The following is a 142,771-nucleotide window of genomic DNA, read 5'->3' on the forward strand; positions in this document are numbered from 1 at the left end:
AAGTAAAAGTTAATTTTAAAAAAATTGAATAAATTGAGAAGTTGTAAAAAATAACTTGTGAATGTTTTAGATTTATTAAAACACAAGAATAAAAATGTAATAATCTAAAAATCTTTAATTGAATAAATGAGCTGTTTTTTATAGTAAAGAAAGAAAAAAATCAGTGTGCTAGAATTTACATCGTAGGCTTTAGATTTTAGAATTTACAATTTAGGGTAAACGACGCCAAAACTCATATAAATAAAGATTTTTCGCCAAAATGAGGGTTAAATTATCATTCATCAAGTGCTCTTTATTCGATTGAAATTATATTTAACCCCAAAATCTAGTAGGTTATTATTGACTAAAACAAGATGTTATAAATCTCGAAACATACTCATCTTTTTATGGAGATTTTATCATACATTAAAACTCATGTAAATAAGAATTTTTTGTCAAAACAAAGATTAAAATATCGTTCATCACGTGCTCCTCGCTCGATTGAAATTATATTTAGCTTTGAATTTTTGTAGCTGTATGTGTTAATTTGATTTTTAGTGATTTTCTAAAAGAAGACATGGAAAACTATTTTATTGTCAGAAATTTTTGTGGTTGGATGTGTTGAATTGTTTTAGTAGTAAAGAGTTTATAATAGGAAAAAAAATCCTAACACCAATATTTTTATTATTTAACTGCATTTATTATTTTAACAATGAACAATACAATGTACTCTTCACAATTTCTTCTTTATTATTTTTTTCTCTTCAACATCAACTTCTTCTTAAGATCTTAATTAATTAATTTTAAAACCCTAAACATCCATCAGAACTTCTTTCCTATTATTTTAATGGCATAAAACTATAAATTTAGAAACTTAAAAATTGTATCATAAAATTTAAAATTTTAACAAATAATAACGTTAACTATATTATTTTGATTTTAAGAATGAATATACCAATAAATAAAATCGTTAGAATAAATTTTAGGTTTAATTACTCTGTTGGTCCCTATAGTTTCGCGAAATTTTCAATTAGGTCCCTATACTTTTTTTCCTTTTAATTGGGTCCCCATATGTTATTTTTTTTTTCAATTAAATCCCTACCGTAACAAAAACGTCTAAAATAACAGAATATTCTCTTAAAAAAACGAATATTCTCTCTTTTAAAATAATAAATCACTCTTATATTTTTAAAATTCCAAAACAACCCTTGTCACTTCAACACTCACATATAGCTCTCTCTGAATTCCGTTGTACGCAATTTATATATAAACCCCAACAATAAGGGCGCGTGAGCTCCACCTCCTCAACGGTCTCACTCTGACACAATCTCCCTCCCTTCGCTTCCTTCTGCAACCTCTCTCTGTGGTTCTTCCCTCACCACACCACTACTCTCTCCTCTTTCTTCTTCTTCTTTTTTCTGTTTCTGTTTCACAGTAATAAGGTTTTAGGGTTCATCTTCTTCCCGCACATTTCAATGCCGGAGAAGTCCAGGAAGGTACCTTTCACGGTCTCCTCCGGCAACGTCTCCTCCAGCGGCGTCTCCTCCAGCAGCGACCTCCTTCTGCGACGTCTTCTCCAGTGACAGTCTCCTTCGGCGATGTCACCTCCTGTGACTTCTCCTCCAGCGACGTCTCTTCCAGCGGCTTCTCTTCCAGCGACGGTCTCCTCCTGCGGCATTCTCCTACGCTAGCAATCTCGTCAATCGAGCTATTGAGCTGCGAGTTTCTCTTTCGTCAGACTCACGAGTAGGTTTTTCTCTCTCTTTGCCTTTGTTCTCTTGAAAATATTTTATTCTAATCGATGGTCTTAGGCTTGCCTTAGCTTAGATGAACAAATTTAATTAAAATTGGTTTGAATCTCAGTATAGTAGTCAAAATGTTTCTCGTTTTTTATTCTCAGCATGTATGTGCTCTATTTTGTTGTTCAATTTCCACAAAAGAAAAGAGGAAAACACTCTTTGTAATTATTATATTCTTGTGATTTGCTATAAAATTATATCATTGCTTTGCTTTTCTGGATGAGTTATGATTTGAGTACGATAGAATACTCTTAAAATTAACTTTCTAAGAGATTATATTTAGTTTATTGAACTATAGCAATTTCTCATGTTAGTATACTCATCTTTGTCAGGGCTTTGTCCTGTCTGATCCAAATAATAGGATGTTCCTTTGCAGTACTTAAGTAACTATGATTTTTGCAAGTTACTTGAGCCTGTCTTCTGTATAATTGCACAAGACCATACCACTCTTTTACTCTAGTTTGCTGAGCACAAGACACCAATTTTAATTTCTGTTCATTACAAAATTTGGCCCAAGAGTTTGAAGATCAAATTTTTAATCATGGAAGTTGAATGTTCATGAAATGATTAAGTAGTATATTTTAGTTTTTAATTGTTACCATGAGAGTTGATTGTTCATGAAATGTGTGGTATCATCTGTAGGTTTACTTTCCATTGTTTCTTTCCTTAAGTCACTGAAAAAAGGGGCTACCTTTTGTCTTTTTTTTTTTTTACTATCCATAATTTTCTAAATTTAGATTTAAGACTAAGCACCCAGATTGTATACTTATGTATAGATGTAAAATATTGAAGGTTATTGCTTAATGGTTCACTTTGTCTAGAGTGTTATCCCATACCTGGAAAGAATGATGATTGATGACCACTCCAAACAATGTTTTTATGATGCCATTTTTCATTAGATCTTGAGGCAGAGTTCTAATGGTTTTTCATATGCTATTTTGTTTATACTGCACTTTACACAGCCCTTTTTATATCTTATCTGATTTCTAAAATTATTGTTTTATTTACCAGGATGGTTGCATATATTTACTGATGAACTGAAGTCTGCTCTCTCAGCTCTCTCATAATTCTTCTCGGCTCAAAACCGTCCGTTATCAATGTTATTATTGATCTCTATGCTAGTTCAGGGAGTGGGAGGCTGCAACACAAGAACTAATTTTCAGATTTTAAATTTCAAAACACAAATTACATAGCCTTGTGGTTTATTATTGTGTACCATGATATGATAAAGACACAAATTATATTCTATGAATCCACATAAATGTAAAATGTTACATTATCATAATGAATACTTGAAGGATGAAAACCGAATTTTATATATGCTTATTACTGTTATTTCTATTTCATTTTATCCATTCTTTTTTTTTTTTTAGGTTCTTAAGATAAGGTATTTTGAAGGTCAAAAAAAAAAGAGAAAAGGTATTTTTGGTACAATTTGTATATAAATAAGCAAAAAAATGACAGTGACAAAATAAAATGGATTATAAGAATATTTTTCATGTCTTAGAATAATTGAATATGGATTATAGGAATATCTTTCATTGAATATTTATAGTTTCACCGAATTTTTTCAATTAAGTCCCTATATTTTTTCTTTTCAATTAGGTCCCTAAGGGTATAAAAGTAATTTCACAATTCACTAACATTTTTTTGACGTTTAACGTTAATAGGGACTAAATTGAAAAAAAAATAACGTATAGGGACCCAATTCAAAGGAAAAAAAGTATAGGGACCTAATTGAAAATTTCGCAAAACTATAGGGACCAACAGAGTAATTAAACCTAAATTTTAACAAAGACAAGTTTTCATAAGTATTGCTATCAATACAAAATTATTCTACTTTAAAGATAAATACTATTTTTTTCATAGTATTTTTTATCTCGGTAGACTGAATATTAATCCACTATTGATTGAAACTCCATTTATTAAGAGTATTCTATTAGCCAATAAGATACTATATACACAATATGAAATTCAAATTCTTAATATTCACTTAAGTGAATAAACTCAACCAATTCAAATTAGTTAAGATAAATACTAATTATTTTTAATTTAATATCTTTAATATTAAAACTTATTAAACTTAATTTTAATTATAATTTTGTAAAATATTTATAATCATAATTATTATATATATTTTTGTTTAATTTAAAAAAATATATTTTTATATATATTGCACAGAAATACACATTAATCTATTCTATTATATAAAAATTGGATGTTTGCACTTAATGATGGAGCTGACGTGGCATGCTCTGGAGAGTGTTTTTCGATTTAATTATTTTAACTCATTCAATACAATTTATTACCATGACTTAATTATATCAGCTAATTGATTTGATTAGATATTTAAATATTAATATAATTTATTATAATATATATTACTTAATTAATTTTACTACATTAATTATAATTTGTTATATTAGTTAATTAATTTATTCATTTATAAAGTCTGAAATAAAATAAATAATTTATTATTTATTCTAATTGAATTCATTAAATTTAATTATACATTATATACTAATTAATAATAATTTGTAAATCACTTTATATTATATATGTATTAACAAAATATTATATATGTCTTAATGTGTTAATTAAATATTTATACGCACAAAAAAATAAATACAAAGATGATTTATATAATATTAATAATATTATATTAGCACGGTAATTTTTTTTTTGTTTTGATATCATATAGTATTAATAATGATAATATTATTATATAGTATTATATAAACTTTTTAATATTAGTATAGAAAATTGGAAAATTATTTCTTATGGCAATCATTCTTAGTAGAATAGTGTGTCCTTTATATAGTAGTGATAATTATTGCTTAATTTAAAGTGATTGTATGTTAGTATCTTAAATTTATTTTCAATAATGACCTAAATAGATAAATCTAATTGAATTGAATGATTATATAAAATATTTTATATTATTAATATACTAAAATTAAATTTATTTTTTTGTACAGAATTTTATAGGTAAATTTTATACAAGATTAAGTAATTTTTTATTTTTTATTTGTTTTATCTATGTTACTTTATTTAATTTTAAGTAGCGTCATATTTACAATTACCGCCAGTATGATATTTTATAAAATATGAAAATCAAATTTTTTATAATTTAAATATCAATGTTTGAATAGAAGAACTTAACAGACTCACAATGAGAGAGAGAGAGAGAGAGAGAAAAATTTACCTAGAGAAAAGAAACTCGGCATGAGAATGGTGGCGACGGGCTCAACAACGACGGTAACGGAATGAGCAGCGATGATGACATAAGCTGTGAACAGTGACGGACCCAGAAAAATTTAGTAATGGGAACAAAATATAATAAAATTTAGGTATAGATATTTTTTTTGCTTCCCATGATATTCAACAAGTTAAGGACTAATCCGTCATGAATTTGAATTCCATTTAAAAATCTACAATTGGCCGGCAACGAATTGCTATACATACGAGACAGAATTCGAATCCTCAATACTTATTTAAGCGGACGACTAAGTTGATCACTTGATCAATCTAAATTGGTTTAGATATATTCAAAATTTAAAATTAGAACTATCTAATACATGTTGATAAGAACTAGAAATATACACACAATCATTATTATAATATTTAAAATAATAAAAATATAATTTCATACACATAGTATAATATTTAAAATAACAACAAAATATTTATAAGGACTTTTTTATTTTTAACATGATTAAATATTTTTTTATATATATTTTTAAACAATTATTTTACTTAATTGTCAAATCTACTTATTATAATTTTTATAGTGTAAATAAAATTTTTAACTAAAATAATTACAATATATTAATACATAGATAATATATTTTTTTATCTTAAACAATTTTTAAAAAATCACTAATAATTTAAGTTGTATTTAATTAAAAAATTAAGTTTTAATTTAATTATTAATTAATTAACTAATATAATATAATTAATTATCACTAATTTTTGAGTGTATTTATTTATTTTTCATACTAAATCAAATTTAACAATATAATTATTATTATGTGTTAAGTTTAACAAAATAGATTTTAACATAAAATACAAAAGAACTATTTATATTTTATTTTGAGATAAATATAATATAATAAGTGGTATATATGTATATAAGTATTAATTTTTTTTCAAAAAAATTTGTGGTGGCAAATGCCCCCTCTATATTAAACGTGGGTTTGTCTCTGGCTGTGAAGGAAGATGGGAGTTGTGAATAGGTAAGTGGCGATGGACTCAGCAACAACATGACAGGAGCTATGCGATTTTTTTGTGAAGAAGTCGAGAAGAAGAAGATTTTAGGTGAGGATGATTGAGTTTATCTTGCATGGTTATAGAATATAGACTGAAGCTATGAATCATGTGTGATGTGAGACAAATCCTAATTACTAAAAAGTGTTTATATGTATATATTCGGGGCGGGTACACCCTAAACCCGACGATACATGTCTTAAGCAAAATCTGTCCCGACTCGAGTCAAGTTATTACCTTTTTCATCCGGGTATAGACGGGTCGGGTACCTACATATTCGAAAACTCCTGCAAAGTCTAACCACGTATTGATATTCCTTTTATTAAGGGTTTATCGCTAGCCAATGGATTGCTATATACACAAGGCGAGATTCTAACTCATAATAGTTGTTTAAGCGGACGAGTGAGATAATTACTTAACAAACTCAAATTAATTAAAATAAATACTAATTATTTTTAATATTTTAATATTAAAAATTTTAAGAGTTTGATTTTAATTATAACTTTATAAAATATTTATAATAATAATTATTATATATATTAATTTTTTAATAAAATTTTTAATATAATTTTATGTATTATCCCGTATAAGGTACGGAAACATACACTAGTACATCATAAAAATAAAACTTATTTGCATAAAACAAAAAAATAAAAAACGCCAGGGGGATCACACTTTTTTTTTCAAAAATAAATAATTATGTTATTTATGCAAAAAAACAAAAAAACAAAAACAAAACACTAGATCTCAAAAATAAGGATGTCCATTATCCTAATTAAGAGTTAAGTTTTACTCTGATTTTTGAGATTGACAAGTTACATTGATTTTGTCTCTGACTTTCTAATAATTACAATTTGGTTCTTTAAATTAAAAAAATGTACCAATTTAATTTCTTGTATATTTTTTGTTGTCATAACTCAACGCCGTTAGTAACGTAACTCAAGCCTTTTCACGCTGGACATATTAAAACGATGTCGTAAGTGCTTTGGCACTAAAAAATGCACTAAACGGCGTCGTTTGAGGATTTGAACAATTAGTATTGGGAGAAGTGTAATGTAAGACCCTGTTAATTAACGGCTAATTAACCTATAAATGAGATTTATTCTAGAAAGCCAAAAATGTGATTTTTATGGCTTAATATGATAGAGGAGATTGAGACGAGAATTTCGGTACCAATTTTATAGAAATCGGACCAAAATTGGACCGAATGGGTCAAATCGGGCCAACCGGACCCAAAGTGGACACTTGACCCAACTAAACTAAACCAAAACCCTAGTTTTCAGCACTCTCTCTCCTCACAAAACTCTCTTTTGCTGGAGACTTCTGGATTAGGGAAGATCCTTTGTTCTTGAGACTCTGTTTTGTTTTTATGATTTCTCTTAGATACTTTATCTCCATTTAATAATACAAACTGTGATGACTCCTCTTATAGGAGATTTTGGAGAATAGGTTCTCAGTTTTGTGTCCCTTTGGGTTTTTTTTTGGGGTTTCCTATTTTATTTACTTGTATATATATATGTTGCTATGCTCGAACCGATTATCTTCGCAACCGGCTTTTGAGTTTTGATATTTCCGTTTTTGACACTCTTTTGTATACAAATAATCTCGCGTTGGTTTATCCTTGTTCGTTACGTTATCGATCGGAGTGTTGCGCTTTTGAGTTACGATTTTTGTTTACCCATTTTTCTTAAAAAGACTCCTAGTTATAATCATTTTTCACAATACTATTCGTACTAAATTTTAATTTTAGAGGTCGTAATACCTTGCCATCTCTGAATTATGACTTAAGCATAAAACTCTGTATGGTAGGGTGTTACATATAACATTTTAGTATTATTTAAGCCCTAAAACGACATCGTTTTAATATGTTCAGCATAACAAATCTTAAACCACATCACTAATAGGATTGAATTCCAACGACAACAAATATACAAAAATTACATTGATCTACTTTTTTGAATATGAAAAACCAAATTATATCAATTAAAAAATTAATTACTAAATCAGTATAATTTACCAATCTTAATAACTAAATAACTAAAGTAGGGCTTCACTCTCCTAATTAATCGGACAGCATGAAGTATACATTTTTTATGAAAACGAAAGATAATCTACATATACTCTAAAAAAATCCAACAACTTAGTCAATATCATTAATCATATGTTAATGTAACATGTTTAATTTAAGGTGTATTATATAATACAGATCTAAATTTACAGAGATTCTCGTAGAGTAGTTTTCCTTGCGACACGTGCATTTTGTGGAGCAGCTTGGCAAGCAGCGCTGGCGCAGGAAATTGGCTTAGCTAGTTGGCTAGGCATAAGCAATTTTCTTTCTTAACGCAGGGGAAGGGGTACAAAGAAGGGTGTGAATCTACAAACAGTAGAATAATATTTTTCTTTTTTTATAGTGCAAAACCTAAAATTTAAAAAAAAAATATTTGTTGTTTAATCTAATTCTTAGTATAAACTTGAAAATAGAAATAGATAAAACACTATACTTGAACCAAATAAGTATACTAAATAAGGCTTGGTTTTGCCTAAGATATTTTGTGTGATCAATGATCATATATAATTTTAAATATTTTAATTTTGAATTTTTTTCTGTCAAGATTTTTGTTTTTTTTAATTATATTATTTTTATTTAAAAAGTAAAAAAAAAAAACTTTACTTTATTTTAAACAAGTAACATGTTTTTAAAAAAGTCAAATTAAAAAAGGTTTTAATAAAGAGAAAATGATGCTTTTCTCTTGTAAGATATTTAAATATTCAAAAATATTATTTATACACTAAAATTAGCACTAAAATTAGTCATTATATATTTATATATAAATATATTATTTATTATATTTTCAATATATATTTTATATTTTAACATGTATTTTATATTGATAGCTAATTTTAGTGTATATCTAATATGATTATTAAATGATATATTTTTTTTCTATAAAAATTAAATAACGTTTATTTTAGCCTCTTTGATTAAAATTCACTTTTATAACTAACATTTATATGATTAATAAAAGATTTCAAAAAAAAATTAACTATCCAATTTTATTTAACTTTTTTTAATTACTTTAAACTTTTTACCAATTATAAAAAGTATAATTCAGAGTGCACTGTATTAATTATAATTTTCACTGTAATAAATTGTATTTAATGAGTTAAAAGAAATAAATTTAAAAAAATTTTCAATTTGTTATGTCAGTCTTATTATTAAATGTATTACCTCAATTTTTATATAATACTGGTGTATACTGGTGTATGTATCCGTGCAATGTACAAAAAATATTTAATTTTTTATTTATATCTAAAGTATTTTTAATAAAGTGATTTATATGGTACAACGATATTTTTATAGAGATAGAATAAAAGCAACTTAAGATTAACACGTAGCAGAAAGAACAAAGGACGGATTTCTAAGTCACGAAGCAGAAGTAGATGACTCCGTAGTTGAGCTGCGTAGCACATGAAAGATCCATTAGAAGAATGAAAATATGAGATCACATCATTAGTGGGTAGAAAACAGTGCTATAATAATATTAAAATATAATAATATATAAGAAAATAATCATAACTGTTTAACTATAATAATATAGAATATATATGAACTAAATATATTCTAACATGTAAAACAAACATCAAAGCTAAAATAGCAAATAAATACAAGTATAAAATAGGAAAGTTTGAAATTTATATTTAATCCAAGAATATAAATTTATATATAAAAAATAATTATAGATATAAAATAGAAAAATTTAAAAGATATAATTAATGGCTATAATTAATATAATTTTTGAGTTAGATATTTTGATTTGTTTAATTTTGTTTTGTTTTTTTTTTTTATAAAAGATGAATTCAAATGGTATCACAACAAGAAAATTTTAAGAGTATAATTAGGAGTGGCAACACTACTCGAATTTATGGGTATCCACTCCCGTCCCTACTCACGTTCCGGACGGGTTTTTAGTAGGACGATACGGGACACGGTCAGGTTTAAGTAATACTTACTCCGGTATATATATATATGTATTAAAATAAATTATTAATAATATTAAATCATATTTAAATTTTTATCTTAATTTATATTATGTATGTGATCATAGTTATATAAATTTTATACATGCGTCCAATACACACGAAATCGCCCTTGCCCAACGCTTTTTCTCTTCTCCCCCACGCTTCTTCTTCTTCTTCTTTTCTCCTCCACGCTTCTTCTTCTTCTTCTCACACTTGTTTACTCACGGAGCGTCTTTCTTCTTCTTCGCCTTCTTCTTCGCGTTTCTCTTCCTCCTCCTTATCCTCCTTCTTTTTCGCGTTCCTTCTTCTTTACGTGTTTTCTCCTTATCGTCATTCTTTTGTTGTTGTTGTTGCTGTATTTTTTTTCTTTTCCTCCTTCTTTACGTTGCAGCAGAAAGTTTACGTTGAGCAAAGCTTTAAGTTGCAGCACGTTATATGTAACGCATATATGACAAACGAGTGAGGGGTGGGGGACGCGCGTGTGGAGGAAATCACTTGGTTAACAACTATGTAAAAAATACATAGATGCATGCAGAACTTTTCCATTAAAAAAAATGGGTACACACATTTTCTAATAAAAATTAAGACATTAGTTTATTGTATATTATATACATTTTTTAATTATTTTAATTATTTTGTGAATTTCTTTGTTATGTATTTTTGGTTAGTATTCACGTTAATAAAAAAATAAATTGAGCTTAATTTAAAGTTAAATATGTTAATTTTTATTAAAAATATTTTAGATATAAATAAAAAATTAAATATTTTTCGTACATTGCACAGGTACATACACAAGTATACACCAGTATTATATAAAAATTGAGGTAATACATTTAATAATAAAACTGACATGACAAATTGAGAATTTTTTTAATTTATTTTTTTTAACTCATTAAATACAATTTATTACAGTAAAAATTATAGCTAATACAGTGCACTCTGAATTATACTTTTTATAATTGGTAAAAAGTTCAAAGTAATTAAAAAAAGTTAAATAAAATTGGATAGTTAATTTTTTTATTTGAAATCTTTTATTCATCATATAAATGTTAGTTATAAAAGTGAATTTTAATCAAAGAGACTAAAATAAATGTTATTTAATTTTTATAAAAAAAGAATATATCATTTAATAATCATATTAGATGTACACTAAAATCAGCTATCAATATAAAATACATGTTAAAATATAAAATATATATTAAAAATAAAATAAATAATATATTTATATATAAATATATAATGATTAATTTTAGTGACTAATTTTAGTGTATAAATAATATTTTTGAACATTTAAATATCTTACAAGAAAAAAGCATTATTTTCTCTTTATTAAAACCTTTTTGAATTTGACTTTTCTAAAAATATCTTACTTGTTTAAAATAAAGTGACGTTTTTTTTACTTTTTAAATAAAAATAATATAATTAAAAAAAATCTTAACAGAAAAAAATATTCAAAATTAAAATATTTAAAATTACATATAATCACACAAGATATCTTAGGCAAAATTAAACCTTGTTTAATATACTTATTTAATTCAAGTATTAGTGTTTTATCTATTTCTACTTTTAAGTTTTTACTAAGAATTAGAATAAACAACAAATATTTTTTTTTAAATTTTAGGTTACACTATAAAAAAGAAAAGAAAAATATTATTCCACTATTTGTAGGTTCACACCCTTCTTTGTACCCCTTCCCCTGCGTTAAGAAAGAAAATTGTTTATGTCTAGCCAACTAGCTAAGCCAATTTCTTGAGCCAGCGATGCATGTCAAGCTGCTCCACAAAATACACGTGTCGCAAAGAAAGTTACTCTACCATAATCTCTGTAAATTTAGATCTGTATTGTAGTGTGCACCTTAATTTAAAGTTGTGTCGACACAACCTGCATCTTCTTCTACGCCCACAAACTTTAAATTTGGAATAGTGTTTACGTGTGTACAGACAAAATAAACACGCGTCGCAAAAAAACTACTCCATATCTCTTCATCGTATGCGAAAAAAAAAAAAGTCTTCAACATTGTAACATTGACTTTAATTAAGTTAAACTCTGAGTTGTTATATATACAAATATAAATATATGTACGATTTATTTTTGCTGTCGTAAATTAAATATATATCCGTCACCAAAAAAAAAAATTAAATATATATCCATAGTTCGTATATTTTAAATTATATATGAATTATGAAAAATGGTTATTCTTGTATTTAGAATATGCGGCCTAAAAATGCTGATGAATATTTTGATCCCGTAAGAGAGATAATTGAGAAATAACGGTTTAAGTTTAAAAGAGATAAATATTTAACTAAGATGTGTGGTATCAATACATATTAAAATTATTATTAGTAGTTAATTTTTTTAAATAATTTACTTTAATAAATACATAATAAATATATTAAAAACTTAAATACAAAAAATAAATTTTAAAAATGTGTGTATTCACAAGGATAAGAATATTACATTAACTCGTACCTCATTTATTAAATTATTAATTATTGGATAGGATGCATGGCTAGTAATAAGTGAGCTGCTCATCCAATTGCCAATTCCCCACACAACACCTAAGTGAAATAGAAATACTTATACCATGCTGCCAGCTGCCAAAGTGCTAAGTGCCAAGTAATTATAAATGGTGCTTATTTAGATCTAGTTGATTAGCATAGCACAGGTGCATGTGATCCATTGTGATCGGTCAAAGATAGTCAAACATCATTGTTGGAGAGCCCTATTGAATGAGACAAACCCAAAAAAATTCCAACTTAATTTATTTAGGTTTAACTAAAAACACATATTAATATTATTGTTAGTGAATGTTTTTTAATTTTTAAATAAATGTATACTAAATATATTAAAATTTAAACTTCATAATTTTTTATAATTGTTTTTTCAATTAATAATCTTAACAAATAATTATTGACAACTATATATGTATTTATCATTTTGGGATAAAATTTGAATTATCTTAATATTCCATAGCAAAACGTTGACATTTTCAGATGATTAAAGACGTGCCTTATGCCTTAACTCCAAGAGTTTCTAATTTAAGATTTAAAATGAAAAAAAAAAAGAAGAAAAAAACTGCATATTCTGCTGGCCATATCTATGCTTATGATATTATGGTGCTGTATATATATATGGACCCTCATTTACAGTAACTTATGTCTTTACTCTTGACTACTGTTTTGCAACAGTCTAAGCATATATTATATGAAAAATGTGAGAAGAGTGGTGCGATGCATAGCATGTTGATGTTATTAGTTACTAGGAAGTAGCAAGCTATGTTCCCCGTCTGGATATAGTAATAATTTTCTATAGGTTCCTCAATGTCATGGAATATAATATATATGTAATTAAAGTGGGACCAATAAAATAGCATAAGTTCAGCCTTTTGGATCACTAGTTGTTTGTTCAGCAAAGGCTATGGAGTATGGACCCACACCCACCGGTCCCATAAGAATGCACCTTCTAGCCCCGGCAACGCGTGCTTCCATTCCATGTCCTTCTCTGTCTCTCTCTCTTTTCTTTTCCTCTCACTTTAATTTCTATTATCTAATCTCTATTTCTTCTCTTTGTGTAGATCTCAAATGTATCTAACCTTCACTACATGTTCTCGTATCGTATAGTATATGGTAAGAATATGAAAGTCCTTTTTATATAATGGACATTCAGTAGTGTATTGATTAGCACATTCACGTTAACTTAATCACACACATGGCCAATTAATGTCGACAATCATTGCGCAAGTCTCTTTAGACATAATAATTTGAATGGGGTTTTGTTAGGGGTAATTATTAATTTAAATGTAATAAAAATTTTATTGGAAAAGATTCTAAGATTGTAGTACAACAATTATTGTATAAATAAGAATAAATAACATTTAGCCAAACTCATTTGCTAATATACAAGAAATCATGTTATGATTTTGTTGGTTTAAATAATTTGTTAGAAGATTATTAGAATTTATTATTTTTAATTAATAATTAGTTATTAATATTTAAAAATGTGAGTTAAAATATGTTATGAAATTACTATATTAATAGAATTGAGTTGATGACTGAAAATGATGGTCAAAAATAATAAATTCTAATGACCTTCTACAATTTTTTTAATTTGACATATAACCAATTTACTCTTAAGTGATGAGTTCACTCGTCTGCTTAAATAAGTATTGGACGTTCGAATCCGTCTTATATATCTAGCAATCTATTGGTCAATGAAAAACTCTTAAATAAAGTTTAGATTCATGATAAATTAGTCCTTATCCTACTAAATTAAAGAATACTATAAAAAAAAATTGACATGTTAAATTTTATTTAGAGATTATTAATTCCTTTTTTTATAAGTATCAACTTGTAAAGAGCAAGTACAAAAGCATCGATATCATTGATGATTCTGTATTTTGCCATGAATGTGATGTTGGTAGAACAGAGAAAAGAATGGATTAATGATGCGATAACCTATGACTTTCTGTCCCTTCAAAAATGTATATATTTAAGATCATGCGCCAGTTCCTAGTTTGGACAGTTATGCAATGGGTACCAACTTATCGTACGGTCAGGATCTACTTCTTGGAGGCAAAGATGCCACTTCATCAAGCTTAGCTTAGCTTCAGTTACAACTTACAACTATTTATTATATTACAGAGCTGATACATATACACAACACAGAAACTTTGGTGCATGTGATTCAATTCACCTAGCTAGCTAGCTAATTAAATAAAAGCATGCTATGCTGTGTTGTTCTGTTGATGATTTGTCTTGAGCAGACCAATGCCTTGCATTGTGATCCTCAACAACTATATAATATATTAACTATAGTGTAATGAATTATTTATTTCTTTCTTTATTATCAGTGTGAATTTAATATATGTGCATTGCTGGTGAAACAATACTGTCTCATGAGGCATCTCCTCCACAAAACTTGAATCACATTGGTCAAAGCACTGGGATTTCAGATTTGTTTGGCATGCCTAAAACCTCATGCAATAGCACTCTTGGTTCCTGTGTGAGATGAGAAAATAATCTCAAAACTCTTCAAATAATAGTTTCATTGCATCATTCTATCTATATACACTGAGGATCTAGCAGTCTACTAGCAAGTAGTGTGTTTAATTTTCTCAAATAAAACAAGGTTGTTGCTGAACTTTATGTGGCCATATATATATAGTTGAAGGAGCTTGTTTTCTTTCCTTGAGAGAGCTACGTTCCTTTTCTTGGATTATCTTCTTCAATGAAATCTCACAGGTCAGAACCTGCACTTTTTATTTGATTATTCACAATCTTTTGAGCTTGGAATTCAGGTAATTGGTTTCTGTTAATAGCTTTGCTTTGTTCTGAGAAGCTTATCATGAACTTAATCCACTGTTTCATAACAATGTTTTAGAATTTTATTATATAGTTTGGTTTTGGGCCACTTTTTCACCTTCCCATCAGGTTTTATTTTGATTTTAGAATTTTGCTATATAGCATAGGTTCCATATAAAGCATTGAAAATGATCTATCATCATATATCTATGTTTAGAAATCATTACTTGCAAAGTGGTGCACTAATAAGCACTATTAATGGTTCTCTGTATGGCCCTAATATTAATGACATTATACCAAGAATATATGTATTCCTTTTGGTTTAAATATCTAAGAGAGATAGTATATGAAAAGAAGAGAAAGTACATACTTGGTTGGTTATGTATTATTCTCTCTCTATCTGTACGTTTATATATCTGTGGTAAAAGAAATTATTTATGGTGAGAAAATTTCAGCAAATAACTTAGGGAATGGAAGATATTTTTTTGTTATTCAAGTTTGTGGTCCAAATTTTTGGAATGAGGGAAGCATGGGACTAAGAAACAGACAACTTATGCATAAAGGGAAGTTGATGTCATCATTTTGTAGTATTAGGGCTCAATGCCATTATTATAGTTTAGCAGTACATATATACACACATTCCCCCACACCAACATAGCTATTTTCAGCATAAACAATATGATGTTTCCATTGATCATTTCAGGTAACATCAAATTGATAACTGATATATGAAGGTTGAATGATAAACATTCATGAACATCTGAACACAAGTTTCCACCAAAGTATAGTTATTAGTTAATACTGCAGAAGCTTAATTAGCAGTTAGATATCCAATAATGGAGAAGAAGCTCATTAGGCCATGTGACAGAGAATACATGAGGATGGCCATGCTAAAACATGAACAAACTTTCAAACAACAGGTACTTCTTCTTCTTCTTCTTCCCTTTCTGTTTATATAAAAATAATAATTTGTCCTAATAGTAACTAGATTGGAATGTTGAATTTCAACAGGTGTATGAACTTCACCGTTTGTATAGGATTCAGCAGGCACTGATGAAAAAGATGGAAGGCAGCAGCAGCAGAATCAGTGAAATTGAAGAGTCAGAGATTGAGTTGACTCTAGGGCCTTCAAGTCACTACAACCGTAAGAAAGTTGTTGAGGCATCACCTCTAACTTCAGATTCAGGTCAAAGCTTTTCTTCTTCTTCTGGTTCTGGTTCTGGATCCTGTTTCATACACAACAACACAAGTTTCAAGACCCATCAATATCATAGCAGCCATAGAGAAGAATTAGGTGGAGGCATTATAGGCCTTGTCCAAGTGCCACATTCAAGTAGTGGTGTTAGAAACGGTTACCATATTATTGAAGAACAATCAAGACTAGAGAGATCAAAACAGCCACCTTCACTTCTTCAAGTATTGAGCCTTAGCATTACATGAGAATTTCTATGGTCAATGTGATACATATATATATCTGCTTAATTTACTACTGTTTTGACTATTATCAAGTGCAGTTTTATGATGTCTTGTGTATAAAGTACTAAGTTTTATGGTTTAACCGGTTATGGTGGCTAATATTTCTTTGATTTTGTGACTAGAAGTTACATGATATTCTTTTTCTGTCATCAACGTTTATCATGAAAACGTTCCTTTCATGCCAACCAACCATGTCTATTTCAGGCTTTGTGGAGGCCTGAAAATAGAACAAGAAATTCAATCCTTCAAAGAAAGCATCTTTTGAATATGACAAAATTCATATATATCTTTTGTCCTATCACCCAGCCATAGCAAACATTCAGACGTTTCTCCAAAGCAATCAACCCAGCCAGCTAATTGGTTGATTAAGTTAAATATTGAAATAATCTCAAATCATGTTAATTAGAAGACAAATCTCTAATGATGAGTGCTGCTTCTGTCAATTTAGTGTTAGTGTTATTACTTATTAGTGGTGGTGTCACTGAAAAATGGGAGAGGAGGGTGAGTGATCACTGCTTTACTGCAAACGCGGACATGCATGATTTTATTTATTGCTCTCAAAAATAACAAGTATAGTTACAATGTTCTAAGATCACCTTTTAAGATTATTAATTTTTTTTATAGAAAACTTATAAAATTTAAGTTTTAATATATTTGTTATAAAATAAAAAATTTAAAACTTTTATTATTACTAATAATCTTTTTTGTTATGTCCTCCTTAATTAATTTATCTCTTGCTAGCTATACAGAATTTAGTTTCAATCAATAATTCATGAACTTACAAATCAACAAGAATTTGGCAATCTAGTTGTTGTCTAGCATCACATGGACAGAGGATTCTCTTGCGTGTACACTAAAAAACATTTGTAACTTACTACATTTAATGGCTTTGGAATATTCATACAATTGAGAAACCAAATCATAGTCTCTTACTTTTATTTGATGATTGGGTTTTAGACCATCAACACCGACACTGCAAGGCTGTCACTTCTAGTATTATTACCCTTTCTCAAAAGCTTTTTTCTATCGCAAAGGACTAATTATTTTGCAAATAAGACCCCACCAATCTCTCTTCTCAGATTTTATATCCTAGGGTGCGGTGATCTTTTGGTCCAGTTATTTTTGAGAAGACAAAATGTCACTGTGAAAACTGAGAAGTCAGAAGTAGCTTGATTCACCTCATTTTTACAATCGCCGTATGTAAATGGCTAAATGCTCTGTCCTTTCTATACCTTGATTCATGACTCTTTTTTTTGTTTGGTTAATGATCACGATCCATTTTAAGATCGTTCAAATTTCAAAATGCATATTACTTTTGTTCTCAATAACATGACTTTTTAGATATGTTATAACTTATAAGAGAGATTTTTTGTTTGAGTTAGATTTTAGAGTTAAATTAGACTTGCTTGATTCTACTATCATATTCGAATATTTTCTATTTAATATTATTAGGATAATCATCTATAAATATCACATTACAAATACACTACAAACAATTATTCTTTATTGTAAGAAAAGGATATATTATAAGTTCTATATAATTTTTAAATAATTTATAAATGTGAGATATTACTTGAACTAATTTTTGAAGTAAAATTAGACCAAACTCAATTTTAATAATTTTTATATTTCTACGCATCACAGTAAACGACTTTTATATTGCTGTTATTACTATAATTATTAGTGGTTAAGATTTTGTTTCTATTAGTTTTTGGAAGAAAAAGAAAAATAATATATTTATTAAAAATACTGAGAATATCTATCCAAATATTTCCTTTTTTTTTCTTTAAAATAAAAAACTACCTAAAAAAGATAAATAAAAGAGCACCTTTCAGCAAGATGTAATGACCCATGGCACCCCATCCATGTCCAATCTATGGCTTCATTTGTTGTTAGAAATGATGCTGGTATCCTAGATTATTAATCAATCATGCTAGATAATTAATTAGGGTACTTGTCAATAACAACTAATTATTAGTTGGGTTACAAACAAGTCTAAAAAAAAAATCTAAAACCTAACGAAAAAATTTCTAAAAGTTAAAAAAATTCCAAAATTAAATAAAAAGAAATCACTAAAATCTAATAAAAAGAAATATTTAAAAGAAAATAAAAAATCTAAAATTATTGTAAAAATAATATCCAAAACTTAACCAAAAAAAATGAAAGGTAACAAAAAAATATTTAAAATTATTGTAAAAAAATCTAAAACCTAAGAAAAAATCCAAAATTTAAACAAAATAAAAACTCTTTTAATTATAATAAAAAAATAATGTTTCTTATACTTGAATTTCGAATGTTTCTTATATATTCTTAGAATTCGAATGTTTAAATTTTAGAGATTTTAGTTGTTTTTTTGAAAATATATAATTAAAAGTAAATGAAAGCAAACCAATAAAATGGAGGCATTATTTCATCTGTTTTTTATACCCAAGTTTTATATGTTTACATTTTAGAGCTTTTAGATATTATTTTGAAAATGGGTAGATACGTGCAGTACCTAGTATTCATTGTTTACGACTAGAACTACTGGGTTATTTAATTCCATTCGCTCCTTTAGTTTTTGTCTCTGAGTATCAGTGTCGGTCTAGTAGAGTGCTTTCGCTGTTGGTGTTCTTTCCGATCTCTACGTATTTCACCGCTCCACCAGAAATTTCTTCTGTCCCTACCGTACTTCAGCTTGGTAGTTTCCACCGCTTATCCAGGGTGAGTCCTGGAATTTGACGACGAACTTAAAAAGTCATGACCTGTTAAAGCCATTAAAGAGCGTTTCCACATGGTAATCTTTAAAAAATAAATGAAAACAAATAATACCTCTAGATTTTGAGTGTTTAAATTTTAGATATTTTCGAATGTTTATTTTTTATGATTTTGGATATTTTATTTTATTAGGTTTTAGATATTCTATTTTAATGATTTTGAATGTTTCTTTTTATTAGGTTTTGATGTTTTTTTTATATTTTAAATATTTTTTAATTAAGATTTAGAAATTATTTTTTAATAATTTAAAATATATTTTTATATTTTATTATGAAATTGGCTAATTTATTAAAATATTGTCTAAAGATTATAGAAGATGTTGGTTATCTAGAATTTTGCATTATTAATTAACTGGCTTAATCTGATTGGAAGAATGATTCTTCATTTCTTCCAATGAATACCAATGTTGAATTCAGTTTGCATTGTTGCCAGTCACCAGCTAGCTAGACAGCAATTCAACCAAGGAATTATATATTTAATTTTTCAACACCCTTTACAATATATTTCTCATTTGATCATGATCAAAACATATAATCTACAACGGCATCACACAATTTAGTAGTAAACAAAAAAGAAAAGAAAAGAAAAACAAGGAAGGAAAAGTAGTCCTGTATTTTCAAGCCTCATGATATGGAGTGGCGGCGATTCTTATTTGGTTTTGTGCGACCTTTGGAGAAAGGTGCGATGCCATCAGCACGTAGAAAAGGAGAGAGTTTTCCAAGTTTCTTGGACACAGAACTTATGAACGATTTTCGAGGCAGAGGAGGCTTATCAGCGGCAGAAGAAGGCGAGGCACTTATCATAGGGCTGCTAATTCCTGATTTGATCAGTGTGGAATTCTCGATCTCTTTTAGCTTCATTTTCAGTTTCACAAGCTCTAATTTCAGATCTTGATTTTCTCTGCGTAATGTGGAGAGTTCATTTGAAACCGGATGGTGAAATACACTGGTCTTGGATTGACCTGAAGAAGGAGATTCTCCACTCGCACTGCTTCCATTATTCATGGCGTCACGTAGTCTTTGCTGTTCGTAGTAGAGAACTTGAACCACGGTTTGGACCGGAAGACGGTCGTTTTGTGCCGCATGCGCGCACGCCTCTCGCGATAGCTTCTGGCAATCCATCACGCCACATACTTTCTTTCTCTCCATGTCACTCAGATTAGGATGAGCCTACGAGTTTATGCACAAGAATAAATATAAAATACATAATTAAACATAAATTATTTTAGAGAAAGGGAATGCACCTTGAGATAGATGTCAATGGCTCTATACATGCCATCTTCTGTTGGCTTTGATTGTTCAGGAATCAATTCAGCCAGACTGGTGAACTTTGCGATCGTTAAATTTCGATCCGTGGCTATTTCAGATAGGTAGTTTTCCATCAGCTTTCCAACCCGTTCGGTATCAGTTTGTGGAGGCGAAAAGTATTCAACATCTTGATTATAGACTAAATGGTTCCCAAGATGAGATTCAAGGTAATTGGTCATGATCCTCTGCACCGTATCCACATCAAACAATGTGTCCCCAGTAAATGAATAAGAAGGAATAAGAAGATCATCTAGGACAGCGTGTCCTAACTGCATGGCCATCCTCTTCTCCAAATCAAGCCTGCAAGCAACCGTCGTCTCCAGATATATCGCCGAGCGAAGCAGCATAGACAGAAAGCTTACAGACATTGCATTCTTCTCCCTTGGCAACAGGCTCACTATTGTCTCCAAAACAACCCTCTTTTCGTGCTCTTGTCGCGGCTCAATCTTCTTCCTTCCCTTTGCAAATATATCCTAAACAAGAAGGAGAAAAAAAAAAAGATGTCAAGACTGACTGAATCTATAAGACTGCATTTGGATACACTGTTTCTGAGAAGATGAAAAAATCAGGAGAAGTCGACTTCATGCGAAGTTGATAATTGAGAATCGTTCGATAATTTGACTGATTTGACTAAATTTTCATCTAACGGTTTTCAATTATCAACTTCACGTGAAGTCGAATGCATCTGAGTTTCCACCTTCTGAGAAAGAGCTACAGAAATTCATTTGAGGTGCCAACTCACTTGCAGTTGTGTAAAGTTGATAAACTGAGAATTGTTAGATAGTAATTTAGTTAAACATATTAGATTATCTAACGATTCTCAACTACACCTTTAAATGCAATCTAAAAAGCGTATCCACTTTGAACAGTTTCAATCATTTTAGCCTGGGGTCTCACCAAACCTCGTAGAGATTTCTGTGCATAGAGCATTAGAATGGGACCAATAGCATATTGTTTAAACCCTCTAGCCATCATTGCAGTTAGAACTCTCTGGAAGATGTCGATTCGGAGAACCGTTAAGTCTTCAGACCACCAATCAACCACTGGCCTCTGATGATGAGACACAACTCCATCAGAGCCACTGTCACTTCTTGCAGAAGAAGTGCAAAACTGGCTTTCCTTGCAGGCTATGTATGCAATGGCATCGATGCATTTACTCACCAATTTCGCTTTCTCTGCCACTGGAAGGAGCTTCTCTGACATGTGCAATATAGACACAGCCCCTGATATTGTCTTGAGTGCCACTTCGTTCAAGTAAGCATCAGTTCTTCCAACTAAGTTTCCAACTGCATAATCCTCTGTCATCTCGAGATACTCCGCCATGCAGCGAAGCATGGCGATGTTTTCCACAGTTATCTCGAAGTTTATTCCGTAACAGAATTTGGCTGCCAGTTCGAATCCTTCTGCTCCTCCAGGAACATCAGAGAGTTCAATCAAGGACACATCAGCATCGTTGGATTCTGAGACCAGTTTCCTTATATATCCACACTTGGAGACTAATGGAAACTGCAATTACAGTATGTAATATATGTTAAAGAATGATTCAACCTTAATTGATGATCAAAATAACAATTCTATGCATAGTATTGCTTCCTAATTTAAGTTCTATAATTCTATTATTAGACATGAAGCACAAAAGTTGAATATGAAATTGTTATTATTCTAATATGTTTGAATCGGTTCACTACCTTATGTAAGGAAAATGAAGCTTCTCCAACTTGAACAATAACATCACTTGGAATCTCCTGAGAAAAAATCCTGTAATTTAAGTACTAAGTAATTAATCTCATTGGTTTTTGGTTCTTGTATCAAAGAAAGAAAACGTAAGCATATCGATATGAAAGAATACCATTCACTCGTTCTCTTCATGGCACTAGAAAGAAGCTCCTTCTTCTTCAGGGACAAGTCAGGAGTAGTAGCAGCAATATTATTCTCTTGACCACGATCCACCATGGCAGTTACAGATTCCTAGCTCACAATAGTTTCATTAATCTTAAGAAGAAAAGAAAAGGATTGAATCAGTGGTGGTATTATAGGCTCAAAGCTCATCTTTTATATTTATAGATTCCCTCTACATTTTCTTCATGGCAAGGGGAAGAGAAGTACTTTTTATCCCTTCAAAATTGGAATTTGAAACTCTTTTTTTATATATACTAATTTTCTTTTTTCTTCTTGCTTTTGAAATAAGAAGCTGAAGCTGAAATGAACCAACATGCGGGAAAATAAAGACCAACGAGGATAGAGTTGGAACCTGAACCTCAAATGAGTTTCCGAGCAACGGTAATCAAACAAATCATCGGCCATGTGAATTTACCAAAACAAAGGTTTTAATGTCAAGAAGAAACACAGCTGAGTGCCTGAATTAGAGGGTATAAGAAGGAATATATGAGTGGCATTATCGAAATTTTAAGATGTGAGGAGGGGCAAAATGGAAGCAGAAATGGTGTGTGGTGTGTGGAAAGGATGAGATGGTTGCATGTTGATTGGCGTCTCTGGCGTTTGTATCAACGTGAGAAGTTTGAAATTCTTTTCTCATGTTCCCATCCACAACAATAGAAGAGAGTGTTCCTGGCCCATTTTTGGTAATTTGTTCCGCACCATACATACAATGAATAATAATTTGAATTTTTATTTTATTTTATTTTAACTTTTTTCGCCCTGGTTGATTTAGTGACAAGTAAATTCATATTTTGGAAATGAGAAATTAATAACGTTAAGTTAAACCATTGAAAACTGAAAAGTTGCCACTGGGTTCAGGTTGGTTAAAAATTGTGCATTATTGATCTAACAGACTAACATGTGAATAGGACCACAGGAAAATTCATAGGGGGCAATAATGAATGGATTTGATGACCACTCAGGTAATTTTTATTTGAATACGATAAATAAAAATTATTAAATAATTTAATATATTTAATTAAATTATTATTTAATAATTTTTAATTATTATTTTTACATAATAATTTCATGTAAGTAGTCACTATGGATATTATACTTAGCAAAGACTAGAAGCTCAAAATATGTTAATTGGATACTACTAGCTATCTATAAGACTATAACATTTGTTATTGGACAAAGGTAGACGATACTATAGCATTCGTGATTGATTTAAGTATATCGTTATTTATATTCTTTAAGCAAAATTTCAAGTTGAAATTTTATTTCAGAATAAGAAAAAAATTATCCCTGACTTAGCTCGATTTAAACAATTCGCTATTAATATGTAATCATGGCAACCAAAAATAGATTCAGACAAGTGGTTTTAATAAAAATAATGGGATAAGTTTGCTGTTTTTATTATTATTTTCATGGGGAGCATAGTAGTAAGCAACTCACTAATTTTATTGTAAGCTATAAAATAAGGATATTTGCTGAATTATTGTCTCTGATATATATTTTGGCTATTACATTTATCGATATTTATTGAGATGTATATTTTGTGTATTTAATAGTATTTTAATAAAAAATAAAAAAAATTTGTCGAACATATTTTAATACACTTAAATATTATTACTTCCCAACATATTTAACTTTATTTTTAACATGTATTTTTAAAATAAATTTAAAAATAATATATATTATTATTATTAAAATAAAAAATTATTTTAAATATTTTATGTAATTAAAAAAAATTAATGTTAATGTTATTTTACACATGTATCTAATTAAATAATGTCACATAAATAAAAATAAATACTTTTTATGTTAATTGCATAAATAATCTTTTAAAAAATATTAAATATAATTAAAAATTAATTTATATTTTAATATTAATAAAATACCAAAATATCATAATTTATCTAAATGATATATATATATACTCTGTTTTTGTGTCTTATAACAATTTAAAATTCGTACGTTCAAGTTATTCATGTCATAGATTATATATACTCTGTTTTTGTGTCTTATAACAATTTAAAATTCGTACGTTCAAGTTATCCATGTCATATATTGTAAGAAATTATCTGGAATATTAAATGAATATATGTAATATATACTAAGCACACGGAAAAAAAATTATTACTCTTCTACTTTTGCGTTGTGTTCGTTATGTAGGAAGTTTGTGAATTGGCACATATAGCATATAGGTCATAACGGCATAGCAATCAGCAATGGAAGATTACTATTCAGTCCCCCATAATCACTACTTCTCTGCATGATAGAAGCAGCACAGCTTCTTTAATTTAATTGATGAACTCATCACCGTGGTATGTATGTAGTACAGCAGCAGATAGTCTATGCAATAATTTGTGCACCCAGCAGTGTATTAATGATAGATTAGCACCCGTACAAATCAGATACAGTTTTTAGTTTGGTGTTTTCACATCATGCCACCCTATAAAGGGTCCCCTTCATATAATGCATAACGACTAATCATCATCAAAATAATGATTCAAATCAATTTGCATAAGATTGTTGGTTTCTCCAACTGAGATATGTTACTCTGGATTATTGGATTTAGACCCCGAATAATGTATAGCACATACATTAGTCTTATATGGGTCATGGACTCATGGCCACTTGGCCATTCATCAATATTTGAGGCTGATCTAGTATGTAGTTTTCATTTTCAATCAACTATTTCCCCAACATAATCAGAACCAAAGCATTTATGATCAAAATGCACGGCCTAAAGGTGATCATGTATATATATGTTGAATTGCTTACATGTTATGAATAGATTCAAACTCACTTCTCATACACACATATCCAAATTATAAAATTATGGTTTTGTTGCCGATCAGTCATTGCCTAAGAAACTGTAGCGATAATATGTAAAGAGAAATATTAGGGATCAAAATTTTTTATCAATATTAGCTAACATTTTTAGCCAACATCTTACTTTTATATTATTATTAGGAGTTAGGATTAGTGTTGATGATTTTAAATTGGATACTTAGAGTGTAGAATATTAGTCAAGTATTGTCAAAAAATTATCAATTTTATTGGTCATGTAGCATTGTTTACATGTAAATATCGTTTAACCTTACTATTTAGAATATTAAAAAAATGTATACATTGATTCATCGGTAAAAACTTTTACTTTATTTATTTTTACTCCAAACTTAACATGCATACCTTTGGTGATATGAATAATTCTGCATATAATAAGGGAGAGAACTTTCATAGATAAGGACCCGTGAGCAGGAATAGTCTTGTGGAATTATATGCGTGCAATGCTTGAAGTTGGGATGCATGCTTACCCTAGCTAGCTAGCTGAGATTAGATAGATCACTTCCTTCAATAACGCTCTTTAATCTGTCCGAGTGTGAAGCTGGGGATATTACAAGACAAAAGAAAAAAAAAAGGTCAATGGGACAATGATGTAGCCTGTCACCTCCAATTTGCCTTTAATTTGTTAGTTCTTAATCACTATTTTCAGGGCAAATTGCTTGAAAATCTCTCCCCAAGGAATGTAAGAAAATGTTCACGGGGCCATGACAAGATGAAATAGCTCTAGGCACATGGTATATGTTGACTGTTGAGCAAATTGTTTAACTTGTACCGCTTAATCAGAATACAGATCAGAGAAGAGAAATTGTATTCTTGAAATGACATATGTTATATCATTCAATAATTAGGTTTATTTGATTTTCTTTGTTGAAGATCATACATTCTTTAGACCAAGCGCAATAATGAAGTGCCTGCATAAAAACAAGGGAGGACATTTCACCCCAAAATGAAAATTAGGAATTTCCATTAGCCTATACAAGTTCTTCATGTATATGGTGAATTTATTATAAATATGAAAGAAACGACGTCGTGCAATTGGTGTAATCACTTTTATGTAATATAAGAATAAGAGAAAATGATAGTACTCTTCTCTATAAGATGTCTAAATAATATTTCTTTCTATTTATAAAATGGAGTGTTACATTTTATAAACAGAGGGGAGTCTCATTTTCATAAGATCAAATAGAATCATTTTTGTTTTGAGTTAAATTTTTTAGATCATGAATATATATTTTTTTATATTAATTTTTAGAGCACTAGTACGATTTTTTCTGTAAGTAAATAGTGCAATTTAGCTTTGGATTACAGTTCAAAATAGTTGATTTTTAGAGTGAAGGGTTAGTTAAAAGTTATAGTAGTTGTTAAAGAGGGGCTAATGGGCTATAGGTCACCATGCAAGCGCCAATCTAGCTTGAGAGTTGAGAGGCAGAGATCCATGCATTAGCATTGCCCTTTGGCATGACCATCATCAACCATCAAGGCTAGCATTATTAGTTATGTGTATTATGGATGCCATGCATGCATGGGCGAACATGATACACATCGACGACAAATATATCATGTGAAAATGATAAGGATCGGGTTTGGCTTTGCTGGCCAACGTGTGATTCGTGAAGGAGATTAGATTACGCTGGAGCCTCTTCTAGATTGGTGTCTTGTGTTTGGCACTCTCCTCGTCCTGACTTAGAAGATCACATCGTGTTTTTTCAATTACTCTAAATAGTTTAATTGATCTACACGAATTTCTTCTTTCTTTTATACCACAAAGAAACTCATTATTCCACCCATTTGAGTATTAGTAAACTTTTAATTTAATAAACATATCTATCATATATTACATGTACAAAAAAAATTAGTTATTATTTATATAAAATATATAAATTAAAATAAAAAATAGATATATATTAAAAATAATTTTAATAACATATGTATTTATTGAATACATAGTAATTAATTTAAAGATTAATTTTTTTTTGTGCACGTAATATTTTTATAAACAGAATTTTAAGTAAGTGAAATACCAATCAACTTATTAAAATTAGAATTTATTTAACATGTACTTGCGCTCTAATAAGGACACCTATGAAAGTTATGATTAATATTTTTTTTAAGAAGGACACGTATTTATTTAAGTATATTTTTTATCTTTAAAATTTATCAAAAATTTTAAAAATATCTATAAATTTTATTTTAATTTATTTCAATTTTATTCTTAAAAAGTTTTATTTACATTAAATATGTACTTGAGAGCTAATTTTTATGGACTAATCTAATAATAAATGTAAGACAATTATATCTGATTTAGTTATATTGAAATTAAGATTGTTTCTATAAAATTGTTGCTAAATTATTGGTCTTAAATTTTTTAAAAAATCAATTTTTAGGAGTATATTTGATACAAATTAAAAAAATTTTATTCAAAATAAAATTTAATAATATTCTTAAAACTTTTAACAAATTTTAAAAATAAAAAATATTTTTTATCCTTTAATTAATAATATTAAGATTAAAGGTATTCAAGATCGGCATAGCTCAATCCAAAACATATATATTTTTGTCAATTTTAAATTTGTCATTTTAATCCAATATTATTTTCGGATCATCAAGTTCAATAATACTTCGAATAGGTCCGATCCAAAATCGTATTTTATAATTAAAATATATATTTCAATTAATATTTTTTATATTATATATTATTATTTTTATTTAAAATAATTTGTTTTACTATCAATAAGATATAATCTTTGTTAAATTTAATTTTTAAAATATTTTTTAAAAATTTATTATATAAAATTTACAAAATTATATATACTAATCTTATATCAAGTCAATTCAATTTGAATAAGTTAATTTTTCAGATTAATTTAAGATCAAATTAAAATTTTAAAATAATTCTATTAAAATATTAGAGTATAGTCGATACAATTCTATCCATATACAATCCTAATTAACACAGTAATATATATTAGCTAAACTCTTAATCTTAATATAAGTGTTTATATAAGAATACTCAACAAATTATTTACTAAATAGCGACTAAGTCATAACAACAAAGAAATTAAACCAACGCATTTAGACTTATGGAATACATTACTATTTTCATGTGTGCTAAGCTTATGTTCATAGAGTTCAAAGTTCAAATTTCAAACTCAAGTCTCGACATCATTCCAAGAGTCTAAAAATCCAACGGATCATTGAATTAGTAAAATTATTACAGATTTATAGATCCAATTAAAATTTAATTAGAGTTGAATCAAATATAACAAATAATATGTTTATATATAAAATAATTATTTTAACTAAAAAAAATATTTTATTTTATTATTTTAAACTGATTAATTATTAAAAAATTAAATTAATTTAATCGATTTATTACTTTTCCTAACTCTTTTTTTTTTTAACGGTTTCATTAACAATTAACTTTTATGTTAAATCAAATTGGTCTAATAATTAATTTTCACTTAATCTAATCGAATCGGCCAATTCAAACTTATTGTTGGAACTATAGTTCATTTCATGCAATGATACTCCTAATTCCTAAACACCATGGAGGAAGGGTATATCTATCATTCAGACCTCAGAAGGTCTAGAAGGGTGCTGCTTGACTGCGAACTGAAATATCCATTATTATTAATTTATTATTATTAGGTACTTTTTATCTCACGCAAATAAATAAAAGTAAGCAATCAAAATATAGTTCCTTAAATGTTGACAATTTACACAATTAAATAAATCACAATTTAATATTATTCAAATACAATAAATAAAAATAATTATATTCGAGTTCTATTTTTATTTTATATAAATCATTATAGAGTATAAAATTTTTATACAAATCTCACCATTTATGTAAAAAATAAATCAAGTATAAACTATTATAGAGTGTAACGATTTATGAACAAAAATTAAATAAAAAAATTGTTATATATAACACCCTTATTATCAGAATGTCATGCTTTCGATTGCGTCATTCTAATAATAAAAAGTATTACGACTACTTCATATATTTAATAATAAAATAGGAGTCTTTGACTCGAAACGTATTGCTAATTTTTTTGAAAACTGAAAAACTACTTTATCTTAAAAACAAACAAACATATATTTATATACAAGACTTCTTATATAAGTAGCTTATAAATATACATACATGCATTTTATTACAAGGCATAATTCCTATCTCTCTTACAATAAGATAGTGTTAATAGCGAGGGAAAAATAAACATCTAAACTAATACATCGTATAAGCAAAACGCAATATAACTCTTCGTAAGCTTCTTCTTCCGTTTCCTGAAAAGATAAAGTTGTAGGGAGTGAAAACCTAACCACACGGTCTCACCGTGGAATTTTTAGAATTGTCATAAAAAGATATTTAATAAGAAAACTATTTTCAAGTCAGTGATTATTGTTGTCTTATGAATAGTTTGAAAACTAACGGTTTAATCACCCAAAAAGTCAAAACCCTTTTTAAAAGAAATCAGTTAATTATCCAGGAGTCTAAAACTTTTCTTTTCGTATAAGAAAAATCTTTGAAAGTTTCTTAAACTGTATGAATGACCAAACTGTTCCAAACATAGGTTCATTAAATCTATGCTGAACTAGTTTGATATTTCATACTTTACTAAATCTTAAATCAGGAACCAATCACGACCTCCGGCCCAAGCAATTCAATCAACACTATCATCAATTTAGTATTAAAACTCAATCTCAAAAGTGCCACACCAAAACAAACACGGGCAAAATAGACAAGAAAAATACAGGTATAGATAGCAATTACAGCAAGTAGCTCAGATAATGGTTAATAACAGTTAAGCAGTTAGGCAAATCAAAACAAATTTAAACCAAATCAAAGCATGCAAATGCATATGATGCATGTCTGCTCTATGACTAATGAGCTCATTTGTCGGTTATATAGCCAAACCCGACATGTCCAGTAGCTAATTTGGACACTGTCTCTCTGGTATGCATTAATATCATTAGAGGGAATACGTGTCCTGTCACCATTAGAGGGATTATGTGCCATGTCACTATTAGAGGGAATAGGTGCCCTGTCACCTTTACAACTAGAAAGAAAACAGAGACATACTTGTCATCAATCAACCACAATCATATATCATTTATATTCATTCAATTTCATAATTTAAACTTAGTTTTTATCATTCTTCTTCCTCATCTTTTTCCCAGAGTAAGTGAACAACGCCATTGCCTCTTACCCGGAGTCGCATATCTCATTCACTTACAAATTTATTTTCAAACCCATTCTCATTATCATTCAATTTCATTCAAAATCATACTTTGAAATCATAATCTCATCATTCATCATTCTCATTCAATCATTATCATTTCTCTTATTTTGTTCATTAATAATTCAAATTTAAAACATAATTCATTCTTTTCTATATAAATCAAACTCAAACGTAATATTTTTTTTAATGACTCAAAATCAAGTCATATAATCCTTAAAATAAATCTTCTAAATAACCACTTTTCAAACGAAAGTTTCAATTTTTATAAATATTTCGACAGCATTTTCTCTAAAATTCGGACTTTGCCAGTATTCACGGGTCCCAACCAAACCATTTTCAAATCTCAATTATCTTCCAAAATCCAACCAATTCTAGTACCAAATCATTTTTAAAATCGAACTAATTCCATTAATAAATATTTTTTAAAATTAAACCAGCTCTAATATTAAATCATTTATAAAATCAAATCACTTTCAAAATCAAATCATTTTCAATGCCGATCCTTTTTTATTATCAAACTCATTCCAAAACTAAGAGAAACCACTTTTTATAATATTCAACCAAATAACTTTACAAATCAACTGCTTATCAATAACCGTACACCATTCAAGCAATCAGTAATTCAATTCGGCAAACAACCACATCCATAAGACAAACATAATCACAGAAATATATTTTTCACGTCAATATCTATTTATAACAATTCTATAATATAAAATAGATTTTTATGAAAAATCCCTATCTCAACTCGTCGAATCTTGAAAGCTATACAGCGCGTCAAAACCCCCTTCTTCTCAGCCTGTAACCTCGGCAGCCGCAACCTCAATTCCAAACCACTTCCACAGCAACTCTAATCGCAACATATAATAACCGAAACTCAATCTTATAACAATTAATGCAGCCAAAACCTCAACTAAGATAATAGAACAGCGATAAAAGAACTTTTTGGAACGAAAAACTTACTGCAACTATTTAAGAAATTGAACCAAGTAGCAGCAAAGCGGCTCAACGGCGACAGAGCACAGCTCCTAGAACGGCAGGAGAAGAGGCTTACAGTGGCAGAGGACGACATCAGCGACGGTGAAGGCAGTGGAGACGGTGACAGATCTGTGGCAGTGGAGGCACGACTGCACGAACAGAAACCCCCACCGTCGATCTCTCTCTCTCCTTGAGCTTATCTCTCTTCGAAGCTTGCCGGCGGTGGCCATGGGAGATTGGCGACGGCAACCCAGCGACGACGACTTCCTCTCAGGAGCACTCTCTATGTCAACCTCCAGCAGATTGGCGACGACAACCCAGCTTCCTCAGGCTCAGGCTCTCTCTCTCTCTCTCTCTCTCTCTCTCTCTCTCTCTCTCTCTCTCTCTCTCTCTCTCTCTGTGTGTGTGTGTGTGGTCTCGGCTCTCTCTCTCTCTCTGGTAAGTTGCGACGCGGCAGTGATGGCACGTAGTGGATGCACAATCTCCCCCTCCTTTCTTCTCCCTTCCCCGTCACAGCCTCACTCTCGGATCTCCCTTTCTCTCTTTCCTTTTGTTTTTTTGCCGATGTTGTTGTGTTAGTGTATATATGGGGGAAAGGAGATGACGGTGGGTGAATGACGGTGGAGATTAGGGTTTTGTATGTGTGTTTAAGGGATTTAGGATATTGATTTGGGAATTAGTGTTTATGCAGAGTATTAATTAAAAATTAAATTTAATCTAATAATAATATCTATAAAAATACTATTTAATTATTAACCTAAAATTTATTTCCAAATAAATATTCTAATTCCACAATTAAAGATAATAAAAATTAATTTTCTTTATAATCATAAAATAAAATTAAAAATCTAATTATTCAACTTAAAGCATATAAATTTCTTATTATTATTTAATTACTAAAGTTTTAAATTGTAAATAAAAATTGCTTAATTTATATATAAAATTTCTTAAAATATAACCTTAATTAAATATAATAAATTATAAATAAATTTATTATTAAATTATTTTAAAAATCCAGAGTCTTACATTACAAATTATAAAAAAAAATCATAGACAAAATCTACTAGTATATATCGCGGTTTAGAAAAGAATGAGAATATGCAAAAATCACAAAAAAAAGAGATTTATCTGGGAGGTGCTATAAAAACTGCGATAATTGGCCACAGATTATTCATTTAGGTCATTTTCAAAGTTTGATTTGAAGAGTTTTTCAAGAATCACGCACGAGTGTGATCATAAAAGAAGAATATCGTGTCTACTGACTAAATGATGTGCAGTGCACGAGTGTTATTGTTTGTTAAACATGCTACTTTTATTGTCTATTGGTTTAATTCATATAATTTAAAGCAGGATAGTGATGTTATTGATGTATTTATTAGTTGATTATATTATTGTTACTAGAATTTTTATTAAAGTATGACTAAGTTCAGTTTTTAATTTTGTGATGCGTTACTTGCCAAAAGTGCATCTCATACTTGAAAACCGTCAGGTTATACCACCTAACAAGATTGAATAAACCTTTGATCAGTGCATTCATTGAGCGGTGGCATCTTGAAACGTACACCTCTTTTTGAAAAATGCAGATCACACTACAGGACGTTGTGTACCAATTGGTGTTTCCTATTGATGGCGAGGTGGTTAGCGGGTGTCTCACTGATTTCTCACAGTTTATTCCTGATGAGAAGCCAGCGTGAAAATGGTTTGACAAGCTATTGGGTGAGCTTCCGTCCCATAAGATGTATAGCAAATGACAGTCTACTTCATGTGGTTTCATGACCGGTTTAAAGTGCTCTCAGCCGATGCGAATAAGGAGACAATGCGTATCTATGCTTGAGCCTATATTAAGATGTTGTTCTCCACTCAACTATTCAGTGACAAGAATGAAAATTAAATTCACCTTTAGTAGTTATCGTTTGTGGCAAAGTTAGATGAATTGAGAAGTATAAATGAGGTTGAATTGCTCTGAAATAGTTGTATAGATGCACGTGTCGAATAGCCAATAAAAATATAACAAATCTGGCTCAGCTGCTTTAGCTACTACAGTTGTAAATTTCTAGCAAGTCTTCACACTAAGACCATATAGCTTCATTACATTTTATATTTCGTTGATATCCAAAAATGATTCAGTATTTTTTATGTCGAAGATATTTATATAATAATTAACTTTCATAAACTGTTAGACCTAATACTAATATTAATTTATTTTACATATATAAATAGTTTAAGTTATAGTTCAAATGACACAATTTTTTATCTTTGTCTAGAAATTTCGAGTTCGAACTCCCTCCTAACTTTAGGAAAAAAAATTTAAACCCTCTCATAAATTCAAATAAAACCTAAGTGAAAACAACCGAGTTTGAGTAAAAAGTTGAATAGAGATGAATTTAATGAATGTTGAAAATTTTGAGAGAATAATTTAATGGCTGCTTTTTTTATATGGAAAAAATATTGGTGTTTTTGTTGAAAATGAAATTATTTTGTGTAATTACAGGTGGGTGAATTTTGTTGGTGGAAAGTCAACATCGTGAGGGGCGTGTTGCAATACGTGGAGGCGTGTTGAACACGTGACATTTGGTCAACACATGGGAGGCGTGTTGAATAATTTCACAATAATGTAATACACTTCAAATATCAATATTCAACTAAAATAATCTCAATTTTCATGAGTTAATACTCAAAATGACCCCCGAAATTTGACCACCAACTCAATTTGACTCTCTAATTTTCAATTCCGTCACTGGAGTGGTGATGTGGCATCCAAACCTCACCACATACCTCTCCTTTTTCCTCTTACCATTGCCATCACCACCTCCCTTCTACCAACACTCTCTCTTTCCCAACAAACAACAACATTCACAACTCACCAACACCCACACATTTTCATCACCATAGTTTTGAAGAGCATAACACCTACACTCACATTCTTTCATGACTGCAAGCAAACATCAAACCAATAAATGTGACATCGTTAGGGGGCAACACCATGAACCACCATTTGTGAAAAGAACTGCAATGCTTGCTTACTGTAACCATTCATTGCCATGCTGCAAATAACGACACCCTAAGAAATAACATCCTTATGCACAATTATGTTGAAAATCTTGAACCCCATTTTCATATAACCACACTTAGCATACATGTTGAACAATGCATTCCCAATGTTACCATCAATTACAAGGTCACATCACCCATTACCCCAAGTTTGAAGCACTCTCACCCATTGCACTCATCTTTGTGTTCCTATTAAGAGGGATCTAAAGTGTGGTGTTGTGTTTCTTTTTTTTTCCTATTTCTCTTTAATTTGTTAGGTAGCGTTTGGTGGAGAGACAAAGACGGAAAGACTGAGACTGAGACTGAGAGACAAAGACTAAGAGATATAGATTGAAATAAATTTCAGTATTCTGTTTGGTGCAAAGTGGGAGACAAAAATTGAAATAAGAATGAAACTCTAATTTAATTTGTACAAATGGTAAAATTAGAATTAATTAATTGAAATAAGGATATTTTAGGTATAAAATGTTATTAAAGTTTCAGTCTCCATTTCTAAAAATTTTAGTCTCCTGTGTCCCTATTTTTTAGAGGTACTAAAATACTGAAATTTTAGGGATAGAGACAGAAATTTTAGTACCAGTCTCTGAACCAACAAACATGATATTGAATCTCAGTCTCTCAGTCTCTGTCTCAATACCTCAAAACAAACGCTACTTTAATGTTAGTGATTGTTAATGTTGTTTGTTGGGGAGGGAAGACGTCGGTAGAGGAAAGATGGTGATGGTAATGGTGAGAAAGAGAATGATCAAATAATAGAAAGGCCTTCATAAATGGCGGTGAAAATGTGTGGGTGTTGATGGGTTGTGAATGTTATTGTTTGTTGGGGGAGGGAGGGTATTGGTAGAGGAGAAGTGGTGATGGCAATGGTAAAAAGAAGGAGAGGCATGTGGTGAAGTTTGGGTGCCATATCATCATTCCGGTGACGGAGTTAGATGGAAGGGCCAATTTGAACCACGTCTTAAAATTTTAGGATATAAATTGGGTCAATCAAAAATTAGAGAATCGGTAGTCAAATTTAGAGGGTTATTTTGAGTATTAATTCCCATTTTCATATTAAAAATAATTTCCGTAATTTAATTACTATTTTGATTATTATTTATTAGAATAATCATCCAAATCAGTCCAAGGATTTTAAAATCGAACATTTTAGTTCCCAAAAAAAATTAATACACAGATCAATCCCTAAGGTTTTACTCTGGCAGACAAATCAGTCCTCAATTTATTTTCCGGCAAAGTAATTACTCAGATCAGTCCCAAAGATTTTAAAAATGGACATTTTAGTCTCCAAAAAAATTAATGTACAAATCAATCCCCAATATTTCTCTCTGTTAGACATAACAATCTTCTGTCCAAAAACAAAATAATAATAATAATAATAATAATAATAATAATAATAATAATAATTATTATTATTATTATTATTATTATTATTAATTGTACAATAATACTGTACTATATTTTTTTGTATTTTTTGGACAAAAATAATGAAAATTTTTTTCATTATATATATATATATATATATATATATATAATATATATATTATATATATATATATATATTATATATATATATATATAGTCACTCAACAACAACAAACAACAACAATAATAATAATAATAATAATAATTCTATAAGAAATTTAAGATTAAAATTATTTGATATTTTTGTATTTAATATAATTAAAAGATGTGCTATGTAAAAAAATATGTTTGTATTAAAAAATATGTATTAAAAGAAAATATTTTAATTTGGATTTATATTAAATACATATTTTTTTAATACAAACATAATTTTTAAAATAGTACATCTTTTGATTATATTAAATAAAAAAATATCAAATAGTTCTAACCTTAAATTTCTTGTAAAATAATTTCTAATAATTTTATTGATTATTATTATTATTATTATTATTATTATTATTATTATTATTGAGTAACTATATATATAAAAGAATTTAATGAATAAATTTATTATTATTTTTGTTTAAAAAATATAAAAAATATATTACAATGTTATTGTGCAATTAATAATAATAATAATAATAATAATTTTATTTTTTTTAGATGGATGACTATTATGTCTAACCGAGAGAAACATTGAGAATTAATTTGTACATTAGTTTTTTTGAAAATTAAAATATCTATTTTTAAAATTTTTAGGGACTAATCTGAATAATTACTTTGTCAAAAAATAAAATAATGACTGATTTATCTACCAAAATAAAATTTTAAAAATTAATCTGTGTATTAATTTTTTTAAAAAACTAAAATATTCGATTTTAAAATTTTGGAAAGTGATTTAAGTAATTACTCTGTTTATTATTTATTCTAATAGATAAAAAATCAAATATCTTTTTCTAATCTGCGTCACATCGTCATCGACGAGCTGCTTCAGCTTCACCTTATCTTACCTTCGCAGGTCCAACTCCTAAACCCTGCAACTAAACCCCTCGTCTATGGCGTCAAACCCATTCACACAAGCTAGCATAACCCAGTGATCAATCCTCCTAATGTTCAAACCCTACTTTCTCCCATTTCCCCACAATTAGCTTCCTCTAAATGGAACTCTCTTCTTCCTCCTCCTTACTCTCCCCGAAACCATGTTCACCCGCGCTTTCCAGCTACTCCTTCTCCTCTTCATTCTCCCCCTTCCCAATCAAAAACCACAATTCCAGAAACCGGAATCCACAGAGCTTTCGCATTCTCGCCGTAGCCTTGGAACCGCCGCAGCAGGAACTCCCCAACACCAGCCCCCATCCTCTCCTCAAGGAGCTCGCCGAACGCAAGAAGATAACTTCTCCTAAGAAGAAAGGTCCCACAAGAAGGTTCCTCTTGAAGCCCCCATTAGACGACAACAAACTCGCTGACAGGTTAGTTACCACTTACCAGTTAGTTATCAGATTTCTGCACTCACCTCTAGGCACATTATCCAGTGTAACTAACTAACTAACTATATAGGTTCCTCAAGAGCCCACAAATGTCCCTAAAATCGTTCCCCTTGTTGAGTTCGTGCTTGCCTTCTTCGCGGCTCAACAGTGCCGACAAGGCATGGATTGAGGACTACTTGCTGGAAGCCAAGCAGGCTCTGGGGTACCCTCTCGAGCCCTCCGAGGCGCTGGGGGACGACAACCCTGCCAAACAGTTCGATGATTTGTTGTATCTGGCATTTCAGCATCCGTCCTGCGAGAGGACCAAGGCGCGCCACGTGAGGTCAGGGCATTCTAGGCTGTTCTTTATTGGGCAGTACGTGCTGCAATTGGTCATGGCAGAGTTCTGCTTGCAGAGGTATCCGATGGAGTCGCCGGGTCCGATGAGGGAGAGAGTGTTTGGTTTGATTGGGAAGAGGAACTTGCCTCGGTGGATCAAGGCTGCAAGCTTGCAGAATTTGGTTTTTCCCTATGATGATATTGATCGGATGTTGAGGAAGGATAGGGAGGGACCTGTAAAGTAAGTTCTCAATTAGGCCCCGATTGGCCAGGGAACTCTTGTTTCTATGACTTGTCAAATTGAATTTGATTTGTTAGGTTTGGTGTTAGCATATGCATTGCTATTAAACTTTAAAGTTTCTTAGTATCGTATTTCTCTTATTCCTATGTTGATATTCTTTTGAAATATATTGAAATTACTGTGTTTCGTGTGCTTGAGATGCTGAAGAGTAGATAATTCGTAATGAAAGTTCTGTTGATGTTGTTTTGCCTCTGAACAAGATAACTGACTGAAATTGGGATGCAGTGGATGTTGTGCACATAAGATACCTCTGTCTCTAGATTTTGTTTCGCATGTGGACTAGCATCTTTAATTTTGATGCACTGGTTTGTGACATGAAGTACAGGGTTATGTTGAGATCAATAACCTATCTATTTAGTATTGTCTCCTTTTCAAGTCGAAAATTGTCAAATGATTAATGAATTCAAAATATCAAGATGCTAGACTGGCTCACTGTCTAAAGAAGATCTAGGAAATAAAAGAAAAATATTTTGGATTCTCCTCGTAATCTGTTTCTGAATGAGATTTTCACTCCTTTTTTCACCCTTGTTATTCTTTGGCAGGTCAGTATTTGGAGCTTTGTTTGGTGCAATCTATCTTTGTCATGGTATTCCAGAAGTATATCGTGTTCTTTTTGAAGTATTTGGAATGGATCCAGATGCTGAAGATTGCCAACCCAAACTGCGCAGACAACTTGAAGACATAGATCATGTGTCTAATGAACTTGAAAGCAAGATAAGCTGGCAGGATATTGTCTCATATAGGGTAAGTTTTCCATATCTTTTGCTAAAATATTATTTGAAAAAATAGTTAGCTCATAAAGATCTGTTTACTATGTCCACGGCTCAAATGCAGCCTTGTTCCATACAGATTTGAGTACATTTTCTTCAGTACTGCCAAATTTCAATCGTCAATTGTTGCCCTGCAACAGAAATACATGCCTATTATTAAATGGAAACACATTAATGATGTTTACTGTTCTTCACTCAGCCTCCTGCAGATGCTCTGGTTGCACATCCAAGGCTGTTCCGAGCTTGTGTTCCTCCAGGCATGCATAGATTCAAAGGAAATTTATGGGATTATGATAGCAGACCCAAGGTTATGAAGACACTTGGATATCCGTTAGAAATGACTGATAGTATTCCAGAAATTACAGAAGCCAGGAACATAGAGCTTGGACTTGGACTGCAGGTAGCTCTACTATTGCCTGCTGTTTTATTTTTCCTTATCTTTCCATCAAAGTCATATATCTGTCTTCGATTGTTCGGTTGAGATTAGGTGTACCTTTGATATATCTCTGAACAAAACAATGCATTTTATTATGAGAACAACTTTTTAGGATCTTCAAGACCTTTCGATGGAAGATATAATGTTAGAAATTAAAAGTTTGAAGGTTCTCTTGCTTCTGTTATAAGTTCTAATGTTGAATGTTTTATGTAATTGCAGCTCTGTTTCATGCATCCATCAAAGTACAAATTTGAGCATCCTCGATTTTGCTTTGAGAGATTAGAATACATCGGCCAAAAGATACAAGTAAATTATTTCCGCTGTCTTTGGGATAATTTGACTGCATAGGTCCAATGACTCTAGTTTTGTTAAGAATATATCATGCATTTACTACACAGCTTCTAATCAGATTCTAAAGGTATTTCTACTCGGTCTTATATTTTTGTATTAATATATATTTTTTTATCTTTGAAAAAATTGTTGTATTAAGGATTTGGTGATGGCTGAAAGATTGTTGATGAAGCATTTAGACGCTCCAGGATTATGGCTTCAAGAGAGGCACCGACGCCTTCTTCTGAACAAGTATTGTGGTAGATATTTGAGGGAGAAACATCTTCATGGTTTCGCTATATATGCTGACGATAAACAAGACTCTTTCGAGTGCAACCGGAGGAACAGAAACCCTGCCACAGCATCTATTCAACAAGCGATTCACGGGCTTTCATATCTTGTTTATGGGAAACGCGATGTGAGACGTCTAATGTTTGAGGTTTTTGACTTTGAGCAGGTTCAGCCTAAAGAAGTCTAAATTGGAGAAACAAGAGTGACATAGCTGTATAAGCATTGCAATTATAAGCACTGCTATTTTTCTGATATCATTCAGTTCCCTTTCGGTATATTTCTTTTACATTTTTTTTCCTTCTCTTTATTTAGGTTTTCCATATCACAATTCGATCCATTCACTTGTAGTTGATTTGTAAGTTCTTATTTGGAAGATGCTCATGTAAATAATTGTATTTTATTAGTTCATGGAGATGATGATACAGATTGACCAATTGTACTAACACTCCATGGCTGACAATGAGGCATATCCATGATGACGAAATCGTAATTTTGGTTGCTATACCGGTGGAATGTCGCATACTCACAAGTCACATTCACTACAAGGATATATTTTGAGTTAAAACATTTATTTTTTTTTTGGTATTTGAGTTAAAACTTTTTTTTATTCCCTAAAAGGTGTTTGAGTTGAAAGTTCTTTTGGGTCGGCGTGCCCTAACTTTTATGGTGAAGTACAAGGTATCAATAATTGGGCTTTCATCACCACTCACTCTTACAAGACGCAATCAAACCGAAAGGGAAAATTCGTTCAACTTGATGAGGTTATCCCCAATTCGCAATTCCCCATAGTCCTTTGGCATGATTGCTACTTATTTTGTTGCCATATATTTCAGAGTTTGGTTCACAAGTACTTCTCATTAAATAAAAGTATTTATTTCAACTCTTTATCGTCCCAAAGATCTAAAATCATAAATATCATTCAACTTTTTATTAATCATGTGATTAGGCTTACAATAGCAGCAGGTAACTCCGACGTCAGCCCTCTTGGAAATGGTAAGTTTTTTTTTTCCTGAATACAGAAAGTAAGAATCTCTCAAATTGGGTCATCTCTAGATATTTATGAAGGCAAGTCAGTAATTTACACGTCAACAGATTCTTCACGTTAGATGGACCCACAGGTTTGGTCCAAGCATGAAGCATCACACACAAGAAGAACCCCCCATCCCGCTTAGGATATTTCTCTTTTCTCTAACCCACCAAAGCCAAACGCAGCTTTAATTTCCTTTCCCTTTGTTGCGAAGCGCCAGAGAAGGATGGCATAGGAAGAAACGGTGATGGAGTGCACATGAGTGCTAACATGCGCGCCAACCAATCATCATCTCGTCAACATCACATTACTACGACTATTCTCCCTCCTTCGCCTTTTACTACTGTGCAACCCTGTTCCCTTCCATGCGCCGGTTGCGCATCCTCCCTACCCTGCGCATCGTAACTAACTAAAACCGCCATCACTATCTCTCCGAGCACAAATCAATCATCACAAATTCGAGATCTCTTCTTTTCAGATTCGGAGCGCCCCGCTATGTCGAAGGCGCGCGTCTACACTGATATAAATGTTCTTCGCCCCAAAGAGTACTGGGATTATGAGTCTCTCAACGTTCAATGGGGGTAACGTTGCACCGAACCCTAATCTCTCTCTTTTTGCTATTTGCTATGTTATTCGTTCTGAATACCGAATAGTATAATTCAACAAATCACAAAGTGAAGGGGAATTTCTTGCTATCAATATAAGCAGGCGTGTGTATGCGCGCATAGTTTCTTAGCTGCTGGTGTTAATGTTTTACTTTTGAATTCCAATAGGTTTAACGGTTTTTTGTAGCAGCTAGCTAAGGGATGGGGAATTCTGCCTTTTCGCTTCAAGTTATACCTGTTTGGTTTGGATCTCATGCTTTTTTACTTAGCTTATGTGTCGTAGGAAATCACCTTGTAATACGATCATATTTGACAATTTCTTCAAGTTATGAGCATTTTATTTGGTTGTTTATTTATTTAACTAAAGTGATTGTTGTTTGTGTGAACTCTATAATTAGCTCGTGGTTTACTTGTGCTGAAAGGGAAATGTGGTTTGGGACCTTCTGACGATTTCATCTTGATATTTATCTCTGTGATTATGCCCATGCCTTAAGACCTTTTGGGATCTAAATCCTGTTCGTTTTACAGTTTTTGTTCTAGCAGTATTGTTTGTTTTGTTAACTACTGTATGCTTTTTCCAGTGATCAAGATGATTATGAGGTTGTGCGGAAAGTGGGAAGGGGGAAATATAGCGAGGTTTTTGAAGGCATAAATGTTAATAGCAATGAGCGCTGTATAATCAAGATTCTCAAGCCTGTCAAGAAAAAAAAGGTAATCTTCTTTTCATTAGAGTTGCTTTCTACACTAATTGTGAATCTGCAGGCTATGAATTAAGCCAGCTACAGGTGCTTTATCAGAACAATTCTTCTAAGATATGCTGCCCCATGGATTATGTTATGAGTGCCTATGTACCATGCCATTTTAGTTATTCTCGGCAATAGTTTTCTTATGAGATCTTCAACGTCATTTTGTAGATTAAAAGGGAGATTAAAATACTTCAGAACCTCTGTGGAGGCCCTAATATTGTCAAACTTCTTGATATTGTCAGAGATCAACATTCGAAAACTCCTAGCTTGATATTTGAGTATGTCAACAGTACAGATTTTAAAGTTTTGTATCCAACCTTGACTGATTATGACATACGCTATTACATATATGAGCTCCTCAAGGTAACAAGATCCTACAATCTCTTCTAGTATTTTGTAATGTCATTATACGTATTTTTCCTTTCCTTAGTTGATGTTTTGCCGTTAATTAAAAAATTGAGTGCATTTGATGTGGATTAGGATCCTTACATGTATTCTCTGTTTGTCTCATAATTATAGGGCTTATATAGTGTTGCTTATGTAGACAATAGACATGTGGTTATATATCATGAAATTATTACTTAGTTTTCAGTAAATACATTGGTAATTTTTTTCCTTGCCACTAACTGCTTTAGTTTTGATTTGCAGGCATTGGATTACTGCCACTCTCAAGGCATAATGCATAGAGATGTCAAGCCTCATAATGTTATGATTGATCATGAATTAAGAAAACTTCGCTTAATAGATTGGGGTCTTGCTGAATTTTATCATCCTGGAAAGGAATATAATGTTCGTGTGGCTTCAAGGTAACATTTTCTGACCTGATGAACATGGTCTCAACTTTGTTCCCAAGAGCAGAGATAAGCGGAAAAGAAAACCTAAATAAATTTATTGATGTGATATAGAACCACTGAACCATTAAGGCAGTGTCAATTTGGAATTAGCAAATTTGACAGATTACTCAAAAAATGTCTAAGCATTTTGTGTGTCATGTTTGTTGTTCCCCCTAAGGAAATTCTGAAGTTGTGGTTATGTGAAGCAACAGTACATCATTCTTATAAGACCAAACACCACTACTATTCTGGAAGTTTTTTGGGTTTATTGAGTGCAACATTTCTTGTTGCTGAACATTGTGACAATTAAGAACTGCAAAAAGACTATAGAGAACTTTAACAATTAATGCATCTTTTACAAATGAAAATTTTGATTCCCCTCTTCGATCTGAGTTTAGTCTGGCTCAACTCTTCAAGCTGCTCTCCCTCTCTTCTTTTTTAGCTGAACAAATTTCTGCCCTTTTTCTCTGGTTACCTAAACCCAGGTCCTATAACATGGATTCCTATCAACACTCTTTAGTATCATGTTGTAAGCTCATAGTCTTCAATTTTATATATTGTCATGTGCTGTGCTTTTGATTTTCAGATACTTCAAGGGGCCTGAACTTCTAGTTGATTTGCAAGACTATGACTATTCATTAGATATGTGGAGCCTTGGCTGCATGTTTGCTGGAATGGTGAGAATTATACTTACAGGTTATTGGATATTTATGGCCTAACCTTGGCATTAGCTATGCTGATAGTATAAAAGTGAATGTACTTTTAACATTCATTGTTTTGATACAGATATTTCGCAAGGAGCCTTTCTTCTATGGTCATGACAACCATGATCAGCTTGTCAAAATAGCTAAGGTAAGATTCATGTTGCTCTGAAATAGTGTATAAATGTTTGAATGAATGAGTATCATGATCATGTTGCAAAATTAAATTAAATGTTTAGTTCCAGATTATGCCTATGGTATCATTTCCCTTATTACTGACCATCATTTCATTTACTAACATATTCATCTCTAAAAAGGAGTTACACCATTGCTAATGTTTGATTGACAAACATACTGAAATATTTATTTCTAAAAAGGAGTTATTATTAATTATTTGTGACATGCAGGTGCTTGGGACTGATGAACTGAACGCGTATCTGAATAAGTATCATCTAGAGCTTGATCCTCAACTTGATGCTCTTGTTGGAAGGTAAGTATTGTCTTTAATTAATTTTCCACATATTTCATCAGTTTTAATTTAGTTAATTTCATTTACAACTTATCATTTCAGGGCAAGGCAGGTATCCTTGTCCAAGCAATCTCATCAGAAGTTTGCTCTGCTTATTTTGACTGAATATCCTCCTGCTATGTATAGAAAGAAAGATCACTTTTTTAACAAATCTTTTATTATCTCTTTCTTGTGCAGACACAGTCGCAAACCATGGTCTAAGTTTATCAATGCAGATAATCAGCATCTTGTGTCTCCAGAGGTCATTTAAGCAGTTTTTCAATTTTGCATTGGCCTTGCATTTAGTGTACCCTGCAATGCAGTCTATCATTCTTGCATGTATAGATACATATCTCATTCTTTCCACATGACTGACATGCAGGCAATTGATTTTCTTGATAAGCTCCTTCGGTATGATCACCAAGACAGGCTAACAGCCAGAGAAGCAATGGTAATGATAGTTTTTTCAATTTGACATAACATGGTTCTGAGGTTGCATATATAGTTTGTAATATTTTCGTTTAGCGCACGCGCGCGCACATATATGTCAGTTGTGTACTAACTTTTTGATGCCACCTTTGCGTATATCCTTCAGGCACATCCATATTTCTCTCAAGTTAGGGCTGCAGAAAGTAGCAGAATGAGGACACAGTAAATCATTTGTGTATCCATAAACCCGACTCTATATAATTCGGGATTGTTTTAAAGTACCCCCAATTGAACCTTGATTATATTCTGTTTATCATAGTTAATTTTCTTGTGGAGTGAAACTAGTATGTTTCGGTTGAAGAATAATGTTATATCTTGAAACTTGAGGTTGTGCCCGTTAAGTTGTGATTATGTACGAGATCTTAGAGCCTAGGCAACGTTATTCTACTATAGAATGCGGTGGATGGGATATCGTGGCCTGCATTTGCGATTGCTCGTTTGAACATTATTTACCCCATCCAGCATAGCCATCAACGTCAACACTCAGACAGTTTCCAGCATCGATTTCAAGAGGTAGTAATGGCCATCAATCGCCACGAAAAAATATTTGAGTATGTCATAATGAAATTTTCATATTAAATATATCATCATGAAACTAAATTCAAAGCTGGTTTAAAACATGTCAGTAAAGGTCTGATACAAACAACTACTAATCATTTTTTCCGGTATTAACAGCCATTATAGCCAAATTCAATCTTTAGCAGCAAAGAGACAACACGTATATATATAGTTATATACCAAAGTAGAATTGATTTCGAACAGATTGGAGAATACAAAAAAATTCCATTTTTGGTTTGGTGACTTTAGTGTCATATAAGCCATAACTTGTGATGATTTCATAAGACAGCAATCTATGTTTCTGCAAGAGACACTTAATATTAACAATAATTATCGTTAAACATTACAGTGACAGAAAAGAGAGAGCATCACAAGTTTCTTTCCCAAAATTTGGGAAAATCATATTAAATGTTCTCCCTCCCCTTCTTGTCTCTCCACACAACACACAGACACAGCCAACATAAATATGAGGAGGATCTCTGTGAATGGATTAATGGAAAGAGGCCATGATGATATTAAGTTCTCTCCACTTGTGCTCCCCAATATGTTCACTTTTTAGTTTTTAAGGTGAGGAAAACAAACATAAACATCAGATTTAGGGTGTTTGGCTTCGGCATGCTCCCTGCACTTCACTTCTGATGTGGTGCACATAAATGTCTGCATGCATACCTGCACTGCAATCATCAATCACAACATTATTTTATCAGTCAAGTACAATTCCGCTTCAATCACTTTAGCAATAAACCTTGTGAAATAAACAGTCAGGTTCACCTTTTGTTCTTTTATCTCTCCTAGTGCATTCATATATTCCTTACACATACTGGATTCAAATCTAAGTGAATTTGGGTATTAAACCATCAATAATCTTAATATATTAGTAAACACATTGCATAACTTTTACATGATAGTCTTTTTAAGAACATATCTTCGGACTTGTTAGATCATACAGTTAAAAGGTATAGCAATATGGTAAAGATCCCCCAACCGAACAAGAACAATAACCAAGAAGTCAAGACCAAAACAAAAAATAAAAATAAAAAAAAGGAACAATTTCCCAAGGTTTTTGATGCAGATGAAATATTCTTCTTTGAAGAAAAAAAAAATTGATCAATTACTTTACAGCTCTTTATTTATTTATTATTATTATGTTACCTTTTCCACCAGAGAACCATTCATTAATATTTTCGTTGAAAACAGGACAAAGCAGACACGAATGAAATTGAAGTACTATGAGACTATAATCACCAAATTACCTGGATCGACATAGCTTTCTTGTTTGAATCCAGCTGGCTTCCTGACACGTATAAAGAAAACAATTAGAATCAACAACTACACCAGATCTAACACATCTCAATTTTCTAGATTTCTTTTTAACCAAATCAGAATTCAAAAATTTTTTTACCTTTTGCGGCCTTCTGCTTCTCGAGGTTCTTCTCACGAGCCATCTTTGCCTTTTGCCCATTGCCTCCTCCCATGACTGGGTGCGCGAGCTGAGAACCACGAAACCCTAATTATTCTTCTTATTATTATTATTTCCCAAAAGGGGAGCGAGCTTAGTCGCGGAAGCACCAAGCAAAGAACCACAGGGAAATATGAATGGCGACGATATATGCCTCAAGCAGTCAAGCGATATATTATTAAATTATTATTATTTTACTTTATTTCTTTTTGTTTTTGGTAAAATTTTACTTTCTTTCTATTTTCTAACAAGGGGCGGGCTTAAGCCTATTAGCCCAAGCCCAAAGAATTTCATTTCTTTATTTATTGTGCCTGTAATTTTGTTTTTAATAATTTAATAAGAACAAGTTTTTATATAAACTTATTTATCACTACTTCTCTTATGTGTTTTTGGAGTATTAAGTTTAGAGTTATTATTTAATTTAATTTGGTTTCTAGATTTGTACTAAATCTTAATTTAGCCTATAAAATTTTAATGGTTTTTATTTAATTTTCAAATTTTATAATGACAAATTAATATGGACATAAAATAGCATTCTGAAATCTATTAACGCTTAAATAGTAAAAAAGTGACACCGTATTATTTATTTTGGGAAGAAAAATTTTAATAAATACAACTTATGATATTGTTCTGAAGTTATTTGAGTGTTGAAACTAAAATGATGTTGTTTTAGACTTTAAAGAGTTCAGTATTGTATTCGGCTGTTCATATCAATAGTCTGTTAATGTTAGAGAGATTGGGACTAAGAGACAAATATTTGGTTTGGTAAAATTTTTTGGGCTCATTAATTAGAATATGGAAAATATTTTGGTGTATTAGGAGAAAATGGACTTATAGTGTGTATTACAAATAGATGGACGTGTCAGATGAAGGGATAACACGCAGGGGGCGTGGTGCCTTCAACACGCAGGGGGCGTGGAGGCTACGTGGCACGCTCTGATTGAGCCACCTAAGCAGCACGCAGGGGGCGTGCTGAGTCAGCACGCAGGGGGCGTGCTGACGTGGCTGAATGTAGATGCAGCACGTGGCAGCACGCAAGGGGCGTGGTGAATCAGCACGTAGGGGGCGTGATGACGTGTCAAAACGTGATTGGCCAGGAAGTGCAGCACGTGGGGGGCGTGATGAGTCAGCACGCGGGGGGCGTTCTGACACGTGTCAAAGCGTGATTGGTTGAGACAGGCAGCACTGCTCTATATAAAGAAGAGCTCGAGAGTGTTTTCCATAGTGAGTGAGATTTGAGTGTGTTGTGAGGATTCTTTGAGGTGGTGTAATGGAGGGAACTGCAAATTTGGTGGTGTATCGCAACGGGGAGATAATACGTAATACTCATGAGGGAGTGAGGTTTGTGTGCCAGAATCCGTTTTCGTTTGTGGTTCCCTGCACGATGACATTAATGGAGCTGCAGAACGGCCTCTGTCAAAGCATGGAGAATGGTACGTTAATGAGAGTGAGCAGAATTCTGTACCGAAATCCGGTTGTGGTTTTTTGTGGTCTAATACAGTTTGATGCCATGCCGATCACTGATGAAGCGAGTATGCAGAAGATGTTTCAAATTCACCAGCAGACTCAGATGCGACACCCACAGATTGAGGTGTACGTTGATTTTGAAATTGTAGAGGCAGTGGCGGTTGAGAATGATGTAGATATACATGATGATAGAGATGCAGTGTACCAAGGAATGAATAGTGACAGCGAAGATGATTTCGAAGCCACTTATGAGGCCGGCGACGAAGATGAGGATGGTAATGTGGGAGTTGAGGCAGCAGCAGAGAATGTAGTGGTGGGTCCGTCGACCAGTCAACCGATGGATGTTCCACCTTTTATGCGTGAGTTGGATCTCGAGGCCATGCATGCACACGAGTTTCCGGAATATACAAACATAGGTACGTGGTCACTAAATAATAATTTTTTGTTAGTTTATATGTTCGATTTAGTAAAAAACAATGTTGGATGGACCGGACCGGACCGGACTGAACCGGCCGGTTCGACCAGAAAATTGGTGAAGCAAATATTAAACCGGTCCGGTCCGTTAATTAAACCGAATAAGAAAACGAACCAGTAAAGATATGTAATTTATATTTTAACTTGAATATTCTTAAGATGTTAGTAAAGATATGTAATTTACATTTTAAGTTGAATTGTTTTTACTATTTTTTAATTTTGTTGACATAGGCGTTGCCGATGGTGAGGACGGGGAGTTCCGGATTGGAATGGAATACAGTTCTAGAAAGTCGGTCGTCGCAGCAATTAGAAGTTTCACTATTGGTAAAGGAGTTGACTATGAGGTGTATGAGTCTGAGCCACAGACATTCTATGCAAAATGCAAGATGTACGGGCGTGGATGTGACTGGCTTATCCGAGTTAGCTTGATACGAAAAAAAGGTTGTTGGGAGATACGAAGATACAACGGTAGCCACACGTGCACGATCGGAACAATTTCACAAGATCATTCGAAGTTGGACTCAGATACAGTTGCTGATGCTATAAGGCCATTGGTCGAGACGGACCCGTCCATCAAGGTGAAATCTATAATTGCGGAACAATAATAATAATGGTTCAAAAAACGGATTAGAAGAGCCATAACTACTTACCTCCTGCATGTAATCTATATCATGCCTGAATGTCTCCACGGTCTTCGATGACCACGCTGTGGTCCGTTCCGAATGACTCCACCTGAAACATTGTTAATTGAAAAAAATTAACTAAGTCTTCATATGTCATATATGCATCATGAAAATAACACATATCTAAAATAAATCTTATTACCTCATGGCAACTGGTATGTCGGCCGGTGGAAGCGTTTGTCTCGGTACGGGAGCAAGACACGGCATTCGCTCCCATGCCCAAACAAACAAGAGATTTAGAGGGCCATCCATCTCCTTGGTATCATATCGTGATGCACGGCATAGTGCTCTATAAAGATGTGCGAGACAAGCTGACCCCCAACTATAAGTATGGATCCGCTCGAAATCACGAAGCAACGGTAGATATTTCGCATGAGCATATGCAGTCGACTTGTCTGTGAATAAGGTCGACCCTAACAAACAGAAGATATGACATCTGACGTATCTCCTGATAGACTCGTCAGTGTCCAACTGCTCTGCGTCTCTAACACGTCGAACCCATGCAAGCTTTATATAAGACTTCGCATTACCACTGACTGATGGCTCACGACCGAATATCTCTATGCCCTGACTTTGAACGAACTCGCCACTACTATCTGTCCATCCACTGACAGCCTCTCCATCAATGGGTAGTCCGAATATATGAGCCACATCCTCTAATGTCACTGTAACCTCACCGATCGGCAATACGAAGGTGTGAGTTTCAGGTCTCTACCTTTCAACCAGAGCCGCTAACATGGGATGAAATCCTCTTATGACTCCAATTCTAGACACATGGTAGAATCCCGTGACGCGTAAGTAGTTCTCCACTATCGGATTCCACGTCTGTGGTGGATCCAGTTTACGCACCAACAAATTCCGATTAGGCTGCATCAACAAAGATATCTGTTACATTATTTAAATAATAATCATTATAAATATATTAATAAACATTGACATATTTATTTTAATATCTTATTTATTAAAATATTTAACATAGCTTATCTATTTATTTATTTATTTTTTAAAAATTTTAATTCCTTATTTATTATAATATTTATGTTTTAATTTTTCATAATATTATTTATTAATTAACATACACATATTTATATTAAAAAATTCAAAATTTTTACTACCTAAATAATTTATGCATACATTTATTAGTATGCAAACCGTAAATATATATGTATATATTATATCATATTATATTGTTACTATTTGTATATTATTATTATTATTATTATTATTATTATTATTATTATTATTATTATATTTTTAAATTGATATAAAATAAATGAGCGATTTTTTTTTACTCGTGCATGAAAATTTTTCTACTTTTTTTGCAACATAGATTTCTTTGTTTATTAACAGAACATTTACTTATTTTACTATAGCATTTTAATATTTTATTGTAAAAAATATATATTTTATTATAAATTTTTTATTACATTACATAATATACAGTTTATTATATTATAGTTTTTTTATAACATGTAATTAATCTCAAAATAAAAAAATATATATACGTTACTATATTAAATAAAAAAAAAAACAGAAAATTAAAATACAATAAAGATATAATGTACCAACTTACATAAATTGGATGATCCAAATAATTTATAATATGTTCTTCCGGAGCACAGTAATTACGAACCATCTTTTAAAATAAAGACAAAAAATTTTTTCCTCCTATTTTCTAATGTTCCTATTTTTTCCAATACAACCTTCCTTCTCCTCCTTCTTGATCTCTAATCTCTCGTGTATTTTTCTACAGACTCTCTCTTCAACAACCTTCTACTCTCAAACAATATGATGAAGAGGCTCCTTATATATAGAGCCCCAGCTGCTGCTTGTTGCTTCCCGAGTGACATTGTCTCCTGTATGGAGACCGCTTTGGAAATCTGCGCTGCCACCTCCACCACGCCCCCCCGTGGTGTCAGCCTTCTGCATGGCTGCCAAGTCACCACGCCCCCTGCGTGGTGCTTGGGGGAAGACACGCGGCCTCACCACGCCCCCTGCGTGGTGCTTGGGCGACGACACGTGGCCACACCACGCCCCCCCGTGGTGCTCCGGTGATGACACGCGGCTAGGCTGCTTGGACAGCACGCTCCCTGCGTGGTGGCTGCTACCCCCACCCCACGGTAAATCACCCCACTTCCCAATAATCTCCCAAAACACCAACCCATTCTCCATATGAAAAATAATTTCCGAATTTTTTGAAAAGGTGCTTGTACTCTTTAAAAACTCAAGTTTCTCATTTTTTGTTTGGTAAATAAAAAAGACTATGTACTTATACTTGCAATTTTTAAAAGATTGGGGTACTTTTGAAAGCATCTAAGATAGAGCTTTTCAAAGTTGGCTTGTGCTTTTCAAAATTTAAATGTCTAATATAACCTCATATGTTAACTAATTTTTAAATTTAATGTTCGCATTTATGTCTATTATAGTATTTTTAAATTTTAAAAGATATTTTACCAAACACAATTGTTGTTACTTGTGTTTATTGAAAGTTATTTTTAATTTGATTTATTAAACATAAATGTTACAACTTTTAAAAAGTCATATATTAAAAATTAACTTTTACAAGCTATTTTGAAAAGTAAAAATTTTACCACATTAAGCAAAAGACTAAATTAAGTCTTTGTATTATGTTTGGTAAAAAGTGTACATGACTAAGTTATGTCTTAGTGTCCTATTTTGTTTAAGATAAATATAGGAATGAAATAAGAATATTTATTAAAATATCTTTAATTATAAAAAGAAAATGTTATTAAAATTTTTTGTTTTTATTTTTAAAAATTTCAATTTTTTTGTGTTTCCAATTTTCATTTTTTAAAAGTATTGAAGGGACTGAAATTTTGTATTCCAATATTAAAATTTTAGTTTCGGTCTCTAGCCATTAAATACAATATTGAATCTGACTTCTCAGTCTCTAAAAATAAATATTATTTTAGAGACTAAATTGAGACTTATTTATAAATTTCCATACTAAATTGAATATTTATTAAATTCTACTAAATTCTTTTCACCTAGTACTTAAATAGTTATGAATATGATTGGTAGGTAGTATATTCAATGCATTTTAATTAAACTTTTACAAATGGTTTATTCAATAATAATTTTATAATATTAGTTGTTGATAGAATATATATATATAAAATCATTGATACTTATAGATTTTGTTGTTTTTATACTTGATCATGTCATCATTGATCCCAAATTCAATATAAATGTTGCAGTACAACGATAAAACGTGTTAATCTGGAATAATAATAGTCTAACTCACTACCTTGGCGAGTCTGGACAACTTTGCTTAGACAACACACAAAAACAAGTGAGGGGAAAAAAAAAAACAAAAAAAATGTAAAAATAATAGAGAAGAAAGAAATAGAGACATACATATATAAAGATATGATTTCACTAGAATTTACATACCAAATGTTTCTCGTTAAATTTTCTAGAAGAAAAGAAAAGGCTAGCAAAAGAAGGTATGCTATTTCTTAAGAAATTAGATTTGACTATGAGGAAAAAGTTGATTTGGTATGGCAAAAACTACATAGAAAACTAAGTGAATACCTGTCTGATAAACCTCTGGTGCTTTGACAGCTTTCAGCATCAACAAGAAAAAATGTCCTAATACGATTTTTTTTTCTTTTCAATTACAACCAGTCAACCCAACAAATAGTATATTGTGTGTTGTTGATGAAAAAAAAAAAAAGAAAGAATAAAAGAGTTGGTACAGTTTATAAAAACAATTGAACTCAAATAACTTGACTGTGATCTCATTATAAATGTGACGAATTTTTTAATAGATATGCTTATGCTTATACTAGTAAATATTAATTCCTTAGAGATAATGACTTGAAAATCTTGACCTTTGTTTACCTTTAAGGTTAACAATACTACAATATTTTTATAAAAAAATAATAATTAAAATATAAATATTTATTATGTTAAGTTAAATATATTAAATTATCAATTCTTATAAATAATCACCTAACAAATAAGGGTGTTATTAACAAACTACAAAATGACCGATGATTTCAGCCTAAAAAACCCAGGAACCTGTTTTGAATCCCAGTGGAAATTGACTGATCCGATAATATTATTCTTAAGAGAAAAGAAAATCAAAACCACTTTGAAATTATGTGATGAGCGTGTAAGTTCCCTGGCTCTTTGTTGCAGTGCCACCGATGTAGTATGGTGGTGGTGGAAGGCCAGGAAGGGTCATTTTCTTACACCGACTGGCATATATACATGGCTTGAGTAAAACGTAACATGTATATAAATCCTAAAACAGAGAAGTGCATCATAAAAATATAATGTTATACTACTTTTATACACTTATTTTGTATATTTTTTATGATACAAAAAATAAATATTTTGTTTCCTTATTTCTTATCTTTTTTAATATAAAAAACAAAAAAATATATATAAAAATAGTATACACAAGACTAGTAAACATAAATATTTTTGCATAATCACACCTAACATCAGCCAAATTAGAATATACCTTGCTCTCTTTTTGATGCAAATGAAGCCGACTTTTATTTTCTCCCTTCTCCCTGTCGGTTATGTTATCATCACAAATAACACACTCAGTTCTCTCTCTCTGTCTCTCACAACACAAACACATAAGCCATAAATTCTTTCTCTTTATCCTCTATCAAGTCATTGATGGAGCTTTTATGGGATCTTGCCTCCACCATAGCTCTCTCTCTTCTGCTTCCTCTGATTTTCATCAAGGTCTTGTCCGTGACGCCGAACTTGGATGCAAATGAGGAAGTGTCCGTTATTGCAAGTGATCATCAAGATGATGATCATGATCATGGAGTCAAATCTGAAGAAGTTGTTCAGGTTGTGGCGAAATTTGATGAATCTAGAGACAAATCAGTATTGGATAAGCTTGCAGTTCCAGAAATATTGCATGAGAGTTGTGGATCGCCAAAGATTCGCAATTCAGGTGATGTTGATGGCGAGGAAAGAGTTTACAATGAAATCGAAGTCGTGGATTTGGCAGACAATAATTCTGCTAAAGAGGTTGAATCAGATGTGGTAGAGTTTGAGATCTCGCAGTGTGATGAAAATTGCAATAATAATAATAATGATTATGAGATTGCTGAGGATGATGATGAGGATGATGATGATTGGGAGGGAATAGAGAGAACAGAGTTGGAGAGGCGTTTTGGTGAAGCAGTTTTATTTGTTGGGTCAAAGGTCAATGCTGAAGCAGTTGCGAGTCTTGGTAATGCTCTGAAGATGAAGTTATACGGTTATCACAGGATAGCAACTGAGGGTCCTTGTAGGCAACCACAGCCAATGGCACTCAAGTTCTCTGCTCGAGCAAAGTGGTATTTAATTCATATTTTCTCAAAAAATCTCTTGTTTGAGTTGCTTAGGGTTATAGCTCTTATATTAGAATATTAGATATTTTGATGTGCTAAACGGATTATTATTTGTTTTATTAAAGGAATGCGTGGCAGCAACTTGGGAATATGAATCCAGAGATGGCCATGGAGCGATATATCAGCCTTCTTTCAGAAAACATTCCTGGTTGGGGGATAGATTCTCCTTATGTAAGTGACTATAAATATGATTTGATATACCTCTATGTAGTTTTATATTAATTGCTTGCCCTTTACTAAAAGAAGTAAAGATGAAGATAGGATTTTATGTACAATTTGAATAATAATGTGCCCGGTACCTACCCTAGTTAATTCCCTTCAACTACCCCAGATTGTGATGGTAGACTCAATGGGATGTTTATTACTTACTATTGGGTTTCTCATTTAAGTAAGTCTTAGTTGATGTGTTTTTTAATTTTTTTTATCATACCATGATTGAAAATTTTCATGTCTTTTTTAAATGACAGGAAAACGCTAAATCGGTTCCTGCAGATATACACAGATCTTCGGATTTGAAGGCATAGGTATGTACAAAAAGCTAAAAGATGGTGGACATAATAAGGTCAATGCACACTCAATTGGACCTACATATACACATATGGTAATGGAGTTGCGTTTCCCACAAGTAGTTGCAGCATTCTTTCTTCATGTGCAAAACGATAGTTTCTTTGAGAATGATGCAGATCCCTGCGATTGAGGAAGTACATGAGGGTACAATATTAAGTAGTTAAATTAGTAATTAGTGAGTTGTAGTTTAGGTCACATTATTAAATAATAATTCTGTATTTTCCCTAGGTTCACGAATTTGTCTATACGTATATGATTCAATCAATATAATGTCTGTTTCTTTTTTTTTTTTTTCTGGGACTTCCATTGAGGCGTTTGACATGGGAAAGAGTTGTGTTTATGTGCGCTTGTGAAGCTCTGGTCCAAGAAAAGAAAGAAAAAAAGAATCATTTACACGAACAAGTATGAAACTAAAAGATGGCATTCGAATGCGTCAAAGTATGGGAGAAGATCTCGAGCGGTGGTCAATTATACATGAATAATGCTAATTAACTGCAAAGTGCCAACGCAAGTGTCTGTCTCTGAAATGATCTGACAGGTGATCTCACGAACTTGGGTGGAGAGTTATTGTCCATTATTTAATACGGCACTAAAGTTTTCCCTTTCACTTGTGAAAACAGAAAATTACAATCCCTCACTCACTTCGTGTGACTATCATCTTTTCGTGATGTGAAGTCATACTATATTCCTTCCATGGCCTAATGTACAAATTGTCAAAGCAAATGATAGTTTGTTAATAAATAATTCATTTCACAATTTCAACAATGATTATAATGAGTTAATGACTTGCGCAATTCTAATAAAACAAAAACTAATGCATGAACCGCCATACAGACTTCTTATTTCATATTTTAATGATAATTAATTTCTATATTTGATTAGTTTATGACTTTATGGTGGACACTATAACATATTGAACAAAATGACTTTCATAGCTATTTAGCAACGAAATTTAAACATAAAAATCTCATAGCTACTTACTGGAGTAATATTTCTTTTTTGAACATTAGTTTATATGGAATAAAATTTCCTACTATTGCCATGTTTGGTTCTCTGACTTCTTATTTTTTTTGGTACTAGGTGCTCTGACTTTATTATAGAACTCTTCCAGATTTTTGTTTCCCTCAAAATTTAAAAAAAAAATGCACCGAAAGGAACGATGTCGTTTATCTGAATTTCCGCATATAGGAGCCAACGCAATAGGCTCCATACTCCATAGTAACTGCATAACCGAAACATTTATTCTCTTGCTCCCTCACTCCGTCTCTCTGCGTCTCCATGTGCTCCATTTTCATATATCATCACCACACAATCTTTAGGTTTTACTTTAGATCTGAATTCAAACGGGAATTCTTTTCGCTTGCATACTCTCGCAGTTGTGTATTCAAATCGACATTATAAATAGCCAATGGGAGTAGTTATTGAGAGCTCCGTTTGGGAACCGAATCCCTCCATATACATCTTCCTCTTCGTTTGTTGTTGCTTCTCGATCTTTCTTTTCCCTTACGCCTCTAACCACCACAGAACCTCCACAATTTTCGATCATGGAATCTCTTCCTCCTTTCTCCGTTTCCAACGCAACTTCCTCTTCGTTTATTCTCTCGCTTCAGGTTCGCTTTGCTTCATTTCATAGCTCGCTGCTACGCTGTTTAAATTCCTAGAAAATGTTCGAAAATCAGATTCAGGAACTTGAAATTTCTTTTGTCGATGGATGCTGAATTCGATCTATGAGTAGCTTTAGCTGAGAGTTCATTAGATTCTGTGTTCTCTTTTGTCAGATTTTGTTAATCTATTTTTTGTGTTTTTTTTTTTCAACTGCTCCGTTTTTCTGTTTTCCGTCTGTTGTAACGGGTGAGCTTTAGATCGGTGATGAGAAACTGTTAGTGCTGATTTCTTTTTCTCAATTTTCGTATTCGTTTTAGTGATGGAAGGTCTGTGGTCAGTGTTCGGGGAGTATGAGTTAGCTTCGTATGGACTCAGCCGAAAACAGATGATCGAGTCTCTGTATTATGGATACACAACGGCTCTCTTCGCTGCTCCTTTCCTTGGCGTGCTTTCAGATTTGATGTGAGCATCCAGTTTTAATAGCTGTGATTGTTGAGTCACTTAAAAATTAATTAGGTCTTGGCGTTTGTATTTGAAGATTTAGTTCTAGAAATGCTGATTTATACAATTGTGATGGATGAATGCCTATTGTGTGATATTTATTGCAATGAATATGGTTTATTTGTTTATTGATTTGTGTCATGCAATGCGTATGCTCTAAATGTGGAATTTATTATTATTATTATTTATTATTATTATTATTATTATAAAAATGTGGAAGAATATGATCACTGATGTTGCTCAGTTGACTATAGTGTTAATTTTAGTGGATAGTTGACATGTTAGTAGGAGTGGAAATTTTTTTATAAAAATGCATCCGTCTATAACTTGTAAATTTCTGAACTGTTAAGAAGCTATCATGTTCAATTTTTTTACATGTATATATTTTGTGATGTCTGTCTCATTCAGTCATTCTCATCGACCGTTGGATGTATTAGTTTTTAGTATTTGTATCCATTCCGTTATAATTCTATGCGTGATTCGAATTGTGAAGCAGTGTTCACCTACATGGTGAAACTAACTTTCTACGTACTATAATTTTAGAGGTCACAAGAAAGTCTCCCTAATCTTTTGCATCCTACACCTGTTTGCTGGCATATGGAAGAGGTTTTCAGAGCAACCAAGCATTTTTATGACTAGCATATATCTCTCTCTGGCCAGTACTATATTTTTATTCAGTTTTGAGACTTGGATGGTCACTCAACATGAAAAGGTAATCAGGAATTTTGTTCTTAATTTATCTTTACTTCTTAAACCCCAATAGGAGCTTTTTCTCATCCTTATTTTTTTGGTATGGAAAATGTGTTTGTTTGCCTGGGGAAGAACATAGGGATAATTAAAATATTAATCTAATATCAATCTGAAATTTGTGTGTCTTTCTGCAGCAAGGGCACAGGCAAGATTCACTTAATGACACATTTTGGTTAATGACTTTCTTTGAGTCTGCATGGTTAATTGCCAGCCAAATGTTTGCAAATTGGCTTATTGGTAATAGTACAGACAAAAACATTGCTCCTTCCTCTACTATTATCATCCTGGCAACCATATGCTTTACTTTTGTCACCAGAGGATGGACAGAAACCCCAGGAGCAGGGACTTTTAAAGAGTATAGTAGGTCCTTCTATGCATATATTTTTGGTGGTGAGTTCACATGCTTTACTAGCTCTTGTTTATTCTTGTTTCTTTTATATTAACAATAATTCTATGTTAATATATTTTAGAAAGAATAGAATAAAGGTCAAAATTATTATGAAAGTACTCGTATAGCAATCTAATAACTGGGTAATAAGTCTGGAAAAATTCTCCAAATAAGTTTGATTTATGTTTCCGTTAGAGGCTAGTTGCTGCATGACATTAGTGTATGTCAGTATGTGGTCTTCTACCATAGGCCATGACTTAATTGATTTATTCCTTAGAGTTTCTTTCTTTCTTTCCTTCTTTTCTAGCTGTATACCTAAAACATTGTTTTTATTTTTCCAGTTTTCAACTTTTCCAACTACCCTTTCATTTGCTTTTACCAAAACTAGGCATCTAAGTCGTTTTTTATAGAAGTTTTTACTTTTCTTTATATTTATATTTTTTCAATGAATAAATGATTCTCCATTTATTCTGTTCTTGTTGCAAGAGAAGCTCAGTAAGTATCAACTGAAAATTTAAGAAGACAAAAGTAAGTTAATTTTGAATTTGACATATTGAAGTGTGGGACTGGGCATTCATTATTGCATACATCATGCTCTATTGATTATTTTCCCTCCATGTCCAAATTATAATGAGTGAGCCCTATATCTCTGATTTTTTTGTATATAGTTTGAAGTGAGTATCAACAGTTTAATTTTGTTTTATGTTATTTTTTATTCACTCTAAAGCTGTATTAGGATTGCTTTATTCTTGCTAAACTCTGTCTCAATATTCAGAAAGACACAAATATGATGTTTTCTTAGGCCATGTAGGAAGTAGTTTAGTATTCTACTAGATAAATGCATTATGCAACTTTTCAGCAATATGATGAAAAATTTACCAAAAGAAACATGTGGATTTTGATCTGGTAATCTGCAGATAAGAGGATATGGCTGTTAACCTGGGCACAAATGTGCCTTCACTTTTCAATTGGAATTTTTTGGATCCTCTGGGCGCCTACTGTGGTGGTATGATATCTAATTTTTAGGGAGCGATTTTGATATATTGAGAAATCGATATATCGTTATTTAACTTGTTATATTTCAATCTAACCATTTGAATGGTCGTGTGTATTCTTAATGTGCATGAGTTTAGGCTGATGGGCGAGAGGTGCAATTAGGATTGATATATCCTTCTTTTTTGGCATCAAGGATGATAGGAAGCACCATATTTCCTTGTCTTACAAGTGGTCCATCGTCACTTAGAACTGAGGACTGCCTAGTATATGCATACGTTGTATTGGCTCTTCTCCTGTCTTTTGTGGCTTATGACTATCAGGTACAGTACTTTTATCTTTAGGGAGCCACTCAGATAAAGATATCTAAAACGTCTTTTTTTAAAGATGTTTTCTAGTAATTAAAATTTAACACATATAATCGATTAAACAGTGTGTTTTTTTTTTTTTTGTCAAAATTAGGCTAGACAAATTAATTTAATTGAAAAATAGTGAATCAAATCTTGAATTGGTCTAAATTAATATTTTTTTTATAAAAATTACTACAACACCCTTATTATAGAAAATGACTAAAATACTCTTATTATATATATTAATTTTGAGAATCGTAAATTCTAGTCCTTTACTTCTTTGTTGTCATAGAGGTAGGATTTAGAATTTTTAAAATTAATATATATATAAAATAAGAGTATTTTAGTCATTTTCTATAATAAGGATATTATAGTTATTTTTTATAAAAAAATAATATTAATTTAAACTGCTTCAAGATTTGATTTATCATTTTTTTGTCAAATTAATTTGTCTAGCCTAATTTTGACAAAAAAAAATACACAGTTTAATCGATTATATGTGTTAAATTTTAGTTATTAGAAAACATTTTTAAAAAAAGACGTTTTAGACGTCTTTATTTGAGTGGCTCCCTTATCTTTATTATATGACATATGCTTTTGCTAGAATTTTTGGGCTGGAAGTCTGGGTTCTGACTCTCATACTTTATCATGTGCAGGAAATTGGATTTCTGATGACACTATTTAGCATGTTTCATGCTTGTGTCGGGTTCATTTTACCGTCACTTGCCAGATTGAGGACCATGTAAACTCATCAACAAGGCTTGTACTATAAGTTTGCTTAATCGTGGATCCAACAGTTCTAATAATCTTGTCTGTAGGTATGTGCCTAATGAATTGCGTGGAGGAATGATGGGCCTTTCTATTGCTCCTGCAAATGCAGCAATTCTTCTTTCTGTGGTACAGGTGTGTATTCATGAAGTTATGTGAAATCATAAGGAAATTGTTTAACCAACCAAGCACTAATAACGTGACTTAATATGAAATTATGAACCATGTAATGAAAGTAACATGTGAATACTAGGTTTTGAATTTAGAATACCATGATTGTGAAAGGTGGTGGCTTAAGAATCTGGATAGCTCTGCTGATTTTCATGGTTTGAATAGTCTTCCCTTATACTAGCACTCTAGCAGAAACAAGTCCAGGTTCTGGTCTAATGTCACCTGCCAACCAGTCTCAAATATGACAGTTTTCTGTTAGATGATTATTCAAGCTAGCTGCTGGGCTGCCTTAAACGTAACTTTTTGAATTTGTATGCACTTGTTAAAAGCATCGATTTGTCCATCTAGTTGGTAGCTATCTGTGGTGACGTTGCATGCTCATATAACAGATGGAGAATGTTTAAGTTCAAGATTATGACTTTTAGGTGCAATATGTTGTTAATTTTTCTTTGCAGTAATTATATTCTCAATATGTTCATTTCAATCTGAATTTTTTTGTGAACGTTCTTTCGTGATATGTTTCTTGTGTCAACTTGTTCATGTTTGTATTTGCTGTCATATTAACTTTCGCATTACCTTGCAGGGTGGTTATTATCGGAATGTTGGAAATTCAGCATTAATGGCATTTGGTGTGCTTGGTTTATTGCTAGCAGCTGTTTGCATGCATGCCCTGAAGCAATTGGGAAAGCAACCGTATCACAATTGGCATAAACAGTGAATGGATATCCCTTTGGCAGGCTTTGTTTAGTGGTGGCTGTCTCTCTCTCCTGTTGACAGAAATGAGTAGTCAGGAGATCAAACTTCGATGAGGCAAATGCAGACGAAGAGCAATAAATTTCTGAAGTGTACGACACTCAACTCGTAATGACTGAAATTGGGGTACATGTGTAAAAAGTAAAAACTAAGAACTAAGAGAAAGACTGGCGGGCAACTTCACAGTTTACTTCTTTATTTTAAATCTTAATATCAAGATCGGGTTCTCTACTGATTTGAGTGATTTGAGTATGTCAGCCTTATAGGGCTATACATGACTAACGGGTTTCTAATCTTGTTTAATTATTGTAGCTTACACACTTTGCTGCTTGGGTTTGCTAATGGAATCTAGTCAACAACCGCACATGCTTTCGAAGGTGGTATCTGAATTTTTATGTGCTTACGCATGCCAGTTTTGTCCAGAAATGCATCTAAAGACGAGGAGGTGAAAACTAATTCTTGTTTTACTAATGTGATCACTGTATGGTAATTGACGTGTTTTAGCTTGAGCTTATTAGTTAATACTTAATACTTAATTCTAAATTATAAAACATATCACGCGACTAACCCCAACATGTTATGAAGTTTATGACAAAAAAAAAAGAAGTTATTTTTCTAAAGTTACAATGAAAACATTCCAAACTGTGGCCTGTCGTGATGTAGCGACGAACGGTAGGTAGAATGATACAATTCAGCTTGTAGCTTAACTTTTTAATCGTTTGTATTTTTTTTTCGGAAGAAGAAAGTATCTTTTAACTTTAAATATAATTATTAGTAAAATTTTTCACTTAATTACTTTTTTTTTTTATCAAAGATAGAAAGACTCGAATCCGTGACCTCTTAGATGAGTATGAAGAGATTATGTCATTTGAGTTATAATTCATTGGCTACTTAATTACTTATTATCTTAACATTTTTACCATTTTAAAAATTGATTGAGTTGAATGTATGTAATTCTCGTAAAATTGAATTAATTTAAATTTGAAGCGGTATTGTGGTAGTGGAATTTTGTGTGTTTTACAAATAGCATGGTATAATTATTTTTTTTAATATTACAAAATATATCAAATATATATCACATAATAACTGTTGGGCTAACTGTGGGGAGCTCTCGACCACCGGAGAGATTTCGAAGAAGAATCAAGTGAGATAACATAAGATGAGAAGACACTACATCCAACTCAAAACCTTAAAGTAGTAATTTAATGGGTCTTTCATCTTATAAACTCCTCACTCTTCTATACTTTCTTTGATGTGAGACTAACTTCAACATTCAACTCCCCACCACATCCGGACTATCTTTGTCGGGAAGACTTTCGATACTTCACTTTGAATATTCCTTAAACCAAACCGATTAACCATCGGCTCTGATACTACTTGTTGGGCCAACCGTGGAGAGCTCTCGACCACTGGGGAGATTTCGAGAAGAAATCAAGTGAGATAACATAAGATTAGAAGACACCACATCTAACTCAAAACCTTTAAGGTAGTAAGTTAATTGGTCTTTCATCTTATAAACTCCTCACTCTTCCATGCTTTCTTTGATATGAGACTAATTTCAACACTCCTCACACTTGCAACATTAACAATAACGATGTCCGAAAAAAAGTATAATTTATATAAGAAAAAGTATTACAAAATATTATAACTGTTACGGTAGGTAACCGGAGATTAACACAACGGATGGCGTTCGGCGGCCCAAGTGTATGAAGGGGGAGAACTCCGGGTGGATCTGCAACTCGGGAGGCTCCGTCCGACTTGTGCTCGCGAATGAATGGGGGGTGGTACCTGCAAAGACACTCCGATGCCTAAGTTAGCAAGAGTGTAAGCAGGTCTAGAGAGTATTGGACTTAGAGATACCTGAGGGGTGTCAGTGTATTTATAGTGGTGAGCCCATAACTACCGTTGGAGTAGTGCCGTATCTTTAGGATAGTAACCGTCCCATTATCTTAGGGAGGTTAAGATATGGCTTTATGAAGTGGTTAGAGAGATTTCAGGGGCGGTTACTCATTTGAATGAGTGTTTATCTGCCAGCTAATCTCATAACCGACTTCTTCATACTAAGTCGTGTTTGACACCGACTTCTTAGGTGGAGGTCGGTGCTTCGCTAGGCTTAATCTATTGGATCAGGCCTTTCGGTTGGACCTGGGCCCTTAACATTGGGCCAGGGTATGAACAGTGCCCCTACTTGAGCCCAAGATCCTTTCAAGGCTTGGGTTCAAGTATTTAACTCGGGTTCGTAGCCGACTTTCACGGGTTTTGAAACCGACGTGATTTTCGCGACCTTTTGTTTCTGACAGTTACGTCAATTCAAGCGTCGTGTCCGTTGAGGGATCATTTAGGGATTGAGGGCTTTGGTAACGGTGCAGTCTCATTAATGACTGCCTCGTTTTTACCATTATGCCCCTTAATGTGTTTATAAATGTTTTCCCTCTCTTTCGTTTTTCCGTTTCTGCAAACTTTCAAACTTCTTCTTCCCTTATTCGTGCTGCATTCTTGTGTTCGAAAATTTCTGCTCTCTTCAACCTTCATTTCTTGGATAAAGGTTAGTTTTATTTCTTCCATGTCATGCCTTATGTTTGCATGTTTTGTTTTGTGAGTGGATAGGTTGGCCTGTAGATTCTAGCTTCGTATCTCTCCTCTTTAGGGGCCGTGTTTTTTGATTTTTCTTTTTCCTTTTCTCTTTTGTAGGTTTCTGCCCCTTTTCTTTATATAAAAAATGGCTTCCGTAGGTGTTCTTTCTCAGTGGGTTGACGTTACGGTCCTTGGGGAGGAACCGTTGGTCGATGCTGAGTTCATCGCTCATCTTCGTACTCATCACAGGCTCTGTACTTCGGAGGAGGACGAGCCAAAATATGAACTAATAATCCCGGGTCCTGAAGACCGGGTCTGTTTTGGGAGAGAAAATGAGGCGGCCTCTCATTTTTTCTTTATGTATGAGTGTATGATCACCCGTTTGGGTGTTTTTCTTCCTTTCTCAGATTTCGAGATATCTGTTTTGCATCACTGTAGAGTTGCCCCTACTCAATTTCACCCCAATTCTTGGGGTTTTTTGAAGATCTATCAGTTTATAAGCCACGCTCTGGACTTTCCGACCTCTCTAAGGATTTTCTTCTTTCTCTTCCATATGACTAAGCCCTTTAGTGGGCTAAACAACAAACAGCAATGGGTATCCTTCCGAGCCATACAAGGTCGGAGGATTTTCACCCTTTTTGACGAATCTTTTCACGACTTCAAAAACTTCTTTTTCAAACTTCAAGCTGTAGAGGGTCACCACCCCTTTTTCCTGGATGAGCATTCCTCTCCCCGCTTCCCCCTTTATTGGTCGCCGCCTTCCTCTTGTGAAAAGTATGGTCCAGATGACCTGGACGAGGTGGAGGCGGCTATTGTGGGGTTTTTCCGAGAAGCGTGGGGGAGGGCCCCATACTTGGATACCAGGAAAATTCTCCAGGGTACACCGACTTTTGTTCAATCTCAGCTAGGTAGTGCATGCATTCTTTATTTCCGAGTTGTTTCTGCCGACTTGCATTCTACCGACTTATAATTTTTGTTATTTGTTTTCTTTTGTAGATATGGCAAAAAGGAACGCTCAGGAGGCCTACCAAAGGGTCCAGGAGGCCAAGGCGAAGTCCCGGGCTAGGTCCGGGGGTGCTAAAGCAGTCGTTTCTCCTCCTCCTCCTCCTCCTCCCAAGAATACTGGCACTCCCTCTCAACCTCTTATAATTTCTTCAAGTTTGTCTCGACCACCTCCTTCTGCTCAAATTCTCTCCGAGCCAGAGAAGAAGAAGCGCAAGACTTCAGAGTCTGGCCCTTCTTCTTTTGATGGTGGGGTTAAGGCGGATGCTCTTGCATTCGTCCGAAAGAACATCTATCCTTTTATAAGTATGGATGATGTTTCTGTTCGAAACCACCTTACCACCATGGCCGAGGAGAGTTTTAGGACAGCGGGCGTTTGTGGCAAACTTTTGGACATTTTCGAGAAGACTCCTCTCAGCTCCTTGGGGGCAACCTCAAAGGTTGAGGAGTTGGAGGGGAGGCTTCTTCTTTTTGAAAAACATGAGAAAGAGTGAAGGAGGAGAGAGATAAATTGAGGAAGGAGAGGGATCACCTTAGGGAGGAGGTAGGTAAGCTACGAGCTCAATGCACTTTGGAGGCGAATTTGAGGAAAACAGCACAAGACAGCTACCACAGTTTATTTCAAGATATTGTTGCTGTGAGGAAGGACTTGCTGAACTCTCGGAACGCGTACGCCGAGTTGGAGGACTCTATCGCCGATGGTGCCGAGGAGTCTTGGAGAATTTTCTTGGAACAAGTCAGAGTTATCGCTCCCGACTTGGACCTTTCTCCTTTACATCCCGACAAGGTAGTTATTGATGGCGCCATCGTTGATCCTCCTGTCCCCGAGGTTGTTTCTGAGTCGGACCTGAAGACTCGGGGGCAGAGGATTATAGAGTCTCCTCCTCGTCCTAAGGATGCCCCGAGTTCCTCCTCCGTTCCTCCGACCGGTCCTGGTGGCGCCCCTCCTGAGCCTAGCGGTGGTGATTCCTCTACTCCTTTGAAGAAATGACTTTTATTTTTTTATGGCTATATGGGGGCCCGGCCTGTGGGTCCCATCTTTTTTAAACTTTATTTCTCTGTTGGTGTTGTGAACAATTTCTTTTTGGCCTTTTAAGGCCGTAAACAAAAATATTTATGGCGATTGCCCTTTTTTGAACAAGGGCGTAAAAAATAAATGCCCTTTTTTGGATAAGGGTTCTAAGTTACCTCGTGCGTGCATGCTTTTCTGTTTTTGATATTTTTTTGATCTTTTTTTTTTTAAGAAACCTCTTTGTTGGCTTGCGTTGTTTTCTCGAGCCTTTTTCGTTCAAGGGCTTTTATGCAGCCTTTAAACTTTTTCCAGGTTTTCCTATCTCTTTTGTTATCCTTTATACTCAACTTTGCTTTAGTGAGCTTCTATGACTTAGGTTATTTTTGTGATGCGTTTTGCTTCTACTCGGTTCTACGCTCCGATTTAAGGATCGGTGTATTTTCGAGCTTCCCTACTCAGAATGTTGTTCCGACTTGTGAGTCGGATTGGTTTTCCGAGTTTTACGATCGACTCATATAACCTCTTTACGCCGACTTGTGCCTCGTCGTTTTATCCTGACGACCATCTAGGTCGGTTCATGGGATTTTCACGCTTTGTCGAGCTTAAGTCGGCGCGTTTCGTAGAAAGACTTATAAAAAATAAAGGAGGATATTTAAGAGAGATATAGTAAATGAAAAAGATCTTTATTAATTGGGAAGGTACCTTTTTGCTACTAAGGGTCTTGATATCCTATTTTCCCTTAGTCTCTACTATGATGCCTCGTTAAAAACCCTTCTCCAGAAAAAACCCTTTTCTTTGGGAAAAAATCGTGAAGTTGGGAAAAGAGTACATCAGGGAGTAGAGTTCGCTTTTAACTGTAGTACCTTTTTATATTACAAGCATGCCACGACCTTGGTAGCTCAGTGCCATTTAGGTCGGTTATTTTATAATAACCTTTTCCTAAGACTTCTTTGACTTTGTATGGTCCCTTCCAATTTGCGGCGAGTTTTTCCTCTCCCGATTTGTTGACTCCGATGTCATTTCTGATTAGGACTAAGTCATCTGTAGCGAATGTTCTTCGAATGACTTTTTTGTTGTACCTCGTAGTCATTCTTTGCTTCAGTGCAGCTTCTCTTATCTGGGCCCCCTCTCGGACTTCGGGGAGCAAGTCGAGCTCCTCTTTGTGCCCCTATATATTTCCGACCTCGTCGTGGAGAATTACCCTTGGGCTTTGCTCACTGATTTCTATTGGAATCATGGCTTCTATGCCATAGACTAGTCTGAAGGGCGTTTCTCCTGTTGCGGATTGGGGAGTTGTCCTATAAGCCCATAATACTTGAGGGAGCTCTTCAGCCCAAGCTCCCTTTGCTTCCTGTAGTCTCTTCTTTAATCCTGCCAGTATGACCTTGTTAGCTGCCTCGGCTTGCCCATTAGCTTGTGGGTGTTCTACCGAGGTGAACTGGTGCTTGATTTTCAGACTGGCCACTAGATTTCTGAAGGTGACATCGGTGAATTGGGTTCCATTGTCTGTAGTGATGGAATAAGGTATTCCATACCTTGTGATAATATTTTTGTAGAGGAACCTGCGACTTCTTTGAGCGGTAATGGTGGCTAACGGTTCTGCTTCTATCCACTTTGTGAAGTAATCTATTCCCACGATCAAGTATTTGACTTGTCCTGGTGCTTGGAAAAAAGGACCTAACAAATCCATCCCCCATTTTGCAAAGGGCCAGGGAGAAGTGATACTGATGAGCTCTTCAGGTGGAGCTACGTGGAAATTTGCGTGCATCTGACATGGTTGGCATTTCTTCACAAATTCTGTGGCATCTTTCTGCAAGGTTGGCCAGTAGAATCCAGCTCGGATTACTTTTCTGGCTAACGACCTTGCTCCGAGATGATTTCCGCAGATTCCGCTATGTACTTCCTCCAACACCTCGGCGGTCCTTGAGGTTGGTACGCATTTTAACAATGGTGTTGATATTCCTCTTCGGTAGAGGACATTTTTTACCAAAGTGTAATGCTGTGCTTCCCTTCGGATTCTTTTGGCCTCCTTTTCCTCCTTAGGGAGGATGTCGAATTTCAAGTATTCGACTAAGGGGTCCATCCATCCGAGGTTTAAACCGACTACCTCAAGTACCTCCTGCTCATCCTCTGTTTTTGATACCGAGGGCTCTTGGAGGGTTTCTTGGATCAGGCTTCTGTTGTTTCCTCCTGGTTTGGTACTTGCTAATTTGGAGAGGGCATCCGCTCTACTATTTAGATCCCGAGTTATATGTTTGACCTCGGTTTCCGCGAAACGCCCAAGGTGCTCCATGGTTTTTTCCAAGTACCTCTTCATATTGGGGTCCTTTGCCTGATACTCTCCGCTTATTTGGGAGGTCACCACCTGTGAGTCGCTGTATACCATCATCTTTGTAGCGCCAACTTCTTCTGCTAATTTTAATCCGGCGATCAAGGCTTCATATTCTGCCTGGTTGTTTGAAGCCGGAAATTCAAATTTTAAGGAAACCTCTATCTGGGTTCCTTTTCCATCTACCAATATTATTCCTGCGCCGCTCCCTGTCTTGTTGGAGGATCCGTCTACATAGAGTTCCCATGTAGTCGGCTTTTCCTCTTGTTCACCTGCATATTCTGCAACGAAGTCGGCAAGACATTGGGCTTTAATTGCTGTCCGAGTTTCATATCTCAAATCAAACTCGGAGAGCTCTATTGCCCATTGAACCATTCTCCCTGCAACATCCGTCTTTTGGAGGATTTGCTTCATGGGTTGGTTCGTACGGACTCTTATTGTGTGAGCCTGAAAGTAAGGTCGTAGCCTTCGTGAGGCTATTACTAAGGAGTAGGCAAACTTCTCTAATTTGTGGTACTTTAGTTCAGGGCCTTGTAGGACTTTACTGGTGAAGTAAACCGGGTGTTGCCCGACCTTGTCTTCTCTGATCAGAGCTGATGAGACAGCCCTGTTTGCCACGGATAGGTATAGGACAAGGTCTTTTTCCGGTACTGGTCGTGTTAAGATAGGAGGTTGACTTAGGAATCTTTTGAACTCTTGGAATGCCTCCTCGCATTCCGAAGTCCATTCAAATTGGCATCCCTTCCTCAATAAAGAAAATAGTGGAAGGGATTTCAGTGCCGATCCCGCCAAAAATCTGGAGAGGGCTGCATGTCGGCCATTGAGCTGTTGAACCTCTCTCAAACAAGTCGGGCTTTTCATTTCTAGGATGGCTCTGCATTTGTCGGGATTGGCCTCAATCCCTCTTTGTGTTAGCATGAAGCCTAGAAATTTCCCCGCTTCTACTGCGAAGGCGCATTTTGCGGGATTTAGTCTCATCCCATGCAACCTTATAGTGTTGAAGACTTGTGAGAGGTCGGTTAAGAGGTCGTTTTCTTGCTTGGTTTTTACTAACATGTCGTCGACGTATACCTCCATTAGGCTCCCTAGATGGGGGGAAAACACTTTGTTCATCAGCCTTTGGTACGTGGCTCCTGCATTCTTTAGTCCGAATGGCATGACCACGTAGCAATAGTTGGCTTTTGGTGTGATGAACGATGTTTTCTCCTGGTCGGGTTCATGCATCGGGATTTGGTTATATCCCGAGTAGGCATCCATGAATGATAGGTATTGGTACCCCGAGCTGGAGTCCACCAGGGTATCAATACTCGGTAGAGGATAAGGGTCCTTAGGACATGCCTTATTCAAGTCGGTATAGTCGACGCACATTCTCCATTTACCATTCTGTTTCTTGACTAGCACTACATTGGCTAGCCACGTTGGGTATTTGACCTCTCTAATAAAGCCGGCTTCCAAGAGCGCCTGTACTTGTTCTTCTACTATTGAGGCTCGTTCTGGGCCGAGCTTGCGTCTTCTTTGCTGTACAGGTCGGGACCCTGGGAAAATCGAGAGTTTGTGGGACATGAGCTCGGGATCAATCCCGGGCATGTCGGAAGCCTTCCATGCGAAGAGGTCGGAATTAGCTCTTAGGAGCTCTCCCAACCTTTGTTTTAGGGTTTCCCCTAGGTTGGCTCCTATGTAAGTGTTTTTTCCTTCCTCCTCACCGACTTGTATCTCCTCGGTTTTTCCTCCCGGTTGGGGTCGCAGTTCTTCTCTGTTCCTTGTGCCGCCTAGCTCTATTGTGTGGACTTCTTTGCCCCTTCCTCTCAGATTTAGGCTTTCGTTATAGCATTTCCTTGCCAATTTCTGATCTCCCCTCACCGTTGCTATTCCTCCTGGAGTCGGGAATTTCATGCAAAGGTGTGGAGTCGATACCACTGCTCCCAGGCGATTAAGGGTAGTTCTGCCGATTAAGGCATTGTAGGCTGACCCTTCATCGATGACTATGAAGTCTATGCTCAAAGTCCTTGATTTTTCCCCTTTTCCGAAAGTGGTGTGAAGGGGTAAAAATCCCAATGGTTTTATTGGCGTGTCCCCTAACCCATATAGGGTGTCGGGGTAAGCTCTCAACTCTTTTTCATCTAACCCTAGCTTGTCGAAGGCGGGCTTGAAAAGGATGTCCGCCGAGCTTCCTTGGTCTACTAGGGTTCTATAGAGATGGGCATTAGCTAGGATCATAGTTATCACCACGGGATCATCATGCCCGGGTATTATCCCTTGCCCATCTTCTTTTGTGAATGAGATAGTGGGGAAGTCGGGTGTCTCTTCCTCGACTTGGTAGACTCTTTTGAGATGTCTTTTGCGAGAAGATTTGGTGATCCCGCCTCCCGCAAATCCTCCTGAGATCATATGGATATGTCTCTCTGGGGTCTGTGGTGGCGGATCTCTCCTGTCCATATCATCTCGCTTTCTCTTCCCGTGAGTGTCCGACCTTTCCATGAGATATTTGTCAAGCCGACCTTCTCTAGCCAGCTTTTCTATCACATTTTTGAGGTCGTAACAATCATTGGTGGAGTGACCATATATTTTATGGTACTCACAGTAGTCGCTGCGGCTTCCCCCTTTTTTATTTTTGATAGGTCTCGGGGGTGGCAGCCTTTCAGTGTGGCAAATCTCTCTGTATACATCCACTATAGAAGTTTTTAGTGGAGTATAAGAGTGATATTTCCTGGGCTTCTCGAGACCGATTTCTTCCTTCTTTTTGACTTCCCTTTCCCTCTCCTTAGATGAGGAAGTGGGTCCAGGTCGCCAACTCAGGTCTCTTAATTTTGCATTCTCTTCCATGTTGATGTACTTTTCAGCCCTTTCTTGTACATCACTTAGTGAAACGGGGTGTCTTTTAGATATAGACTGTGAGAAGGGACCTTCTCTAAGTCCATTGACTAACCCCATTATGACTGCCTCTGTGGGCAGGTCTTGGATCTCTAAACATGCTTTGTTGAACCTTTCCATATAGGCTCGCAGAGACTCTCCGACCTCCTGTTTTATTCTAGGAGGCTCGGTGCATGTTTTACCTTGTCTTTTTGGATTGAGAACCTCATCAAGAACTTTCTTGAGAGGTCTTCAAAGCTAGTGATGGATCTTGGTGGGAGGCTATCAAACCACTTCATGGCCGCTTTCGATAAAGTGGTCGGGAAAGCTTTGCACCTCGTAGCGTCGGAGGCATCGGCTAGGTACATCCGACTTTTGAAGTTGCTTAGATGATGCTTTGGGTCTGTGGTCCCATCATAGAGGTCCATATCAGGGCTTTTAAAGTTTCTTGGAACTTTTGCCCTCATGATGTCCTCACTGAAGGGATCCTCTCCACCTGGGAATTGATCTTCTTGGTCGTCGCGGGAGTTATGGCCCTTGAGGGAGGATTCTAGCTGTAAGAGTTTTCTTTCTAACTCCTTTCGCCGTTCCATCTCCTCTTTGAGGTACCTTTCAGTTTCTTTCTGCTTCTCCCGCTCTTGCTCCAATTGTTCTAAGCGACTGTGGACTAACCCCATTAGTTCGGTTACGTGGGATGGTCCACCTTTTTCTGATTCTCGCTCATCTGAGGGATTTGCTTTCGGGTTTTTTACCCCGGAGGTACCCTCTCTATGCTGATCATTAACTTCTTGGTGGAGGGTTAGATCCACATTGTCGTTACCTGCGTTCAGATTCTCTTCTTCGGAATCTGTTTCCGCATGGACTTCCTCGTGGGATCTGTCCGCCATCGATGGATGATCTCTCGGGTCCCCGGCAACGGCGCCAATGTTACGGTAGGTAACCGGAGATTAACACAACGGATGGCGTTCGGCGGCCCAAGTGTATGAAGGGGGAGAACTCCGGGTGGATCTGCAACTCGGGAGGCTCCGTCCAACTTGTGCTCGCGAATGAATGGGGGGTGGTACCTGCAAAGACACTCCGATGCCTAAGTTAGCAAGAGTGTAAGCAGGTCTAGAGAGTACTGGACTTAGAGATACCTGAGGGGTGTCAGTGTATTTATAGTGGTGAGCCCATAACCACCGTTGGAGTAGTGCCGTATCTTTAGGATAGTAACCGTCCCATTATCTTAGGGAGGTTAAGATATGGCTTTATGAAGTGGTTAGAGAGATTTCAGGGGCGGTTACTCATTTGAATGAGTGTTTATCTGCCAGCTAATCTCATAACCGACTTCTTCATACTAAGTCGTGTTTGACACCGACTTCTTAGGTGGAGGTCGGTGCTTCGCTAGGCTTAATCTATTGGATCAGGCCTTTCGGTTGGACCTGGGCCCTTAACATTGGGGCAAGGTATGAACAATAACTATATCTGGAATATTACCCAAAAAAAACTTTAAATGAATATATATAAGAAGAAGTATAATTACAGAACAATTATTGAGTGTACTAAATAAAAATATCATATGTCTCAGACAGAGTTTATACTTTGAACAATTATAGTAAAAATATTATAAATAAAAAATTTTAATTTTGATGTATTAACAGTGTAAAATAGTTTTACACGGGTATTTAATTATGTAATACATTATTAATAAAAATGTATAAAACACAAAATGTATAAAACACTTTACCCTGTTAATATATCAAAATTAAACTCAAATAAAAATTGTAATTTGTTGTATAAAAAAATTCTTTTATAATTTGTAATAAATTTTCATATAGAATCACGATTTGTTTTCGCCTAAAATTATTCTTTCTAAATAAGAACTCTCGTATAGTTTAACTTGTTTATATATATATATAACTTATTCTTTTATTTGTCATTAAGTAGTTATTACTATATGCGACATGATAAAGTTCACAATGAATACCTAAAAATCAAATCTTTAAATTATCTTATCACTACAAAACAATTATCTATCGCGGATGAATACATTACATTATCCATATACTTGTTCCCTCATCCACTTTGTCGCCACCCACTTCTCCCCTTTTATTACGGGGCAGCTTCCGTGGAGTGATGTCTGTCAAAGTATAAGTGTCAAGAGGTTGTTAGAACGGCTAAATTAATTTAAAATGATGTATAATTTAATTTTATAAAAGACGTACGACTTTACTTTAGTTTCTTAAAAATTTTTAAAATATTGTGTTGTTGAAAAGATTATGAAGATATATATACAAAGTAAGGTTTATGAAATTCAGAACAGAATTAATTTTTGATTGAATATTTAAGCTAACAAAATTAATTGTTTTAAACAACAAAAATTGTATAAAAGCTAATAAATACTATTACAATTTTTAATTAAAAAAATAAAAAAAGTTGCAATATTATTCAATAAACTATATCCAACATTTTGCTCGTGTATTTAAAAAGAATAATTTATTATATAATATATAATAATAATTTTTTGGAGTGAACCTCTTTATATGTGTTTGCTTATATAATTAACATTATTTTTTTGGAATAAATATCTTTATGTGTGTTTGCTTCGCTGTGTATATTAATTATTTAATACCGAAAAAATTTAAAAATTAATAATATATGTTTTTCTAGTTTTAATTTAAAAACAACAAATAATTTTTTTTGTTACCCACGATATTCCCTAACCTGACAGGCTAACTGGCTAAGGACCAATGAGTTGCAGCATGCACAAGACGAGATTCGAACATTCGACGTTTGCTTAAGCGGACTAATAAGCTAACCACTATACTAACCTAACAAATAATGTAATATTGGATATACGTATTGAATATTATAATATTTTAGAGTATACTTTAATTCTAATCTATTTTTAATTAATTGTTAAAATATTATATAGATATATTTATTTAAAAATTTGAAATAATAACTTTAAATTTAAATTTTCTATATTAATTAGAACACATGTGAATTTAATTAGTAAAGTTGACTTCACAACAATAACAATGTTATAATCATAGCTAGTAAAAAACAAATGTTATAATCATAAATCATAAAACTATATGGTAGATAATTGATTCTTTTAATTTTTCATTTATGTAGGAAACTAGAAAAAAATAAAAGCTATAAAACATGGGCACAGATTACCAAACAACAAAGATATGCTAACACAGTAAAATTAATTTTTTGTAAGATAAAGAGGCACAACATATATAATAAAATATTTTTTAAATAAATTAAAATAATATCTTAATATTTTTAATTTTTTAATTATATAAAATATTTAAAATAATTTTTTGTTTCGATAAATAATAATATAAATTATTTTTAAATCCATTTTAAGAATATAAGTTAAAAATAAAAATTGAATATCCTAGCACATGAGTGAAATAAATGTGTCTGGATGTATTAAAGAAGTATTTTTTATATTTTATTAAAATATAATTGGACAAGAAAGACACATCTATTGGATAAATATCATATTTGAGATGTGTTTAACATCCGAATATCAACTCAGTAAAATATATGTATTTCATAAAAAAAATATAAAAAAATTAAATGAGTCTCCCTTGCAAATTAGTTGTCAACTTAAAATTATTTTTTATTAATTTTAAAAATTTAATTTTAATACACGATCAAATAAAAAATTTTCGTAAAATTATTTAAGTCGATAATTCATCATGAAATATAAAAATTAGTTAACATTCACGCCATTGTAGTATTTTTATTAAAAAATATTTCCCTTAACTTTATAAATTAACTGTGTACTTTATTTCTAATTTCATATGCATGATCTCTAAAATATAGCAAACATAATTTTAATTCATTATCTTGCAAGATATTGTAGTGCGTCCATTTAAATATAAACCACCAAATATATCAGTTATTATGTAGGTGAAGGATCAAAGGACGACATGCATCATTATCAACTAAAAAATTATGGTCACAGGGAGGATAGGGAAGAATACTAACCGGATCAATTGAACCATTAAGGAACAACGAGTAAAATAGAAGTCCATCCCCCTTGCGTGGTTTTACTTTTAAGCCAACACAATCCTTGTAGTTGTAGCTACCGTCCATGTTCATGCCATTCTGCATAATAATAGAGACCTTCCTAAGCACCATAATAGATAATGTAAAATACGTGAATCAAGATGCAGTGGCAACCTTAATTTTACCTCAAATGGAAATATCGTCTCCCCACCTTCTGGAACTTCCGTTAAATACAGCAAAAATGTAGCAACCTGCAAGGTTAACCGAAACCGATTCTTAAGAATTGAAGTATTGATGAATCAATTAGTAACAGTTTGTGCAAGTAAACCGTACCACGCCAGCTCAAGAGCTAAAAATATAAAGAAGGCTCTCGTAGAAAAACAAAACAAAAATATGTGACTGAGATAGGCAATTTAACTAGAGTTGAATTTTGGAATTGACAAACATATAGTATACGGCCATATTTTCCAAAAATGTTATGTACTTGCCAAAATCAATTACTATATATTTCTGTATAAATATATATGTTATTTAATTTATTTTTAATATATATTTTATATTTTAATATTAATTTTATATTAATAATTAATTTTAGTATATATCTAATATGATTGTATTTTTTTTATCTATCTAAAAAGCTTCAGACGAATTAAAAAGTGGCACTTCAACATAACACACAAACTAGAATTGTTAACAAAGTCTTATAAAAAGAAACAAATTGTTAATGAAGTACGCCCAAATCCCACCGCCACTACGCCTTGGATAACTTGGTAAATTGGTTATTGGCACTGCTTGAGTTTCAATTGTCATTTACCCAGTTAAATATATCAAAAGAAGTTAACGACAATTATTATGCAACAGAGAGATCAAAATGCAAGGTAGGTATATATATATATATATTATTTATTAATATATATTTTATATTTTAATATATATTTTATATAAATAAATAATTTAGCGATTTAATTTTGGAACACATGTAGCATAATTTATTTGTTTTATTAAACAACTTCAAGATTAGTTGTACACCTGTACTAACTATGTTACATGTAAATAAAAAAGTAACCATCAATATTAAAAATAAATAAAATAATATATTATACACATTGAAAATAAATATATGATTTGATGATTGATGTGTTATAGCATTTTGATAAAAACAAATTGTAAATTCAATTATACAAGTTTCACTTTGGACATACCCTCGGGTTCTCTTGTGGACCGAATTCCACAGAATTGAAAGCGTCATAATGAGAAGCATATCTCTGTCCAATCTCATAGCGGAGTACATTAAAGTCCTAAAAAAAAAATCATGACTTATAGAAAAGAAACCCTGAAAGAAAAAGAAAGAAAAAGAAAGAAAAAAGAAACCCTAAAAAATCATGACTTACCAAATAGCAACTTATAGAATCACCCTGAAGGTAAGAGGTTTTCTAACTCAACAAAATCAAGAAGCACTTGACTTGTAGAAAATAAAAATATAATGCTCAGGAAGGGAAGCAAAATATTCGTTTCTATAAAGCCCTAAGCGCCTCTAAAAGAACATTGATATTAATGCAAAGGTGAATAGAGTTGCGCTCACCTATTTCCTGCAAAAAAATTTTATGCTTATTTAAAAGTGCAGCAATGCAGACAACAGCTAAACACATTATTCCTCTGCATTGGTGACCCTATTATTTTTCTAGAACGGATATGTCAATGATAGTTCAATGTAGAAATTTAGACAGGGTAACATGATGTTGCTAATTAGGGTAGGAAAGAATGCAGTGGAAGCAGTTCAGGTCAGTGTCTAAGTGACAACGCAAACATCGAGTCTAACATATAAGGGGAAATACAGAGACATATAATCTAGGCTTACAACCTCTCCTATGCTCCCTTGAGCGAACAAAAATAACATTTATCTTCCCCTAGAGGCCTAGAGTAAGAACACTGCAGAAGTAAAGAACATGATGCAACTATTACGAGAAAAAAACAGCAAACTAACATTTTTAATTTTAGTTACTAGTTCATGACTTGTCACTTAAAAAAAAAAAAACAATAAAGCACTAGCGAATTATCAGTAAATCAGCTTGAAATGCTTTTCCAAAAATGTCAGAGGGTACCTCAAAATGACTCCGGGGAATTTTAGTTGCTCTGGCTATTTTCTCCTCGATAACATCTAAAATCCCTGTTTCATCCTCGTTAGCTTTAATAAACATACCAGAGCTGTTTAAAAAAAAAAAAAAAAGAAACATAAAGATGTGATATGAATTTATGATACCTTACGACATAATATGCATCTTAGAATTTTGGAATTCTCATAACTACAATATTAATCACCAATGAATGGCCGACGACATTAATCTAATGTTGCATTTGCATCATGCATAAGCAAAATATATCAGCATATCACAAATGTCTCAGGAACGGAAACTCCACTGTATGAGGATACTGTTTTGAAGAAATTCAGTTTACAACACACTAAATTTGCAAAGCATATCTAAGGTCCAGTGTAGCAGTCTAGCAGATAGGGGTCAGGAAGGCGACAACACAATATGTGTTGGTATCTCGCTCAAAATATAATGCCAAGTGTCAAAGTCAGACAGTTAATTATTCTGCAGCACATACTGACTCGTGCATAATACCTTGTTCTAATTCCCTCTGCACTCGCTTTCGTTTCTCCCTTCCGTAATGCCACAGTTGATGGTTCGAGTCTTTCCCTTGCCATTTCAATTATACTGTCACATTGTTCTGAACTCGCAAAATTAGGAAAATAGAGAGCGCGAGGCATCCAACTCAAAACCTAATTAAGGATAACAAGCCAAACATACACATACTTGAGATTCAACACTGAAGTCAACGAAACAATTGATTTAAGGTTTTTTAAATTCGAAATTTCTAATCCTTCTCGTATGTACGTCTATGATATCAAATATCAACCCAAATATACCGAAATTAATAATGATTCTGCATCTGTATAAAATAATTTCATAAAAATTACGAGACTATTTCAAACTGGAGATGAATAGTAAAATATCGCCATGGCCTCAAAGGTTCAAACACAAATCAAAATAAACCTAGCAGAACAATTTCAGCAAAGAGATCGCGAAATGCGAATGCAAGGAAACAAGAAATCGCGAACCTGGAAAGGAATCAACGTGATGGAATTGTCACCTGACTCTCCCGCGCGCAACAAATTGTACTCCGTTTTCTCCGTCGTCGATCTAAGCAACCTCGACTCACTCCTTCTCAGTCTCAAGCCTTCATTCGTATCTTCCTGCAAATTCTCATCGATTGTAAATGAACAAATAAAACGCGCTCAAATTTGAAAAGGAAAAGTGATTATGATTCAGAAGAAACCTGAGAGTGAAAGAAAATGCTAGAACCGAATAATCCAGCGAGAAAGAAGAAAATGCATATGAGTATGGAAGGCTTGCTGAACTTCCTTGTGTTCCAGATCAAGTGTCCTTTAACCGCTTTGCCTTTCATTTCAATTATGCGGAGAGCGCGCTTCTATTTATATGTTTATTTTTCTCTTCTTTTTTCAGAGGAAAATGCTAAATGTGAAGTAGGCAAGTAGCTCGCGTTGCTTCTGAAACAGTGAAACTTGTGCAAGTATGGTTGGTTATGCGGTATTCTCAGTGCAGTGGAAATGATCGTTTTTCTAACCGACTTTCCAGGCGGTGATTCTTGTCTGAGTGCGCGCTTATTTAAACAAGCTGATCAGTGATTAGTCAAGTCAACATTTTGCTAATTAATACTATAGATATACCTTATGACTATGCCATTTTTATATCTGATGGTCAATCTGCTTAAATACTTGCTATTACGGACTAGTATTTTTATATTTAAAAATATTATTTATATATTAAAATTAATTATTAAAATCAGTCATTAATATATTTATATATAAATATATATAATTTAATTTATTTTTAATATATATTTATATTTTAATAATTAATTTTAATGTATATATAATATAATTATTTTATATTTATTATAAAATATGATTATTGTTACGGTAGGTAACCGGAGATTAACTCAATAGATGGCGTTCAACGGCCCAAGTGTATGAAGGAGGAGAGCTCCGGGCGTATCTGCAACTCGGGAGGCTCCGTCCGACTTGCGCGCGTGGTGAGTGGGGGGTGGTACCTGCAAAGACACTCCGATGCCTAAGTTAGCAAGGGTGTAAGCAGGTCTAGAGAGTATTGGAACTTAGGAATACCTGAGGCGTGTCAGTGTACTTATAGTGGTGAGCCAATAACCACCGTTGGAGTAGTGCCGTATCTTTAGGATGATAACCGTCCCATTATCTTAGGGAGGTTAAGATATGGCTTTATGAAGTGGTTAGAGAGATTTCAGGGGCGGTTACTCATTTGAATGAGTATTTATCTGCCAGCTAATCTCATAACCGACTTCTTCGTACTAAGTCGTGGTTAACACCGACTTCTTAAGTGAAGGTTGGTGCTTTGCTAGGCTTAATCTATTGGATCAGGCCTTTCGATTGGACTTGGGCCCTTAACATTGGGCCAGGGTATGAACAGTGCCCCTACTTGAGCCCAAGGTCCCTTTAAGGCTTGGGTTCAAGTATTTAACTCGGGTTCGTAGCCGACCTTCACAGATTTTGGAACCGACGTGATTTTCGCGACCTTTTGTTTCTGACAGTTACGTCAATTCAAGCGTCGTGTCCGTTGGGGAAGCGTTTAGGGATTGAGGGCTTTGGTAATGGTGCAATCGCATTAATGGCTGCCTCGTTTTTACCATTATGCCCCTTAATGTGTTTATAAATGCTTTCCCTCTCTTTCGTTTTTCCGTTTCTGCAAACTTTCAAACTTCTTCTTCCCTTGTTCGTGCTGCATTCTTGTGTTCGAGAATTTCTGCTCTCTCCAACCTTCATTTCTTGGATAAAGGTTAGTTTTATTTATATCATGCTTTATGTTTGCATGTTCTGTTTTGTGAGTGGATAGGTTGGCCTGTAGATTCTAGCCTCGTATCTCTCCTCTTTAGGGGCCGTGTGTTTGATTTTCTTTTTTCTTTTTTCCTTTTGTAGGTTTCTGCCACTTTTCTTTATATAAAAAATGGCTTCCGTAGATGTTCTTTCTCAGTGGGTTGACGTTACGGTCCTTGGGGAGGAACCGTTAGTCGATGCTGAGTTCATCACTCATCTTCGTACTCATCACAGGCTCTGTACTTCGGAGGAGGACGAGCCAAAATATGAATTAATAATCCCGGGTCCTGAAGACCGGGTCTGTTTTGGGAGAGAAAATGAGGCGGCCCCTCATTTTTTCTTTATGTATGAGTGCATGATCACCCGTTTGGGTGTTTTTCTTCCTTTCTCAGATTTCGAGATATCTGTTTTGCATCACTGTAGAGTTGCCCCTACTCAACTTCACCCCAATTCTTGGGGTTTTTTGAAGATCTATCAGTTTATAAGCCATGCTCTGGACTTTCCGACTTCTCTAAGGATTTTCTTCTTTCTCTTCCACATGACTAAGCCCTTTAGTGGGCTAAACAACAAACAGCAATGGGTATCCTTCCGAGCCATACAAGGTCGGAGAATTTTCACCCTTTTTGACGAATCTTTTCACGACTTCAAAAACTTCTTTTTCAAACTTCAAGCTGTAGAGGGTCACCACCCCTTTTTCCTGGATGAGCATTCTTCTCCCCGCTTCCCCCTTTATTGGTCGCCGCCTTCCTCTTGTGAAAAGTATGGTCCAGATGACCTGGACGAGGTGGAGGCGGCTATTGTGGGGTTTTTCCGAGAAGCGTGGGGGAAGTCCCCATACTTGGATACCCGAAAAATTCTCCAGGGTACACCGACCTTCATTCAATCTCAGCTAGGTAGTGCATGCATTCTTTATTTCCGAGTTGTTTCTGCCGACTTGCATTCTACCGACTTGTAATTTTTGTTATTTGTTTTCTTTTGTAGATATGGCAAAGAAGAATGCTCAGGAGGCCTACCAAAGGGTCCAGGAGGCCAAGGCGAAGTCCCGGGCTAGATCCGGTGGTGCCAGGGCGATCACCTCTCCTCCTCCTCCTCCTCTTCCTCCTAAGAATACTGGCACTCCCACTCAACCCATTGTCATTTCTTCCTCAAGTTTGTCTCGACCACCCCCTTCTTCCCAGATTCTCTCTGAGCCAGAGAAGAAGAAGCGCAAGACTTCAGAGTCTGGCTCTTCTTCCTTCGATGGTGGGGTTAAGGCAGATGCTATGGCATTCGTCCGAAAGAACATCTATCCTTTTATCAGTATGGATGATGTTTCTGTTCGAAACCACCTCACCACCATGGCTGAGGAGAGTTTTAAGGCGGCGGGTGTTTGTGGCAAACTTTTGGACATTTTTGAGAAGGCTCCCCTCAGCTCTTTGGGGGCATCCTCGAGGGTTGAGGAGTTAGAGGGGAGGCTTCTTATTTATGAAAAGCATGAGAAGGAGTTGAAGGAGGAGAGAGATAAGTTGAGGAGGGAGAGGGATCACCTGAAGGAGGAGGAGGGTAAGTTGCGGGCCCAATGCACTTTGGAGGCGAATCTGAGGAAAACGGCGCAAGACAGCTACCACAGCTTATTTCAAGATATTGTGGCCGTGAGGAAGGACTTGCTGAATTCTCGGAACGCATACACCGAGTTGGAGGACTCTATCGCCGAGGGTGCCGAGGAGTCTTGGAGAATTTTCTTGGAACAAGTCAGAGTTATCGCTCCCGACTTGGACCTTTCTCCTTTACATCCCGACAAGGTAGTTATTGATGGTGCCATCGTGTATCCTCCTGCTCCCGAGGTTGTTTCCGAGTCGGACCTGAAGACTCGGGGGCAGAGGATTATAGAGTCTCCTCCTCGTCCTAAGGATGCCTCGGGTTCTTCCTCCGTTCCTCCGGCTGGTCCTGGTGGCGCCCCTCCTGAGCCTAGCGGTGGTGATTCCTCTACTCCTTTGAAGAAATGACTCTTTTATTTTTTTTATGGCTATATGGGGGCCCGGCCTGTGGGTCCCCTCTTTTTTAAACTCTGTTTCTCTGTTGGTGGTTGTGAACAATTTCTTTTTGGCCTTTTAAGGCCGTAAACAAAAATATTTTATGGCGATTGCCCCTTTTAAACAAGGGCGTAGAAAAATAAATGACCTTTTTTGGATAAGGGTTCTAAGTTACCTCGTGCGTGCATGCTTTTCTGTTTTGGTATTTTTGATCTTTTTTGAAGAAAACCCCTTTGTTGGCTTGCTTTGTTTTCTCGAGCCTTTTTCGTTCAAGGGCTTTTATGCAGCCTTTAAACTTTTTCCAGGTTTTCCTATCTCTTTTGTTATCCTTTGTACTCAACTTTACTTTAGTGAGCTTCTATGACTTAGGTTATTTTTGTGATGCGTTTTTCCTTTACTCGGAGCTCGGTTTTCTTTTTCCCGGAGCTCTTTCGAGTTCGTTTTACTCGGATTTTCATTTCGACTTGAGAGTCGGATGATTCCTGAGCTCTTACGATCAACTCATATAACCTCTTTACGCCGACTTGTACCTCGTCGTTTCATCCTGACGACCATCTAGGTCGGTCTATGGGATTTTCACGTTTTGTCGAGCTTAAGTCGGCGCGTTTCGTAGAAAGACTTATAAAAAATAAAGGAGGATATTTAAGAGAGATATAGTAAATGAAAAGATCTTTATTAATTGGGAAGGTACCTTTTTGCTACTAAGGGTCTTGATAGCCTATTTTCTCTTAGCCTCTACTATGATGCCTCGTTAAAAACCCTTCTCCAGAAAAAACCCTTTTCTTTGGGAAAAAATCGTGAAGTTGGGAAAAGAGTACATCAGGGAGTAGAGTTCGCTTTTAACTGTAGTACCTTTTCATATTACAAGCATGCCACGACCTTGATAGCTCAGTGCCATTTAGGTCGGTTACTTTATAACAACCTTTTCCTAAGACTTCTTTGACTTTGTATGGTCCCTTCCAATTTGCGGCGAGTTTTCCTTCTCCCGATTTGTTGACTCCGATGTCATTTCTGATTAGGACCAAGTCATCTGTAGCGAATGTTCTTCGAATGACTTTTTTGTTGTACCTCGTAGTCATTCTTTGCTTCAGTGCAGCTTCTCTTATCTGGGCCCCCTCTCGGACTTCGGGGAGTAAGTCGAGCTCCTCTTTGTGCCCCTGTATATTTCCGACCTCGTCGTGGAGAATTACCCTTGGGCTTTGCTCACTGATTTCTATTGGAATCATGGCTTCTACGCCGTAGACTAATCTGAAGGGCGTTTCTCCTGTGGCAGATTGGGGAGTTGTCCTATAAGCCCATAATACTTGAGGGAGCTCTTCAGCCCAAGCTCCCTTTGCTTCCTGTAGTCTTTTCTTTAATCCTGCCAGTATGACTTTGTTAGCTGCCTCGGCTTGCCCATTGGCTTGTGGGTGTTCTACCGAGGTGAACTGGTGCTTGATTTTCAGACTGGCTACTAGATTTCTGAAGGTGGCGTCGGTGAATTGGGTTCCATTGTCTGTGGTGATGGAATAAGGTATTCCATACCTTGTGATGATGTTTTTGTAGAGGAACCTGCGACTTCTTTGAGCGGTGATAGTGGCTAGCGGTTCTGCTTCTATCCATTTTGTGAAGTAATCTATTCCCACGATCAAGTATTTAACTTGTCCTGGTGCTTGGGGAAAAGGACCTAACAAATCCATTCCCCATTTTGCAAAAGGCCAGGGAGAAGTGATACTGATGAGCTCTTCAGGTGGAGCTACGTGGAAATTTGCGTGCATCTGACATGGTTGGCATTTCTTCACAAATTCTGTGGCATCTTTCTGTAAGGTTGGCCAGTAGAATCCGGCTCGGATTACTTTTCTGGCTAATGACCTTGCTCCGAGATGATTTCCGCAGATTCCACTATGTACCTCTTCCAACACCTCGGTGGTTCTTGAGGTCGGCACGCACTTCAGCAATGGTGTTGATATCCCTCTTCTGTAAAGGACATTTCTCACCAAAGTATAATGTTGTGCTTCCCTTCGGATCTTTTTAGCTTCTTTCTCCTCTTTGGGGAGGATGTCGAATTTCAGGTATTCGACTAAGGGATTCATCCATCCGAGGTTTAGGCCGGCTACCTCAAGTACCTCTTGTTCATCCTCTGTTTTTGATACCGAGGGCTCTTGGAGGGTTTCTTGGATCAGGCTTCTGTTGTTCCCTCCGGGTTTGGTGCTTGCTAACTTGGATAGGGCGTCAGCTCTGCTATTTAGATCCCGAGTTATATGCTTAACTTCGGTTTCCGCAAAGTGCCCAAGGTACTCCAAGGTTTTCTCCAAGTATTTCTTCATATTGGGGTTCTTTGCCTGATACTCTCCACTTATTTGGGAGGTCACCACTTGCGAGTCGCTGTAGATTATCACCTTTGTGGCGCCAACTTCTTCCGCTAATTTTAATCCAGCGATCAAGGCTTCGTATTCTGCCTGGTTGTTTGAAGCCGGAAATTCAAATTTTAAGGAAACCTCTATCTGGGTTCCTTTTCTATCTACCAATATTATTCCTGCGCCGCTCCCTGTCTTGTTGGAGGATCCGTCTACATAGAGTTCCCATGTAGTCGGCTTTTCCTCTTGTTCACCTGCATATTCTGCAACGAAGTCGGCGAGACATTGGGCTTTAATAGCTGTCCGAGTTTCATATCTCAAATCAAACTCGGAGAGCTCTATTGCCCATTGAACCATTCTCCCTGCAACATCCGTCTTTTGGAGGATTTGCTTCATGGGTTGGTTCGTACGGACTCTTATTGTGTGAGCCTGAAAGTAAGGTCGTAGCCTTCGTGAGGCTATTACTAAGGAGTAGGCAAACTTCTCTAGTTTGTGGTACCTTAGTTCAGGGCCTTGTAGGACCTTACTGGTAAAGTAAACCGGGTGTTGCCCATCCTTGTCTTCTCTGATCAGAGCTGATGAGACAGCCCTGTTTGCCACGGATAGATATAGGATAAGGTCTTTTCCCGGTGCTGGTCGTGTTAAGATAGGAGGTTGACTTAGGAATCTTTTGAACTCTTGGAACGCCTCCTCGCATTCCGGAGTCCATTCAAATTGGCATCCCTTCCTCAATAAAGAAAATAGTGGAAGGGATTTCAGTGCCGATCCCGCCAAAAATCTGGAGAGGGCTGTCAGTCGGCCATTGAGCTGTTGGACCTCTCTCAAACAAGTCGGGCTTTTCATTTCTAGGATGGCTCTGCATTTGTCGGGATTGGCCTCAATCCCTCTTTGTGTTAGCATGAAGCCTAGAAATTTCCCCGCTTCTACTGCGAAGGCGCATTTTGCGGGATTTAGTCTCATCCAATGCAACCTTATAGTGTTGAAGACTTGTGAGAGGTCTGTTAAGAGGTCGTTTTCTTGCTTGGTTTTTACTAACATGTCGTCGACGTATACCTCCATTAGGCTCCCTAGATGGGGAGAAAACACTTTGTTCCTTAGCCTCTGATACGTGGCTCCTGCATTCTTTAGTCCGAATGGCATGACCACGTAGCAATAGTTGGCTTTTGGTGTGATGAACGATGTTTTCTCCTGGTCGGGGCCATGCATCGGGATTTGGTTATATCCCGAGTAGGCATCCATGAATGATAGGTATTGGTACCCCGAGCTGGAGTCTACCAGGGTATCAATACTCGGTAGAGGATATGGGTCCTTAGGACATGCCTTATTCAAGTCGGTATAGTCGACGCACATTCTCCATTTACCATTCTGTTTCTTGACTAGCACTACATTGGCTAGCCACGTTGGGTATTTGACCTCTCTAATAAAGCCGGCTTCCAAGAGCGCCTGTACTTGTTCTTCTACTATTGAGGCTCGTTCTGGTCCGAGCTTGCGTCTTCTTTGCTGTACAGGTCGGGACCCTGGGAAAACCGAGAGCTTGTGAGACATGAGCTCGGGATCGATTCCGGGCATGTCGGAAGCCTTCCATGCGAAGAGGTCGGCATTAGCTCTTAGGAGCTCTCCCAACCTTTGTTTTAGGGTTTCCCCTAGGTTGGCTCCTATGTAAGTGTTTTTTCCTTCCTCCTCACCGACTTGTATCTCCTCGGTTTTTCCTCCCGGTTGGGGTCGCAGTTCTTCTCTGGTCCTTGTACCGCCTAGCTCTATGGTATGGACTTCTTTGCCCCTTCCTCTCAGATTTAGGCTTTCGTTGTAGCACTTCCTTGCCAACTTCTGATCTCCCCTGACCGTTGCTATTCCTCCTGGAGTCGGGAATTTCATGCAAAGGTGAGGAGTTGATACCACTGCTCCCAGGCGATTAAGGGTAGTTCTGCCGATTAAGGCATTGTAGGCTGACCCTTCATCGATGACTATGAAATCTATGCTTAAAGTCCTTGATTTTTCCCCTTTTCCGAAAGTGGTGTGAAGGGGTAAAAATCCCAGTGGTTTTATTGGCGTGTCCCCTAACCCATATAGGGTGTCGGGGTAGGCTCTCAACTCTTTTTCATCTAACCCTAGCTTGTCGAAGGCGGGCTTGAAAAGGATGTCCGCCGAACTTCCTTGGTCTACTAGGGTTCTATGGAGATGGGCATTAGCTAGGATCATAGTTATTACCACGGGATCATCATGCCCGGGTATTATCCCTTGCCCATCTTCTTTCGTGAATGAGATAGTGGGGAAGTCGGGCGTCTCTTCCTCGACTTGGTAGACTCTTTTGAGATGTCTTTTGCGAGAAGATTTGGTGATCCCGCCTCCCGCAAATCCTCCTGAGATCATATGGATATGTCTCTCTGGGGTCTGTGGCGGTGGATCTCTCCTGTCCATATCATCTCGCTTTCTCTTCCCATGGGTATCCGACCTCTCCATGAGATATCTATCAAGCCGACCTTCTCTAGCCAGCTTTTCTATCACATTTTTGAGGTCGTAACAGTCGTTGGTGGAGTGACCATATACTTTATGGTACTCGCAATAGTCGCCGCGGCTTCCTCCTTTTTTGTTTTTAATAGGTCTAGGGGGTGGCAGCCTTTCAGTGTGGCATATCTCTCTGTATACATCCACTATAGAAGTTTTGAGAGGAGTATAAGAGTGATACTTTCTGGGCCTTTCGAGACCGAGTTCTTCCTTCTTTTTGACTTCCCTTTCCCTCTCCTTAGATGAGGGAGAGGGTCCAGGTCGCCAGCTCAGGTCTCTTAATTTTGCGTTCTCTTCCATGTTGATGTACTTTTCGGCCCTTTCTTGTACATCACTTAGAGAAACGGGGTGCCTTTTAGATATGGACTGTGAGAAGGGACCTTCTCTGAGTCCATTGACTAGCCCCATTATGACTGCCTCTGTGGGCAGGTCTTGGATCTCCAAACATGCCTTATTGAACCTTTCCATATAGGCTCGCAAAGATTCTCCGACCTCCTATTTTACTCCCAGGAGGCTCGGTGCATGTTTTACCTTATCTTTCTGAATTGAAAACCTCATCAGAAACTTTCTTGAGAGGTCTTCAAAACTGGTGATTGATCTCGGTGGGAGGCTATCGAACCACTTCATTGCCGCTTTCGACAGAGTGGTCGGGAAAGCTTTGCATCTCGTAGCGTCGGAGGCATCGGCGAGATACATCCGACTTTTGAAGTTGCTTAGATGATGCTTTGGGTCCGTGGTCCCATCATAGAGGTCCATATCAGGGCTTTTAAAGTTTCTCGGAACTTTTGCCCTCATGATGTCCTCACTGAAGGGGTCCTCTCCACCGGGGAATTGATCCTCTTGGTCGTCGCGGGAGTTATGGCCCTTGAGGGAGGACTCTAGCTGTAAGAGTTTTCTTTCTAACTCTTTTCGCCGTTCCATCTCCTCTTTGAGGTACCTTTCAGTTTCTTTCTGCTTCTCCCGCTCTTGCTCCAATTGTTCTAAGCGACTGTGGACCAACCCCATTAGTTCAGTTATGTGGGATGGTCCCCCTTTTTCCGATTCTCGCTCGTCTGAGGGGTTTGCCTTCGGGTTTTTTACCCCGGAGGTGCCCTCTCTGTGTTGATCATTAACTTCCTGGTGGAGGGTTACATCCACGTTGTCATTACCTGCGTTCAGATTCTCTTCTTCGGAATCCGTTTCCGCATGGATTTCTTCGTGGAATCTATCCGCCATCGATGGGTGATCTCTCGGGTCCCCGGCAACGGCGCCAATGTTACGGTAGGTAACCGGAGATTAACTCAATAGATGGCGTTCAACGGCCCAAGTGTATGAAGGAGGAGAGCTCCGGGCGTATCTGCAACTCGGGAGGCTCCGTCCGACTTGCGCGCGTGGTGAGTGGGGGGTGGTACCTGCAAAGACACTCCGATGCCTAAGTTAGCAAGGGTGTAAGCAGGTCTAGAGAGTATTGGAACTTAGGAATACCTGAGGCGTGTCAGTGTACTTATAGTGGTGAGCCAATAACCACCGTTGGAGTAGTGCCGTATCTTTAGGATGATAACCGTCCCATTATCTTAGGGAGGTTAAGATATGGCTTTATGAAGTGGTTAGAGAGATTTCAGGGGCGGTTACTCATTTGAATGAGTATTTATCTGCCAGCTAATCTCATAACCGACTTCTTCGTACTAAGTCGTGGTTAACACCGACTTCTTAAGTGAAGGTTGGTGCTTTGCTAGGCTTAATCTATTGGATCAGGCCTTTCGATTGGACCTGGGCCCTTAACATTGGGTCAGGGTATGAACAATTATAATTTGTAAACCAACAGAAAAGTAATAAATTGAGTGTTATTTTTTAATTAGTTAAAGTTTGTTAAAAAATTATTCTATCATCTATTGATAAAAAAATAACACTGAAAATGTAATTTTTAATTAATATTAATTATTTTTTAAAAATATTTTATTTATTTTAAATTTTATAATCTCAATAATAAATTTTTAAATATTTTATATTTTAAATTATAAATTCTAAACTTTAAAATTAACTTGTGTTGCGATGGTTTTCTATTATACTATTTTATTGTATAGTAAAGTATATTTTTGTCTCTCAAATTTGATAAAAAATTTAAAAATATTTTTAAGTTTTATTTTGTTTCAATTTTATCTCAAAAATTTTCGATTTACATCAAATATACCATCGATGACTGAATTTTCAAAAAATTTAAGACCAATCTAACAATAATGTATGAAAATTATGCTTGATTTGCTTGTGTTAAAGGTTGTTCTTATAAAATTGTTATCGAATTAATCTTAAATTTTTTTGAAAAATTAGTCGTCAGGAATATATTTAATGTAAATAAAAAACTTCTGAAACAAAATAAAATTTAAAAATATTTTAAAATTTTTATCAAATTTTAAAAATAAAAATATATTTTATCCTTTATTATAAAACAATATCCTCTCATGTCGGAATCCACGGTGTGATTAACATATTACTATATTAGTACTTATGACATAAGACGCTTTCAAAAAGTTTCAATTGCGTTCTTACGTATAGAACTGGGAGTGATTAAAGTCAGTTCATGAATCAGTTTGAATTTGACTTATTAATAGTTTGATAAATTGAATTTATAAACTGATAAGTCGAGCTTGAGTTTGGAATTGAGTTTATAAATTAAATGAATCAAGTTTAAACTTAGATAAATTCAACTCATTAGTTCGTGAGCCGACTCGATTATATATATAATATTAAAAATATAAATTAAATACATATAACATATGCATATTAATAATTTAATTATATAATGGTAATATATAATTATATATATATATTAATACTCTTAATTATTTAAAATTTTATAATTATTTTTAATATATAATTTTGATATAAGACATAAATAAAAAATTTATAATTGATAGATAGATAATATATAAAATTTATCATTTTTTAATATATATAAATTATAATTTATTGATATAGATTTATAGATTATATTCCTATTATTTGAGCTAACTTGTGAACTTTCGTTAAACCGAACTTGAGCTTAAAAAATAGGTTCGATTTAATAAGTCGAACTGTAAGCCAATCTTAATTTTCATGAATCGAGTTTGAACTTAGTCTAACTAGACCTATTTCTAGCCATACTTATGTAAAACTTGAGAGATTGTTGGACCCATGCAAACCTTTATGACAAAATAGCATTATTTTTTGTTTACACGTTTTGGGATGGCAGGGATTTGCTATAATGTTGCATTTAATATATATATATATATATATATATATATATATATATATATATATATATATAATAAAAGTTAATTACTAATTTGAAAATTTTTTGTATATTGTATTATTAGGTATAAAATTTTTTGTGATAAATCAAATTATGTGTAATTGCTATGGTTATTTATAAAACAATATTGACGTTATATTTTTTTGTAATCAATTTTTTTTTATTACAAAACGTCAATGACATTTGTGCTACTATCACAATAGTATAAAATACTAAAATAATTAAATATTTTTATATTTTACGTTAAAATTATTCATATATAAAAATTTTAACTCCAATTTGGAACGGCATACAAAATATCCTTAAAAAATATATAAACAAAACAATATTTAAATGATTTGAAAATAAGATAGAAATAATTAATAAGTAGTATAATTTTTATAAGTAAAAAAACTTTTATATTAAATAAATTATTTATCTATCTGATCTGAATTTTTATAGTAATATTTGAATAAATATTTAAAATATATACAAAAAAAATTCAAAAAATTTTTTTGATCTTTAAACTTTTGTTTTTGTTTTTTAAAATAATATGATCATTCACAATATTCAAAAAAAAATACCTAACATAAAATTACAAAAATTTAAAAATGATTTTTTTAATGATATTTATAAAAATTTATATCAAAATTTAATTTTTAGAGTAATTACCCAAATCAGTCTCCAAGAATTTTAAAATTGGACATTTTAGTCTTCAAGAAAAATTAATATACAGATCAATCTCCAAGGTTTTACTCCGGCAGACAAATTAGTTCCCAGTTCATTTTCCGGCAAAGTGATTACCCAGATCAGTCCCCAAAATTTTAAAAACGGACATTTTATTCCCAAAAAAAAATTAATGTACAAATCAATCTCCAACGTTTGTCTCCGTTAGACATAACATTCCTCTGTCCAAAAATTAAAATTATTATTATTAATAATAATTACATAATAATATTGTACTATAATTTTTTGTATTTTTGGACAAAAATAATGATAAATTTATTCATTAGATTCTTTTATATATATATAGTCACTCAATAATAATAATAATAATAATAATAATTAGAGATTATTTTACAAGAAATTCAAAGTTAAAATTATTTGATATTTTTGTATTTAATATAATCAAAAGATGTCCCATTTTAAAAAATATATTTGTATTAAAAGAAACATGTATTTAATATAAATTCAAATTAAAATATTTTTTATATATATTTTTTAATACAAACATATTTTTTTAAATAGGATCTTTTGATTATATTAAATAAAAAAATATCAAATGATTTTAAATTTGAATTTATTATAGAATAATCTCTAATAAATTTATTGATTATTATTATTATTATTATTATCATTATTATTGAGTGACTATATATATATATATATGTATATATTTAATAAATAAATTTATTATTATTTTTGTCCAAAAAATATAAAAAAATTATAGTACAATATTATTGTGCAATTAATAATAATAATAATTATTTTATTTATTTTATTTTTGAACGGAAGACAGTTATGTCTAATGGAGAGAAACGTTGAGGATTGATTTGTGTATTAATTTTTTTGGGGATTAAAATGTCTGTTTTCAAAATCTTGGAGACTGATTTGGGTAATCACTCTGTCAAAAAATAAACAAAAGACTGATTTGTTTGTTGGAATAAAATCTTAAAGATTGATCTGTGTATTAATTTTTTTTAGGGACTAAAATGTTCAATTTTAAAATCCTTAAAAGCTTATTTGAGTAATTTACTCTAATTTTTAAAGTTATTTTTTAAAATAGATATTTAATATCTAATTTTTTGGTCGCATTCTAATGATGTGAGGTAGGAAAAAATAGACTTGTATTATTAATACAAAAAAAAAGTTAGAGGTGTATTATACAAAGACAAATTATTTTTAAATTGCAAAAACTAATATTATTTGTATACTAAAATCAGTTATAAATATATATTATTTAATTAATTCTTAATATATATTTTATATTTTAACATATATTTTATATTAATAATTAATTTAATAGCTAATTTTAATATAAAGTGTGATTTTTAACTCTTCATTATTTTTTCTTTCATATTTATTTTTAGTCTTACTTATAAAATTAATGATAAAAAATCACACTATTAAAAAAAATTTAGAGAATCTATTTCTATACCAAATATAATCTCTTTTCTAACGAGCACTGGATTTACTAGGGTATTTGGTTGCAAAATGTTCAACCATTCATGATTTCATGCATCCATAGTATTTCACCATTTCTATATAACGGACGGGGACGGGCTTAACACTACTTATAAGTTATAAGTTAGGAAAGTTATTCGGTATTCCATACTACTTTAATGAAATAGGGTATGTTATGTACGAATAAATTGCCCATGTTACTTTTGGTGTTTAGTGAGAAGTTAAATTTCTAAAATATCCATCTTATTGATGAAAACGACGAAAATAAGTCGCCAAATATTTTGACTTTGAAGGCTACTCTCTGATCTTATTTATTTATTTATTTATTTTGAGTCTAAGTTAAAGGCATATATGAGAGGGTTAACATATCTAGTAGAAAAAAAGAAATCCAATTAAAAAAGACACGTGTAAACGACTAACACTTAATATTTTTATTTTTTAAAAAATATTAAAATTAATGTTGAGTCTATAGTTTAATTAAAAGTTTGATAGAAATCAAATGTAATTAATTTTATATAAAATTGATAACTAAAAATTATTAGTTAAAAGTTTAGTTAAATTAATTAAATTATTTAATAGTTTTTAATTATTAATTTTACGTAAAATTAATTGTACATAAATTTTACCTATAAAATTATATTATAAATAAAAATATGATATAATAATATAAATATATTTAATATAATTAAAAACTTTAATTTTTTTCTTAAACTCTAATTTTAAAATTTTTTATTAAATTCTCTTTAATTTCTATCTTTCTTAATACAATATCGTATCAAAAAATTACATTAATTTTGATTTATTTGTTAAATTTAAAAATATAAAAACACATACATTTGTCGAACTGAAATTTTTTTTATAAACTTTTTTTCCATTGATTTATTTATAATTTTTCATCATCATCACTATTATTATATCATTGCTATTATCTATTACTATTATAATTGTTACTATAATTGTTGTTATTGTGGTCGTCATTATTGTTATTATTATTGGTTAATCGTGAACAAATTCTATTTAATTAATTAATTAATCAATAATAATAATAATTGTGAACAATTAAATTTGAAAAAAAAATATATTATTTAAATTATAATTATTTCCATAATTTTTTTAGGTAATCATCTTATAATAAATGTATGTATTAAGAATATGTTTAATTATTCTGTTAATTTTTGTAGTTTTATTAAATTTATAATTAAGTTTTTATATTTTTTTTAATCACGTTCTTACACTACTTTTAATTTTATAATTAAATCTTTTTGTGTCAAAAATATTAAAATCAACGAAATATTTCCTCTAAAAAAATTTCTGGTCAAAGTTCTAATTAAGTTTTTAATTGTGAGTACATTCAATTTGTATAAAAATATTTCATTAACTCTAGCATTCTTATACTGGAAAGGACTGAATTACAAAATTTAAAATAATATAAAGATTCAATTAAAAGAAAAAAAATTAGTAACCTAATTATAAATAAAATTAAAAGACTAATAAAATAATTAAATCTTAAGAATATAGTTGAATTAAATTTCAACTCTTTTTTATATATAATTAGACTCTTAAATATAAACTTTATCAAAGATTTTTTTTTGTAAATTAAATTTTTTTTTCTTATTTTTCTGTAAAAAATAATTAGTAGTAAATTTTTTTACTTTCAAATATTTTTATTGTGTGTTCTTTAAGATTAGTAAAAACATTTTTTTTGTTGTCTTTTTGTATTATAGTCACAACATATTTCTAACACTTACATTTAGTTTAGTTTTATAATAGTGTTCATACCTTGACCCAACACTAGAGTCCAGATCCAAATAAAATAAAAAGGCCTAATCCATAGATTGGCCTCCCCGTGTAACCGACCTCCTCCAAAGAGGTCGGATTCAACACAGACTTCACTCCGAGGAAGTCGGGATCGAAGGTTAGTTGGCAGATAACACTTGTTCAAATAAGTAACTGTCCATAAAATCTCTCAACCCACTTCCAGGAGCCATATCTCAACTTCCCTAAGATAAAGGAACGGTTATCCTCTTTAAAGGTGGAACTACTCTAACGGTAGTTATTGGTTCACCACTATAAATACATTAACACTCCTCAGATATCTTTAAGTTCTAATACTCTCTAAACCTGCTCAAACTCTTTGCTGACTTAGGCATTAGAGTGTCTTTGCAGGTACCACCCCCATTCCTTCACATATATAAGTCGGACGACAGCTCCCGGACGTAAACCAAGTTGGAGACCACCTCCTCCAGACGTTTAAGCTAACCTCACAAGTCCAGCCTATTAATCTCCAGTTACCCATCGTAACAAATAATATTTCTAATATTTTAAATATATTTTAGTTTTATCTTTGACAGTTATTTAGTTATACCTTTAAAAATATTAATACCATATAACATGACAAATTGAACTATTAGTAATACTTGAGTTTAGTACTGCTATAATGTAAGTGACAAATTAGCATAACATTATGAGGTTATTAATTAGCCAATAACTATTAGTTATTAATCCACTAAAAATCAACAATCAATAATTTTTATAAAATTAGCCGTGTGATTCTTATTATGAGTAATACAAAGCAAACAAATACAAAGTTAAAAGAAAAAGATGCTTTTAATTATATTAAATATATAAAATAGACATAAATTTCATATTTAATTAGCAATATATATATATATATATATATATATATATATATATATATATATATATATATATATATTACTCATAATCTCATATCATGGGTACTTACTCTTTTTTTTTTAATGAAATATGATAGTCATGAAATTTATACGATAATACAAATGAATTGATAGTATTGTTTTTCATGATAGTTATATTCTACCCTATCTATGTAACCATGAATAATTTATATAATAATTTTGGTAAATAAAAAATCAGTAATTTTGTGATAATAAATACTACATATATCATTGACTAAACTAACTGTATTTAATCAAATTTAAAATTTTTAAATCATAAATTAATTAGAAAAATACAATTCATAAACCTAAAAATTAAAAAATATGATTGATTATGCAATCATATTGATGATATCAAATTAAATTTTTAAATATACTCATTAATTATGAAAAGAAGAACTCCCATTGTACTTAATTTAAAGTATTTTATTTCTTATAAAGTCTTACTCTATTTTTTATTAATATTCAAAATTCCTACTAAAATAAATTTTTAGGTTTTATAAAATATAACATATATAATTTTGATTACAAACAAAATTAAGAACTTACCAGTATTTTCTATTAATATTTAAATAAATTTTTAAGTTCATTACAAATTAAACATATTTGCAAGTTAAAAAATACTATGTGCGTACAAAAAATTAAATATTAAAATAATTACTATATACTAAGATAACATAGGAACTGAGTTATGTTATATTTAAAAAAAAACTAAAAATTAATTTTATAAAAAAATAGTTAAATAAAAATTTATACATAATTTGTTAAAAAAAATTAAGAGGGAGCATTGCCCCTCTTCCTTCACACAAAATTTTGCTTTTGTTTATACATATTAATTTATATATTTTTAATTAAATAATTAACTATTAAAATAATTAAACTTAATATAATAGAATAATCAAATAATAAATAAATAATTTAACTATTTTATAGTACTATAATAAAAAATTTTATGAAAATCAAAGATATCTTTATACACAATAACTAAACTTTTTTTATATACATTGCATGATTATTGTTGTGACACTCGTTCAAAAAAAAGAAGAAAAATAACGCTATTTAGTACAGCTCAGCCAAGACATATCACATATGGCGGCTGGAAAAGAATGGCTTTTAAAATTGGTCTATAAGGACAAGCTGATAACTTCAATCATACAAAACTTGTTAAAAGAAAAAACGGTTGCATGTCTACATGCACCACCCAACCTTCATGTTCATCTGTGTTCACTCGCTAAATCTGAATCTTGTATTTTTTTATTATTATATCTAAATAGTTAACGTTGTTGGAATATCATATTTCAAAAAAGATATCGGCATACGTGAACATCTTCCTATAAGTTAGTTATAACCAAGGCTTGTTCCCTCTGCGTGCAGGTAACAGGAACTGCGTTCCAATTTGCGTGCAAAGGAACGCCCAACACATGGCTAAGGCACACAGTTCCCTTCGCCTTTCCCAAACCACAAAAATAGTTAAAATACAAAAGTGCATACAAATTTAGTTTCGGATAATCTGAGCGCTAAAGACCTTCACCACATCAGATGAACGGCTCATAGAACACCACGTGGACAATAATCCTGTCCACATAGCGAACCGGGAAAGGACCCTATGAAAATCTGGAAAATTCACAAAACTTGCAGCCCTCCTCCACGTAAATAACATGTGGTCCCTCGTACAAAAACCATGCTATTAATCAACAAGCTATCAGCTATGGTACCATCTCACTATTCTTTCATAGCTTGAATTCAACAAGTAAATAGATGCTTAAACTAAATCTTCACTGCTCTCTACTTCCAATTCCAAATGCAAGACAAGTCAGACCAGGAAGCAGCTATGGCTCGTTGATTATTCATAATCACAAAATTTCAAGCTTTTCTCGTCGGGTTTCCATCAAGGTCAAAGCCATAAAAGATGAGATGGATGGGGAAGCAAGTGGCTCTTCTGGACGTAGCTGGGATCCTGGCTTGGAAATTGAGGTCCCTTTTGAGCAGAGACCGGTACGTTTAAGACACTTGTGATATTATGGGAATAAATGCTTTCTTTGGGTATTACTCAGTCTTCAACATGATATTCCACAGTGTAAGGTTAATATCATTGCTGAACCTATTAAATAATAGGTGAATGAGTACTCTTCTCTGAAGGATGGAATCCTGTATTCATGGGGTGAACTGGGTCCAGGATCCTTCTTTCTTCGCCTTGGAGGCCTCTGGTTGGTAGTATTCACAGTTCTTGGAGTGCCAGTTGCAGCTGCAAGCTTTAATCCTTCAAGAGTAAGGAAGTCAAATTTATGTGTGCATAAGTTTTGGGACATTTAGTAATCAAAGTAGTCAACAGAAATGTTGATACATTCTCACAAGAGTACATGTGACTGTCAGCTGCACACTAGCACAAAAATAGTTTTCTTATATAAAATTCCCTTCAGCCGGTGTTAATGTGTCACTACCTTGCAGGAGCCTCTAAGATTCATACTTGCTGCTGGAACAGGATCACTTTTCATTGTATCTTTGATTGTCTTGAGGATTTACCTGGTGCGTTTGAACTTTGAATTCTTCTTTCTGTTCTGCATACCATAATAATTTCATTATTGGGGACTGGTTAAGTAAGGCAAAGAATTCAAAAAAAAAAATGTCAATTGTAAGACAGAATGGATTCAAAACCACATTGCATTTGCAGAACAAGGATTCCAAGTTTAGCTAAGTTGGAGCTCCCTCTTGTAGTCATGCATGACCTTTATGTTGTTTGCCTCAGATGCAATAGAACAAGTTTTAAACTACTATGCCAATGATTAAGTTCCTGAGCCATTTCTGCACATTCAAACTTAAATCACTGCTGCAGTTAAATAATTTGAATTACAATGCAGGGATGGAGTTATGTTGGAGATAGACTTCTATCTGCGGTCATTCCGTATGAAGAAAGTGGATGGTATGATGGACAGATGTGGGCCAAGCCACCTGAGGTTTGCCTCTATTTTTATGTGAAGAATGCTTGCATAAATGCTAATCCAACATAAATCTAACACTTAACGTACACTCGTAATACAGTAATGGAACCCAAAATAAAATGCATGTGCCATGAGTAAAACTCACGATGTATAAATTTATTTTGAGATGTTATATACATCATATCCATCCAAAAATCTCCTCTTTTATGCAAGCTTCCTTTGCCTGGTAGTGAGAAGAGTAGTTCAAAGGAATCTATACCATATTCAATACAATATCCGCGACCAAAAAAGTAGCCTTAAATGAATACAAGGAAGCCAATTTTAGAGGTGGATTGCAATTTGGAACTTTGTTACCTAAGATACACTCAAGCAGTAATGTTCAAAGTAAAAGAATATGAAGGATATGGAAGCTGTGACATGCTTCATTTCTCTCATTTCAGGCACTTATAACTGAAAAGTTAGCTTTATTTGCAGATCCTAGCTCGTGATAGATTGTTGGGCTCTTACAAGGTACTAGACACATACATCAATTCATTATGCAGGAAAATCTTGGATGCAGGCTAGAAAACATTATATTGATTTCTTGCAGCATGATTCACATATAATCGATGTTTTCAGGTTAAACCAGTTGTTCAACTGCTCAAGCAAACTCTAGTTGGAACAGGAGCATTACTTGTTACTGGAGTTATGCTATTTATCTTTGCTACACCAGTGCAGGACTTTTTCCAAACTACCTTTACCACGGTAGGAAAGAAATCAACCGCACAAGCTCCCAAAGTTAACACAAAGTATAACTTAAGGTAAGGAAAGACACAGAAACAGAGAAACATATGCATTATCTTCAATTTTTTCCCCCTTGTCTCATTGCAATATTATAATGTATGTTGTAGAAAGGAGGAGTTGCTTAAATTGCCTGTAGAGGTGATGGCTGATGATGATCTCGCAGCAGCTGCTGCAGAGGCTGCTGATGGAAGACCAGTCTATTGCAGGGATAGATATTACCGAGCATTAGCAGGAGGCCAGTATTGCAAATGGGAGGATCTGCTCAAGGATTAAGAAAGATGAATGTGTAACTAAATTCATTTAGTTAGAGTACCGTTTGTAGTGACTCTTTGGCCAAAGTTTTATGCTATTTAGTAAGAAACCATTTGAAAAGATGTTCAAAGCGATGAGAGCAAACAAACCCAGAAATATATTGAAGAAATATTAAATCATACCGAGGTATAATGTGATCTCATATGAAATTACATGTCATATTTCTAATTGCATATAATGAATATTAATTTAAGAATAAAAAATGTGAACCAGAAAACATACTTGAAAATATACAGATACACAAGTACAAGCCCTGCATGAATTGTGAATATTTGGACAATTCTGCAAGCATGAGAAGATTGTTCTTGATATGCCGTGAGTTATGGTAGCTAAGTCGATCTGAGGAGAGTGCTGCTCTATGACAATTGATTCCAGTGCAGGGGACAAATTCATTGCAAAGCAAAACTATTTGCTTCCAATTTCCATTATACTGATCTAACCAACTAGAAACATTGAGTGATATTCATTTGCAAAGATTCCGATTGCAGCTCATTTTTGAGGAAAAAGAAAAACAGATGACATGTTTTTCACGTTCAATGTCAAGCAAAATGGCTCAAGCATGATATGAATTCCTCAAATATTGAAAGAGCACCCATCAACCAGTCCTTGATCCAATGATTTCACGAACTAGAGATCAGTGAAGCTCTGTTGCTTTGTCCCAAATTGGTGTATCAATAGAGTGTAATAAAATGATTGATTGTGCGATAGGCCCAATATACCATATTAAACAAGTTTCCTACACCAATGAAGAATTTTGAACATTTGTGCTCCAACAACATGCCTGAAGGTCTTCTTGTTTGCTTTGGCATATTCAATATCGAGTGTCCGATATGCAAGAGCAAACAAATACATAGCTGGATGAAGTCTTCTGCATATTGCATATTGCATATTGCATAATCAACAATCAATACACTCCATTGGCAAGTACTTGGTTAGGACATAATTCTGAAAACTCAAAAAGTGTGGTTAACAAAGATGAGACGAGATACTTGATTTCCATCAACTGGCATATTTGACTCCCAGGAAAATAACAAACGATTCCCCCAAGATAGTACTACTATTTGTATATCATTAATAGCCATTCCGTAATCAACACCACACATTTTTTAAAGCAATACAATTGATACAGTTAAATAATTCTCCCAAAAGTTAAAAGAAGACAAGAAATATCAGTTAACTTACCTGTCAGCTTGCTCGCCATTGTCCAAGCCATCCCACAACCTTTGTGATGGTATTGTATGACCCTTCTTATCTTTACCATATGTTTCAACATACCAACCCCCTATGTCATGGAAGCCAGAGCGAGGTTCAAATAGCCAAAACCTGTATAACTAAAGACTTAAAATTAGTAAAAACGTATTACAAGCAGGAATGAGAGAGCAGCAGATAATTATGCATAAAAAGTTGCCAAATTTCACACAGAAAATTAGAATATTACAGTATATTTTTCAGTTAGAAGCACTACAGAGTACAGAAGAAATTTTTTCTCAGCAAAATATCTACATAATATAGCATCATCAGAAAATTTTACATATGCTCATGGTTCTTTCAACTTAAAATGTACAATAATAACATTTTAGAAAAAATTGAAAGTTGAAAATGACATGGGTTAGTTCAACTGTTCTAAACTGTTTAACCTTTCAATAAATTGTATGAATGTTGACAGCGTTATAGAACAATCTAATAGCAATACGATCAACATTGAAAACAAAATAAAATAAAGATCAGTAATCTAGCCACGGGAAGATTGGTAGGCATGATAAAGTCACATGTTCTGACAAAGAAAGTGATCAACACAGCATATGTTATGATGTTCACCAGCAAATATTACAGAAAGATGCCAGAGCTTTACTTGCTTGGTGGTAAACGTGCCCTAGTGCATCTACACTCACAAAGTGAAACTCTGTCACCGATTTCATACCAGTGCATATGCTTCACCTGAAAATTGTCATAAACAACATTTATTGATTTATAGCATCCTGCTATACCAAGTTATTCATAATAAGACATTTGAAGCAGTAACCTGAAACCTAGACGATTCTTATCATATTAAGACTATAAGCAAAGAGGACTTGGTCCTTATGACAAGTAAAATCTCCTTTTAAGTTCTAACCGTTTAACCAACAAGTGCATGGAATAGCAAATTTACATACCAGCAATGTTCTATGTTTCATGATTGCATGGGTCTTGTCACCATTGCTGTTGTAGACATAACAACAACCTTCATCTGGAGTGCTCCCAATTCCAGATATGGTTCCCAAATGAATTCTGCTTCCAACTGCACCATTGGCCAAGTAATGTTCTGGAAAGTCGCCACTGATATATTTTGGATCTTCATCCGAATTAAGGAAAACGTGAATGTGATCTTCAACATCTTTCTGCAACCCACCAGAATAACATCTAGGTAGGTCCCGGGTTGCTGTAGCAATCACTCTGCCGGAGACATGCAATTCTAGATCTCTATATGCATCCGATACACTATTTGAAATGTTAGAAGTTTGAATTCGATGTGTCCCAAAATCCTCTTGCCTTTCTGCATTGATGTGAAATTTCTTCATCGTAGATTGGCACAGGTCAGAATCTAAGGATCTGAAAGAAATTAACTTCTCATTTTTCGTAGATGATATCTCCGGAATCTTCTCAGCTAGGCAAACCATACCGAAAAGATCCCGACCGGAAACCAAGTGCAAAACCTCAGGAGTTTCATGAGAGGACCTTTCCTCAGCCTCAAAGCAGTCAGGAAAAAGCTCCATAGGCATAGAATCAATTTCAGGACCATAATATGCTGCATGAATAGCTGAATAGAAATCTCTCTCAAGCACATCAAAGTAGCCTGTTCCAACAGCCACCTTCTTCTCTGACAAAATATCATTTATAGTTAATCTGTACCACTTCAACCATTCAACAACTTCCATCTCCTTGAAAGTATTAGCATGGGATTTGTAAATGTGCAATTTTGAACCCTGTTGGGAATGCCTGTATGAGCCTTCTCTGGGACAACAAATACATGTCATAATGGGTTCTCTTCCGAGAATCTGAAAGAATCTGCAAAGAATCACAGATTATTCAGTTAATTAAAGTTCCCTCCAAACCAGAGAAAAAAAACCCCATGGTAGAAACCCATTGAGACTCTATATTATGATCTGCAAACAGTTCAAGCTATGCAGTAGGTGTTACTAAACACCAAGTATAAGAGCATGCGCAGCATATCCAGTACCAATGCGAGCAGGAGAAAACATTAACACAGTAACTTGAATATCAGAATGGAAAAAGCAAATCAATGAGAACAAAGTTATACATTCAAACTTTGGACATTAAAAGCTATCAAAGTTAAAATATACAGTCAGGCTTCGCAACATCCTTCAAAGGAAGTAGTATGACAATATCGTATTCAGGTAAGCTTCTCCGAGCTCATTGTTCCATTTTGACAGTCTCTCTTGTAACTTAGAACTGGTTAATCACATTATCCAACCATAGTCTATGAAAATTTGAATGATTATTATGCCAACTTATTCCAATTTTACAGTCGCTAATCGTTAACGATATCAACTAACTTCTATAATGGATCTTTATTTTTAAGATTTCCTTTTCCTTTTCCTTTTCACTAAAAATAATTTGAGAGTTCAGCACAATTTCACAAATTTCAGAACCTAAAAATAATTATTCATGAACCAAATTTTATTTCTCTGTCTCCATCTAAGTCCAAATTCAAGCTATCTAAACGAAAACAATGATAGTCCTGAGTAGGATTCGCACCCACCTCATATGCAGCCAGGATTTGCACGAATCGGCGAGACTCAGCGGAATCCTTCCTTGACTCGGCAAGGTCCGGGTGAGTCTCTTTCGCTAATTTGTGAAACGACGCTTTGATCTCAGCGAAGGAGCTGGTCTCCGACACTCCTAGCAGCTCGTACGCGTTCTCCACGGCGAATTCTTCCCAAGAAGATTCAGATGCACTACTGAACCGATGGTATCTGCAACAACGACACAGAAATACGACGTTGTAGGGCGTTATAGTGGCGCCGTTTTGTGTTATCGATATCGAAGAAATTGGGCTCCGGTGATGGAATCCTATGACCGTGCGGTACCCGGCGAGATACACCATAGTTTTTAGCGTTTTATTGCAGTGTAACGAGAGAGAGAATAGAACACCGGGAGCACTGAGGGAAGTGGATGATGGAGAATATAGTACTCCTAACTCCTAACGAAGTTTTCTCAACACTCCCCCTCACCCATGCTTGAATGCTGAACGGAGCGTTTACGTGTCGTGTCCTTATCGAGTTAAATTTTTCAAACCAATACACGTGGTTGCCAATTGAGAATCCAGTTTTTTTCTTTCTTTTTTTTATGAAATTCTTACAGAGATTTGACAATTGAGATGGTGGCCTGGTTTTTCATTTTTTCACAATTTAATTCCCTGACTTAAAGATTATTAGCAAAAAATGTAATTAGTTCGATAATTATGTAATTTATTTAAATTAAATTGCACTTTCATTTAACTATATCCGATTCTAATTTGAGTTGCTGAGCTAAAAATTGTGGAATTGAACAATGAATTTCATTCTTTTTGGTTCCACTGAAAACAGAACTTATCAAACTTGTCCCATCATCCTATATAAGCTTGGTTTTCACCTGGACATGCAAGGTTGAAATTCTCTTGCACTTCTTAAAACTCCATGCATAAATCATTTTTCTTTATCACGTTAATTCTGTTGCACTTCTTCCAACTCTGTCACCTTTTAACTGATGTTATAATGTTAAATCATATATATGTAGCGAACACGAGACACACAAAACCACATTAAAGTATTAATGTTAAGCACTTAAGCCCAACACGACTGAAGTAATCACTGTTGAGAATGAAAACTATCTCTCTTAGTAATTGTATAAAGAAAATCTATAGATACTGCTTTTAAGGCACTCCCTGGCGATTTACGGCTTCAGTGGCTGAGAGCTCGGCCTCGGAAGAAACAGCAGCACCTGAGGGAGTGGGTGCATCAGTGGCGCCAGCTCCACGACCTGGCTTGGGTTCTTGATGGCCTTCAGTGCCATAACCCTTACGCTTATAGTCTTCCAAATCCTTATATTTCACGTAGGGACTGTCCTCCATTGGAAGAAGCTCTTCCGTACTGCTGCTTTCCTTAGCTGATTCGTTATTTTGAGTCTTTTTCTCTCTGTTTTCTTCCTTCTTCTCCATGTTCGTTTTACTACTTGCTGAGCCTCTTCTGCTCGGTTGTTGCATTATATATTGTAAGGCTTTGTTTTTCCTTTAGCGATGCTGTTGGCACCTGGAACACACGTGGTGCTCCAATAGAGATTTCCGGAAGCGTGGCTACTTTCTCTTTGGAAGAAGCTAGAATTTAGAAGCTTAATATTAATATTAATATTAATAATAATTAATTAATAAGAGGTGCAAGGAAAGGCACCAATACCAATCAATGGGTAAGGAGAATTATAATAGACCGCCATTGCCCATTTGACAATGCTGCATCACTAAAGGTCTCATCATCGCTTTTGAGATAGGAGAGTTGGGCACTTTGCGAAGAGACTGGCGTCAAAGGCAAACTCCATTACTCCACCACCGGTTGGACCAAATATATATGGGTTAGTGTCAACGGCACCCACCCCTTCCTTCCCTCGTTCGCTGTGGCCAAATAACAAAATAGAAGGAACGCGCCCAAAAATGAAAGAAAGGGACGTATAGACTATAGCGCAAAGCAAGACCCGGAAAAAAAAAAAAAAATAGAAAGACTGCAGTGCAAAGAAGAGAGGAAAGACGCACCCTTCTTCATGGTCAATAACGAGGAGGCAAATAAAAAATGAATTAGGAGTGTGAAACGGATCGGTCCGATTCATTTAGGCCCAAACAATTATTTTGGGTTAAAGGAGCTGGACTAGTTGTTGTTTGAAATAGCAGTTCAGTTCATCTGAAGAAGTCTTTTTTTTTTTTCTAAATAGTATTTTATTCGTAGCGAATTAATCTTGATATTGTGAGAAAGAAAAAACGGAGACAATTTTAATTTTAAAATAAAATAATAAATTCTAAAAAAAATCAATTTTTTTTGCCAACTTTCTTGCTTTTTTAATATATTATTAGTTTAGAATTCGAGATATTTGAACGGATTGTTAAAGAAAATATCAATTTTTTGCCTTCATATATTGAGCTAACTTATTTCTGCGGCCAAAAGAAATATGTGCTCGATTGGATTATTTTATTTTTAAAAAATTTTAAAAATAAAATTTTAAGAAGATCTTAATGAATTGTTTACTAATTAAATATTTCTTAAATTTCCATCTAAATACAATTATTTTTCTAAATAGAAAAATCCCCAAAAAAAATTTACAAGTACTTCTATTCAAAAGGCAATCTAAAATTTACCCATTTACTTCTTTAAAAACAAAAGCAGAAATTGAAATGAACGTGGAAAAATATTTTTTATTCAGGTATATATGTATAAGTTTCTCTGCAAGTTTTGGAAGGATAGGCATGCTGTCTACCCTTTTATTTTGGCACTTTGAGATAATGAAAAAATTTTGATAAAGTTTGTCCATATTGTTTGGAATAGGTTTTTGTGTAAAACTATATTTTTCAAACAAGCAAGAAAACATAAGTATTGTGATGATATAAAAAGGACAGAAGCTTTGTCTACCACCTTTATGACAAGGTTTGGGAACATAACCATGTGTCATGTGTGGTTGTGTACTATAGATTCAGATTTCAACCCAATCCTCAAATTTACCTCGGTATATAGATACTATTTCGGTCACAAATTTGCTTAAGTACGTTTCAGTCAGATCTTCAAACAGATGTGATGATGTAACGTATAACTAGAACCTATCACCGTTTAAGTAATTTGTTGCTTTCTTTTAATGATTCATTCTCTCCTTGTCAATGGACTTTGATTTGGAAAGACAGAGAAGTGTTGTTTGAAGCTGTTGTATATAGTAATTTTGATATGGTTTTTACTCTAACTTTTGGCGTGCAATCTCTGTTTTTCAATTTCAATAGCTGAAATTGTCCCCACCACCCTGGTTGTGAAGCATGCAAGGCAATTCATCGAGAAGAATGGCATAAAAAGCGACCTTAGATGCGTATTGGTTCTAGTAGTGGCCGGCCATAAAAGTTCTCTGTTCCTTTCTTCACCCATCAAACAAGGAAAAGATCAAAACACATTATTTTTTGGTTTCCTCCTATGCAATGCACCGAATGATCACTTCACTTCACTTCTCTGTTTAATTTCTCGCTTTAGTGTTTGTCACTACTTCACTTTTATATATGCTCTTCACATTCCATATTTCTCTGTTACAACTACTCCACCATCTTTTTCGAAAAATATTAGCTGATCAACACTTTTTTCTTAAATTTATCTTATATTTAAATTAACATTAACTAACTCGCTGTCTTTCTACACTAAAAATATTGGCCCCTTAATATTATTTTGCTTCACGAATATCTTTATATTTATATCTTCATTTCACATTCTCGTCATAAGATCATATTCTTACAAGAAACTTATCGCTTAATTCCCACCTTCCTTCTCATCCGAACTCTTTGAGTTTGAAATGGCCACAAACATTTGGCATGCGAAATGGAAACAAGTGGAAGAAAACGATCAGGAAGAAGATGAAGATGAAGAACTGGAAGCATTGTCACTTTGTGATCTTCCGGTGAATTCAATCGAACAAGAAGATCTGCCAAGAAAACCACCAGCTTCTCAGATAAGCGAAACTAGAGAAGCGGAATTCGATTTCTGCTCATGGGGTGGCCCGGTAGAAATGTGTTCAGCAGATGAAGTTTTCTTCCAAGGCCAAATGCTCCCATTGTGTGTCTCATCAAAATCCACCACTTCCCAGCGTTATGGCCAGAAACATGAGTGGCTATTTGAATCAAGGTCAGAATCCATGGACCATTTTTCTTCAAGCGAGTTTCATAGCAGTAGCAGTAGAAGCAGCAGTTTAAGAAGTCAAAACTCATGTAGTAGCACCAGCTCCACCACCATCACCACAAGAACAACAAGAACTTCTAATGCTAGAAGAGAAGTTCGTGGTCATCAATTTTACACGCATCATCCAAGTCCCAAACCTCAGTTGAAAGCAAATATTACAAGACAAGGAAGCTTTGGTAATAATCATGGTAGAAAATCATCATCAGCATGGGATATTTTCCGTCTAGGTGTGGTTCCTGCACCTGAGATAGGTTTACAAGATATTAAGGTTCGTAGTACCAACAATGTTAATAGCAAAAATTATAGTAACTTCAATTTCAATTTCAACGCTAATGTCGCCACTACCAATAATAGTGTTGAAATGAGTAACAACATTAGCGGAAAGAGCAAGAACGTTTTGAAGCAGTTTATGAACAAAGGTAGTGGTTTATTCAGTGGTTGTAAGTGCTCATCAATTGAAACGGTTGAGGCGGACATTGCTATGATTGGTGGTCACACAAAAAAGTCAAATGAGACAGAGGGCACAGTGCACGCCATGAAAGAAAAAGTGGTGGAACAAAAGAGGCAGAACAGTAAGGTAAAGCAGGGAAAGAAGGGTGTGCCACGTCATCAGCAAAGCTTTGAATGGATGAAGGGGCTTTTAAATAATACGAAGTATCACGATGAGGAGGCTTTGTTATCATCAAGCTCATGAATTATTGTTGTGTCATTGCGTGATTATTGGTCGCACTTTGTGTTTAATAGATAGATTAGAATTAGATTGCCTTTCTTTATTAGATTTGGAATTATGATATTGGAGTAGAGGATCTGTGAAATCATAGTCAAAATTTTTTACATTGCTCGTGAGAAATGAGGCTGTAAAACGAATTATATCAGTATCATTCCTTTAAGAGATTGAATTGCTTTTGTTAAGATATATTTATGCATGGGGTTTATGGTGATTTTAGATTGATTTAAAATTTTTGTTCACATGATTAGGCAGAGTTTGGGTTGCCCCTAGTGACGTCTCTTTCAAATACTCAATTTATCCTAAATCAGAGACTATTTCAACCTTAACAGCTAAATTTTTAAACATGTTAAATATCTATATAATCCATGTACACTGACATGGACACAGGATATTATATGACACGGAACATACGGATACGCAAATTTAAAACTTATAAGACACAAGAACACGATATATATATAAAATATAAAGTATTTTTTTTATAAATTGACATGATATTTTAGTATTTTATTGATATTAAAATATAAATTAATTTTTAATTATTTTTAATATATTTGTTTTAATTATATAAAATATTTAAAATATATTTGATTTTAATAATTAATAATATATACTATTTGTAAACTCATTTCAAGAATACATTTTAAGAATAAAACTGGACACTGATACGAGATGGTATTTAAGTTCGTCAAAGCATGTTTGGAGAAGAATTTTTATTTTTTATTAAGACAATGTTGGATGCAGAAGACACATGTATCAGACGAGTGTCGATGTGTGTCGTGTCCGAAAACTAGGAGCCCGTGAAGAAAAGACATAAATGAAATCGCATCGCACTCAAAAACCGACAATATACATAAGCAAAAACAACAGAAGTATAATATATATATACATATATATATATACATATATATATATATATATATATATATATGTATATATATATATATATGATTCAAGAAGTTATACATAACAATATTAGTCTTGACCTACGAAGGTAAGGCAGACTAGTTAATATAATACAACCCAAAAATATGACAGAATCATAAACATAAATTCTGTTTCTCCAGAATCAACCTCTAAGAGGAATATACAATTTTAATATACAACAGTGGAGTATTATATATATATATATATATATATCTATATTATATATATATATATATAATATATATATATATATATATTATATATATATATGATTCAAGAAGTTATACATAACAATATTAGTCTTGACCTACGAAGGTAAGGCAGACTAGTTAATATAATACCACCCAAAAATATGATAGAATCATAAACATAAATTCTGTTTTTCCAGAATCAACCTCTAAGAGGAATATATAATTTATAATATACAACAGTGGAGAATATATATATAGGGCAATTTACTCAAATAAATAAACTGCTTGAAATGTTTACCCAAATACATAAAATGGAATCTTCCTACGTGAATGTGCAAAACGAGTTCTATGTAATCCGTGGCAAGTTAACACGGTTTTGGATTTATACGTAAACCGTGGGAGGTTCCCACGGTTTAGGAACAAGGCAAGGCATGCATAAACCGTGGTAGGTTACCACGGTTTATGAAGAAAACGACATGAATATAAACCTTTGTGGCCTACCACGGTTTATGAAGGAGGAGTGATGTGCATAAAACCCTGAAAGTTCCCACAGTTTACAATCACGGAAACTCTATATATATATGTGAGTGATTCAAGCTCTATAAGAGATCATTTTCGCAATGGCAAGTGAGGGAGAGAGTTTTCTAGCCTTAGTGCATTGCTGTGGCAAAATTAAAAAAAGTAAAAGCGATGGTGTGAAGTTCACTGATAGAGAACCACTGAGTATTTTCATCAGTTCGTCAAGCTCCTTATCAGATTTGAAGAACAGCATCTTGCAGAAGCTTGGCGTGTTTGGTAGCAAGTGGGTGAAGAAACTATACTACAAGATCCCCATCGCAGTTGTCTCGACCGGTGTTAAGTATGATACCTTTGTGGTTAAGGCTGATGAAGATCTTAGGGTTTTGTTCCATTGCGTAAGGAGTTTTCGGAGATCAGAATCCATGAGTTGTTCGCGAAGTTGGAGGTCGGTGTTGAAAGTTCTGGGGCATCCGCTCCAGTTCCTGGCTCGACTGCCGCCGGAGGTGCATCTAGTTCGATGCCTACGGTCAGACCGTATCATCCACCAGTAGCATCCCCTTCATTCGCGGCTGATTTAGACCGAACAGAGGTTGTTGGTTCTGTAACTTTGGAGAATGCAGCAGTCGTTGAGCCTCCTCACGATGTCGGCACTGGAGGTGGCCTGTTAACTTATATGGAAGGCTTTGGTGGACCCGATCGAGTAGAGAATGCAATGTGTGACGATGACTCTGACCAGGAGCCTCTTGATATCGTAGGGGACAGCGACGATGACACAGGTGCAAATCCACATACGCAGCATATGCCTTCAAGTTCTGCCTCTCAGCAGTACCCTCCACACTTCTCCACACTAAACTTGGATGCTCTGGCTCAACAGGAGGACGGCGGTAACACAGTCGGGGGCTCTTCTACAAAATTTCAGATCGGGCAATCATTCCAGAACAAAGATGAAGCTGTGCTGAGTGTGAAGGACTATAGCATCCGGCGAGGTGTTGAGTACAGAGTCATCGAATCAGATCATCTGAAGTATCATGGAAAATGCAAGGAATTCGGAAAGGGTTGTAGTTGGTTGATTCGAGTAGCCCTGCGTGCACGCAAGGGCACTTGGGAGGTTAGGAGGTACAACGGGCCACACACATGCTTGGCAACCTCTATTTCGAGTGTCACCGTCAGCTGGATTACCACGTCATCTGTGCGAGAATTCTTCCGTTGGTTAGGGCAGACGCTGCGGTTACGGTAAAGGTATTGCAACAAGTTACAGAAGCTGATTACGGGTTCCGGCCTAGCTACAGGAAGGTTTGGATGGCCAAGCAGAAGGCAGTGGCACAAATATATGGCGATTGGGAAGAGTCGTACGCGGACCTGCCACGTTGGATGTTAGGGGTCCAGTCAACAATGCCCGGAACAATCACGGTGTTGAAGACCTCTCCCGTTCGGCTTCGTGGTGAGGTTGACGAGTCGACGGTGTACTTTCACCAACTTTTCTGGACATTTTCACCGTGCATTGAGGCATTCCGGCATTGCAAGCCCCTTGTCAGTATTGATGGTACCCACCTGTATGGCAAGTATGGAGGGATGCTGCTGTTGGCGATAGCGCAGGATGGAAACTCGAACATCCTACCGATAGCATTTGCCCTTGTGGAGGGAGAGAATGCAGAGTCGTGGTCATTCTTCTTGTCCAACCTACGAGAGCATGTAACTCCTCAGGAGGGTATCCTTGTTATCTCCGACAGGCATAATGGGATCAAGGCAGCGCTTGAGGCACCGGAGAATGGGTGGCTCCCTCCCCGTGCTTTCCGAGCGTACTGTATTCGGCATGTGGCGGCCAATTTTGCCCTTACGTTCAAAGGTAAGGACTTAAGGAAGATGCTGGTGAATGCTGCCTACGAAAGACTGAAGCAGAGTTATACTGGTTTGACATCATGCGGACTGAGAAATCCAGCAATGTGTGACTGGGCCAACGGATGGAGTACGACAAATGGACCCAACATGAGGATAGTGGTCGACGGTGGACCCAACATGAGGATAGTGGTCGACGGTTCGGGCACATGACAACCAACATTAGTGAATGTGTGAACTCCGTGTTAAAGGGAACTCGCAACCTCCCGGTCACATCTTTGGCTAAGTCAACTTACGGGAGGCTTGCTCAGCTATTTGTGGTCCGCGGACAGACAGCAGAGGCACAAGTCGGATCTGGGCATGAGTTTTGTCAGGCCTTGGTCAAGGCTATTGATCGGAATATAAGAGACTCTAGGTGCTTCACGGTGACGTTGTATGACAGGCATCAATCCGAGTACACGGTCGCCGAGACAACACCAACCGGGAGCTTCTCGCTGGGTAGCTATAGAGTTTCCCTTAAAGATAACACATGCGATTGTGGCCACTTTCAGGCGCTACATTATCCTTGTTGCCATGCCATTGCGTGTTGCGCATACTCCCGCCTTAATTGGGCGTCATATGTTCACGAGGTATATCGTATAAGTGAGGTGTTCAACGTTTACAAGCAGGGTTTTTTTCCACCTATCCCTGAAGGACTGTGGCCTCCATATGCTGGGCCAACTATCATTCCTGACCTTGATTTGAGGCGTGCAAAGGAAGGTCGTCCAAGGGCAACCATGATCCGTGGTAGTATGGATCAGTCTCAGGAGAACCTACCTAAGCGCTGTGGGCTATGCCGTCAGCCTGGGCATACGCGGAGGAACTATGACCAGCGAAGACAGACTGGTGGAGGGTCAGCCTAGAGATCATGCCGTTTATGATGTCGTCTATGTGGTTTTAGTTTTTTTTAGCCATGTATGGTTGGTTAAGTCTATGACTGCCAACATGTTAATTTAATGCGCTAATTTCGTATTAATAAATTGCGTTTATTTAAGATGTTTGATTGATTTACTTTGGTATCATTATGAATGCGCATGATAATTCTGACTGAAATGTTGGTTATGATAGAAGTCCAAACCGGTTTATCTACCAAGTACAAATAAAAATAACATTATACAAAACCATAAAGATAGACGTCTCACTAAGATGCTAAGTACATAAACTGACATAGTTCATACTGGACATGAAAATATGACATAACTAATCAGAATCCTCAATGGTGTCACTATCATCATCGTCAAACTGACCAAGCAGGTGACCTCCGGTGCCACACAATGGAGGACGTCTAACCCGCCTCGGTCTCTGATCTGCCGCTGGTGCTGATGGTTGTGCGGGAACAGCGCTAAATGCGGATGCAGGTGTCCCTCCTAACGTGAACCAGGGGTCAGACGGAGATGCTGCAGGCTGGTTGAGGTCAACAGGCAGCTGAGGCTGAACGTCGTCAATTCGTGGCTGCTGATCAGCGACTGGGCAGGGTCATCAGGAATCTGTGGCCTATAATGAGTACCATCGTCATCCTTGAGCATGTCTGCTATATCCCTGTAGAACTCTGACTGAGTAATGGGATCATCGATCTCCATCCCGACAGCCGCCGTAGTAAACTCAGCAAATGCATGTGGGGCCACGTTCGCAAAGAGCTGAGAGCTACTACCCACATCGAAGGTCGGCTGATCCATAGCTGAGGTTGAACCAACTACATCCTCACCAACAACGTGCTGAGTGCCATCATCCTCAACGGATGGTCCTTGGTGCACGAAATTGCAATAACACTTTTGCAATCCCGCACAACTAACCAGCAAGTGCACTGGGTCGTCCAAGTAATACCTTGTGTGAGCAAGGGTCGATCCCACGGAGATTGTCGGCTTGAAGCAAGCTATGGTTATCTTGTAAATCTTAGTCAGGATATCAGAAATTATCAGGATTGATTGTAAGAAGCAAAAGAACATGTAATGGTTACTTGTACTGCAGTAATGGAGAATGGGTTGAGGTTTGGAGATGCTCCATCTTCCGAATCTCTGCTTTCCTACTATCTTCTTCATCAAACACGCATGTCTCCTTCCATGGCAAGCTCGTGTAGGGTCTCACTGTTGTCAGCACTACCTCCCATCCGCGCAGTGAAAGCTAATGCACACTCTGTCACAGTGCTGCCAATCACCGGTTTGGTTCCCTCCCCTACCGGAATAGAATCACTCTTTTGCGTCTGTCACTAACGCCCAGTAGGTTACAGGTTTGAAGCACGTCACAGTCATTCAATCATTGAATCCTACTCAGAATACCACAGACAAGGTTTAGACCTTCCGGATTCTCTTGAATGCTGCCATCAGGTCCTGCCTATACCACGAAGATTCCGATGAAAGAACCCAAGAGATAACTACTCAATCTAAGATAGAACAGAGGTGGTTGTCAGGCACATGTTCATGGTTGAGAATGATGATGATTGTCACGGATCATCACATTCATCCGGATTAAGAACAAGTGTTATCTTAGAATGGAAGCAAGCATGATTGAATAAGAAACAGTAGTAATTGCATTAATCCATCAAGACACAGCAGAGCTCCTCACCCCCAACCATGGGGTTTAGAGGCTCATACTGTGGAAAGAACGTGTACAAAATGTTATGGGGTCATAAAGTTTTGATTACAATGTAAAAAGGTCCTATAAGTAGTAAACTAGTATCCTAAGGTTTACAGAAATGAGTAAATGACAGAAAAATCCACTTCCTGGCCCACTTGGTGTGTGCTTGGGCTGAGAAATGAAGGAAATTCGTGTAGAGACCTTTTCTGGAGTTAAACGCCAGTTCTCATGCCAGTTTGGGCGTTTAACTCCAACTTTTATTCCAGTTCCGGCGTTTAACGCTGGAATTTCTGAGGCCGGATTGCTACGCGGGTTTGGGCCATCAAATCTTGGACAAAGTATGGACTATTATATATTTCTGGAAAGCCCAGGATGTCTACTTTCCAATGCCGTTGAGAGCGCGCCAATTGGGCTTCTGTAGCTCCAGAAAATCCACTTTGAGTGCAGGGAGGTCAGAATCCAACAGCATCTGCAGTCCTTTTCAGTCTCTAGATCAGATTTTTGCTCAGGACCCTCAATTTCAGTCAGAAAATACCTGAAATCACAGAAAAACACACAAACCCATAGTAAAGTCCAGAAAAGTGAATTTTAATTAAAAACTAATAAAAATATACTAAAAACTAACTAAAAGATACTAAAACATACTAAAAACAATGCCAAAAAGCATACAAATTATCCGCTCATCACACACCAAACTTAAATTGTTGCTTGTCCCCAAGCAACTGAAAATCAAAATAGGATAAAAGAAGAGAATATACTATAGACTCCAAATATCAAAGAAACATAGTTCCAATTAGATGAGCGGGACTAGTAGCTTTTTGCCTCCGAACAGTTTTGGCATCTCACTCTATCCTTTGAAGTTCAGAATGATTGGCATCTATAAGAACTTAGAACTCAGATAGTGTTATTGATTCTCCTTAAGTATATTGATTCTTGAACATAGCTAGTGTATGAGTCTTGGCTGTGGCCCAAAGCACTCTGTCTTCCAGTATTACCACCGGATACATACATGCCACAGACACATAATTGGGTGAACCTTTTTAGATTGTGACTCAGCTTTGCTAAAGTCCCCAATTAGAGATATCCAGGGTTCTTAAGCACACTCTTGTTGCCTTGGATCACAACTTTATTTCCTTCTCTTTTTTTTCGATTTTTTTTTTTTTGATATTGCTTTTTCTTGCTTCAAGAATCAATTTGATTTTTCAGATCCTCAATAACAGTTCTCTTCTCCTCTTTTCAAGAGCCAACAATTTTAACATTCTCAAACAACAAATTCAAAAGACATATGCACTGTTCAAGCATTCATTCAGAAAACAAAAAGTATTGTCACCACATCAAGCTAATTCAACTAGTTTCAGAGATAAATTTCGAAACCCTGTACTTCTTGTTCTTTTGTGATTAAAGCATTTTTCTTTTAAGAGAGGTGATGGATTCATAGGACATTCATAGCTTTAAGGCATAAACTTTATTAATTTTATTAATTAAGAACAAGACTCAAATATAGATATAAGATGAGACTAAAAATAAAGGAAAAAAAATAATAATAAGAAAAAACGAAAAACAGAGGCTCCTAATGATAGAGGTTTCACAGAGTTAGGACTCAACAACCTTGATTTTGAGAAGTGGATGCTCTCTCAGCTTGAGAGGAGAGCTTTTGGCGCTTCAGTTCTTTGATTTCACGCCCCTGCTTCTCTTGTTCCTTCAGCAATTTGCAGATCATGCAGTTCTGATTCTGCTGTTCTTCCTTCAGTTGCTCCATAGTCTCTTGCAGCTTGTTGATGGATGCTTCTAGGCTGGCCCAGTAGCCAATTTCAGGGAATTCAGGGAGGAACTCACGCGCCCTCCTCTTGATAGAGTTGTCTTGCACTTGTCCTTCCATTGACTTCTTGGTGATTGGATGTTCAATGGGTATGAACTCATCTACTCCCATCTTTACCCCAGCCTCTTTACAGAGCAAGGAAATTAAGCTTGGGTAGGCCAATTTGGAGTGGAATTATATTTGCAATTGTGTAGATCTCACAAGCAATCACATGATGCACCTCCACTGCTTTTCCAAGCATAATGCAGTGAATCATCACTGCTCTCTTGATGGTGACCTCAGAACGGTTGCTAGTGGGCAATATGGAACGCCCAATAAAGTCTAGCCAACCTCTTGCAATTGGTTTGAGGTCTCCCTCTTGAGTTGGTTTGGGACACCCTTAGAATTGGTTATCCACTTAGTTTCAGGGAGGCATATGTCCTCTAGAACTTGATCCAACCCCTTATCTACTCTCACCATCCTCCTATTAAAGGAATCAGGATCATCTTGTAGTTGAGGCAACTTGAAGATTTCTCTTATTTGTCCAGATGGAAGTATATAACTTTCCCTCTGACCATGGTTCTATGGGTATGGTAGGCAGTTCCAGTCATTCTTTGCTTATCTGTTAGCCACAGATTTGAATAGAATTCCTGAACCATGTTCCTTCCAACCTTTGTCTCAGGATTGGTCAGAACTTCCCAACCTCTGTTTCGAATTTGCTCTTGGATCTCCGGATATTCATCTTCTTCAGATCAAATTTAAACTTCCGGGATCACTGACCTCAGACCCATTATTTTGTGATAATGGTCTTCATGTTCTTTGGTTAAGAACTTCTCTTCATTCCAAAGATTCTTGGAGTAGTCTCTTTCTTTCCTCTTGAGTTGGTTTGTTTTCCCTTGGGAGCCATGATATTGATGAATCTTGGCTTAGTGATCACGGAACCTCTTGAGTTGGTTTGTTTTCCTTGGGAGCCATGATATTGATCTTGGCTTGTGATCACGGAAAAGCACACCAAACTTAGAGGTTTTAGAGTGGGGGGAGGAGAATTCGAAAACAAAAGAGAGATTTGGAAGGAAATTTGAAAAGATATGAAAAATATTTGAGAAAAGGGTGAGTTTTTTGAAGAAGATTTGAGATTATTTTGAAATAGATTTGAAAAATGGTTTTGATTTTTGAAGATTTGAAAGTGATTGTAGAAAAGGATGGGTGAGAAAAGGAAAGTTTGAAAAAATCTGATTTGAAAACAAAATTGTGGTCCCCCCACCTTTCTGGCGTTAAACGCCAGAATGGTACCCATTCTGGCGTTTAACGCCCACTTGGCACCCTTTTTGGGCGTTTAACGCCCAGCCAGGTACCCTGGCTGGCGTTAAACGCCAGAAACCTTCCTCACTGGGCGTTTTTTGAACGCCCAGTGATGCTGCACACCTGGCGTTAAACGCCCAGAATGGTGCCCATTCTGGCGTTTAACGCCCAAAATGCCCCTTACTGGCGTTTTTTCGCCAGTAAGCTCATTTCTCTACTTTTTGAGCTGAATCCTTCTGTAACTCTGTGAATTCCTCATTTTTGATACTGCCTCTGTAAGAACTAATCATACAACTTCCTAATGACTGGGTTGCCTCCCAGTAAGCGCTTCTTTACTGTCTTTAGCTGGACTTCTGCTGAGAATCACTCAAGCCTCAGTTTTGAGCACTCCTGCTCAAAATTTTCTTCAAGATAATGCTTGATTCTCTGTCCATTAACAATGAACTTCCTGTCAGAATCAATATCCTGAAGCTCAACATATCCATATGGTGACACTCCTGTAATCACATATGGACCCTCCAACGGGATTTGAGTTTTCCTGGAAACAGTCTGAGCCTAGAGTTGAGAGCAGAACTTTTGTCCTGGCTCAAAGACTCTGGTTGACAATCTCTTGTCATGCCACTTCTTTGCCTTTCCTTATAGATCTTAGCATTTTCAAAGGCATTGAGTCTGAACTCCTCTAGCTCATTTAGCTGGAGCAATCTTTTTTCACCAGTAACTGTGCATCCTGTTCAGGAATCTGGTTGCCCAGTAGGCTTATGTTCCAGTTCCACTGGCAAATGACAGGCCTTCCCATACACCAGTTGGTATGGGGAGTCCCTATAGGAGTCTTGAATGCTGTTCTGTATGCCCACAGAGCATCATCCAAGCTCTTTGCCCAATCCTTTCTTCGGGACATTACAGTCCGTTCCAGGATTCTTTTTAGCTCTCTGTTAGAGACTTCAGCTTGCCCTTTGTCTGTGGATGATACGGAGTTGCCACTTTATGGCTGATTCCATATCTAACCATAGCAGAGTATAGCTGTTTATTGCAGAAATGAGTGCCCCCATCACTGATTAGCACTCTGGGGACGCCAAACCTGCTGAAAATGTTCTTCTGGAGGAATTTCAGCACAGTCTTGGTATCGTTAGTGGGTGTAGCAATTGCTTCTACCCACTTAGACATAGTCCACTGCCACCAGAATGTAGGTGTTTGAGTATGATGGTGGGAATGGCCCCATGAAGTCAATTCCCCATACATCAAATTCTACCTCTAATATCCCTTGTTGAGGCATGGCGTATCCGTGAGGCAGGTTACCAGCTCTTTGGCAACTGTCACAGTTACGCACAAACTCTCGGGAATCTTTATAGAGAGTAGGCCAGTAGAAGCCGCACTGGAGAACTTTAGTGGCTGTTCGCTCACTTCCAAAATGTCCTCCATACTGTGATCCATGGCAGTGCCATAGGATCCTTCGTGCTTCTTCTCTGGGTACACACCTGCGGATCACTCCGTCAGCACATCTCTTAAAGAGATATGGTCATCCCAAAGGTAGTACTTAGCATCTGAAATTAGTTTCTTTCTCTGCACATAACTGTACTCTTTGGGTATGAACCTCACAGCTTATAGTTTGCAATATCTGCAAACCATGGAGCTTCCTGAATGGCAAAGTGCTCATCTGGGAAGGTCTCAGAGATCTCAGTAGAAGGGAGGGACGCCCAGCTACTGGCTCTATCCTGGACAGATGATCAGCTACTTGGTTCTCTCCCTTTTCTGTCTCTTATTTCTATATCAAACTCTTGCAGAAGCAACACCCATCTGATAAGCCTGGGTTTTGAATCCTGCTTTGTGAGTAGTATTTAAGCAGCATGGTCAGTGTACACAATCACCTTGATCCCACTAAGTAGGATCTAAACTTGTCAATGGCATAGACCACTGCAAGTAACTCTTTTTCTGTGGTTGTGTAATTCTTCTGTGCATCATTTATAACACGGCTAGCATAATAAATGACATGCAGAAGTTTGTTATGCCTCTGTCCCAACACTGCACCAATGGCATGATCACTGGCATCACACATTAATTCAAATGGTAGTGCCCAATCTGGTGCAGAGATGACTGGTGCTGTGACCAATTAGCTTTCAGGGTCTCAATGCCTGCAAACACTGTGTGTCAAACACAAATGGTGTCAGCAGCTAACAGGTTACTCAGAGGTTAGCAATTTTCGAAAGTCCTTAATAAACCTTCTGTAGAATCCTGCATGCCCAGAAAGCTTCTGATTGCCTTAACATTGGCAGTGGTGGTAATTTTTCAATTACCTCCACCTTTGCCTTATCCACCTCTATTCCCCTTCTTGAAATTTTGTGCCCAAGGACAATTCCTTCAGTCACCATAAAGTGACATTTCTCCCAGTTTAAAACCAGGTTAGTCTCTTGGCATCTTTTAGGACAAGTGATAGGTGGTTAAGACAGGAGCTAAATGAGTCTCATATACTGAAAAGTCATCCATGAAGACTTCCAGAATTTCTCTACCATATCTGAGAAGATAGAGAGCATGCACATCTGAAAGGTTGCAGGGCATTGCACAGACCAAAAGGCATTCTCCTATAGGCAAAACGCCAGAAGGGCATGTGAATGCTGTTTTCTCTTGGTCTTGAGGATCTACTGCAATTTGGTTGTAGCCTGAGTAGCCATCCAAAAAGCAGTAATAGTCATGGCCAGCTAGTCTTTCTAGCATTTGGTCTATGAATGGTAAAGGAAAATGATCCTTTCTGGTGGCTGTATTGAGTCTGTAGTCAATACACATGCGCCACCCTGTGACTGTCTTGTAGGAACCAGTTCATTTTTTCATTATGAACCACTGTCATGCCTCCCTTTTTGGGAACAACTTGGACAGGGCTCACCCAGGGGCTATCAGAAATAGGATAAATAATCCCAGCCTCCAGTAATTTAGTGACCTCTTTCTGCACCACCTCCTTCATGGCAGGATTTAGCCTCCTCTGTGGTTGAACCACTGGTTTGGCATTATCCTCCAATAGATCTTGTGCATGCATCTGGCTGGGCTAATGCCCTTGAGATCACTTATGGACCACCAAGAGCTGTCTTGTGTGTCTTAGCACTTTAATTAGTGCTTCCTCTTCCTGTGAATTTAAGGCAGAGCTTATAATCACTGGAAAAGTGTCACCCTCTCCCAGAAATGCATATTCAGGGATGGTGGTATGGTTTGAGTTCAGGCTTAGGAGGCTTATCCTCCTCCTGAGGAATTTTCGAAAATTCTTTTGCCTCCTCTGGCTCTTCCTGATCAGTTGGAGCATCTTTGAAGATGTTCTCAAGCTCTGATTCTAGGCTTTCAGCCATATTGATCTCTTCTACCAGAGAGTCAATAATGTCAGCGTCCATGCAGTCCTCTGGTGTGTCTGGATGCTGCATTGCTTTTACAGCATTCAACTTGAACTCATCCTCATTGACTCTCAAGGTTACTTCCCCTTTTTGTACATCAATGAGAGTTCGTCCAGTGCTAGGAAAGGTCTTCCTAGAATGAGAGTTGCACTTTTGTGCTCCTCCTTTCCAGCACCACAAAGTCAGTTGAAAAGGCAAATGGCCCAACCTTGACAATCATGTCCTCTATTATGCCTGATGGTGTTAATGGAGCCATCAGCAAGTTGGAGGCATATCCTGGTTGGTTTGACTTCTCCAATCAACCCAAGCTTTCTGATAGTGGATGCAGGTATTAAATTGATACTTGCTCCAAGATCACATAAGGCTACCTGGTATAAGTGCCTTACAATGTGCATGGTATCAGAAAGCTTCCAGGATCTTGAGCTTTTCTGGTAAGCTTTTTAGAATGACTGCACTGCATTCTTCAGTGAGAAACACTTTTTCAGTTTCTCTCCAATCCTTCTTATGACTTAAGATCTCTTTCATGAACTTAGCATAAGAAGGTATTTGCTCAAGTGCCTCTGCAAAAGGAATCTTTATTTCAAGAGTCCTTAAATAGTCTGCAAAGCGGGCAAATTGTTTATCCTGTTCCGCTTTGCGGAGTTTTTGAGGATAAGGCATCTGGCTTGATATTCTTCAACCTTAGATGCTGCAGGTTTATTCCTTACAGAAGTGGTTGAAGAAGCCTTGTTAGAGGGATTACTGTCAGCACTCTCAGGTGTCTGATTCTCCTTGGGCGTTTGAACGCCAGGAGTGGATGAAGTTTGGGCGTTAAACGCCAACTTCTCCCCCTTTTCTGGCGTTTGAACGCCAGAACTGGGCAGGGAATGGGCGTTTAACGCCAGCTTTCCTCCCTGTTCTGGCGTTTGAACGCCAGTATTGGGCAAGGAATGGGCGTTTAACGCCAACTTTCCTTCCCTTTCTGGCGTTTGAACGCCAATAATATTCCTCTCTGGGCTCTTACTGTCCTCAGAGGGATTTGAACAGTGGCTTGGTCATCCTCTGCAACGTTCCTTAATTGACTTCTTGCTCTTTTGAGCAGTGGCATTCAGTGTTTTCCCACTCCTCAGTTGAACTGCTTGACATTCTTCTGTTATTTGTTTAGATATTTGCTGTTTTGCTTGATTCAACTGCAGTTCTATGCTCTTGTTAGCAACCTAGTATCATGGAGCATTTCTTTAAATTCTGCTAACTGTTCTGTCATCAGGAGCAATTGTTGATTAAGCTCATTCATCTGTTCTTGAGGATCAGGATCAGTGACTACTGCCATGACCTCTCTTGTGGAACGAATTCCTTGCTAGAATATAAGTATTGGTTTCTAGCAACAATGTCTATAAGCTCTTGAGCTTCTTCAATTGTCTTCCTCATAGTATAGATCCACCAGCTGAGTGGTCTATAGACATCTGAGCTTTTTCTGTAAGCCCATAGTAGAGAGTCCAACTGTACCCACTCTGAAAACATTTCAGAGGGGCATTTTCTAAGCATACCTCTATACCTCTCCCAGGCATCATAAAGGGATTCATTATCCTCTTGTTTAAAGCCTTGGATGTCCACCTTAGCTGTGTCATCCTTTTTGGAGGGTAGAAATGATTCAGGAATTGTCTGATAACTGTTTCCATGACTTTATGCTTGCTGTAGGTTTATTTAACCACCTTTAGCTTGATCTTTTACAGCAATGGAACAGTAATAGTCTATAGACATCCTGATCTACCTCTTTATCATGTACTGTGTCAGCAATTTGTAAGAACTGTGCCAGAAACTCAGTAGGTTCTTCCTGTGGAAGACCGGAATACTGACAATTTTGCTGCACTATGTATGAGTTTGAGGATTTAGCTCAAAGCTGCTTGCTTTATGGGAGGTATACAGATGCTACTCCCATATGCAGTTGTAATGGGGTTAGCATAAGACCCCAGAGTCCTCTTGGACTGATTAATTCCACTTAAGTCCATATGGACAAAAGGGAATGAGAATGATTGCAAAGAGATAAATTTGTTTATTTTATTTTTTTTTATTTTTTTTTTGAAATAACCGAAAAAAATAAAATTCAATAAATAAATAAAAGGAAAATAAAAGAAATTCGAAAATTAAAAATAAAATAAGATCAAAGCAAATTGAGAACTGAATCAATTAGTGAAGAAAAAGATTTTGAAAACAGCAATTAAGAAGATATGATTGAAAAATTTTTAATGAAAGAGATTTGATTTTTTTAAAAAGAGGAAAGAGAAAAACACAAAAGACACCAAACTTAAAATTTTTAGAAAATCAGACACTAAATTTTTCAAAAATTTTAAGAGAAAAACACAAAGAGGACACCAAACTTAGAATTTTTATGAATCAAAAAGGGACTAAGAACATGCAAAAACAAAAATTTAAAAGAAAAACAATGCATGCAATTGACACCAACTTAGAATATGAAACTAGACTCAACTAAAAGACTCTAAACCAACAAAATAAAACAAGTCCTAATCTAAGCAACAAAATAAACCGTCAGTTGTCCAAACTCGACAATCCCTGCAACGGCGCCAAAAACTTGGTGCACGAATTGCAATAACACTTTTGCAATCCCGCACAACTAACCAGCACGTGCACTGGGTCGTCCAAGTAATACCTTGCGTGAGCAAGGGTCGATCCCACGGAGATTGTCGGCTTGAAGCAAGCTATGGTTATCTTGTAAATCTTAGTCAGGATATCAGAAATTATCAGGATGATTGTAAGAAGCAAAAGAACATGTATGGTTACTTGTACTGCAGTAATGGAGAATGGGTTGAGGTTTGGAGATGCTCCATCTCCGATCTCTGCTTTCCTACTATCTTCTTCATCAACACGCATGTCTCCTTCCATGGCAATCCGTGTAGGGTCTCACTGTTGTCAGCAGCTACCTCCCATCCGCGCAGTGAAAGCTAATGCCACACTCTGTCACAGTGCTGCCAATCACCGGTTTGGTTCCCTCCCCTACCGAATAGAATCACTCTTTTGCGTCTGTCACTAACGCCCAGTAGGTTCAGGTTTGAAGCACGTCACAGTCATTCAATCTTGAATCCTACTCAGAATACCACAGACAAGGTTTAGACCTTCCGGATTCTCTTGAATGCTGCCATCAGGTCCTGCCTATACCACGAAGATTCCGATGAAGAACCCAAGAGATAACTACTCAATCTAAGATAGAACAGAGGTGGTTGTCAGGCACGTGTTCATGGTTGAGAATGATGATGATTGTCACGGATCATCACATTCATCCGGATTAAGACAAGTGTTATCTTAGAATGGAAGCAAGCATGATTGAATAAGAAACAGTAGTAATTGCATTAATCCCTAAGGTTTACAGAAATGAGTAAATGACAGAAAAATCCACTTCCTGGCCCACTTGGTGTGTGCTTGGCTGAGCAATGAAGGAAATTCGTGTAGAGACCTTTTCTGGAGTTAAACGCCAGTTCTCATGCCAGTTTGGGCGTTTAACTCCAACTTTTATTCCAGTTCCGGCGTTTAACGCTGGAATTTCTGAGGCCGGATTGCTACGCGGGTTTGGGCCATCAAATCTTGGACAAAGTATGGACTATATATATTGTGGAAAGCCAGGATGTCTACTTTCCAATGCCGTTGAGAGCACGCCAATTGGGCTTCTGTAGCTCCAGAAAATCCACTTTGAGTGCAGGGAGGTCAGAATCCAACAGCATCTGCAGTCCTTTTCAGTCTCTGGATCATTTTTTGCTCAGGACCCTCAATTTCAGTCAGAAATACCTGAAATCACAGAAAAACACACACCCATAGTAAAGTCCAGAAAAGTGAATTTTAATTAAAAACTAATAAAAATATACTAAAAACTAACTAAAAGATACTAAAAACATACTAAAAACAATGCCAAAAAGCATACAAATTATCCGCTCATCAGTCCTCGACCTCGAGCCCCTGCACGACCATCCTGCCCAGGCTGACGTCTGCCTCTACGTCGAGGAACACGATAATCCACTGCATCCCCATGCTCAGGTCCAGGGAGGTCCTCCTCCAAACGGTGGGCGAACTCCCGCCACTCTCGATCCGTGGTCTGGGTGCCTATTCGGCGACGCCGATCGACTCGCCTGTTATCTGGTCTATCGTAAACGTGCACCCTGGGAGGAGCCTGGGACGACCCTCTGTGGCGTGCCTCCTCAGACAACAAAATCGGCCTCGGATCCTGGAATGCAACATCCGGAGATAGGAATCTGTGCGCCACACGGCACCACCAATCCAGGTACTCTGATGATGGACCGGGGTCAAGGACTCGATCAACCCATATGACTGACTGAAGCCGAGTCTCCCAAAACTGATGCCACTCCCGGTAATACGTGGGGAACCAGCGGTCACCACCCCTGCCATCCTTTGCATGTAGCCAATCTATGTTCAGAGCCGGCTGAGGGAGATGCTGAACACCGCCGAACTGGGGTAGCACCCTATCGACCTGATGCCACTCAATCGCCGCAAAATATATCAGGCTAGTGATGGCAGTCCAAAGCCTACGGTGCTCCTCAACTAGTATCTCCGGATGAATAACAGCAGCAACCTCGACAGAAGAATAAGGCTCCCACACAAACTGTATCGAAACAGTTAGAATGTCGTTAGAACATGACATTTAGCATAAACCAATGCAAGTAAGAGCAATAACTAAATGAGTCACATCATGGACATGCAATCGATCCAACAAAAGGCGTGCAGAAGCTAATCTTTGGGCCCCTCCATCGTTTCTCGGCATAAACATGGCCCACCTACGATTTTAATTCAAATGATGTCAAAACGAAGAATAACACATGATGTTGAACAATTCAAGAACCGAAAATATAAAACCAAACCTGGAAGCAAGAGGAAACCCAAATCTATCAAAGCCACTCGGCCTAAGAGTGGAAAACCTCTAGAAAATCCAAGACTGTAGAAGCTGAAGCGGCCCAGCCAAGTTAACAACGTTTCTGTTTGTTCCACGATAAAGACATCTATACAACCAGGCCAGTGCAGCCGAGCCCCAGCTATATCTACCCAAGTCGTCCAACGATGCCAAATAAGGCAACCAGCGAAGGTGGACCCTGTTTGCATTCTTGTCCGCAAACAGCTGAGAGGACAATAGCATCAGAATATAAGCACGAGCGTATACACGCACGGTCTCATCACTAGCATCTGCTGGGAGAACCCGGAACCTCTCATGGAACCATGTGTAGCACACTGTCATCTGCTTAACTTTACTCTGTGGAGGTAACTCCCCAAACAACTCCCGGGAACCACACCCATGCTGGCCTACCGTGTTCCATCAGATTCTCAAACTCGGTCAGGCACCCACTAACAAGCTCACCATCGATCGGCAAACCAAGCTGATATGCCACATCTTGCAAAGTAATACTGCACTCACTGATGAGCGGATAATTTGTATACTTTTTGGCATTGTTTTTAGTATATTTTTAGTATGATCTAGTTAGTTTTTAGTATATTTTTATTAGTTTTTAATTAAAATTCACTTTTCTGGACTTTACTATGAGTTTGTGTGTTTTTCTGTGATTTCAGGAATTTTCTGGCTGAAATTGAGGGACCTGAGCAAAAATCTGATCCAGAGACTCAAAAGGACTGCAGATGCTGTTGGATTCTGACCTCCCTGCACTCGAAGTGGATTTTCTGGAGCTACAGAAGCCCAATTGGCGCGCTCTCAACGGCGTTGGAAAGTAGACATCCTGGGCTTTCCCAGCTATATAATAGTCCATATATAATAGTCCATACTTTGCCCAAGATTTGATGGCCCAAACCGGCGTTCAAAGTCACCTCAAGGAATTCCAGCGTTAAACGCCGGAACTGGCACCTAATTGGGAGTTAAACGCCAAACTGGCACTAAAGCTGGCGTTTAACTCCAAGGAGAGTCTCTACACGAAATTTTCTTCATTGCTCAGCCCAAACACACACCAAGTGGGCCCGGAAGGGATTTTTATGTCATTTACTCATCTATGTACTAGTTTTCTATAAGTAGGACCTTTTACATGCCTAGACCTTGTTCTTATGTATTTTCAACGGTGGAGTTTCTACACACCATAGATTAAGGTGTGGAGCTCTGCTGTACCTCGAGTATTAATGCAATTACTATTGTCTTCCATTCAATTCCGCTTGTTCTTTTTACCAAGATATCACTTGTTCTTCAACTTGATGAAGGTGATGATTGACGCCCCATCACCATTCTCACCTATGAACAAGGTGACTGACAACCACTCTTGTTCTACAAGCATCTGAGACTTAGTGAATATCTCTTGGATTTCTGATTGCATGATGCATGGTTGATCGCCTGACAACCGAGTGCTCGCCTGACAAACGAGCCAACCATTCCGTGAGATCAGAGTCTTCGTGGTATAGGCAAGAACTGATGGCAGCATTCAAGAGAATCCGGAAGGTCTAACCTTGTCTGTGGTATTCTGAGTAGGATTCAATGACTGAATGACTGTGACGTGCTTCAACTCCTAGCAGGCTAGGGCGTTAGTGACAGACGCAAAAGTATCAATGGATATTATTCCGGCCTGAACGAGAACCGGAGCTGAATTCCGCTATGCCGTGACAGGACATATGCAATCGCTTTCACTGAGAGGATGGGAGGTAGCTGCTGACAACAGTGAAACCCTACACAAGCTTGCCATGGAAAGGAGTAAGAAGGATTGGATGAAGGCAGTAGGAAAGCAGAGAGACGGAAGGGAAGGCATCTTCATACACTTGTCTGAAGCTCTTACACCAATGATATACATAAGTATCACTATCTTTATATTCTATGTTATTTTCGTTCATCATCATATACATTTGAGTCTGCCTGACTAAGATTTACAGATGACCATAGCTTGCTTCAATGCTAACAATCTCCGTGGGATCGACCCTTACTCACGTAAGGTATTACTTGGACGACCCAGTGCACTTGCTGGTTAGTTGTGCGAAGTTGTGTAATGCCATGGAATTGAACCACCAAGTTTTTGGAGTTCATGACCAGGGATTATGAGAGTTGTGAAAAGTATTGTTCACAATTTCGCGCACCAAGTTTTTGGCGCCGTTGCCGGGGATTGTTCAAGTTTTGAGCAAGCTTTTGGTAACAATGCCTGGGATTGTTCTAGTTTGGACAACTGACGGTTCATCTTGTTGCTTAGATTAGGTATTTATTTTTTCGAAATTCTTGAAGATGAATTCTAGAGTTTCATGATGATTTGTTGAAATCTGGCTGGCTGAGAAGCCATGTCTAATCTGATTGGACCGAGGTTTCAACTTATCACCACAAGAGCTTGTTGATTCTCATCAATTTTGCTCTTGGAGCAGTGATCTGCTAAGATTTGGCTGGCCTTTGGCCATGTCTAGCGTTTTGGACCGAAGCTTTCTTTGAAAGCTTGGCTGGCTGTGAAGCCATGTCTAATTCCTGGACCGGAGTCTTAGACTAGCATTGCACTGATTCCTGGAATTCTCATTGAGAATTTTGATACCTTTTCCCACTTAATTTTCGAAAAACACAAAAAAATTTACAAAATCATAAAAACCAAAAATATTTGATGTTTCATGCTTAAGTCTAGTGTCTCATCTTAAGTTTGGTGTCAATTGCATGCATTCATTCATGTGTCTTAAGGATCCTCAAGTAATTCTTGATGATTTTTGTGTTCTAATCTTTGAATTCTATTGACTTGAAGCATTTTGTGTGTCTCATATGCATTCTCATATTGTTAGTGTCAGTAGTATACAAACTGCTAAGTTTGGTGTCTTACATGCATTGTTAATTGATTCCTTTTGCATTTTGATTATTAAAAAAAAAAACCAAGAATATTTTTAATTTGTGTCTTTTCAAGTCAATGATACAAAGAATTGAAGATTCAGAACATACTGCAGAGGAATTATACAGAAAAAGCTGAGCATTCAAAAATGCCTAGTGAAGAAGGCAGACTGGCGTTTAAACGCCAGCCAGGGCACCTGGTTGGGCGTTTAACGCCCAAAGAGGTAGCATTTTGGGCGTTAAACGCCAGAATGTATACCATTCTGGGCGTTTAACGCCAGGATGGTGCTAGGGGGAAGATTTTGTTTTCAAAATCAATTTTTTTCAAGTTTTCAAAGTTTTTCAAAATCAAATCTTTTTCAAATCATATCTTTTCAATCAAATGTTTTCAAAATCAATTTCTTTCCTTTTTCAAAGATACTTACTAACAATTAATGATTTGATTGAACATTTTTTGCCTCTTCTATTAAGAACGGTTTTATGTTTGAATCATATCTTTTCTTGTTAGGCAAGTCATTAATTTTTTTTTAAAATCATATCTTTTCAAAATGTTTTCAAATCATATCTTTCAAAATTGTTTTCAAATCATATCTTCTCAATCACATCTTTTTAAAACCATAACTTTTCAATTAAATCTTTTTAACCACATCTTTTTCAAAATAGCTTTCAATCAAATCTTTTTAATTTCTAATTTCAAAATCTTTTTCAAAAATCACTTGATTTCTTTTTCACTTTTAATTTTCGAAAATTATCAATCAAATTTTCAAAATGTTTTCAAAATCTTTTAAATGAATTTTCGAAAATTCTCTTCCCTCCTTCCCACATCCTTCTATTTATGGAGTACCACTCCTTCTAAATGCACAATTCGAACCTTATCTAAGTAAAAGTTTGAATTCTTCTTCCCCTTCTTCTTTCTATTTCTCTTTTCCTCTGACATCTCAAGGAATTTCTATACTGTGACATAGAGGATTCCACATTTTCTTGTTCTCTTCTCTTTCATATGAGCAGGAGCAAGGACAAAGGCATTCTTGTTGAAGCTGACCCTGAACCTGAAAGGACCTTGAAGAGAAAGCTAAGAGAAGCTAAAGCACAACTCTCTCTAGAGGACCTGACCGAATTCTTCAAGGAAGAAGAACACATGGCAGCCGAAAACAACAACAATGCCAACAATGCAAGGAAGGTGCTGGGTGACTTCACTGCACCTACTCCTGATTTTTATGGGAGAAGCATCTCTATCCCTGCCATTGGAGCAAACAACTTTGAGCTTAAGCCTCAATTAGTTTCTCTAATGCAACAGAATTGCAAGTTCCATGGACTTCCAATGGAAGATCCTCATCAGTTCTTAGCTGAATTCTTGCAAATCTATGACACAGTCAAGACTAATGGGGTTAACCCTGAGGTCTATAGACTGATGCTATTCCCTTTTGCTGTAAGAGACAGAGCTAGAATATGGTTGGATTCTCAACCTAAAGAAAGCCTGGACTCTTGGAAAAGCTAGTCAATGCCTTCTTGGCAAAGTTCTTTCCACCACAAAGATGGAGTAAGCTTAGAGTGGAAGTCCAAACCTTCAGACAGAAGGATGGAGAATCCCTCTATGAAGCTTGGGAAAGATACAAACAATTAATCAGAAGATGTCCCTCAGACATGCTTTCTGAATGGAGCATCATAGGTATTTTCTATGATGGTCTCTCTGAACTATCCAAGATGTCTTTGGATAGCTCTGCTGGAGGATCTCTTCATCTGAAGAAGACGCCTACAGAGGCTCAAGAATTGATTGAAATGGTTGCAAATAACCAATTCATGTACACTTCTGAAAGAAATCCTGTGAACAATGGGACTAGTCAGAAGAAAGGAGTTCTTGAGATTGACACTCTGAATGCCATATTGGCTCAGAACAAGATATTGACTCAACAAGTCAATTTGATTTCTCAAAGTCTGTCTGGAATGCAAAATGCACCAAACAGTACTAAGGATGCTTCATCTGAGGAAGAAGCTTATGATCCTGAGAACCCTTCCATGGAAGAGGTGAATTACCTAGGAGAACCCTATGGAAACACCTACAATTCTTCATGGAGAAATCACCCCAATTTCTCATGGAAGAATCAAGAGAGACCTCAACAAGGTTTCAATAACAATAATGGTGGAAGAAACAGGTTTAGCAATGGCAAGCCTTTTCCATCATCTTCTCAGCAACAGACAGAGAGTTCTAAGCAGAATAATTCTGACTTAGCAACAATGGTCTCTGATCTAATAAAGACCACTCAAAGTTTCATGAATGAAACAAGGTCCTCCATCAGGAATTTGGAAGGACAAGTGGGTCAGCTGAGTAAGAAAATTACTGAACTCCCTCCTAGTACTCTCCCAAGCAATACAGAAGAAAATCCAAAAGGAGAGTGCAAAGCCATAAACATGGCCGAATTTGGAGAGGAAAGAGAGGAAGTGGACGCCACTGAGGAAGGCCTCAATGGGCGTGCACTAGCCTCAACTGAGTTCCCCAATGAGGAACCGTGGGAATCTGAGGCTCAAAATGAGACCATAGAGATTCCATTGGACTTACTTCTGCCATTCATGAGCTCTGATGAGTATTCTTCCTCTGAAGAGGATGAGTATGTCACTGAAGAGCAAGTTGCTAAATACCTTGGAGCAATCATGAAGTTAAATGACAAGTTATTTGGAAATGAGACTTGGGAGAATGAACCTCCTTTGCTCACCAAAGAACTGGATGACTTGTCTAGGCAGAAACTGCCTCAAAAGAGGCAGGATCCTGGGAAGTTTTTTATACCTTGTACCATAGGCACCATGACCTTCAAGAAGGCCTTGTGTGACTTAGGGTCAAGTGTAAACCTCATGCCCCTCTCTGTAATGGAGAAATTAGGGATCCTTGAGGTGCAAGCTGCAAGAATCTCATTGGAGATGGCAGACAATTCAAGAAAACAAGCTCATGGACTTGTAGAGAATGTTTTGGTGAAGATTGAAGACCATTACATCCCTACTGACTTCATAGTCCTAGAGACTGGGAAGTGCATGGATGAATCCATCATCCTTGGCAGACCTTTCCTAGCCACAGCAAAGGCTGTGATTGATGTTGATAGAGGAGAGTTGATCATTCAAGTGAATGAAGAATCCTTGGTGTTTAAGGCCCAAGGACATCCCTCTATCATCATGGAGAGGAAGCATGAAGAGCTTCTCTCAAAACAGAGCCAAGCAGAGCCCCCACAGTCAAACTCTAAGTTTGGTGTTGGGAGGCCACAACCAAACTCTAAGTTTGGTGTTGAACCCCCACATTCAAACTCTAAGTTTGGTGTTGGGAGGTTCCAACACGGTTCTGAGCATTTCTGAGGCTCCATGAGAGTCCTCTGTCAAGCTAATGACATTAAAGAAGCGCTTGTTGGGAGGCAACCCAATGTTTTATAGTTAACTATTTTCTTTTGTTATTTTACCTTTTTTGTAGGTTGATGATCATAAGAAGTCACAAAAACAATGAAAAAAGCAAAAACAGAATGAAAAACAGGAAGAAAAACAGCACACCCTGGAGGAGAAGAAGCTGGCGTTCAAACGCCAGTAATGCTAGCTGTTGGGCGTTTAACGCCCAGTCTGGCACCATTCTGGGCGTTTAACGCCAGAAAGGGGCACCAGACTGGCGTTAAACGCCAGTAAAGGGCAACAACCTGGCGTTAAACGCCAGGAATGGGCACCAGCCCGGCGTTTAACGCCAGAAATAGCTCAAAACGTGATTTTGAGCAACATTTGGTGCAGGGATGACTTTTCCTTGACACCACAGGATCTGTGGACCCCACAGGACCCCACCATCATTCTCTCTCTTCTTCCCCCATTCACCAATCACCTCAATACCTCTTCCCCAAAAACCCTTCACCTATCAAATCCCATCTTTCTCTTCACCACTCACATCCATCCTTCATAAATCCCCACCAACCTCACCCTTCCAATTCAAACCACTTTCCCTCCCAAACCCACCCTCCATGGCCGAACCATAACCCCCCTCTCTCCTATAAATACCCTTCTCCAACCCTTCATTTTCACACAACCTAAACACCCTTTCTTCCCCTTCTTGGCCGAACACACCACCTTCCCCCTCTTCCTCATTTCTTCTTCTTCTACTCTCTTCTTTCTTCTTTTGCTCGAGGACGAGCAAACATTTTAAGTTTGGTGTGGTAAAAGCGTTGCTTTTTCATAACCATTTATGGCATCCAAGGCCGGAGAAACCTCTAAAAAGAGGAAAGGGAAGGCAAAGGCTTCCACCTCCGAGTCATGGGAGATGGATAGATTCCTCTCAAGGGTGCATCAAGTCCACTTCTATGAAGTTGTGGCCTTGAAGAAGGTGATCCCCGAAGTCCCCTTTTCACTCAAAAAGGGTGAATATCCGGAGATCCGCCATGAGATCCGAAGAAGAGGTTGGGAAGTACTTACCAACCCCATTCAACAAGTCGGAATCTTGATGGTTCAAGAGTTCTATGCCAATGCATGGATCACCAAGAACCATGACCAAAGTGTGAACCCGAATCCAAAGAATTATCTCACTATGGTTCGGGGGAAATACTTGGATTTTAGTCCGGAGAGTGTGAGGGTGGCGTTCAACTTGCCTATGATGCAAGGAGATGAGCATCATTACACTAGAAGGGTCAACTTTGATCAAAGGTTGGACCAAGTCCTCACAACCATATGTGAAGAGGGCGCACAATGGAAGCAAGATTCAAGAGGCAAGCCGGTTCAATTAAGAAGGCATGACCTCAAACCCGTGGCTAGAGGATGGTTAGAGTTCATACAACGCTCAATCATTCCCACTAGCAACCGGTCCGAAGTTACCATAGACCGGGCCATCATGATCCATAGCATCATAATTGGAGAAGAAATAGAAGTTCATGAGGTTATAGCCCAAGAACTCTACAAGGTGGCGGACAAGACCTCCACTTTGGCAAGGTTAGCCTTTCCTCACCTCATTTGTCACCTCTGTTATTCAGTTGGAGTTGACATAGAGGGAGACATCACCATTGATGAGGATAAGCTCATTACCAAGAAAAGGATGGAGCACACAAGAGACCCCTCTCATCATGAGATCCCTGAGATGCCTCAAGGGATGCACTTTCCTCCACAAAACTATTGGGAGCAAGTAAACACCTCCCTAGGAGAATTGAGTTCCAACATGGGACAACTAAGGGTGGAGCATCAAGAACACTCCATTCTCCTCCATGAAATTAGAGAAGACCAAAGAATCATGAGGGAGGAGCAACAAAGACAAGGAAGAGACATTGAGGAGCTCAAGCACTCCATAGGATCTTCAAGAGCAAGAAAGAGCCGCCATCACTAAGGTGGACCCGTTCCTTGATTTCCTTGTTCTCTATTCTTCTGTTTTTCGATTTTTATGCTTTATGTTATCCATGCTTGTGTCTTGTGATCATTAGTGTCTTAGTGTCTATGCCTTAAAGTTATGAATGTCCTATGAATCCATCACCTTTCTTGAATAAAAACGTGCTTAATTGAAAAGGAAAGAATTGCATGAATTCTGAATTTTATAATGGTTTAATTATTTTGATGTGGTGGCAACACTTTTGTTCTCTGAATGTATGCTTGAACAGTGCATATGTCTTTTGAATTTGTGGTTCATGAATGTTGGCTCTTGAAAGAATGATGAAAAAGGAGACATGTTACTGAGGATCTGAAAAATCATTAAAAATGATTCTTGAAGCAAGAAAAAGCAGTGAATACAAAAAAAAAAGAGAAAAAGCAAACGAAAAAAAAAAATCGAAAAAAAAAAGAAAGAAAAAGAAAGAAATAAAGTTGTGATCCAAGGCAAATAAAAGTGTGCTTAAGAACCCTGGACACCTCTAATTGGGGACTTTAGCAAAGCTGAGTCACAATCTGAAAAGGTTCACCCAATTATGTGTCTGTGGCATGTATGTATCCGGTGGTAATACTGGAAGACAGAGTGCTTTGGGCCACAGCCAAGACTCAATAAATAGCTATGTTCAAGAATCATACTTTACTAGGAGAATCATTAACACTATCTGGATTCTAAGTTCCTAAGGAAGCCAATCATTCTGAATTACAAGGATAGAGTGAGATGCCAAAACTATTCAGAGACAAAAAGTTAAAAGCCCCGCTCATCTAATTAATACTGATCTTCATAGATGTTTTTGGAATTCATTGCATATTCTCTTCTTTTTATCTTATTTGATTTTCAGTTGCTTGGGGACAAGCAACAATTTAAGTTTGGTGTTGTGATGAGCGGATAATTTGTATACTTTTTGGCATTGTTTTTAGTATATTTTTAGTATGATCTAGTTAGTTTTTAGTATATTTTTATTAGTTTTTAATTAAAATTCACTTTTCTGGACTTTACTATGAGTTTGTGTGTTTTTCTGTGATTTCAGGAATTTTCTGGCTGAAATTGAGGGACCTGAGCAAAAATCTGATCCAGAGACTCAAAAGGACTGCAGATGCTGTTGGATTCTGACCTCCCTGCACTCGAAGTGGATTTTCTGGAGCTACAGAAGCCCAATTGGCGCGCTCTCAACGGCGTTGGAAAGTAGACATCCTGGGCTTTCCAGCAATATATAATAGTCCATACTTTGCCCAAGATTTGATGGCCCAAACCGGCGTTCAAAGTCACCTCAAGGAATTCCAGCGTTAAACGCCGGAACTGGCACCTAATTGGGAGTTAAACGCCCAAACTGGCACTAAAGCTGGCGTTTAACTCCAAGGAGAGTCTCTACACGAAATTTCTTCATTGCTCAGCCCAAACACACACCAAGTGGGCCCGGAAGTGGATTTTTATGTCATTTACTCATCTATGTACTAGTTTTCTATAAGTAGGACCTTTTACTATTGTATTTGAAATCTTTGGATTATTTTAGATCCTTTGATCATCTTTGGACATCTTTGGATTATTTTAGATCCTTTGATCATCTTTGGACATCTAGTTCTTAGATCATTCGGCCATGCCTAGACCTTGTTCTTATGTATTTTCAACGGTGGAGTTTCTACACACCATAGATTAAGGTGTGGAGCTCTGCTGTACCTCGAGTATTAATGCAATTACTATTGTTCTTCCATTCAATTCCGCTTGTTCTTTTACCAAGATATCACTTGTTCTTCAACTTGATGAAGGTGATGATTGACGCCCATCACCATTCTCACCTATGAACAAGGTGACTGACAACCACTCTTGTTCTACAAGCATCTGAGACTTAGTGAATATCTCTTGGATTTCTGATTGCATGATGCATGGTTGATCGCCTGACAACCGAGTGCTCGCCTGACAAACGAGCCAACCATTCCGTGAGATCAGAGTCTTCGTGGTATAGGCAAGAACTGATGGCAGCATTCAAGAGAATCCGGAAGGTCTAACCTTGTCTGTGGTATTCTGAGTAGGATTCAATGACTGAATGACTGTGACGTGCTTCAAACTCCTAGCAGGCTAGGGCGTTAGTGACAGACGCAAAAGTATCAATGGATATTATTCCGGCCTGAACGAGAACCGACAGCTGAATTCCGCTATGCCGTGACAGGACATATGCAATCGCTTTCACTGAGAGGATGGGAGGTAGCTGCTGACAACAGTGAAACCCTACACAAGCTTGCCATGGAAAGGAGTAAGAAGGATTGGATGAAGGCAGTAGGAAAGCAGAGAGACGGAAGGGAAGGCATCTTCATACACTTGTCTGAAGCTCTTACACCAATGATATACATAAGTATCACTATCTTTATCTTCTATGTTATTTTCGTTCATCATCATATACATTTGAGTCTGCCTGACTAAGATTTACAAGATGACCATAGCTTGCTTCAATGCTAACAATCTCCGTGGGATCGACCCTTACTCACGTAAGGTATTACTTGGACGACCCAGTGCACTTGCTGGTTAGTTGTGCGAAGTTGTGTAATGCCATGGAATTGAACCACCAAGTTTTTGGAGTTCATGACCAGGGATTATGAGAGTTGTGAAAAGTATTGTTCACAATTTCGCGCACCACTCATCAAAAGGCATGTGGAAGGTGTGCGTCTCAGGACGCCACCGCTCAATAAATGCGCTAAGGAGAGGCTCATCAACCCAGAACCACTGACTGTTAAGCCTAGCCAAATGATACAAGCCCGCTGTCTCCAGATAGGGTATAATCCGATCGTGTAACGACATATTTTGTTGTCTTCTGACGCCGCTAATAACCCTAGCAGGCTGCAAAATGTGGGTAACAAAAACCTTCAACATACATCCATTACTAATACCATCAAACATAACTTATAAAAAATTACTAGAATAACAATAAAAATAAAAAAATTAAATTCTACTAACAATAACCATGGTCATAGCAATTTCTAACCTACAAGTAATATTTTTACTAACAATAACAATAATAATATTAATATTTATATAAATAACTCTAATCAGAATAACAATAAGGATAAACATAATAAAATATATTTTTACCAACAATAATCCTAATAATATCAATATTTATATAAATAATATTAGTAGAAATAACAATAAGAATAAAAAAAATAAAATATTCTTACTAACCATAACCATAATAATATCAATTTCTATATAAACAATTATATTTTTATTAACAATAACCATAACAATATCAATATTTATATAAATAATATTAATCAGAATAACAATTCAAATAAACATAAAAAAATATTTTTACTAACAATAACGCTCATAATGTCAACATTTATATAAATAACATTACTAACAATATTAATAACAATGTTAATAATAATAACTTACCTCTTCATCGAGGTATCCTGCCACGTGAGCAACGCCATTTAGTCGGTACAAGCGATCCTCAGACTCCATTGGCTCCATCAGATTCCTCCTTCAAACCTTCAAAGCTTTTCCAAATTCCTCTCAACACAAGAAGCTTCAAAATTTTTTGGTGAGACAAATGATCCGTGAAAGCCTTCAGCGGATTACGTATTTATATGCTACAACGCATAAATCGTGGGAGGTTACAGGGGTTTATGCTTATTGAAACTTGTTCATAAACCGCGGTAGGTTACCGGGTTTTATATTCATAGCGTTTTCTTCATAAACCGTGGTAACCTACCACGGTTTATGCATGCCATGCAATGTTCCTAAACCGTTGGAACCTCCCACGGTTTACGTATAAAACCAAAACCGTGTTAACTTGCCACGGATTACATAAAATTCGTTTTGCACATTTACGTAACAGGATTCCATTTTATGTATTTGGGTAAACATTTCAAGCAGTTTATTTATTTGAGTAAATTGCCCATATATATATATATATATATATATATATATATATATATATATATATATATATATATATATATATATATAAGTAAAAGTAAAATTTCCAAAAGACAATCTTCACTTCGCGGAGAGAAGTACACATCCAACGAGGGCATCACGTCCAGTACTTATAAGATGGAAAATTCCCAAAACGGGTGAGACCGTCATTCCTTTCGGAGTTCTAAGATGGAAAATTTCCAAAACGGGTGAGACCGTCATTCCTTTCGGAGTTCTCATAAGGGATAATAGTTCCAAAACAGAGGCGATGTAAAGATTACATGAATCCTCTAAGCAATCCTAACACTCCAACCAATAGAAATCCAAACCTAGCAATATACTAAACCAGAAAACAGTAAGGTAGGTATGCTAGACTAACTAACTACACTCTACACTCATGCACCTTTGAACCTCAAATTCTTAAACTATCTCTTATTAGTTCTCTTACCTTTCACTTATTATGTTTCTTTCAGTCTCAAATGTGTACGATACGGAGGACACGAAAAATAAAAAAAGTGTCCATACTTCATAATTAAATATACATTAAAATTAACCAGTAATACAGAATATTCACATATTAAATATATATTAGAAATAAATTAAAAAAAATATTAGATAACAATAAAAATTTATTATTTTTTATCATTAATTAGCCATTAATATTGGGATAAAATAGTTATTGGATTACGAAGCTAAAAAATTAGACTAAAAAAATTAAATTAATAAATAAATGATAGTCAAAAACAATAAATTTTAATAATTTTTAATTTTTTTTATAAATTAAATTAAACATATATTTATATATAAATATATAATAATTAATTAAAAAGTTATTTTTTATGTGTACATAATATTTTTAATTTTTAAATATTATTATTAAATAAAAATAAAAAATATTATTTATATACTAAAAATAAAATTGAGATTAAGTATCAACAAACATCTCTTTTGAAGTGCATACAACAGTACAATATTTTGTGGAACTGGTCTAACTGTATATTCACTGAAGTCCGCACTTCAGCCTAGTGATTCCCGCAACAAGTCTTGAGGATAATTCATTAACCTAATCTGATAATTACAGGATGGGTTAATGCAGAAGAATACTTCTCAATTCTCATAATACGTACAAGGTTACAACTATCGTTGTCTTAACTCTCGAGAAACATTCAACTGTTAATAAATTTCCAAGAAAACAAGATAAACGATAGCTGAATATAACAAGAAATAAGGCAGGCAATCGAGTCAATGGTCATAAATAATTTTGAAAGTAAGCCTCCATTGGTTGACCATTAAAGTCATTGTCAATTCGTCATTTCCTATTGTTTCATTTAAAAAAGCCATAAAATCCATTGTCCCACAAATGTGAAAAAGTGATGTATAAAATCTTATATATTTAGTTTTTTATTAGTAAACTACTAATAACGTATATAAAAATAAAAAATATTAAGTGATTAATATTTTTTTAATATTTATTTTATATATAAATCAATATTAATTAATTTTTTTACTTTTCTTATTAACAGTATTTTATCATTTTCTATAAAAAAGATGAATTTAAATAATTACATCTTCTATCAATAATTAAAATAAAATATTAAATTGTATAGCATTTTTAAATAATCAAAATTTTTAATCAAGACATATTTTAGGATTTGTTTGGATGAATTTTTTAAAAATTATTTTTTTTAAATATTTTTTAGAAAAGGTAATTTTATGTTTTGATATTTTATATAAAAAATTTTTTTATTTATCAATTATGTTTGTGTATAATATTTTTTGTTTATTTATTATATTAAAAGTATTTTTTTTAAAAATATATTTTTTAAAAAATATAAATTATAATTTTTTAAAAAAATTTATTTTTTTAATATTTTTATTTTTATTATTAAAAATTTATTAAATACATTAAAAAATAAAAATATATTTTTTATTAATTTAATAACACTCAAATAAGCAATAAGCAATAAATTTTGTGTTCTAGCCTCTAGAAATAGAAAATAATAAATATAATTTTAATGTGATGAAGAAAAGTAATTTACACTTAGAACTAAATAAGAATTTTCCTAATCTTAATCATTTAATACAACGTATATATACATTTCTTGTACATCCGTTTCATTTGAATTTTTTGATCTCATCACAAACACTAACCGCAAGCAATGCACTAATAAATGCAGCAAATTGTTTTCACTTATCAGCCCATATTATTTCTCTTCACTTTCACTTGTTAACTTAAACAGCTAATTGTTGTCAAATCCTCCGTGGCACCATGTAACCCATTTCTTGCACCACAAGATTTTTCTCCTTGTTAAGTAATTAATAATTTTTTTGAACAAAATGAATAAAAATTCTAAAATTAATCCAATTTAAATAAAATATACTATATTTTAAATTATTTATCTAAATTTTAATATTAAAATACATACACTTAATGAATTGAACATTTAATATATCTATTATTTATTATTTAATATTTTTATTGTCTATCTATATTTTATTTTTATTTATTGGTGCACCCCTCTCCTCTACCGTCTCCTTTACGCCCTTTTCTACGTTCCAAAAGACAAAAATTCTACATTTTAACGCGGAATTCACACGTTAGTCAACATTTTCATTCACCAACAAACCTTTCTTTCGTCTTTATTCAGGCACCGTGGACCGGACACCACACACACATACAGTGTGAAACATAAGAGGAAAACGAAAATTAAGGATGTTGGAGCTCTGTCGAAAACCGTTGATGTGCTTCTTCTCATGTGGACTAGGAGGAGGCAACTATGACGATGAGCTTCTATGGGACTTAGAGTTGAAGCCACACACCGCAGGTGAATATTCAATTGCTGTTGTTCAAGCCAATTCTTCTTTGGAAGACCAAGCACAGGTGTTTACTTCTCCCTTTGCAACTCTTGTTGGTGTTTATGACGGCCATGGTGGACCTGAAGCTTCTCGTTTCGTAACCAACCATCTCTTCTCCTTCATTCACAGTAAGACACTAATTCAATTATTCAATAGTATACTTCTATGATTTCATTGACCAATAGTTATCAAATGAATTGAAATTACAATTGACACAGTAACACTCTATATATAAATGACTATGCTTTGTGGTATGTATGATACAATGAAACTCCATATATCAAAGACTATCCAACGTTTGATTTTTTTTTTAATGAATTGGCACGGAACTATGGAAATGAAATGACGATTATTGTTCTTGTTCGTGGCAGTGTTCTCTGCAGAGGATGGTGGGTTATCGGAGCAAGTGATAAAGAAAGCTTTCAGTGCAACTGAAGAGGAGTTCTTGCGTATGGTGAAGCAATCATGGATTTCGCAGCCACACATTGCTTCGGTGGGATCGTGTTGTATTCTTGGAGCAATTTCAAACGATGTTCTCTATGTTGCTAACCTTGGAGACTCGAGGGCAGTTCTCGGTCGCAAAGCATTCGGAGGAAACGAGGTTGGTTGCGGTCATAATGTGGTGGCAGAGCGTTTGTCCACGGATCATAATGTTGGAGTGGAGGAGGTGAGAAAGGAGGTTGAGGCTCTTCACCCTGATGATGATTATGTTGTGGTTAATGCTAATGGAGTTTGGAGAATCAAGGGGATTATTCAGGTACTTATATATTCTCTTCAATTTCATCCATCAAAATTGTTCAGCACGTTAAATTTGATTTTTCTTCCTTGGGTGCTCTGTTTCCCAATTGATTGAAAATGTATTAGTTTCAACTGATATCAGAATTTGTGTTCTGCTTTGCTTCGTAATCCTAAATGAGTGACTTGATCACTTAAATTGTTGTCTTTTAGCATCTGAGCTACAACTACAAGAGATCCTAAGAGCTAACAACCTATAAGATTCAACTGCACTATTTAAGTGACTTAGATTAACATTATCAGCATAACTCTCTCTTTTTTTTTAAAAAAAAAAAAAAGAAAACGTTTCTTGGTACATTTGAGTATAAATGATCTTCTATGAATTATGTCTGTCTGTTCTATTCTGGCATCAGACAATTTTGCTCTTTATTCATTGTGATTTTTGTATGAATTTCATATTATAAGGAAAGCATTCATTGTTTTAGCTTCTCTTAAATCGCCAAAGAATAAAATTTTCCAGAATAGGTGACTATATATCGTGCGTTTGTGCCCAACATTTGGCTCCACTTTCCATGTTTTTGGGCCACGTCACACACCTTAGCACCCTGTTGCTTGTGGTAGCCCACTGTGGTGGTGACACGGATCAATTATGTGATTCTATGGTGGACTCATGCTTATGAATGATCTTTGATATCAGATTTGTCTGCATTTTTGGACAACTCTTAGTGGAGTGCATAATTGGTTTCATGGAAGTTTCATGATCTGAATCCTCTAGCCACAAGCCAGGCAATTTTTGCATGTGATAAAATTCAGAAGAAGAAAAAAAAACCTCTTGTGCGAAAAATTACGTCACTTCTTCGAAATATACCCTTCTGGAATATGTGTTAAAATTTGAATTAGTTGCATAATTTCAGTATAAGAACAACCATGCTACACAAAATACACGTTAAAACTGTGAGAAACAACACATTTTTGTTAATTACTGCTTCAATCTGAATAGGTCTCAAGATCAATTGGAGATGTTTATCTAAAGAAGCCAGAGTTCGACAACAACTCTATAATGTTCCAGCAATGTGTGTCCCCGGTACCTTTAAAGAGAGCCGTGATGACGGCGGAGCCATCAATATTAACTCGGAAGTTGAAGGCGGAGGATTTG

At 35.2% G+C, this 142,771-nt stretch overlaps 15 protein-coding genes and 1 non-coding gene across 21 annotated transcripts in view; 10 read left to right on the forward strand and 6 right to left on the reverse strand.

Moving 5' to 3' along the window:
• Positions 1-16,044: 16,044 nt before the first annotated feature.
• Positions 16,045-17,122, forward strand: LOC130979962 (uncharacterized). Its single transcript, XM_057903537.1, has 2 exons — positions 16,045-16,284; positions 16,376-17,122. Exons 1-2 carry the CDS (start codon positions 16,201-16,203, stop codon positions 16,802-16,804), a joined length of 513 nt encoding a protein of 170 aa, XP_057759520.1. The 5' UTR covers positions 16,045-16,200; the 3' UTR covers positions 16,805-17,122.
• Positions 17,123-20,051: 2,929 nt separating this feature from the next.
• LOC130979692 (BTB/POZ domain-containing protein SR1IP1) lies at positions 20,052-23,380 on the reverse strand. Of its 2 annotated transcripts, none has more exons than XM_057903212.1 (6): positions 23,162-23,380; positions 22,754-22,896; positions 22,593-22,662; positions 21,802-22,410; positions 20,841-21,377; positions 20,052-20,766 (listed from the first exon to the last, which is right to left on the reverse strand). In XM_057903212.1, exons 2-6 carry the CDS (start codon positions 22,855-22,857, stop codon positions 20,221-20,223), a joined length of 1,866 nt encoding a protein of 621 aa, XP_057759195.1. In that variant the 5' UTR covers positions 22,858-22,896; positions 23,162-23,380; the 3' UTR covers positions 20,052-20,220. The 2 variants fall into 2 exon arrangements, with proteins under 2 accessions (XP_057759195.1, XP_057759196.1); XM_057903213.1 differs by having other exon boundaries at positions 23,156-23,357.
• Positions 23,381-37,286: 13,906 nt separating this feature from the next.
• LOC130982183 (ribonuclease III domain-containing protein RNC1, chloroplastic-like) lies at positions 37,287-40,781 on the forward strand. The gene is made up of 6 exons (XM_057906067.1): positions 37,287-37,780; positions 37,869-38,357; positions 38,960-39,161; positions 39,387-39,587; positions 39,843-39,929; positions 40,114-40,781. Exons 1-6 carry the CDS (start codon positions 37,470-37,472, stop codon positions 40,429-40,431), a joined length of 1,608 nt encoding a protein of 535 aa, XP_057762050.1. The 5' UTR covers positions 37,287-37,469; the 3' UTR covers positions 40,432-40,781.
• A 609-nt stretch (positions 40,782-41,390) lies between these two features.
• LOC130982184 (casein kinase II subunit alpha-2) lies at positions 41,391-45,504 on the forward strand. The gene is made up of 10 exons (XM_057906068.1): positions 41,391-41,852; positions 42,458-42,587; positions 42,791-42,985; positions 43,271-43,428; positions 44,042-44,132; positions 44,242-44,307; positions 44,564-44,646; positions 44,863-44,926; positions 45,047-45,115; positions 45,260-45,504. Exons 1-10 carry the CDS (start codon positions 41,767-41,769, stop codon positions 45,317-45,319), a joined length of 1,002 nt encoding a protein of 333 aa, XP_057762051.1. The 5' UTR covers positions 41,391-41,766; the 3' UTR covers positions 45,320-45,504.
• Positions 45,505-46,007: 503 nt separating this feature from the next.
• Positions 46,008-47,329, reverse strand: LOC130982186 (uncharacterized protein At2g23090-like). The gene is made up of 4 exons (XM_057906069.1): positions 47,114-47,329; positions 46,965-47,005; positions 46,827-46,835; positions 46,008-46,380 (listed from the first exon to the last, which is right to left on the reverse strand). The coding sequence occupies exons 1-4, from the start codon at positions 47,184-47,186 to the stop codon at positions 46,267-46,269; spliced, it is 237 nt and encodes a 78-aa protein (XP_057762052.1). The 5' UTR covers positions 47,187-47,329; the 3' UTR covers positions 46,008-46,266.
• Positions 47,330-48,440: 1,111 nt separating this feature from the next.
• LOC130980354 (uncharacterized) lies at positions 48,441-49,716 on the forward strand. The gene is made up of 2 exons (XM_057904046.1): positions 48,441-49,053; positions 49,343-49,716. The coding sequence occupies exons 1-2, from the start codon at positions 48,441-48,443 to the stop codon at positions 49,714-49,716; spliced, it is 987 nt and encodes a 328-aa protein (XP_057760029.1).
• Positions 49,717-54,253: 4,537 nt separating this feature from the next.
• On the forward strand, positions 54,254-55,998 carry LOC130980052 (acyl-CoA-binding domain-containing protein 3-like). The gene is made up of 3 exons (XM_057903652.1): positions 54,254-55,124; positions 55,244-55,349; positions 55,646-55,998. The coding sequence occupies exons 1-3, from the start codon at positions 54,451-54,453 to the stop codon at positions 55,700-55,702; spliced, it is 837 nt and encodes a 278-aa protein (XP_057759635.1). The 5' UTR covers positions 54,254-54,450; the 3' UTR covers positions 55,703-55,998.
• A 51-nt stretch (positions 55,999-56,049) lies between these two features.
• On the forward strand, positions 56,050-74,617 carry LOC130980050 (uncharacterized). 5 transcript variants are annotated; one of them, XR_009086864.1, is made up of 10 exons: positions 56,951-57,355; positions 57,668-57,812; positions 58,395-58,563; positions 58,736-58,991; positions 59,907-59,995; positions 60,123-60,305; positions 60,989-61,074; positions 61,151-61,235; positions 61,855-62,469; positions 74,502-74,617. XR_009086864.1 is itself a non-coding variant. In XM_057903651.1 (9 exons), exons 2-9 carry the CDS (start codon positions 57,670-57,672, stop codon positions 61,987-61,989), a joined length of 1,146 nt encoding a protein of 381 aa, XP_057759634.1. In that variant the 5' UTR covers positions 56,050-56,283; positions 57,668-57,669; the 3' UTR covers positions 61,990-62,773. The 5 variants fall into 5 exon arrangements, 2 of the variants coding, with proteins under 2 accessions (XP_057759634.1, XP_057759633.1); XR_009086863.1 differs by lacking the exon at positions 74,502-74,617 and adding an exon at positions 65,595-66,055; XR_009086862.1 differs by lacking the exon at positions 74,502-74,617 and having other exon boundaries at positions 61,855-62,116; positions 62,337-62,770.
• On the reverse strand, positions 73,827-79,394 carry LOC130980355 (probable prolyl 4-hydroxylase 9). Its single transcript, XM_057904047.1, has 8 exons — positions 79,139-79,394; positions 78,921-79,055; positions 78,424-78,581; positions 77,902-78,004; positions 77,002-77,097; positions 75,985-76,050; positions 75,779-75,898; positions 73,827-73,910 (listed from the first exon to the last, which is right to left on the reverse strand). The coding sequence occupies exons 1-8, from the start codon at positions 79,265-79,267 to the stop codon at positions 73,827-73,829; spliced, it is 891 nt and encodes a 296-aa protein (XP_057760030.1). The 5' UTR covers positions 79,268-79,394.
• Positions 79,395-97,335: 17,941 nt separating this feature from the next.
• Positions 97,336-99,813, forward strand: LOC130980189 (protein CONSERVED IN THE GREEN LINEAGE AND DIATOMS 27, chloroplastic). Its single transcript, XM_057903840.1, has 7 exons — positions 97,336-97,704; positions 97,825-97,977; positions 98,158-98,235; positions 98,568-98,663; positions 99,123-99,158; positions 99,267-99,448; positions 99,539-99,813. The coding sequence occupies exons 1-7, from the start codon at positions 97,468-97,470 to the stop codon at positions 99,702-99,704; spliced, it is 948 nt and encodes a 315-aa protein (XP_057759823.1). The 5' UTR covers positions 97,336-97,467; the 3' UTR covers positions 99,705-99,813.
• Positions 99,814-99,839: 26 nt separating this feature from the next.
• LOC130980188 (uncharacterized) lies at positions 99,840-103,981 on the reverse strand. The gene is given in 6 exon segments (XM_057903839.1): positions 99,840-100,611; positions 100,926-101,066; positions 101,596-101,681; positions 101,897-102,722; positions 102,724-102,788; positions 103,504-103,981. Coding segments are annotated over 6 exon segments (1,608 nt in total). The 5' UTR covers positions 103,849-103,981; the 3' UTR covers positions 99,840-100,466.
• A 253-nt stretch (positions 103,982-104,234) lies between these two features.
• LOC130983201 (uncharacterized) lies at positions 104,235-104,943 on the reverse strand. Its single transcript, XM_057907394.1, has one exon. The coding sequence runs from the start codon at positions 104,938-104,940 to the stop codon at positions 104,656-104,658; it is 285 nt and encodes a 94-aa protein (XP_057763377.1). The 5' UTR covers positions 104,941-104,943; the 3' UTR covers positions 104,235-104,655.
• Positions 104,944-107,261: 2,318 nt separating this feature from the next.
• Positions 107,262-108,383, forward strand: LOC130980356 (uncharacterized). The gene has a single exon (XM_057904048.1). It carries the CDS (start codon positions 107,307-107,309, stop codon positions 108,381-108,383), a length of 1,077 nt encoding a protein of 358 aa, XP_057760031.1. The 5' UTR covers positions 107,262-107,306.
• A 1,774-nt stretch (positions 108,384-110,157) lies between these two features.
• Positions 110,158-112,105, forward strand: LOC130980357 (uncharacterized). The gene is made up of 3 exons (XM_057904049.1): positions 110,158-110,412; positions 110,457-111,172; positions 111,271-112,105. The coding sequence occupies exons 1-3, from the start codon at positions 110,158-110,160 to the stop codon at positions 112,103-112,105; spliced, it is 1,806 nt and encodes a 601-aa protein (XP_057760032.1).
• An 18,187-nt stretch (positions 112,106-130,292) lies between these two features.
• LOC130984201 (small nucleolar RNA R71) lies at positions 130,293-130,400 on the reverse strand. Its single transcript, XR_009088150.1, has one exon. It is a non-coding gene; the product is annotated as a small nucleolar RNA R71 (small nucleolar RNA).
• A 10,235-nt stretch (positions 130,401-140,635) lies between these two features.
• LOC130982229 (probable protein phosphatase 2C 63) overlaps positions 140,636-142,771 on the forward strand; it is a 2,662-nt gene continuing 526 nt past the window's right edge. Inside the window, exons 1-3 of the mRNA XM_057906128.1 lie at positions 140,636-141,008; positions 141,252-141,637; positions 142,616-142,771. The exon at positions 142,616-142,771 is cut by the window's right edge and continues 84 nt beyond it. Of these exons, the coding sequence (XP_057762111.1) occupies positions 140,738-141,008; positions 141,252-141,637; positions 142,616-142,771 (813 nt within the window). The 5' untranslated portion in view covers positions 140,636-140,737. The remainder of the gene's footprint in view (positions 141,009-141,251; positions 141,638-142,615) is intronic.

Source organism: Arachis stenosperma, chromosome 5 (assembly GCF_014773155.1).
Source record: "Arachis stenosperma cultivar V10309 chromosome 5, arast.V10309.gnm1.PFL2, whole genome shotgun sequence".
Taxonomy (NCBI): domain Eukaryota; kingdom Viridiplantae; phylum Streptophyta; class Magnoliopsida; order Fabales; family Fabaceae; genus Arachis; species Arachis stenosperma.

Coding starts and splice junctions, on each gene's coding strand:
- LOC130979962 (XM_057903537.1), top strand. CDS start 16,201: ATGGAGAAGAAGCTCATTAGGCCATGTGACAGAGAATACATGAGGATG. Junction 16,285..16,375: donor AACAAACTTTCAAACAACAG/GTACTTCTTCTT, acceptor GAATTTCAACAG/GTGTATGAACTTCACCGTTT.
- LOC130979692 (XM_057903212.1), bottom strand. CDS start 22,857: ATGGTGGATCGTGGTCAAGAGAATAATATTGCTGCTACTACTCCTGAC. Junction 22,663..22,753: donor ATGAAGAGAACGAGTGAATG/GTATTCTTTCAT, acceptor CTTAAATTACAG/GATTTTTTCTCAGGAGATTC. Junction 22,411..22,592: donor CTTCATTTTCCTTACATAAG/GTAGTGAACCGA, acceptor CTGTAATTGCAG/TTTCCATTAGTCTCCAAGTG.
- LOC130982183 (XM_057906067.1), top strand. CDS start 37,470: ATGGAACTCTCTTCTTCCTCCTCCTTACTCTCCCCGAAACCATGTTCA. Junction 38,358..38,959: donor GATAGGGAGGGACCTGTAAA/GTAAGTTCTCAA, acceptor ATTCTTTGGCAG/GTCAGTATTTGGAGCTTTGT. Junction 39,930..40,113: donor ACATCGGCCAAAAGATACAA/GTAAATTATTTC, acceptor TGTTGTATTAAG/GATTTGGTGATGGCTGAAAG.
- LOC130982184 (XM_057906068.1), top strand. CDS start 41,767: ATGTCGAAGGCGCGCGTCTACACTGATATAAATGTTCTTCGCCCCAAA. Junction 44,308..44,563: donor AGCTTGTCAAAATAGCTAAG/GTAAGATTCATG, acceptor TGTGACATGCAG/GTGCTTGGGACTGATGAACT. Junction 44,927..45,046: donor AGCATCTTGTGTCTCCAGAG/GTCATTTAAGCA, acceptor ACTGACATGCAG/GCAATTGATTTTCTTGATAA.
- LOC130982186 (XM_057906069.1), bottom strand. CDS start 47,186: ATGGGAGGAGGCAATGGGCAAAAGGCAAAGATGGCTCGTGAGAAGAAC. Junction 47,006..47,113: donor GAAGCAGAAGGCCGCAAAAG/GTAAAAAAATTT, acceptor TATACGTGTCAG/GAAGCCAGCTGGATTCAAAC.
- LOC130980354 (XM_057904046.1), top strand. CDS start 48,441: ATGGAGGGAACTGCAAATTTGGTGGTGTATCGCAACGGGGAGATAATA. Junction 49,054..49,342: donor TCCGGAATATACAAACATAG/GTACGTGGTCAC, acceptor TTGTTGACATAG/GCGTTGCCGATGGTGAGGAC.
- LOC130980052 (XM_057903652.1), top strand. CDS start 54,451: ATGGAGCTTTTATGGGATCTTGCCTCCACCATAGCTCTCTCTCTTCTG. Junction 55,125..55,243: donor TTCTCTGCTCGAGCAAAGTG/GTATTTAATTCA, acceptor GTTTTATTAAAG/GAATGCGTGGCAGCAACTTG. Junction 55,350..55,645: donor GGGGGATAGATTCTCCTTAT/GTAAGTGACTAT, acceptor TTTAAATGACAG/GAAAACGCTAAATCGGTTCC.
- LOC130980050 (XM_057903650.1), top strand. CDS start 57,154: ATGGGAGTAGTTATTGAGAGCTCCGTTTGGGAACCGAATCCCTCCATA. Junction 58,992..59,906: donor CTATGCATATATTTTTGGTG/GTGAGTTCACAT, acceptor GGTAATCTGCAG/ATAAGAGGATATGGCTGTTA. Junction 61,075..61,150: donor CTTGCCAGATTGAGGACCAT/GTAAACTCATCA, acceptor TCTTGTCTGTAG/GTATGTGCCTAATGAATTGC.
- LOC130980355 (XM_057904047.1), bottom strand. CDS start 79,267: ATGAAAGGCAAAGCGGTTAAAGGACACTTGATCTGGAACACAAGGAAG. Junction 78,582..78,920: donor TCACGTTGATTCCTTTCCAG/GTTCGCGATTTC, acceptor ATCCTTAATTAG/GTTTTGAGTTGGATGCCTCG. Junction 78,005..78,423: donor GCAGAGGGAATTAGAACAAG/GTATTATGCACG, acceptor TTTTTTAAACAG/CTCTGGTATGTTTATTAAAG.
- LOC130980189 (XM_057903840.1), top strand. CDS start 97,468: ATGCTTAAACTAAATCTTCACTGCTCTCTACTTCCAATTCCAAATGCA. Junction 97,705..97,824: donor TCCCTTTTGAGCAGAGACCG/GTACGTTTAAGA, acceptor ATTAAATAATAG/GTGAATGAGTACTCTTCTCT. Junction 98,236..98,567: donor TTGTCTTGAGGATTTACCTG/GTGCGTTTGAAC, acceptor ATTACAATGCAG/GGATGGAGTTATGTTGGAGA.
- LOC130983201 (XM_057907394.1), bottom strand. CDS start 104,940: ATGGAGAAGAAGGAAGAAAACAGAGAGAAAAAGACTCAAAATAACGAA.
- LOC130980356 (XM_057904048.1), top strand. CDS start 107,307: ATGGCCACAAACATTTGGCATGCGAAATGGAAACAAGTGGAAGAAAAC.
- LOC130980357 (XM_057904049.1), top strand. CDS start 110,158: ATGGCAAGTGAGGGAGAGAGTTTTCTAGCCTTAGTGCATTGCTGTGGC. Junction 110,413..110,456: donor TTAAGTATGATACCTTTGTG/GTTAAGGCTGAT, acceptor CCATTGCGTAAG/GAGTTTTCGGAGATCAGAAT. Junction 111,173..111,270: donor GGCACTTGGGAGGTTAGGAG/GTACAACGGGCC, acceptor TCCGTTGGTTAG/GGCAGACGCTGCGGTTACGG.